Source organism: Psittacula echo (genome assembly GCF_963264785.1).
Source record: "Psittacula echo genome assembly, chromosome: Z".
NCBI classification, from domain to species: domain Eukaryota; kingdom Metazoa; phylum Chordata; class Aves; order Psittaciformes; family Psittacidae; genus Psittacula; species Psittacula echo.
In genome coordinates this window covers 70,036,165-70,180,343 of record NC_137742.1, presented here as the reverse complement: position 1 = coordinate 70,180,343, position 144,179 = coordinate 70,036,165, and the positions used below count along the sequence as shown (strand labels likewise).

Below are 144,179 nucleotides of genomic sequence, written 5' to 3'. Positions count from 1 at the left end.
AATAGGTAAAAACTAAGCACAAAACCTAAATAAAACAAAGGCTAAATCAGAGCACAGGGCCTCTGGATGAAGAGGCATCCAACCTTTAGGGAAGGGGAAGAAACAGCCATTCTGCCTTTCAAAGAACCTTCTCTCCTGCAGACCCTTTTCTTCCCAATTGAAGCCTCATACTTGAGAGAGTCGGATCATGATCCAAAAAAAATTGTAATAAATTCTAGAATATAATGATTTTTTTTTTATTAAAGTCAGGCTTTAATAAAGGTTTAAGTGCATTTTGTTGTCTCCTCCATATTTCGTAGTATTGTAACATTTATGACAACTATAGTGTCCTGGGTTCAACAGTAGCAGTCAGTTTTTCTCCTTCTTAGTAGCTGTTGCAGCACTGTGTTTTTGACTTTTGGCCTGGGAACAGAGCTGATAACACTGATGTTTAGACTGACCAAGGACTTTGTGAGTCTCATGCTCTGCCAGGGAGGAGGAAGGGCCGGGAGGAAGCGGGGACAGGACACCTGACCCAAACTAGCCAAAGAGGTATTCCATACCACAGCACGTCATGCTGGGGGATGTAACTGGGAGCTACCCGGAAGGGCACGTCCTCTTTTCGGTCGGGCTCTCTTTTCTGGCGAGCGGTATCATATTCTCTTCCCTTGTTATTTCTCTTATCATTATTATTATTATTATTGGTGGCAGCAGTAGTGATTTGTGTTATACCTTAGTTACTGAACTGTTTTTATCTCAACCCGTGGGAGTTACATTCTTTCGATTCTCCTCCTCATCCCTCTGGGGAGTGGGGGGGGGAAGTAGACTGCGTGGTTCTGATTTACGGCCTGGGCTTAAACCACGACAGTTCATTTTTGGCACCCAACATGGGGCACGAAGGGTTGAGATAACGACAGATCTGACCGGAGTGTGTCTAATCGTATTTGTGATAAGCATTCAGTGTTTTGGATTGATAGTCACTCGTCACAATGCTGATTTATTAGCTCTCAAAGTTGTTGTTTTTGATCTCACAGTCTCAATATGCCGTAGGTTACTTAGAGCCGGTATTTGCTGTGTTAGTGTTTTTCAAGTGTGGGGCTTGGGCTAAGGTTATTGTCTCATTGTATTTTATGGTAATGACTTGTATTACAATAGAAAAATTGATCATGAAACTGATCTGGCTTATGTTCCCAGTGTGGTTACCACCTTTATACTTTGGGAGGTATATAATACAAATGCTTAGCAACTATACATCTTTTTTCTCCTTCCTGGGTGGTCAACCTTTGAAGGAGACATTCTTTTACCCTCCCAGTGCCCCTCCCAGACCGTTTACAGCATCGTTTGAGAGTTTTGAAATTTTTAGTGAGTCCTGGTGGTCTGGAGCAGGGAGCAGAGGTGGTCACTATAGGCAGGAGTGACCTACGTGCAGCAGGTCCCTGCCCAGGCAGTGTGGTGCTCATGGCTGAGCCCCTGCCCTCAGCTCAGAGGCCCCACCATATAATAAACTGTCAGAAAGTGAAAAGCAGTATGCCTTGTTTACTGATGGGTCCTGCCGTATTGTGGGAAAGCATCGGAGATGGAAGGCAGCCGTATGGAGTCCTCAACGACAAGTTGCAGAAACTGCTGGAGGAGAGGGTGAATCGAGTCAGTTTGCCGAGGTGAAAGCCATCCAGCTGGCCCTGGACATTGCTGAACGAGAAAAGTGGCCAGTACTTTATCTCTATACTGACTCATGGATGGTGGCAAATGCCCTGTGGGGGTGGTTGCAGCAATGGAAGCAGAGCAACTGGCAACGCAGAGGTAAACCCATCTGGGCTGCTGCACTGTGGCAAGATATCGCTGCCCGGGTGCAGAACCTGGTGGTGAAGGTACGCCACGTAGACGCCCATGTACCCAAGAGTCGGGCCACTGAGGAACACCAGAACAACCAACAAGTGGATAAAGCTGCTAAGATTGAAGTGGCTCAGATGGACTTAGATTGGCAACATAAGGGTGGATTATCTTTAGCCCGGTGGGCCCATGACACTTCAGGCCATCAGGGCAGAGATGCAACATACAGATGGGCCCGTGATCGAGGGGTGGACTTAACAATGGACACTATTGCCCAGGTTATTCATGAGTGTGAAACATGTGCTGCAATTAAACAAGCCAAATGGTTAAAGCCTGTTTGGTATGGAGGACGATGGCTGAAGTACAAATATGGGGAGGCCTGGCAGATTGATTATATCACACTCCCACCAACCCGCCAAGGCAAGCGCCATGTGCTTACCATGGTGGAAGCAACCACCGGATGGCTGGAAACATACGCTGTGCCCCACGCCACTGCCTGGAACACTATCCTGGGCCTTGAGAAACAGATTTTGTGGCGACACGGCACCCCAGAAAGAATTGAATCAGACAATGGGACTCATTTCCGGAATAACCTTATAGACACTTGGGCCAAAGAGCATGGCATTGAGTGGGTATATCACATCCCCTACCATGCACCAGCCTCTGGGAAAATCGAACGGTACAATGGGCTGTTAAAAACTACACTGAGAGCAATGGGTGGGGGAACTCAGGAGATTATGATCTGGTGGCAATTACAGAGACGTGGTGGGACAGCTCACATGACTGGAATATACTCATGGAGGGCTATGTCCTTTTCAGGAAAGACAGGCCAGCCAGGCGGGGTGGTGGGGTTGCTCTTTATGTGCGAGAGCAGCTGCAATGTACTGAGTTCTGTCCAGGGACAGGGGATGAGCGAGTTGAGAGTCTGTGGGTGAGAATTAAGGGGCAGGCTGGCAGGGGCGATACTGTTGTGGGTGTCTGTTACAGGCCACCAGATCAGGGTGAGCAAGTTGACGAGGCCTTCTACAGGCAGCTGAGAGCAGCCTCACAGTCACAGGCCGTGGTTGTCGTGGGGGATTTTAACTTCCTTGATGTTTGCTGGAAGGACTACTCAGCAACCCAGCCACAGTCCAGGAGGTTCCTCCAGTGTATGGATGATAACTTCCTCATCCAAATGGTGGATCAGCCAACCAGGAGAGGAGCGCTGCTGGATCTCATCCTCACTAACAAGGAGGGTCTGGTCGAAGCAGTAAAGGTTGAGGGCTGCCTTGGTTGCAGCGACCACGAGATGGTGGAATTCAGGATCTTGTGTGGTAGGACCAGTGGAATAGCAAGTAGAATTGCAACCCTGGACTTTTAGCAGGGCAAACTTTGGCCTTTTCAAGCAATTGCTAGAGGAAATCCCATGGGCAAGGCTGCTTGAAGGTAAAGGGGCCCAAGATAGTTGGTTGGCATTCAAGAATAGCTTATTCCAAGCTCAAGAGCTGAGCATCCCGACACGTAAGAAGTCAAGGAAGAGGGCCAGGAGACCTGCGTGGCTAAATAAGGAACTGCTGGGTATGCTCAAGTGGAAGAGGAGAGTTTATAGGTCATGGAAGGAGGGGCTGGCCACTCAGGAGGAATATAAGGCTGCTGCTAGAGGATGTAGGAAGGCAGCTAGGATGGCTAAGGCCTCCTTAGAATTAAATCTGGCCAGAGGGGTCAAGGACAACAGAAAGAGCTTTTTCAAATACATAGCTGATAAAACTAACACCAGAGGCAAGGTTGGCCCACTGGTGAATGGGATGGGTGCCCTGGTGACAGAAGATACAGAGATGGCAGAGTTATTGAATGCAGCCTTTGTCTCAGTCTATTCTGCCGGAGGCAGTCCTGAAGAGCCCTGTACTCCTGAGACCTCAGATGAAGTCAGGTCACTGGAGCGGTTTGCCTTAGTCGATGAGGAATGGGTTAGGGACCAGTTGAGCAATCTGGACATCCATAAATCCATGGGTCCAGATGGGATGCACCCGCGGGTGCTGAGGGAACTGGCGGAAGTCATTGCTAGACCACTCTCCATCATCTTTACCAAGTCTTGGGAAACGGGAGAGGTGCCTGAGGACTGGAGGAAAGCAAATGTCACTCCAGTCTTCAAAAAAGGCAAGAAGGAGGATCCGGGTAACTATAGACCAGTCAGCCTCACCTCCATCCCTGGGAAAGTGATGGAACACCTTATCCTTGATGCCATCTTAAGGCATGTCAAGGATAAGAGGGTTATGAGGGGCAGTCAATATGGCTTTACCAAGGGGAAGTCATGCTTGACCAACCTCCTAGCCTTTTATGAGGAAATAACATTGTGGATGGATGATGGCAGAGCGGTGGATGTGGTCTACCTTGACTTCAGCAAAGCATTTGACACAGTCTCCCACAGCATCCTCATAGCTAAATTGAGGAAGTGTGGCCTGGATGATCAGGTAGTGAGGTGGACTGCGAACTGGCTGAAGGACAGAAGCCAGAGAGTTGTAGTCTATGGGGCAGAGTCTAGTTGGAGGCCTGTATCTAGTGGAGTGCCTCAAGGGTCAGTACTGGGACCAGTATTATTTAATATATTCATCAATGATTTAGATGAGGGAATTGAGTGTACTGTCAGCAAGTTTGCTGATGACACTAAGCTGGGAGGAGTGGCTGACATGCCAGAAGGCTGTGCTGCCATCCAGCGAGACCTGGACAGGCTGGAGAGTTGGGCAGGGAGAAACTGGATGAAATATAACAAGGGAAAGTGTAGAGTCCTGCATCTGGGCAGGAACAACCCCAGGTTCCAGTATAGGTTGGGGAATGACCTGTTAGAGAGTAGTGTAGGGGAGAGGGACCTGGGGGTCCTAGTGGATGGCAGGATGACCATGAGCCAACACTGTGCCCTTGTGGCCAAGAAGGCCAATGGCATCCTGGGGTGTATTAGGAGGGGGGTGGTCAGTAGGTCGAGAGAGGTCCTCCTTCCCCTCTACTCTGCCCTGGTGAGACCGCATCTGGAATATTGTGTCCAGTTCTGGGCCGCTCAGTTCAAGAAGGATAGGGACCTGCTGGAGAGAGTCCAGCGCAGGGCAACTAAGATGATTAAGGGAGTGGAGCATCTCCCTTATGAGGAAAGGCTGAGGGAGCTGGGTCTCTATAGTTTGGAGAAGAGGAGACTGAGGGGTGACCTTATTAGTGTATATAAATATATAAAGGGGGAGTGTCATGAGGATGGAGCCAGGCTCTTCTCAATGGCAAACAATGATAAGACAAGGGGTAATGGGTATAAACTGGAACACAAGAGGTTCCACTTAAACTTGAGAAGAAACTTCTTCTCAGTGAGGGTGACGGAACACTGGAACAGGCTGCCCAGGGAGGTTGTGGAGTCTCCTTCTCTGGAGACATTCAAAACCCGCCTGGACACATTCCTGTGTAACCTTATCTAGGTGTTCCTGCTCCAGCAGGGGGATTGGACTAGATGATCTTTTGAGGTCCCTTCCAATCTCTAACATACTGTGATACTGTGAACTTTCAAGCATTGGGATACACACTTACCAAAGGCCACCTGGTTGGTCAACACCAGAGGATCTGCCAACAGGCCTGGCCCAGCCCAGTCAGAAGTTTTACATATTGTAGAGGGGGACAAAGTTCCTTTGGTGCACATGAAGAATTTGCTGGGGAAGACAATCTGGGTTATTCCTGCTTCAGGTAAAGGCAAACCCACTCGTGGGATTGCTTTTGCTCAGGGACCTGGATATACTTGGTGGGTAATGCGGGAAGATGGGGAAGTCCGATGTGTACCTCAAGGGGATTTGATTTTAGGGGAAAACAGACAATGAACTCAATTGTACGCTGTTGCCTGCTATAGCCCATCAACTAGAAGTCTGCAGGGCACCAGCGACTGGCCCTGACTTCCCTCCGACCATCATCCCAACAGAGAATGAACTTTGATAGAACCGGACGAGTTCTACAGTAAAGGAATGATCAGCATCAGCAGGCAACGATCCAACACTGCACACAGCTTCTTCTGCCCTGAAAGACTGTTACAAGAGATGGAGCTCAACATCATGAACCGAATGGACTCAGTAGCTTTATAGGAATTGGTCTGTGCACTAAGATAACAGTGCACCGAGATGAGAGTGAGGGTATATGGAAAATGTGGGATCTGAGCATGACGTGAATGGTATGGAATAAGGGGTGGATACTGTCCTGGGTTCAGCAGTAGCAGTCAGTTTTTCTCCTTCTTAGTAGCTGTTGCAGCACTGTGTTTTTGACTTTTGGCCTGGGAACAAAGCTGATAACACTGATGTTTAGACTGACCAAGGACTTTGTGAGTCTCATGCTCTGCCAGGGAGGAGGAGGGGCCGGGAGGAAGCGGAGACAGGACACCTGACCCAAACTAGCCAAAGAGGTATTCCATACCACAGCACGTCATGCCAGGGGATGTAACTGGGAGCTACCCGGAAGGGCACGTCCTCTTTTCGGTCGGGCTCTCTTTTCCGGCGAGCGGTATCGTATTCTCTTCCCTTATTATTTCTCTTATCATTATTATTAGTGGTGGTAGCAGTAGTGATTTGTGTTATACCTTAGTTACTGGACTGTTTTTATCTCAACCCGTGGGAGTTACATTCTTTCGATTCTCCTCCCCATCCCTCTGGGGAGTGGGGGGGGGAAGTAGACTGCATGGTTCTGATTTACAGCCGGGGCTTAAACCACGACATATAGATATAACAACAACTCTTGCTTTTGCTATACCTCACAAAAAATAAGCCACTGGCAGGGAAAAGAAAGTGTTAAGCATCACTGTTCATGCACTCCTAATTGGATCTATCCTAATTTTATATGTCTTTTATTGCTCAATAAGTGTTGTTCCATGATTGTTCTATTAGGTTTAAAGAGCATTTCTCTTTCCTGTACAGAAAAGAACGGGCCTAACCAGAACCGAAACTTTTATATATATACACGCTAGATGTCTGACTTGGCCTTCATAACTCATAGCTTGTTTAGTGATAAAGTGCGGCACAGCCAAAGAGAGAGCTAGCCAACAAACTGAAAAACGGTGTGAAAAAAATTCCTCTGAAAAATTCCCATGCTCTTGTTTTCATGTTGAATCAGACCCTGGAAAATATCCTGGAGATATGGAAAATGGTGCTGGAGATATATCTGACAGAATTGACTTCTAAAAGGGGAAAAAAATTCGGAATACTTTATTTTGTCCTTTACTAGGCTAATTTCTGCATGAGCAAGTTGCTGATCACATTCTCATAGGACTGATGTGCAAAAAGACCCTAGGAATGGTCTCAGTGACTCAAGCTGGACAAATTATTACAGCCAGCATTGACAGTAATGATACATACAAGAGGCTTACTCTAGTAAAATTATAGTAACTCATACTTTTAGTATCCAGTTTAATGTTCTTGATTATTTCCATATCATGAACACTTAGATTAAATATGTCATGTCACACATTTAAAAAATGACATAATTTATTCTTTGACTGCACCAAGTATTAGGCAAAATGATAATACCATTCATAAAAACAAGAGCAAAAAACGTAGTCTTCTGCTTAAATTCACATAATAAGCATTCATTTTTTAAATTACCCATAATAAGTCCAGTGTGAAGAAAATATATTCAACATTAGCACACTGTAAGGACTGTTAGCAGGAATGTATTGTAAAGAAAACCATAGCTAAATACTTTCCTGTTTTAATTTCATTATTCAGTTGACAAGATCAAAACAGGAAGCAAGTAGTAGTTTTCTATGTTCAGTGGATCAGGTACTCAAACATCTGTATTATTTAGCTCAAATCTATAAGATCTGATGGGAGTTTACACCTTTCTTTTATGTCTCAGCCTGTGGAAGTCCAGCTTATTAAGAAGTACTGAATGGACCTTTCTTTATTGTCTACTTTCTTAGTAAATGGTACCTGATAACTGAACAAACAGGAGAACAGATGGGAAAGATAAAGGCAGTTCATTAAGCATGAGCTACAAAACGTAAAAGAGTAACACAAGTTAAAGCAGTATGTAAAATATTATTTATCGTGTTATAAAGTTATTGCATCTGGATAACACACTAAAGTCTAAACTGCAAGACAGTGCCATTTCTGTTAAACTTTTGAAGCACAGCTTAGTTTTCAGAATTCAGAGGTACAAAAGCTTAACACCAATAGTGAATTATTGTGCTGCAGTGGAGGTACAGGAATACTAGATTGTGCCTAGTCTCTGAATTCAAAGGTGATATAGTTCATTTCTACAGCCTCTCCAAACCTTTCTTACTATATCAATTTCCCCAAATGACACTTTTCCTGATTCAAAACACCAACCTTTTAGAAACATAGTTATGCTAATGCATACCTCCTTGGAAATTTTCTTAGGCATTAAGTAAATGGTTAAATAAGCTTGCTTTTAACAGAAGGATTTTTATCAAGGTAAACTCACTACCTGCTTAGGTTTATCAGATAATACAGTTTAACTGTCATGCTTCCAGAATGAATGTTGCAAAATGTGAAAAAATTAAGGAAAGTTGTCAATATCCTAACAGTCTCATCTTTTCCCTTCTGTCAGTATTTTTCACCAGCATTTTTAATACCAGTATTTTTAATACTGGTGAAAAATTCAAAGAATATTGAAGAATCATGTTCTTTTCCCCAGAGATGTTCATTTTCCAGTGCTGTTTGGATCACACAGTTCAGTCTAAGAAATGCTTGTCTAATGTCCTGGAGGTTTTACCAGCAGACACAGTGAAGCTAGTATGGTTCTTCTGCTAGGATGTAACCAGAGCTGGCTGCCTTTCCAGATTCATCAAGCCCTGGTAGAAAAAGACTATAGAAAAAGACACATGGCTTCGGGCAAGGGTGTCCTTGTGTCTTACAGGACAGTATATGATGCAGTATCCTGTGGGTTGCCTTTTCTCTGTATTTTAGTCTTGGTATAATATATAGCACAGCTCCACAACATCTGCCATACTACTTCAGCAAAATCCTAAAAAATCCATCTGTTTCTATTCTTTTTAGTGCCATTTATCTTCCTTAACATGTCTTGCTGCTAGTAACATGAATGCTGTATTGATCAGTGGAACTATCTCATACTGAAAGGGTGAGAGGCACTTTTCTATTTGCAGAATGACAGCATCAGAAAAGACAATCAGCATTTTCAGAGTAAGATTTAACACTCACTTCAGCACAGGTTGTGACATGTCTTTTTGGAAGACAGAACGAAGGCTAAAAATGCCTTACACTTAGGACAGTTATTATTACAGAAAATATCCCTCATGCTATTGTGGCATGATCGCATTTCATAACATTTGTGAGGCCCAGAGGACATTGTAGCTCCAAGGCTGATAGTAAGATATTTAGTCTGCCTGCTGACTTCAAGCAATTGAAGATATGCCAATATTTTGCTATGTGGCCAAGGTAAGATTTAAAAGGATGTTTTGACAGGACATGAAATTGTATAAAGTAAAAATGTGAAAAGGTAACATTGTTTTGGAAAATGTTGGCATCTGTGTGTATCTCAGGACAAAGAAAATACATTCGTTTTTCCTTGAACTAGAATTTTCAAGAAAATGCTACTTAAAAAGTGAAAGTATTAATATACAAGATTCTCAGTGTATGCAGTATATATTAAAAGATCATAAGCAAAACATGGGCTGTCACAGCAGTTGCTCTGACTAGGCCAATAGAAGGACTGGAAGTAAGGACTGTAATCACAAAAAAACAATGTCAAGAAGTAAAAGCCAGACCAAAGGCAAGACAGGAGCATGCCCAGCATACAGTTTAGCTGCCAGTAATCCTACCAGTTTAATATCGCAAAACAGGTCCTGAGACATCTTGTGGGGCAGACATGAAAAAAGCTGAAGGCAGATCTGTGCAGCAGTCATGACTTGTCAGTTAGGAGCCCCAACAGGGCCCCAGAAAAGGGGCTGCTACATTTATGGTCCTGCTGCAAAGCAGCATACTGAGTAACACGGCAGCAGTGGAACTAGCATGGATACGTACCACTCCTTTAGGCTTAATGGCCAGCCTTAATTTCTTACAAAATTTGGTCAGGTTACCAGGATGTGAGAGAATGGCTTCTGTCAGAATGCCATTTAACAGTGCACACAGAGTATAATTGCCAGTGACAGTAAGTTTATTCATAGCAGTTCTTACTATTTTCTGCCAGAGTGAGATTATAGGTATACTTCTACGAAGACTGAAAACCTGGTGAAGAGTTTTATATTACCTGGACAGAAGTGACTTTTTTTCTGTATTGTCAAGCCTGCTGATATTTTGGTCAACAGTGCACTCTTCACACTTAAGTCTTTCGTGCTGAAAGATGCAAGATCTCTTTGAGTTCTAAAGATCAGTCTTTCTGACTCAGTTTTACAGTATAACATAACTACTTAGCAAACATCTCTGCAAAATATCTCTGATTTTTGACTGCTATCAAGAATCACAACGATAGTAAATGTCCAAGTTCAAACAAGGAATTACATACAGCTATCATTTTGAGAAAAAGGTGGAGAAAAGATTTTGGAGAAAATAATCTGTCCATATTCATGAAGCAGCCACTTCTGCATCGCATGTACTCAAATTCCATTTTTACTGTAGCCACAGACATTTCCAAACATTTAACTCTTGCTCTCAACATCATCTGCATTTACAGCTTTAACATTCTCTTCCACAAGCACCATTTTAAGGATGCCTTTCAGTTCAGATCGGATCACTGGCCATTATCACTAATAGAAGGTACCATGGTTCCAATTTAATGTGTCAGTGGTGAATATTTAAAAAAGCATCTTAATAGGAATATTCAAGTTTATATTATAGCTCCTTAATCTTGGTAAATCTGACACACTTCATTCCTCTTTAGTTGGCTGTATTTCTGGGCTTCGCCTCCTCCCATTTCAACAAAAAATCCACGCTCTTTCTGATATAATATGTCTATAACAATGTTTTAAGATAATAGAAGATTTTTTTCTAAAGCACATAACAGCATGAAAGTGAAGTGGAACAAGCACCACTACCAGAAAGCTGTCCTGGGATTTCACAGTCAGGCTTTCAATCACATTTTGTCCTGTGAAGCATAACTAAAACATTGGACTAGTGAAGTTTCATCTGCAGTAATAGCTGTGATGTTGCCTTGCTGGGGGAGAACTGTTTAAACTGCAATATCATTTTGTCTGCTTAGGCATGGCACAAATGCTAACCAATACTAACAGAGCTTTTACTTTTTTTGAGAAACAGGTTTATATTCACTGGTAAGTGCATAAGAATTATTTAGAGAAATGTATGCAAAGAGACAGATTGTGCTGAATGAAGTCAAGTATCATTGATAGATCTTTGTAGTAATGACCAGGCCAATGATAACACTAGGAAATATAATTTGGATTCCATAATCCTTGTGCTAAGACTTCAAGCAAGTATGCCAACTATGATGAGTAAATTGTTTTGTTTTGTTTTAATCATAGGCAAGCTGTAAGATTACACATTTAAAATAATTCACTTCAGAAATGTAATATAACTGTGATATTTTGTCTTACTGAAAAAAGATGGGTCCAGACTAACTGTGAGGCAGAAAAAGATACTATACAGTGATAATAAAATAATGATTTAAAATAACTACTGATAACCTTTTTATCTATTCAGATTTTCTTTTTAACTTGTTGATATTCCTTAAAATATCTCCCTTATACTAGACTTGCCATTATCAATATTAAAAAAAATGGAATTGTAAAGCTGTTCTAAACTATTTGAATGCATAGCTTTCTGATTGCCACATAGTTACTGTGGTATATATTATTTTGCTGTCTTATCTTTGCTAACATTTACAGATATATATTTAAATATTTCTAGATGCTTATGAAGCTCTTTTTGTAACTGACAAGTTTATTTTACAAGACTAAAAATATGTCTATTCTCAAACTGTTGTTAGATGAAAAATAATGTTTCAGTTAGAAAATAGCACAAGAGTAACATGCCCTCTGCTTTATTTGTCTAATCACATACAAACCTTCCGTTCAAAAAAAAAAAAAAAAAGAAAAAGAAATCAAGAGAAGAAGATGATGGAACTTACTAACTTCTACTTATTTTAAGTTCTACTTATTTACAAGGAATGCACAGTCTTTTTTTCAGAACTTGGGAATAATCAATTGAAAACTGCTTTGGTCACAGCTCTGTTCCATCTGTGGTCAAATATGGCTCAAAGGTTTTCTCTTTCAAACTTTTTTTTCTTCCTTTGAAGAAAGACTAGTATTTGGTAGCTGTTGATTCATTTGGATACTGAAAGAAACCTAGGTAAGCCTAAGTGCATGAGACTCTATAGACTTGTAGATGATACTTAAGTTTGTGTTTTGAACAGTTATTGCTGTCCAGCTATTTTTTCTTTTAATAGAAAGAGTTTAACATTTTATTTAATTCAACAAATTAAAGGTGACTTCTCCATGCACCCAACTGTATTAAGGCTTTATCTCATCCCTGACCAGAGGTAGCAGTAATACAACTTCAGAATTTTACACTTTTATTGACAGGCAACTCTGAAAACAGTGACAAAATATAAGTTTCCCTAAGATTTGTCAGATTTGTCTCTTTTTATTGCAAGTTGGATAGTTTCAGAACAAATATTGTACATATCTTTTCAGACACCTGGCCTAGGGCCATGGTTAGGAACTGGCCTTTCAACTGCTAGGTAAAAAGACAAACAATCTGTTTCTATCTCTTCTACCAGACTTTTGTGGTTTTCAAATGTGCTTTAATTATTCATTCATTCCAGAACTTAAGCTGTTTTAAGATAGCAAGATTCACTGGACTAGTTTCACTTAGTTTCACTAAGTTCTATACATTTTGGAGAGCTAGGCAGGTGATTTCTAAACTGCATAAATGCAAAAATCCTGTGTGATGAGAACAATTCTGTTGTCCAGTATAATACTCAGCTTCCTTCAACTTATTCTGGATGCCTTCTAATATATTGTATTTCTTTCAAAGAAATAATGGAACTCCAGAAATGTAATCCTATGTTCATCCATGATGACAGATCGAATTCAAAATTCACATTGTTTTATTTCTTGGCCTTGGAAATCTTGGCTTAAGCTGCCTAGAGAGTATCTCAGCTCAGCAGAGGCAGGATACATCAGAAGAACAGAATTATCGATAGCTTTTCATTAGTCATAGTAACCAAACAAATCCAGGACCCAGTAACGAATTTTAGTCTTATGTATCTGACCGTTACAATATTTCTTTCAAAATTCAGACACACCCAAAACTCAGACCATTGCACCCCTGGGTTAAACTTGTAAGTAAATTTATCTTTATTGCCAGCTAAACCACTTTACAATTAAAGGTGTGGTTTAACATTCAGCTTAAACTAATATAAACCTATGTTGTCTTGCTTATGCCATCAAAAGTATTTCTGCAATCAAAGGAAAAGTTGAATTCAGGAACCCAGCTGTCTCAAAACAAATTATTTTTTGTTTCCTTAGGTTTCAGCTTCATTGCTTTGCCTGATGGCACTGACCATGCACCATCATGATCTCTAATGCTGCAGCACAAGCTAGGTGATGTGAATTCAGGAATGCACCAAACATTAAGACTGACTGTTAACATTAGTGACTACTTAAGTAAACTTAAACTGTACCATTAAAGGCCTGACTTCCCACTCTGTGTGAGCTGTGATTCAGTAAACTTAATTATAACTGTTTTGAAATTAGGTAAAGGTTGAAAGGCTAGCTCTTAAATATCAGCTAAAATATAGGTTAGCATTAGCAGAGTAGAAATAAAATACATGGAAAGAAAGCAGGATGTCTTAAAAAAACAGGGAAAGAGAATTGTTCTGTCAAGAAACATACTATCTAGCCAAAGATTTGCTGCCTCAGTGTAACAGTGAAATCAATTCTGGAATAAAGCTCTGCTTTTCCTTGTAAGAAACTTTTCTGAAGCAGTATCCCTAACAACTCTTTTGTAATGACAATGAAAGAGAGGTTCTCTTGTTAGCTGATAAGAACTTAAAAACCACTAATTCATTAATATTCCAGATTCACCACTTTTCTTCCTCCTGAATTTAAAAAAGGTTCAGTAAATGTCACAACTCCTCCCCCCCCCCGGAAGACTGCTTCTATGTTATTAAGTAAATGATAGTGGTAGATCGTTTATGGTTTCTAAAAACAGAAACTAGTATCACTTGATTTTCTAACTACAGAAAAGTTTTCAAATGTTTACCTTCTCATTTAGTGTTTACGTAACTGAAGCAACAGCTTAAATCGACTTTGAATCCTAATAAAGATCTTGATTTAAATCAAAGTTGAATCCGAAGATTACCTCTATGTACTACAAAATACAAAGATTAATTAGTGAATAGTCTGCTGTGTCATTTATATCTAATAAAGCATGCCAAGAAGGAAAAAAAAAAAATGTTAATGATTTATAATGTTGTTATGATTTAGAAAATTACATTATCATATATTTTCATCAAGTTACACGTCCACTTTCATGGCCTCAAATTGGCAAACTGGCAAAAAGATGGAAGTTTTTAGTTTGTAAGGCATCTGTAAGTTGCACATCAGATACACAGCAATAGCCACGGTTCATATTATACACAATTTTGATGTTACTGGAAGCACAAAAATACTCCATGGAACTCCATAATTCAGCCTCAGTGTTTTTGCTGTATGGTTTAAATGCATAGGTGTGAATAGTCCCTTAACGGTTACCTGCAACTCAATCACAAACCACCAATCCCGTGGAAAGGACTCTCATTCAAGCTTGTAAGTGTTGTAAAACTTGTTGAAGGCACATTCTCTCACTATTGGCACTATTCTTATCCAGTTGACACTCATCAAAATAAAGTTTCATCTGAAGGGCAGCAATGTTTTCTTTTAGTTTTTCTGAAAGCACAGCAGGCATGAACCACTAGAACCACTACACCAACTAGAATTTTCTAGCAGCTGTTTGAAGTCTCATTTGCCAGTATGCACTAAGCAGGGGCTTCAAGACCATTACTATGCATGTATGAGCACACTGTCATTTAAGCACTGATCATCTTAAATTTCTGCCATTAAGTAATCCCACCTGTTGCTGAGGTTCCAGTTTTTATAGGGATCTTATACCTGGCATATATATGTGCATGCTCATATACTCCTTTTCAGTTGTTACACCACTCTAAAAGACAAGTTTTTGCATCTCCATTTTCTCTGTCCCTTAAGCTAGCTTTGCAATTTCTGCTATTGCCTTCCAGCAATAAAATGAACAAAATCAACACAAACTTCTCAAAACTGATTTCCCTTCCGAAAAACAGATCTTGGTCCTAGTAATTACAATGGCAAAGATTCATAACTGCAGCATGTGTCTTCAATGAAGTGATTGTTGACTAAAACAGTTTCCTTCCATGATGATAAGCATAAGCAGGCAAATTAATCTAGCCGTTACAAATGCAAGAACAAAATGACACAGTTTGAATTTCTATATGCAGATCACACACCTGTATTACTTGTCATCACCACAGAGAGTGCCAATTGAGTCTTGTATCTTGCTGACATTGGCAATGTGGTTATGGAGCAGACATGGTCATGTTGACAAGCATGTGACTGCTTGTGATGCAGTCAGCATGCTGTGAAGAAAAAGCTATAGAAGTCGATCCTCTCCTTGTTGCCTCCTGCAGAGAGAAGACTGGGAAATATCTTCCCCATCATTCACACATTTTTCCTCACAGCAGAAAGAAAGAGATGAAAGAGCTAAGGAGCTAATTGACTGTAGGAATGCAACATCCTTAACAGAAAAGCCAAGATACAATGTCAGGATGTTATCACAACTACTTAGTGATTCCTGTTTAATGCCATTTGACAGATGTCTGAGGACCAGCAGCATTGAGTCTAAGGACCAGTTGCAATATTTGATAGCACACATTTCTATCAGCAATAGTTTCCAATCTTCTGTGCTGTGGTTGTGGAGGGCACTGCATTTATTATTTAATCTTTATATGTCAAAGGACAATATTTTATCAAAAATCTCAGCACTGCTCCTTATTTAATGAGGAAAAAAATAAATTCTTTAATAAGAAGGCTCATGTGTCCTCTTCTGTAAGTTTTAAAGGCATATCAATCAAATATTACAGAAAAACAATGGTAACAAAGATGTTAGAGTCTTACAGAATTAGTAAGAATGGGCAATCGTCTAGAAGACAGACATTTGATTAATTCCTAAATGGAGAAGTTTCACAATTAGCTTAACTCCTATTTAAACCTAAATAAGGTTTCCTGAGGGGAAGATAAGCCAATAAATGCCACCATTGAGGAAAATGGTGCTTGTCCTTTATTAAATTACAACAAAGTAAAGAAAAGGGAGCAAAATGATAGGAAACTAAGTCTTATTTGTTCTGCTGCCAATAGAAGAGCTTCTCCTTTTCTTCCTGCCTTTCTAATATGCTGTAAGACACATGTCACAAACTTTTCTTTCATGCGTCTCCCAAAGGAATTGCGGGGCCATCCTCACCAGAGCTGTATAAATAGTGCTAACATATTTATTTGTTTTGCTTTCTAAATTGTGCCATGAAGTAGCGTAACCAAGTAGGCAACCAAGTATTGTGCCTCTCTACATTGTAGGTCATGTTCTCCAAGGTTCGTACAAGCTTACTGCAACATGTTACAGCATGTAAAAATCTTCTGTTTTTTCCTGGGTTTTTTGGTTGTTTGGTTAGTTTTTTGTTTGTTTGGTTTTTTGTTTGGTTTTTTTTTTTTTTTTTTTTGTTAACACTTCAAAATCCTTTAGAGTTCTTGCACAGGGGTATTGCTGCCCAGGAGACCTTAGTAAGGCATCTGTTTCCTTGCTGACAGAGTTGGATATGGGGCACATCAGTAAAAGCACAAAAATGAACGGGTGGAAGTTCAAAGGTACTTGACAAGGTAGTGGGCATTCTTTCTGTTTTCCAATATGTAACAAAATTCTCATCTTGTTAATTTTTTCCCCTACATTATTGTTGATTAGGTGTCCACTCCTTCATACTGCACACACATTTACTGCAAAAGTTTTCATTGAAGTCTCAACCAGCTGAGCAGCTGCCACTACCTCCTTCAACACTAAACAGCCCAGGCTGTCTGGCTGCTCTCAGCCAGGGAACACACTCCTTTTCCATGAGGCATGGCTGGGACAGCTGGGATTTACTGTCCATCACTTTGGGAAGTGTAATATTGTTAGCTTTGTGCAGTCAGAATTAATCTTTAGCACATGTGTCAGATGCATGTGTGTGCAGCACAAAAGGTAGCTATTTTAGGGTTTCTTCGGGAAATCTGGAAAAGCCAAAAGGGTTAGTTTTGATTAAAGAAATGTAACTAGTGAATCTGTACTCCTGTGATGATTGTTACTCTTTATCCATTTTTATCTTCTGCTTTTAATAACTTACAGGCTTTTCAGAGTTGGGCTGCCTACACAGTTGTTTTGGTTGCTTTGTACAGAGCCTCACACATTAAGGACAATTTTTCACAAACTTCTTGCCAATAGTCAATTGCATCAAACAACAGAAAAAGGTATTTTTCAAAAGATGAAGTTATTTGTAATATTCTTTTCATGCTGTACTTTTCATCTGAATTGAAAAGGGATCAAAGGAAAAAATAAGAACCAGAATACCATCTGAAAATACAGCACACTTTGTGCCTGCAATTTCGAAGCTTTATATTTAAAAGGCAGTAAGCAACAATAAACATACGCAAATTTTGTTCCATATTGTCAACATTATTCCAAGAAAAGGAAAATTGCAAATATACACTGTGATTTAATTAGTTTTTATAGCAAACATTAGAAATATCCAACATTTTTAGAGATGTCTGCATTTGAAGTTACAGTGAGTTACCTCTTCAAATAAAGATTTAGAACTTATACAGAAATGAATAGTTATTTTCTGTCGAGACATGAAATAACACATTCCCATATACTCGCATACACTCTGAGGCATTGCTCCAAAGCATAGCAAAATATTCAGTACCAAATGTCCTTCTGACCATCATGGCTGCCTAGGCCATTACTGCATAATGTGAGCGCATTGTAGATGTGCTCAGCTTCTTCCTTATAGTACATGGTTTAAAACGTGTGGATTCAAAACGTGAATGCGTAAGAGCATCAGTGATATTCCATAAGAATAATTTTTTTGCCCCTGATAAAAGTTCAGAAAGAATGAAACATGTCTCTAATATATTTAATCTTTGTATGAATATAGATGACTGATATTTGACCCATTTTTCGTACTTTAGAGGCTAAGTCATATGGTCAAGGTAATATTTTATAGAAATGTATCACAGCAAAGCATAAGCTAAGCTTGGTTTATATTTATTTCTGTTACTAAACTTATAATGATAAAACAGACTTTCTGAAGTAGCACTAATTTTACATTTGTAACAGGCCTTTTTAACAAGTATAACATTTGCTGCTCTGATGAACATTTTCGTTACTGTTTACTTTTTAATATTCATTAGATACTAGTTAATTAAAAATCTAAACTGATATTACTCTGTGACTTCTTACAACATATCTGGACATTGCTTTTTATTTTGATGTTACTAATGCAGAACCTTATCTCCATCCATTAGTTTATTCCGCTTAAACTATGTTTGCATTTAAAGATTTGCATTTCCCAGAATGGTTTCCCAGTTGTGAATAACTCTAAGAATAACTAGGATAATACCATATTTTTTAATTAAATACTGCCTTCCTGTTATGCTTCCTAGAGATGGCTTTATTACATTTAGGATGCTTGGAGGTGCAGAAAACTGGCTATACCTTGTTTGGAGATGTAACTCTAGTATTACATAATAACTCTGATCACTATTTTTATTGAGGACAGAATGACACCAAATGTTTTGTTCTACAATGTTCATATTTCCTTTCCTTAGTTCAGCCTATGCTTTACTCTTTTAGCCAGTGCTGCATTGCTTACAATGAAGGCTTCTCTCTCTGTGCTGCATCTTTGCTTTGTGCTGAATACTGAAAGAGTCAACTTTTATTTTGAGAATAAAACATATTCACTGTTAATTTTTTCTTGTGTTTTTGTTCCTTTTTTAGAAAATGTCCATATAATTAAAGACATGACTGAGTACACAAGTAAAAACCCCATATCTGATAGCATTCAGCAAAGAAGACATTCTTTTGCTTTGTAAAAATACATTGATACATTGTGTAATGGCTAGATTGATCATGAATGAACAGGCTTGTCCACCACCTTTTTTTTTTTTGTTGTTATTCAAAACTTTGGTTTGAGTGCTTGTTATAGAAATGCATATGATTATTCTGTAATAATTTCAGTAAAATTTCATGTGTTTTTACACACATTCAGCCAGTTAACAACACATGGCGTGTCACAGATGACTTTCAGACTTCTGAAGATATCTTTTTATTTTTGTCGTGCCATTCTCATTAAGTTAACATTTGTTGTGCCTCTCAGAATCCAGCTGTTTCGACCCAGCCAATCTAGGATTAAGGCAGGACTGTTCAGTTCAAGGTTCTCCAATATAAAAGGACTTTGTTACAGATGGTGGGAAAACAGGCCATCCATTAGGAAAAATTACTTCAGTGTTCAAGGCAAACATCCTTTACACAGCTTAAGACATATGGCTCATGGAAAAGACTGTAAAGGGGTGTCAGTCAGCACTTGGTGAAAGGGATCCTGTAGTTCTAACTTGACCTGTAAGAATGTACATTAAAATGTACTACCCATAATCATTACACCTTGCAAGTTCTCCCCATTCTAGTATCATGCATATATGCGTTATTACCTCAGTAATTTTTGTATTATTATAAAAACACTCACAAAAAGCTTAGTATACAAAGGAACCTCAGAAGAAATAAAAATTTCTGAACCACCACAACTGTTTTTCAATACTCAGTGGAACACACAGAGTTCCATTTCCATTAAGAAATATCTCAGACAAATGAAAAATATTCTACCCCTCTCTAACATACTCAGAAATACAACTACCCATCAAATACAGTATGTTACGGACTTAAGGAACTGTCTCCTTTTCTCATATTGCAACTGTTGCTACAAAGGATGGACATTAATGTGTAAGCATTTAATTCAAGAATCAAATGAGAAAAACCTGCTTCTTGAAGATGAATTGCAAAGTTTGCTGAATTCTTATATCGCTACAAAATTTCTGAGGCTAGTTACAGTTTTCAGATAAGCAACTATTGATGACTTGTTCAATCCAACAGTAATGGTTTTATATCGTGATAATAAACTTACAATACCCTGATCAAAATAATTTGTCCCTAAGAACTACATGTATATTTATATTAGTTATAGAAGTTATATAAATTTTAAAACAGACACACTATTTCTTAATCTCATTATTTAACATTCATTGACCTGGTGAGGAAATAAACCCTTGCCAGTAAATATTTTTACAGATTTTTTTTTACAATATTATTAATAACAATAATCATATATTTATGCATTCTTACAAGTAGCATGCAGTTAGGAAAATGGCAAACATTAGACCCATACAATATTTCTACATTTTCTTCCTTGTTTGGATGGTAGATTCCTTCACTTATGGAGTTTACTTGACTGTACAGTTTCTTAACAGCCAGACATAAGGTTTCTGTAGTCTGTAGTAGAAAATGTAATTTAGATACCAGCATCCTGGTCACTAAGGAAATAACTATCGACAAACTAGTTTCCTCTGTTCGCTATTAGAGGCTGGATCCAGAAAAATAATTTGTCATCTAAGGAAGGGATTAGACAAACTTTAGGTGTCCAAATCCAAAACAGATCTTTTGAAAATCCAACCAGCTGTCTATGGCTTAAGACATGTCTGTATTTAAGATGGAACTTCTTCGTATGACTACAGATCTGGTACTGCACTTCTGCATAAATTTGTCCCAGCCACAGTACTCAGGTTCCCATCTTACTCTAAATGGGGAGCAAAAACATAGTCATAACACTGAAGGAAAGCAAGAAGATTGCATTCATCACAAAATGCAATTCTTGACACATAACCATAAAAAAGTTGGAAACTTTGCTATGCCCACCTTCTATATTGTATCCTAGAATATGGAGTACTACATGTATCTAATGCAATAGAACTAAGCCTGTATCTAAACAGGTATTATGTAATCTTAAGTGCCACATAAAAAAAAATTTGTGACCACAATAATAGGAAGAGTCACACAATCAGACACTGAAAAAACAACATGCCACAATGTTGCCTACAAAACCCTAATTGGTTCATGTATATACATCATGACACAGTTTTATAGAAACCTGCATTTGCCCCCTCAAACAAATACACATCATGGTGCAGCTTTAAAGTGCAAGACCAAATACTACTCTGAGTTTGGGCCCTGGTTTCTTCACTGCTTTACTATGATTCTGAAACTACTATGATTCAAAATACAGTTTTACTGTAATCCTAAATTGTGAGCTTTCATGTTACTCCATATACATCACTGAAACAGTGAACCAACAGAAGAACAGTTAATTTCACAGTATCACAGTATGTTAGAGATTGGAAGGGACCTCAAAAGATCATCTAGTCCAATCCCCCTGCCAGAGCAGGAACACCTAGATAAGGTTACACAGGAACGTGTCCAGGCGGGTTTTGAATGTCTCCAGAGAAGGAGACTCCACAACCTCCCTTTCCTTACAGTTCAATGATGTTCTAAGAAATCAGTTTATTAATTACAAATGTTACAGTTTTTTTATAAAGGATTCTTGTAAGGGAAGGTCTAAGCTCATTGCTTTCATTGGCCTCAGCTGCAAATACCAGTTCTGCATATTTTTGCAAGTTAGATCACATGTGTCTTGAGAAGGAGCCCAGAAAGCAAAAAAATCCATGCCAGCTTTCTGCAGGTATTTCAATGAATGACTTAGTATCACCCAGAAATCCTTTAACAGCAAGGAGAACAGGGTCTGATGGGCTGTAGCAACATTTATTCTCCTAGGCACCTGACCACTACTGTCTCTATGGTACTTGTCTCATTCATCAGTTTCTGACTTTTTTAACAAGCAAAACAGAAGGTCTGCAGAGGACTGGTTTGTTCACAGTCCTGTTTTTTCCCTCCAGGCACCCTATTACCCTGTTCAATGAATCAATCAAACATTCTTAAAAAAAAAAAAAAAAAAAAAAGGACAAAGAACAAAGGCTTTAAGAATCAACCTTAATAATACGTATCCCAAATCCTGAAGCCATTTTTTGTAATCTAAGTTTTAGTTTACTGTAGATTTAAGTATAATTTCCCCCTTAAGAAGAAGAAATTTGGAAATTACATCTTATGTAGATCATGGCAAATCTGGATTTTTTTATTCACATTAACAGAACAAATTAACTACATTAACAGAACAAATGGTGTAAGAAGCATTGTATTTTCTATGGGAATCAGCCACTAGAGGGGGAATAGAGTAAATATGAAATGGTGAGATCCTTGAGTGCACAGCTTTTTGCTGAACAGCACAGTAATGCCAAGTTTTAAAACTCCTGGGTTTTATTCCAGATTCTGTACAGACCCATCTGCATCTTTCCTGCATTTTGCCTTGCACCAAGTGTTGGCATTCTTTACCCTAACCTGCTTCATGTTTTATTCCTAGCTTTCCCTGATTGATAGTTCCTTTCTGCTCCTACATCAGCCCCCATTTTTTTGTTCTTCCCCAGGTTATTCCCTGTATAGTCCCTACTGCTCAGATGATTTTCAACTGCTCTTTCTCATTCCCCTGTGTTAAAAAACTGAATTAGAGGCAGTCAGTATGCACAACAGCCCACCATGTACAAGAGGCAGTTTCTCAGCTGTCAGCAATTCCCTCCATAGTAGCTCCTAACGTCCATACCCAGTAACTGCAGGAGTCCTGTACCACCTTTCCAAGACAGAATCAGACATGTGGAAGCTTTTGCCCAGTGGGAGAAATGGAAGGAGAAGTTACAAATAATCAAGCCCTCAAGTAGGCTCTGTAAGACACTGGAACGAGCAGGTTCTGCAAGATACTGGGAAAAGCTCCAAAGATGGAAAATCTTTGCAATGATTTTGGCTCTAGCAACAGTCTACTGCACTTCATTGGCCGAATTTTTTTGTGTTATTACAGTTTTAACAACTTTTTTTGGGATTTCATGTGAAGAGAAAAGAAAGTAGTGATGCTAACACATACATCCTGACTTCAAGTCGTAGGGGTGTGTCTCAATGACATCCTTTAAGAAAGAAGCACACCAACAGTGGTAAAAGACGTGTTCAGCATGTGTCTAGTTCTCAGCAGCAGTCAATGCATCTTGTGATAAACCCATAAATGTATTGCCTTTTGCAAATCATAGGTGTGGTTATGTGGCTATAACTGTACGAGTTTACAATAACAGAAACAAAGCTCGCTAAAGACACAAGATTAGACAAGTTAAAAAGGGACAGAACTCTTGAGCAAAATGGAGTCACATAGCAAAAGAATTTGTAAAGGTAAAAGAAAGAGGGGGGGAACTTGATATAAGAAAAGCTAGTGCCTGGAAAACATAGAGTTAAAGTACTTTTTAGCTTAACTTAGGTTGTAGTAAGAGAACAACGTTTATGTTGTAAGTCTGTGGAATTTAGTGGCCCCACTAAACATGAGTTAATTGTTTCACACTAGTTTTCTAAAGTATCTTTAGCTTCAAAGAACAATGTTTGTGTTGTAGGTCTGTGTTGAGATAAAAGGATTTAGTGGCCCCACTAAACCTAAATGAGTTATTTTCACATCATACTTCTACTTCTGAGTTAGTTTAGAGACAGAGCCTCCCAAGCATCTGCTAGCTTGGGATACTCCTTGTCTGCCCATCCGGCAATAAATTTTGCAGGAAGGTCACACTGCTCTAAATCTTTGCTAGTTATCAGAAGAATTACAGATATGGCTGGTTTCAGCTAGTTGTGTGATTACTGAGGAGTCTAACTGTGCCAAAGGTGAAAAGTACACTGTGAGGAAGACTGCTCACTTCATCTTGAAGACCCCTACTCACAAGAGGAAGACCGCTTACTTCATCCTCAAGACCCCTGCCCACAATCACCTGAGAGCAGTGCACAGACGCCAAGAGGAAGAGACTTATGATAGTAAGTGCCTGGAGCTAGTTATAATATTCCTTGTCTATACATGGAAATTATGAATATGTACGTGACTAACGCAATAGTGAAAGTATATAAACCTGTAACAAATACTAATCACTTGCGCCTCTGGCTACAGTCATGCGCCCAGTGCTGTTGCTTTTGCTTTATTGACTTCATCCCTCAATAAAGCCTTGTTATCTCATTTAGAGGAGTGAGTTTGTATTTCACAATCTGAAGTAAGATATCAGGTATGACCATTTTCAATCCTGGGCAGATTCAACCTCTGAAAACTAGAAGGGGCTAGACTGCCATGGAGTGTGAGGCAGACCAAAAGGCAGGACATCTGCCAACCTGCTACAGCCATGACTTACTCCTGTGGGCACACACGGTGCTTCTTGCAAAGCCTATGATTTGTTTGGACACAAAACAGCCAGACCCAAGCTGGAGGTTGACAGCAGCCAGCCACTGCATCTGATGCGGTTAGTGGAGACGCAGGGCTGGCACGGAGAGGTGCGACGGCTGTTTCACACACGCCACAGGGACGCTGGGCCTCACTCGGGGCTGGGGGTCTCTTCACACCTCCGGTCTCTTCTCCCCACTACACAGCAGGGGACGACAACGGCCGGAAAGGCCGGCGGAGGCTCACCGCAGCTCTCTCACCTCCCTCCCTGAGCCGCCTCACGTTTCCCGGCGGAGGCTGCCACACACCACCGCCAGGCAGAGCGGCGGCAATCGCGGGGAGACCACTACGTGGCACCTCCGGACAGCAGGCCGCTCCTCGCCGCCGGAAGGTGCTGCTAGTCCCGCCGGCAATCACAACGGCGACAGCGCGCGCGCCCCTTACAACGCGGCTGCGGGGCGGGCCGTCTGGGGAGGAACGGGGTGAGGCGGGGCCAGGCGCCAGTGACACGCACTCGGCACCGCCCCTCAGCCCCGGCGCGCGGGGGGCGGGGCGCGGCGGTCCGGTCGGCGGCGGGGCACGGCGGTGGCGCGCGGTGGCTTGTTGGGCGCGCAGCGGCCCGCGGTGCATCAGAGGCGGCTGTAGCGTGTGCGCGGGTGGGGCGGCCGCAGGAGGAGGACGGGGAGCCAGAAGGGAGCCAGAAGGGAGCCGAGAGCCGAGGTGCTTGGTCGGCCCCGCAGCGCTGCTGCCTCTCGCCGCCGCCACTTCCCCGCTGGGCGTCAGCCTACCCGCGAACCTGATCCGCTGCCGGAAACTCTGCGCTCGTCTCGGCGCGGCGGTGGGGGCAACTTCTCGCACTTCTCCGGAGAAGGCTCGGGGCCGCTCCGTGCCGCGGGCCGCCGCAGCGGGAGAAGTTCCACCCCCTTCCCCCAACCCCCGCTTCTAGCCTTCGAGCGCGCAGCGGCGACTGTGGCCCGGGAGCGGCTGGGTCGGACGGGCGGCAGTGGCGATGAAGCTGAGCCGGCAGTTCACGGTGTTCGGCAGCGCAGTTTTCTGCGTGGTGATCTTCTCCCTCTACCTGATGCTGGATCGCGGCCACTTCGACCAGCCGAAGAGCCCTCGGCGGGAGGGCAGCTTCCCCAAGGTGAGCAGAGCGTGCTGGTGGCGGAGGGGAGGGCGGCAGTGCCGCCGCGGGCTCCCACCGCTCTCTTCGGCGCGGTGACGGGGCGCTGGGCGGCGGGGGGGTGCCACGGCTGCTGGGCCGGTGAGGCGGCGGGCGAGCGGTGCCGCCTCTGGGCGGCGCTGCCGCCGGCATGGCCCGGCTTAACCGGGGCGCGGGGCCCCGAACGGGGAGCTGGCGGGGATTTCGGCGCAGGAGCTGAGTTCGAGGGCAGACCTCAGCTGTGGCATCAACAGGTAGACCTGGAGGAACGCTGACTTTATGTTGCGGCGTTCCCTTTTGTTAAGCCTTGCTTTGGGACCGTAACTGGCTGATACCTGACGGCACCTTATGGTTAAACGAAGGAGTTCTTTAGTTTTTCCCTTTCCCTCGTTGCCTGTGTGGGAGAGAAATTTAAATGCTGTGTATAATGGTAGTGTGCTAATAAGGAATGTTCAACCACGATGAGAATAAAGTAGTTCGGAGACCACACGGTATGCTTCGCTGAAGAGCAAAATTCTGCTGTGTATAAATAGCTTTGTTTTCTTATAGTAATAGGCCACACACACAAAACTGTAAGAAGTAAAGTTATGGTTTATCTGTGCTTGCACTGTGGTTATTTCTGAGGAAACAAAACAAATGAAAGTGTGTTTTTAGTACAGCAGTGAGACTTCAAGTAAATGGAAGAACTCAGAAGGCTGACAGTAAAAGTCACAGTTATTTCTCTGATAGAATCACTATTTTTTTGTTTAAATCAAAAGTAATAGTTGATATCCTTTTGTTAACAGTTAAGATTAAAACCTTACTTGAATGTAAAAGAAAGAATGCAGATCTGTTTTGCCTTTATTCCTTCAAGTTACAGTTCAGAGGTTAGCCGCTAGTTTTTGCAGGAATTGAAACAATTGGAAACATGCGCAGAAGAAGAAAGCAAGACAAGGCTGCCTGCGGCAGCTGTGCCTGTTCAGTATGTAGCTTCAGCAGGAGGGTAGTGCCATGTGCTATGCGCGTAACAGATATGGGCAGTATCTTATCTGAGGAAATTACTTCCTGGGTCTTTATGCCACCAGTTGGGTTTAATCCAGGTGAAGTACAGAACAGGAAAGCTCGTCCATACGTGAGTAAGCGTTTTTTGGGTTTTGGTTGTTTTTTTGTTTGTTTGTTTGTTGTGGTTTTTTTTTTTTTCTTTGTGTGTGTGAGTTTGGTTTTGGTTTTGCTTCTTGGTTTATTTTTTTTTTTTTTTAATGTTCGATTTGGATTTCAAATACTTGAGTGAACAGGGAAGATTTATTAGACGTGTTTTGTCTTCCACTGTCAGTGTCTGCAGCTGAAATTCGTGTTTGTGTCCTCAGTGTAACGCTGCTTTGTGGTGTAACACACTTTAATCTCTTGTGACCAGGCTACTAAACAGTAGCTTAATCTGTTGTTGAACCATTTCCTCCTATGTGATCTGATCAGCTAGAGATGGTAATTTCTCCTTCCATCCTCTTCCCTCTCCTCAGTCTTCTAGAACAGTCTGTCAGTGTTTACTCTGTTTGCTTTTTCTGTATCTAAATTTCTTTGAGATTGCTGACTCTCACTGGAGAATCCTCTGCCTGTTGTTGTTTTGGTCCTTCCTTATTGGGTGAGCAGTTACGTTTTCCTTCTTTACTACATTATTCTTTGAGTAAGTTACAGGTGAAATTGATGTGATTTTTGTCATTTCCTTTTGCTGCCCGTAGGATTGAAATTTTTTCCACTTTGTTACAACTAGAAACCTCTGACACATAGCAAACGCTTTCAGAGCCCTATCATATAACATCAGTTTCAAGCAAAAGCAGAAGATGAACTGTGGAATAGAAGCCACCAAAATTTTTTGAAAAGAAACAGGTTTAGTCCTACCTCAGTAACGTATCAGTGTAGTGTTGCCAGGACTTGGTGAAACTAGTAAGTGAAACTAGTCACAGATGTAGAAACTTCAAGGTGTTTTTGTTTGTGAAAAAGTACGGCAGCAGTCGATGGTCTATCTGTAAACTTAAGGCATTCTTTTTCCTGATGACAAAAGTCAGAACATCTTTTGCTTAGAAAAAGAAATTGAGACTTTTCCACATTTTTTTTTAATTGATTCACTTTATAGCTCTTTCTGTTTTGACAGTGTGCTAATTTTTCAGCTTTTTGGTTCCTCTGTGGTGTTCTGGTAACAGCATATGTCACCTTTCATGTCTTGAAAGTTGCATATTGATTAGTTTCTTCCTCCTGACCTATGTGGCTTTAGCTAAGCTCAGAGGAGAGAAGTGGGTGCCACTGGAAGCAGTCTTCTGTTTAATTTGCAAGCATTTGTTAATCTAGGATTCTTGTTTAATTTCTGCTAGGATTAGTGTTGGAATTTTTCAGCTGACAGTGCCTGCTGGTCTGCATTCACCTAAAGTGTCATTGTACCTAAAGTGTCATTGTACCTAATACCTAAAGTAAGATAAATGATCAGGATTGCTGCTCCACTTTCACTTCCACTTTTTCTTCTAGACAAGCAACTTCTCTTTGCATGGTCTTCGGGTAGATTGCATCAGATTCAGTCTTGTAAACCTGTCTTCTTTCTGGCTTATCTGCCAGTATAGTCAAGAGTTGTCTTTCTGGAGCTTGCTTTCTGGTTTGAGAGTTTGGATGGCGTTGTTCAAGGATGCCAGCAGGAATTTCTTGCAGAAATGATTTTTGGACAAGATCTCCTTCCCAAGACGGGTGAATATCCGTGGGCAGACACCTTTATGTACTTTCACCAAATTCTTGTAAATAAATGCCTTTCATAGCTCTGCTAAACAACACTCGTTAGCAGATGTCACCACAGATGGGGCAGTGGGGACATTGTGTCTTTTTAGGTGTTGAGTTTGCCAAAGCTGGCAGCAGTGATCAGTTTTATGGTGAATGTTATCCACACCTATCCATGGTAAGGTAGCATTGTGGCAACTGTAGCAGAGCTTGAGCTGAGGTGATTTATAGCTTTGCCGTCGCTGGTGGTGCATTTAAATCATCATATTAGAAGATCTGTATGTTGCCATAATCTCTGTTAATTTGGGGAAGATCAGGTACCCATAAATTCATGGAGATCAAGACTTACTGGCCTCTTCTCTGTAATTCCTGCCTGTATCTTTATAAATCCTGCTTGATTGTCAGGTGTATATTATTCTTACCATGGCCGTTATCACAAGCTCTTCTTTCTCTCTGAGCCTGTTCCTAGCCCTAAGATGCTTCTGTCTCAGGACAAGTCTCGGATACAGTGTGTTTCAGTGTCCTGTTTCAGCCTAGGAACAACGTTATGACATTGCACAGGGACAAGCTCTAGGTGAAGGAATGGCATTGAGTCCAATGATCAGGTACAGTTCTTCTAAAAGCAGCTGGCTTGTTCTTTTGTTTCCAGTGTCTTTCCAGCAAAGCATTAATTGGCCTAGCTGTATGTGGTATTGCTAAGGCTTCTTTACTGGATTCATGCTTTCAAGGCAGCTACATAATGCATCAAATACTTCTGCATAAATGCCACAAGAAGAGATTGTTGCAGTATGGAGTGTTGTTTCATCTGAGCTTGCCAGTAATTTGATAGTACTACCACCTGGCCAAAATATGAATCATGGAGCAGTAATAACAGGCAACTGAGAACAAATGCACGACAGAAACACCAGCAGTTCTCTGAATCTGTGTGTTGAACAAAGGCACCTTGTAAACTTGACTCTGGAGTACTTCTGAGGTACTACTTTCCCTACTGTATGGAAGCACTACTCGCAGTCAGCCCTGAGTCTCCATTAGGTGCCTGTAACTTTAGCGAATCAGCTCATGGTTGGTAGTTACCATGCCCCAGTTCTGTGCAGTGCAGACCTCTGCTCCCTCCAGTGTCAGTGAGTCTGTTGACTTCCTGTTTCGAAATAGCTCCTGATACAGTGTAAACACATTTTCCAGCTAGAATTTTGCTAGGTGCATTGCTGTAGTGAAGTAGCTGCAATCAGTGGCTTACATATACACATTTTGTTGCTGCATGTTCTTGGTAATGGGTGTAGTTTTATGAGCTTGTTTGGGAGCTTTCAGACCTATGTTGTGTAAGAAGGAACATGACTTCTGTTCTGCAGAAGTACTGGAAGCAGCATGATCCAGTGTTTAGGAAATGTGTGTTTTACTCTAAAATGTGAGTAGTGACAGTTAAGGTTGTACATAATTTTTAAGTTGCAATTTTCTGACTTCTGATAACTGAAAAATTGTGGACTTAGTAAGTTTTCATAGCATTCTTGAGAATTTTACAGCAGAGAAAATTGAATGTTAAGAGAAGAAATCCACAGAAAGAATCATAATTTTCCTGGTTTTGAAACACGTTGACTTATTTAAAAAAACCCAGCCAAACAAAACCCTATTAACAGTAACAGTCTGTTCACAATCGAAAAGCCTTTGACTGTCACAAGAATGATTTTGAGTGCAAGCTAATGAAAGTTTAGTATTTCTTTTGCTGAGCTTCTAGTACAGTGTAAGGGAGGAGGAACTGTCTCTGTGAACATAATTACAGGTCAGTAACAATTCTTTGTACTTTCTAATATTCTCAGAGTGTATCTGCCTTTGTTGCTTGCACATTTTGTGCAAAGTTTTGGCTAAGCAGCAGTCAGGCAGAAGCTAATAAGCCCTCCTGCTTTTGTACTTTAAATCTGGGGCAAAATGTTGAGCAACATGTATTTTTCAGAAAAGTAGTAACTCTACCTATAAATGAGCACTTCCTTATGCTACCTATAGTCCATGCCTCAAACTGTATAAACTAAATGTAGAGAGGTTTCCTAGTTTGCTCTTACTTGACCTTTTCTGTATCTGACACATGATTTTGTTGTTTCAAATTTTGACTTGTTCAGGTAAAACTAAATATTAGCATAATGCTCATACTCCTAATGTCATATAAACCATGCTTCAGCTTCGTACTGCTAGCCACTTAAATAAAGATTTCAGTACAAGGCAGGGAAGAGAATAAAAAGGAAATGAGCCTGAAACATATCAGCCAGAGCAGTAGTGGAAATTTTTCAGATTAATTGACTTCAAACAGGGAGTATTTCTAGTTTTGTCTCCATCTCCCTTTCCTTTCTCCTTGCCTTCAGATCACTGATTGTGGTGTTAAATCAGTCTCTGAAAGCATGCCTTATACCTACCTCTGTAAATTACATGTAGCTTAAAGCTAGGATAACAGTACATTAAACATTCCCATTTTTCCTGCCTCTGGTAAAACAGAATATGGAAGTTCCATTGGCTTCTTAGAATTGGCTTCTTAGGCTACCTCATCTTTGTAATAGGACTTCCTTATGTTTTAAGAGAACAGACTTTTGTAGTTCAGCTAATTCAGAAGAATTCCAGTGTCTTCATAAAGTGAGCTAGTTTTGAATGGTACTTTAAAGGTAGGAAATTTTTGACAAGGTGACTTATGTAATCTTTGTCATCAGAAATGCACAAAAACCTTCCGCCCAGATTAATAAAGGCTTTAAACCTTGACTTGTCCTTTTGACTGGTGCATTGTGTGCTTGACTTTCTGTTCTATGTCCTACCTTGCAAATGTAAATACATGCTGATACAATGTGTTTAGATATTAAGCTTTGATGCAACATCATACTGCATTTTTAACTTTTACCTGCTTACTTTTTCTATACAGCAGGTGACCATTTAATTCTACATTTAATAGGTTCTGTTCACTATACAGTGCTTTAACAGTGAACAGTGAGAATGCTTTCTGGTCTTACCGTCTTAATATGTTGGCATCTTTTTAGAGATTTGTCTCAGGATTTTAGTGAAGTTAGTATGTGATTTGTGAAGATGTATCTGGAAATAGTCATTGACAAGACAGGTGCAGAAAAATTACTAAGATGACTGCCATTCAGTACAGCCAGAAAATAAGACTTTTTGAGTCCACTTTCCTCACTGCTTACTGCAGCAACTGTATAAGCAATGATCTTGACTTAGATTTCACATTCCCTGAAGAACTCTGTTCATTGTGGTACTCTGCTTTCTTCATCACATCTCACCGGTGCATGAAAGCCTCGTATGCAGAACACCTGCTTATCATGTAGGTGACAAGGAGGATAGGCTCTGGCTGGTTTTGAACTAAGCACTTGGTGGTTGCTAGCTAAGTCTGGATAAAAATAATTGAGTTCCAGGTGACTGAACCTCATAAGTCTCTAATGTGAGTTTCTCTTCTGCCTGCCTGTTTCTGTGAGATTTCTTCATCTGTGGGCCTATCATACTCCCACTTTGATTATTTGAGCTAGCTGTCTTTTTCCTGGTGGTCGTAGTGGTCTGTAGAAAGCGACTACATTTAGGGAATAAGTGAATGTTCAAAGAGAGCCCTTGCTACAGATCAGACTGGTGTTGGAAGCAGAGAGGGACAGGGCAGAGGGCAGTGGGAAAGCAGGCTGCTTTGGAGTATTTGAGACATGAAAACTGCTGAAGGGTTCGGACTGACTGAAACGTAAGGAACTATTTATGTAGCTGGTTCATGTGGTGGTAGTGGCAGGATGCTCAGTGCAGCTAGCAGATATGGACAGTTTTTGTTCAAGATCCAAATGGGAAGAGGATCTGCTGGTCTTCACATGGGAAGATTTTATTCGCTAAGTCCAACCCTGTGTAACCATGGGGATGGTGAACAGATGCGCTGCTCATGTGATGCCATTCTTCTACCAATGCAGCTGTAGCTACTTTTGATACGTTGGATTTGTTGGTACTTTGCAGTTCTTGTAGAAATAGTTCCTTTGCTGTGGAGTACAGCACTGTTGCTTTTCTTTTTAATAAAATTTTTATATGCACACTCTTATCAAAATACAAAGGCACTGCAAAATGAAAGAAAAAGGTTTATACCAAAACTGTTCTAAATTTGTTAATTGGTGATTCATATAACTTCACATTGCATTTCCTTGCCTTAAAACAAGTATGCAGATTAACAGAGCATCTTTTAATGATGATTGTTTAGGCTAAGATGTACTTAATTGGACAGTGTACCTCTCATGTTCTGGTAAGTATGAACAATGTTTAAGCCGCGTAGGTGCTTGGTAACTTTGGTGAACTGTAGTCATGTGCTGTGAAGCAGGTAATAATTTTTATAGATGGCAGCTGTACTTTAGCTTCATAGGAATCTAAAGGTCAGAGCCTATATTGAGCAGCCTGAAAAGCCCCAATCGGTATTAGTTTATATATGTTATTTTTAGAGTGAGTAGCATAGTAGGCTGTTAGTTTTCAGGGTAGAGAAACTTTTTTTTTTTTTTAAATGTCACAGACATTGGAAGAAAAAATACTAATTTTACACAAATGTGTACATGCTATGTTTAATGTAGCACTTGAAAGATTTCAGTCTGATTGGGGTTTTTTTGTGCCACCAGGGGGCATGGAACGACAGGTTTTTTCCTTTCTAGTATCCCATCATCTGTGTATTTGTTTCCTTTTGTTTTCTGTTAATCTATTTTATAAGTTTCTAGTATTTGTCTTCAAGATATTGAGATTCTAGGATGTTGGCTCTATATCTCAATTAGCTTAATCTGGTTTTGTTGTCAAAATATATTCATGTCTTTTGGAAAGCAATAGCTGTTTGTGTGTGTTGGATTTTAAAACCTGTTACTGTGTTAAGGATGTATCAATCTAATAAAAAAACCCAAAGCAGTGGATTAGCATTTTACACAGAGCAGAAAATGAAGGGTCAAACTTTCCAACAGCTTAAAAAAATACTAAAATGTATCTTTTGAAGAATTATGAAGAGCTCCCATAAAGATACAATTATGGGAATGACGATTTAGTAGAACTCAAAAAGGTTCTCCTAAAGGCTATTTTATGTCTCTTGGTAAAGGGTATTTTGTTTTTCATTCCTGCAGACTTCTGGAATTGAACAGAATTTAGAGAAAAGTGCACATCGCAACTTAGAAAGGAGGCTTAATCCTTTGCAAACTACAGCCTAGCTACAGAAGTTGGAATTAACTTGGTATTTGAGAAAAGCAGTTTGCCCCTTAATAGGGAAATGCAAAGCCGTCAAGTGAATTATTGTTAAAGGGGAAAAAATTGTTGTGTACAGATACTGTTTCTAATATTATTCTGTATTAATTAAAAAATAAGGCATTGGTGCTAGGAAGAAGTTTTTTACTTGTAATTAAAATCATAGTTCACAGAGTAGATGTCTACTGAATCATTTGTGTTGAATGTAATGGGTAAAATGTAAATGCCTGAATCCACAGTGGGTTTTGTTGTAGTGACAACTTCCTAATAAAAACTTAATCATATATTATATATTTTGGGGTCTGACCGCAACTTTAATAATAGGAAGTGGCTGGTTTTTTGTTATCTTCTCTTATTGTTAGGTTGAAGTCATTCTGAGGAAGGAAGTAAATTACTGTTAAGATGAAATATCCCTAAAGCCGTGTTAAATAATCTGGCCTTAGTGATTCTGTAGGAGCTAACACATTCATGTGTAGAAAAAAGCATACCTCAAATCATTTGGAAGGAGTGGCTAGTACATGAGAGGGCAGTAGCATTTCCAGGCATCTTATTCTACTATGCTCCCTCCAGTATTCTAACAATACTGTCATTAGATGCTATTAAATTGCTTTGTGGTATCTGTCTCTCCTTGGAAGTTGCTTTGGGAGATATGATGTCTTCTTTCAGTTCACGCTGATGTTATTCTGTATCCATCCTTTTGCAGTGCACACTAGAATCATCTACAAAATCCTGTTGTTTGGTAGCTGAATATGACCTTCTGACTGAAAGTGCAATTAGTTTGAGATTATCTTGATGTTTGTAGTAGTGTAGTTATACAGATTATTAGTACGGCAAGGCTGTTAAGGCATATTTTACCTCCAGTAAGTGTTTTTGTTATTTTCTCTCTGAATTTCACTGAGAATAAGAAACTCAGTATTTACTGAGATACTATTCTACATGTACAGGAAAAAAATATAAAATTTATCCATCCTCTTAATCCCATCATGATGTGAATTCCTCCTAAAAAATGGCGTTCTCTTTGATCTTTTGATGTGATGATAAATGATCAGTTTTTTGCAAATCTGTGAAACATATGAAAAAAGTTGAAGTTTGCATAATTGATACTTGAAACAGTGTGACCTTTTAAGATTATCTGTGTATCAGTGATTAAATATTATGCTGCATTTTCAAGTTCATAGTGGAAAATACAACTTTTACTGTTTTCCTGTACTCTGAAGGGAAGAGGTTTCATATGTTGGCTCAATTTTTGATTAGTTTGTCTTTACATAAAATAAAGAATAAAGATTTGTCTTTCTGTGTGATCATCTTACTATGTTCTTTTAGTTCTGTCATGAATTGGTCTGGGAAATAATTAAACTTTTTTTTTTTCTTTTTAACAGGGACAGCTTTCAATATTGCAAGAAAAAATAGATCACTTAGAACGCCTGTTGGCAGAAAATAATGAGATTATTTCAAACATACGAGATTCTGTGATCAATCTGAGTGAATCTGTAAAGGATGGGCAAAGAAATCCAGACGCTATAAACTTCAGTCAAGGATCTGTCTCTGAGCTCTTTCCTTCTGCTTCAGTTTTGCTTGCAGTTGATTCTGAGGATTGTTTGTTTGCTTCAAAAAGTGGAAGGCATGGTTCAGGTGTACAGGTAAGCGGTATGTCTTTCTCTCCGCTTCTGCTGAAGTCCTCCCTGTCATTACTTTTTAATTCTGAAAACGTCTGATTACCAGTAACAGCTTGGTGCTGAGCTCCTAATCTAAGACGTAATATAATTGTTCAGGTGACTGTTGTGTTTAACAGGTGTTTTGAAACTGTTCCTTTTTAACTTTTTTAACTGTCTAGAAATTGAGCAGTGATTATGAAGACCCAATGTTCCAGAAAGTGTAAGAGTTCTTAAAAAAAAAAAAAACAAACAAAAAACCAAACCCAAAAACCACCCAAAAAACAAACACACACCCCCCAAAATCCACAGCAAAAAAACTCCTAACAAAGCAGTGATAAATTATGCTCAGATTATTGTCCAGTACTGTCAGAAGTTCTTTGGAAACAATTTGAAAGTCTCCTTCGGTTTCCCCAAATTGTTCTGTAATTGATGACAGATAAACTGGAAATAGTGGATGGCCTTGATTTAAATAGGTTTTACTAGAGATACGTGTGTAGATGCGTCTTGATGGGGAGCTATAGAATGTTCAAGAACTAATAATTTTTAAAAACCTCTCAGGTGCTGTGTTCCCTTTTGAGCACCATTTCTGTATTTGAGCATTCTTGTGTGTCTGCTGTTTGCGTAGGCACTTTGGTCAGAAAGGAGGAACATATGCCATGTTGACTGCTTGGCATGAACTGGAGAGGTTGAAGATTTTAAAGTCAAACACTTCAAGTTGAATTTATTTTGCGTTCTGGTGATGCTTGCAAGTTTATGGACTCTTATACAGTTTTAAATGGAGTGTTTCAGGAGCACTGAGAATACGGTCTGAAGTTTGTGATCTGTACTGTTTTGGGGAGTCTTGTGGGAGTACTATAAATATTCATAATACTCTAAAGCAAAGATTAGATATTGAAGTCCAGCTTTCTCATTCTAGAAATGCAGGTATTTCTGTTGCAGGAGAAAGACAGTGGACTCAGGTTGAGTAAGTACACACATTAGAACAATTGTAACCTCTGATGTATCATTCATAATGCCTTTAGCTCTTCAGGGATAGGGACCCCCCCCAGCAGATCTTCTACTTAAGAGAAAGTAGGCCTTTTTTTGTCCATGTTGCTAATATACATTAAGACTTCTGTGCTGGAAAGTTAAAGCATGTGAAACTATGATTACGTGTTTTCAAATTACTGAATTGTTAACAGGTATTGTTTGTACAGTCTACCATATTATGTGCTTTTCTAGGTGCATTAGAAATAAGTTAAGAGTAAATGTGAATTGTGAATTTTGGGGAAATGTGTTGGCTTAAATTCTTGGGCATGTTAACCTATTATGAATGGAAAGTAAAACATGATTGCTTAAATTGTTCTCATGTTTAGTTTCATATTTGCAGAATGTCAGAACATACACTTAGCTACCTAATGGTAGGCGGTAGTAGCTAAACTGCTTTTGGACAATTTTCTTAAGAGTATATGTATGTGCCTAAAGGTAACAAATGTAGCAGGGAATATTCTTAATGCTGTTCCCCTAATCACACTTTCTTTCATTGCCTTGCTATAGGGAGGGAAGGTGGGCTTGTCTAATGCTTTTCATGTCATTGCATCAGTACCTTGTACTCAGAAGGTTATCCACCATCATCATTAAATCACGTTAATACTGCTTCTGTATACAGTTTCTCATCCCTCAAGTCTGGCCTGCATTTCAGTTATGGAATCTAAGATGTTGACTTCAGCGGAATTCCTGTAATACCACATTACCAAGCTGATCTAAATTATTATATTTGAAGACAGTTTTACTATTTAATACTTTGCCAAGCCTGATAAATTACCTGGGCTTGCAGAATACATTTTCATCTAGTTGTTTTTTTTTTTTTTTTTTTTTTTTTGGAGACAAAGAAATTGAATAGGTTATTCAGAGCATTGTTTTTTAAAGTTACATTTTAAATTCTAAACCAGCGCATAAATGTTAATTATGTGGTGTTCATAAATGTTAACTTAAACCCACAGATATGGACTTTACTTTTCCTATGTTTGTCTTTTAAGTGGGTGTATGAGTATGAAATGAGACTAGAAAGAAGTAAGAATTGAGACATAGTGTATAGCTGAGACATAGTGTACGGATAAAAATCACTTTAGAGATTTTTAAGAGGCTTTACGGAATAAATTACAGGAGTTCATGTAGTCTTTATAGTCAGAAATATTACCAGGACTTGTTACTCAGAGATTTTTTTTTATTTTTTTCCATAAACTGGACAAAACAAGTTATTAATAATATGAGACCCAAAAGATACTTAATAAGATAGCTAAAGGATGTCTCTCATCAAGAAAACACCACCTTTACTGGTAGTGTTTGTAAGTAGTTAGGAAATTGTGATAGAGCTGGCTGCTAAAAATAACGCTGAATTGAGAATTGATATAATTAAAATTAAATAGAAGACTAATGTGTACGTTTTTCAAAAGATGAATGTCGAGCTAGGTAATAAAACCAACAAAATGAAGAACTCGGAATTAGATATGGTTATGACCTGACACTTTTCTAGGTCAGTGGTTCAAGAAGTAATTGGAATTTGTGCTCAAAGAAGATAGAATTCTCAACAGCCATCGTGCTGACATGAAAGGTCTTTTAACCAATGTGGTGAGATATCTCTTCTCTTGTCCCTTTCAAATACTGAAGCATCTAACATTGTTCTTAGTAATGTTGCTCCTGTTAAAATAAGGCATGAATCACTCTTTAAAAAGGTGGCCTGATGAGGCACAAGCTATGCTTTTATTTTTCCTCTGCAGGGGCTTAGGTTTCACTGGGGTAAATATTGTGATGTTTGCCCAAGAGCTGCATTACTTCAGCAGTTTGAGTCCCTTGGTATAGAGAAAGAATGATCCCATATAGAGAAAAAGACCACTGATAAGTTTTCAAATGTTTTAATTGTACGGCTTTGTAACAACATGACTGTCTTCTGAAGCAGCCACAATTAAGACAGGCAGCACCCTTTTTGAATTTCTGTTTGTCTACTGTTTGTATGAAGTCCTTGCTTATAAGTGTTTTATCCTTAGAAATTAAAGGAAAAATACTGGAAAATACTTGTACTTAACTCAGGATGCCACTGGCTTTTTTTGCTGCAAGGGCACATTGTGTGTGTTATCATGTTCAATTTGGTGTCCATCAGGATTCTGAGGTCCTGTTCTGTCAAACTGCTTCCCAGCTGGGCAGCCCCCAGCATGTCCTGGTGCGTGGGGCTGTTCTTCCCTACCTGCAGTACTTTTTGCCTTGGTGAACTGCATGATGTTCCTCTGGACCCTTTTCTCCAGCCTGTCCAGGTCCCTCTGGATGACAGTACAACCCTCTGGTGTATCAGCCTCTCCTCCCAGTTTGGTGTCATCTGCAGACTTGCTGACAGTGCACTCTGCCAATCTTCCAGATCATTAATGAAGATGTTAGACAGTAGCGAACCCTAAGCACACCACTGGTTACTAGCCTCCACCTAAACTTCATGCCACTGATCACCATCCTCTGGGTCTGGCTCTTCAGCTGTTTTTGGTCCATCTCATTGTCTGCTCAGTGCTGAAGGCTTTACAGAAGTTATGGTAGATGATATCCATTGCTCTCCATTCATCTGCCAGGCCAATCATTTAATTGTAGAAGTTTCTCAAGTTAGTCAAGCATGACATGTCCTTGCTGAATCCGTGGTGACTACTCCTGATGACTTTCTTGTCCTTCATGTGCATGGGATTGGTTTCCAGGGTAAGCTGCTCCTTCACTTTCCTAGGGATGAAGGTGAAGCTGACCAGGTGTAGTTCCCTGAGTCTTCCTCCTTCTTGCCATTCTTGAAGATAGAAATGTCATTGCTTTCCTCCAGTCCTTGGGCAATTTACCTAAATACTGTGATTGTTCTGAGATTCTTCAGAGTGGCCTTGAAGTGACATCTGCCAGCTCCCTCAGTACTTGTGGGTGCATCCCATCAGGGCTCATGGCCCTGCACATACATAATGTGCAGTTTAAGTATTCCCTAACCTGGCCCTTTTCCACCAAGGGTACATCTTCCTTGCTCCAGACTTTTCTCCAGGGGGCCTGGGATTCCTGAAGGCCAGTAAAGACTGAGGTAAAGGAAGCATTAAGTACCTCAGCCTCTTCCTCGTCCTTTGTCACTGTTTTCCTCTGCATCCAAAAAACTTTGGAGATTGTCATTACCTCCCCTTGCTAATATAGTTATAGAAATAGTTTTTGTCTTTCACAGTCTGCCAGTAGCCAGATTAAGTTCCAGTCAGGCTTTGGCCCTTCTGATTTTTCTCCCTGCATAACCTCATGACATCCTTGTAGTCCTCCTGAGTTGCCCGTCCTTCTTCTAAAGGTCAGAAACCCTCCTGTTTCTCTTGAGTTGCAGCCAAAGCTCTCTGTTCAGCCATGTCAGTGGCCTTTGCCGCTGGCTCATCTTTGAGCATACGGGCATGACCTGCTCTTGCACCTCCAAGATTTCCTTCTTGAAGAATGTCCATCCTTCCTGGACTCCTTTGGCCTTCAGGGCTGCCTCCCAAGGGACTCTGTCAACCAGTCTCCTAACCAGGCCAAGGTCTGCCCTTTGGAAGTCCAGGGTAGCAGTTCTGCTGAGCCCCCTCCTTTGCCAAGAGTTGAAAACCGGCATTGCTATGCCCAAGACAGCTGCCAACCATCACATCACCAACAAGTCCTTCTGTGTTTAAAAACAACAGGTCCACTGGGACATCTCCCTTGATTGGTTTACTCACCAGGTATGTAAGGATGTTATCATCCACACGTTCCAGGAACCTCTTAGACTGTTTCCTCTCTCCGGTATTGTATGCCCAGCAGATATCTGGTAAGGTGAAGTCTTCTGTGAGAACAAGAGCTAATGATTGTGAGACTTCTCCCAGCTGCTTACAGAATATTTTGTCTGCCTCTTCATCATGGTTGGGTCGTCTTTAAGACTCCCACCATGATATCTGCCTTGTTGACCTTTCCCATGACTCTTACCCATGAACACTCAACCTTTTTATCACCATTGTCAAGCTTTAGACAGTAAGAGCAGTCTCCAACATAGAAGGCTACCCCATTGCCTCTCCTTCCTTGCTGATCCCTTCTGAAGAGTTCATAGCCATCTGTTGCAGCATTCCAGTTGTGTGAGTCTTCTCACCATGTTTCTATGGGTGCAGTTTGTCGTGGTTTAAACCCAACCACGCAGCACTCACACTCACTCCCCCCCTTCCTCCTCCCACTCCCAGAGGGATAGGAAGGAGGATCAAAAGAATGTAACTCCCACAGGTTCAGATAAGAACAGTTACTAAACTGTATAACTGTATAAAGGTATAACTGAAATCACTACTGCTACCACCAATAATAATAATGCCAAAGGAAATAACAAGGGAAGAGAATACAATACCACCCGCCAACCAATACTGATACCTAGCCCGACCCAGCAGTGAACTAGCCCTTCTGGGTAACTCCCAGTTACATCCCGGGCGTGATGTGCTGTGGTATGGAATACCTCTTTGGCTAGTTTGGGTCAGGTGTCCTGTCCCTGCTTCCTCCCGCCTTCCCCTCCTCCCTGACAGAGCATGAGACTCACAAAGTCCTTGGTCAGACCAAACATCGGTGTTATCAGCTCTGTTCCCAGGCCGAAAGTCAAAACCCACAGCGCTGCACCAGCTACTACGAAGGAGAAAAAATGACTGCTACTGCTAAACCCAGGACACAGTTGCATCATAGTTTTCCAGCTGCACAATTGCTTCCAACTCCTCCTCTGGTTTGTTGCTTATGCTGCCATGTTACTGGTGTAGATGCACTTCAGTTGGGCTGTTGATCCTATCCCCTTTTTGAGGAAAACTGTCACCAAAAGTTGGGAGAAAAAAACTCCTTAACACCAACATAGTATTAAGAAGCAGGCACTTCCTTATTGCAGCGCTGGATGCCAGGTGGAATTTCCACAAATCAGGCACACCCAATGCCAATTTCATCATTACATTTATATGCAAAGGTTACAAGATAGTACACTCCCAGTTACAATGATTGGTTAATGATTTACATAAAATTATAATACCTGCAGTGTCATTCTCTTCTGCTACTATGCTTGTGTGGGGGAAGGGTCTTCTCGGTCTATGAGTGTGTCTTTTATAATGAAGGCAGTTTACTGCAGGTCACATTAAAAGTAGGTTTTGTTGCCAAGTTGGCCGGCTAGATTTCTACCTTGCCAGGTTGTCAAATAACTCATCCTATATACAATAGATCCTAGGTGCTTTGGTTGTGCTCTAGAGAGTAAGGACTAAGGCTGGCATGTCACAGGGAACAGGGAGTTCAGGCAACACAGCGTCTAATTTCAAGTAACACAGCAACCTGTGCTAACATAGAGGCTAACTTTTTAAATCAAAATGTTCCTATAGATAACTGTTTCACAATCTGTCATGGTTTAAGCCCAGCCTGTAACTCAGAACCACGCAGCCACTCACTCACTCCCCCCACTTCTTCCTCCCCCTGTTCCTGGATGGGTGGGGAGGAGAATTGAAAGAATCTAACTCCCATAGGTTGAGATAAGAACAGTCCATAACTAAGGTATAACACAAAAGCACCATTAATAATAATGATAAGGGAAATAACAAGGGAAGAGAATTCAATCGCTCACCACCTGCTGACCGATACCCAGCCCGACCTGAGCAGCGATCTAGCCCTTCCGGGTAACTACCCTCAGTTTATATACTGGACATGACGTGCTGTGGTATGGAATACGTCTTTGGCTAGTTTGGGTCAGGTGTCCTGTGTCTGCTTCCTCCCGACTTCCCCTCCTCCCTGGTAGAGCATGAGACTCAGGAAGAACTTGGTCAGAGTAAACATTAGTGAGCAACAACTAAAAACATCGGTGTTACCAGCGTTGTTCCCATGCTGAAAGTCAAAACCACAGCACTGCACCAGCTACTAAGAAGGAGAAAAATGACTGCTACTGCTGAACCCAGGACACAATCAAACACAAAATATAGAAATACTCAGTAAAACTAAAGATAATCTGCGACAGAGCCCCTTATTCCCGTATGACCATTCTTAGATGCTTCCATGGTTTCTAACACATGAATAACTCTTTGCTGCTGCATGAATCTACATCCCCTAATTCCATTGAGATGGCAGACTGAAGGACCTTGTCAGTACACCCTTAATCAAATATTGGCATGCTGCTCTCTGCTTACCTCTAGGAAGATTGGTTTTATCCCTTTCTCCCTTCAAATCCACAGGCAGAGCTCCATGCACACTAGCTGCTGTTCTGCATAAAGGCCAGTGCTCCCTCCTTGTCTTCTGGCCTGTATTTCCTTGAGACCTTGTATCCCTCTATTGCAACTGTACAGTCATGAGAGTTATCCCATCATGTCTTCATGGTACTGACAAGATCATAGGCTTTCAGCTGCACACAGATCTCTAGCTCATCATGTTTATTCCTCAGAATATGTGCATTAGTGTTCTTTAGAGAGACACAGATTCCCAGAAGGGGTTTGGGTGACTTCTCTGTAATTGTGCCTTGTTGGCACTTCCTTGCTTAAATGCGAATGATGTATGTGACCCTGAATAAGCCCTGTTTTGTTGATTTTTATTTTTTTTTTATTACTATTGTTTTGATCCTTTGATGTCACATGATGCCTGTCCATCACTTTGTCAAAGGGCTGCTGATAATTCTCTTCTCCTCCCTTTATTTCTAGCTAAAAGCTCTTCTTAACAGGTGAGCCATCTTGGCCTGATACCTTTGCCCCACTTAGTGAGTTGGATCCCATCTCTCCTAAGAAGACACTGGTGCATGGTCATAGAACTTGTTGGCAACATCAGTTCCAAGGCCAATTATTGACTTTAGCTATCAATATCCTCCTCTCATACCCCCTGCCCCTCACTGATGGGATTGAAGAGGACAGCACGTAGGCTTCCATGACCTTGATCACTATCCCCAGAGCTCTGTAGTCACTTTCAACTTTGGGTTGCCCCTGGAAGCATCATTGGAAGAACAACAAGGGATAGTAGTCAGTGAGTTGAACAAGCTTTGATAGTTGCTTTACAATATCCTGGATCCAGGCACCTGGCAGATAGAAAACCTCTCTAGATGATGGCTTAGGTCATTGAGCCAGTTATTTCAGACAACTCTTGATTAAGATTCGAAGATTTTTCCTGAATTGCAGTTTCCAGCTCTTGAGCTCACAAACATGGGAGCATGGTTTGAGATAACTGTAAGGTAATAGATGTTTGAGAAAAAATAGTATGTTATGGACTGTAAAAATTAATACCTTGCAGACTGCAGAAACTTGCTTGTGAAATTCAGGCTCCATCCATAAGAAAAACTCATAGGTAATTCCATGAATTGTTGATTCTTAAACAGATGTGTTAATAGTTGAAATGTCAAAAGAGTTTATCAGTCTTAAGGTCAGTCATTGGTAGCTGCCAAATTTACAGAGTATGCACTTAATTTTCTTCAGAAGGTTGCATTTCACAGAAAAAATACAGTTCCTCAAAATAAAATTTTAAGAAAGCAGGAAAACATGGTATTAGGCTGATTTCAGTGTAACTCTTGCTTGGTACCTTCAAGCTGGGTATACTGAATGCATATATCTTCAAGTATTTGTATTTTCTATTCAGCATTATTGTCCAAAGATGGAAGCAATTGTGGTGAAGAAGTGCTGCAGTAAGAAGATCTTTTACAGGCCATAGGTATCTACTGTATGGACATTGTAGGCCCGACTGAGGCTGTACTATTTCTTGGATTACAGCGGCTTGCATTCTCATGTAACATGACTGAATCCTATTTCTGTCTTTAAGATGAAGGCCTCTCATGGATTGATCTTGCTTGGTTGCGAGATGCCAACCCAGCCAGGGTCAACCCACTGTGGTCCTTTATGGCATCTCATCTCAGGCTTAGGGAATGAGATCAGGACAGTAATTGAGAGTGGTAGTGGGCAAAACATGGAGTGGACATTGTCAGAGTTAAATAATGTGGGGATTCTTTTGTTGTTGAAATGAGGTGAAAGGAGAAGAGGTGCAGTTATATTGTTTGTGTAAAATTTCCCCTTTTTCAGTGTTAATGTAATTTTGATTTTGGTGTGGGATTTTTTTTTTTTTTTTTTTTTTTGTGGGTGTAAATGGAGTGATGGACAAGGAAACATTATGGACAGACCACAACCCCTGTACCCCTGCACCATTTGGGGTAGGGGTACATAGAGAAGTTGGGAACAAAGGAGTGAAGTTGAACTGGCCTAGCAAAGGGATGGGGAAAAGTTGTTTTAGTTTTGTCTTTGTTTCTCACTATCCAACTGTGGTTTAATTGACAATAAATTAATGTTCTCAGATGTGGGTCTTTTATGTCTGCGATGGTACTTGGTAAGCGATCTTCCTTTCTTTGTCTTGATCCATGAGCTTTTAGTTTTATTTCTCCCCCTGTCCTGCTGAGGAAGAGAAAGCAACTGACTGGGGGTTTTGTAGCCAGTCAAGGACAACCCATCACAAGGCTTTTACTTCTTGAGTCATGTATTTGTTTCAGATGTCTGTATTTTTTCTGAAGTTTGCTATCAAGACAGAACCCAGCTAGAAGATTTTAGCTCTTGTGGTGTTCATGTAGTAAATGACTCCTATAGGCTATTTCTGTGAAGATGAAATGCAAGTTGAAGGTTTGTCAGGTGTGCAGTTGTATTGTGACATGGATTTAGAACTACACTGAAGTTTAGTTTAAGTAAGTTCTTCAAACTGTAGTGCCAGTAAAAGGCTTGTCCAGATAATAGTTCATGTTCATAAAGTTTGCCTTCTTTCCTAAAAGCAGACCAGAGTATTACAAAAAAAGAACTAAAAAAAAAAGGAAAAAAAAGAGAAAAAAAAGTGGGTATGTAAACTTTGATCTGAACTCACATGAGAAGATTGCCTTTGCAGCTATCTGGTGGTATATGAATTTCATAGGAACTTGTTAAAGTAACTGTAAAGTTACGTCTGAACTTCTTACTTGCATTGACAAATGAAATATGTCCTCATTGTATAATTAGTGTACTGGTTCAACAGTAAATATATAAGGAGCTTTGTTATATTAATTGGCTGTAGTTCTGAACATTTCTTTCAGTTTCCTTTTGTGAATTTGACTTTTGCCTTGATCTCTGTCATGCTGTTATCTCTTCTTACTGCTTGCTTAGCATGCCCACTTCATTCTCGCTCCCTTATTTAGTGTACTGTGCTATTCTGTATAATTCTCTCCTTACTCTCCTGCCCCAGTGCCATTGTGACCTGTCATAATTTTTGTTGCTTAAAGCTTTTATTCCTAGCATTTATCTAATCAGTTTAGTATTCTAAGAACAGGGCTTACCAAATGCTTCTCTTCCTGCCAGCTGTGTCTTAGGTGTCATAGTTGTGACTTGAAATGTGCTCTCATTCGACAGTTTTCTATTCATTTGACACTTTTTCCCTGTGCAATGAACAACCTGATCCATTTTAGTGAAAGCAACTTCAGTTTGTAATAGCGGAACTGGTTTTGTGAATTTGTGTTTTACATTCTTTTCACTCTTTTTTAATTTTTGTTAGATGTTGGATGTCTACGACATTCTTCCTTTCGATAATCCAGATGGTGGTGTGTGGAAACAAGGATTCGATATCACATACAATGAAAATGAATGGGACAGTGAACCACTTCAAGTTTTTGTTGTGCCTCACTCACATAATGACCCAGGTAATATTTTAACTGTACTGATTTGGGTATCTGAAGGCTTTTGAATAAAAATATGTTGCCATTTCTGTTAAGATTTTGGAGGTTTTTTTAAAGTATGCTATGTAATATGTTAGATTTAAGTCTAGCAAGGCAGTTAAGTAGATTAGAATTAAAGTGCCATTGACTTCAAGTGACAGCTGCTATGATAGAAGTTGTACATGTACTTATTTATTAACTGGAGTAGAACTTCAGTATTGATATTGGAAGGTAGTACGGATTTTCATTGTTCATCCTGCTGGTAACCCAGCATGGTACATTAAATATGGTCTGTTCATATTTTAACTTTTTGGACTGTCATTGATATTTAACCCTCAGCCTGTGCTAAAGAGATGTGCTTTTTGGAAGACGGGAGGGTTTTGTCTGAAATGCTTTCTTTCCTGTTTTGTACATGCCTCTGCCCCCAACATACAGTAAGATAATATGAGGTCTGAATTTAAACTGAAATCTAGGTTTGCTTACATAATTTGCTTTTTTCCTCCTAGTTCACTGTGTAATAAATAAAATGGAGAAGTGTCACTTTATTTTGAAATGACTGTAAAATATACCAAAAAGCAGTGAATCATGCTACTATAGTATACTCGTTTATAGTACACTGACCAGGAGAAGCTAGTGAAGCTGCTTGTTACTGTGGAAAACCACAATTTGAGTGACTTTAAACTTTACTGCTGTGTATCTCACTAACAATTTAATTTGTTCTTTGAAGTACTGTGGCTCTGAGTGAAGTAAGATACGGTAGTTTGAACATAAGTGATTTACTCCATTTATCTAAAGTCCTTGAAGAAAACTATCTCTGGAATGCGAATTGACTGTATTGTCCAGTTGTGACAGTTAAAGCCACAAAATATAAACATAGTAATAATACTTGGAGGAAAAAAATCAGACTACAAACTTTGATCTGCCTTTTTTAGAACTGTCTTTAAACCTGTTCATTTATTTACTGTCTGGTTTTTCTCCTGAAAACTTTCCTAGAAATAAGTACTCTGTACTCTGTACAGTAATTTTACTAATCTGAAACCATCCTAAAGAATGTACAGGTCTTATAATTCTCTTGGTTCTGATTAGAAAGAGGTATGAAGTTTACCTCTCTCCCGTCTTTCTGCTGACATCCTCTCTATAGCATTTTTCTACCACTTTGAGTTCTTGGTCAGTGCTTAAAAAAACGCAGCCAAACAATAAAAATCCCACCCCAAACTCCGTAAACAAATACGACCCCCAAACAAACAAATAAAATCCCCAAACACCCCCAACCACAAAAGAAGCGAAAAATAGTAGCCCCAAATGAAAAACCCCTGAAAAAACCTTTCTCCCCTGAAAAAAAACCAAATGGCCAAACCCCACCACCCTACCACCCTCTGCAATAAAAGTTCTGAGTAATCAGAATTATTAAACTCCTAAGACAAATGAAGCATAGATACTGCTTTACAACAACAGGTAACCTCACCAACCTTTTCCCATTTAACTTTGTGTTATAAATCATAGAATTTCCTGTACTTTCCCAGTAAGAATATTCTACTTGCCCAGGAAGTGTGTTTGCAATGTGTCTGTCTGTTGCTTAATTTTACATCTGAATGCTGTCTGTTGGTTCACTTGATTCTATTTTGCCCTTTCCAGCACTGTTCTGGGCCTTTTCCAAACATAGGGTTGTGGGCCATAATGAACTTAGCTTCAGAGATGGATTTTTACTAGTACTCAGATACCTATCTTGAAGGAGTCAGTTGTTAAATCTATAGCAAGGTGCTTGTTCTTCCGGTTCGCTGAAAGAGCTCTCTGTGGCTGCACCTTCAATAATAAGATTTGAAGAAATCTGAAGTTACAAGAGCTGTCTCTCATCTTTCTGTTGCAACTTTTTTCTTGCTTAGGTTATTTCCAAGAACTTGCCCAAAGTATTAATGGTGGTGTTATTTCACCTTTGACAGCTGAATTTGTTACTGGTGTCTAGTTTTGGTTCCTAAAGTCTTCCTCCTTGATATCTAAATGTTTCATGTCTTTACTACAAAATTAGGTCTGTCCTTCCACCAGCAGCGATAACATAAGAAATCTGCATATCTTCAAGCTTGTTCAGACTCTTCAGTTGGTATCAAATAGAGTGCAACTGAGATACAGTCCTGGTAAATGTAGACTGTTCCATCTCCAGAGGTGCTTGTGTGAGGCTGGTTATTGGTTGGTGTTACAAAAAGTGTTATCTCAGAAATCTCCTCACTTGATACTGCTTTGGTAAGGACATGTCTGTGGATTTTTCTGCAGTATGAAACTGCATATTAATAAACACTCGAAAGAAGGAAAATTTATCTCTAACAGAGATCTGAAGTCTGTTGTATAGCTAATTGTTACTTCTTTCCTCCAGAGGATTAAAGGACATGGTGAAAAGGAAATGTCTTCTGGCAAAAAAGCTTAAGGCATAGTGAACCTATAGTGTAACAATATATGTGAAAAATATTTACCAACATACAGGATCAGTTAAGATATAACTATATTAGCTGCAGAAGCTTTAAATTCTCCTTATGTTTTATTTTTATCTCATCTGAGGCTGCTCTCTCTTTTAACTTTTCATGTAACCAGTTATACTAGTAAGAATCCATAGCTCAAAAGCAAAGAAACTGCCTTGAAACAGTAGCTGTAGGAACGGATGAGGTTTAAAGTTCCGTGTTCTGTTTTGAGGGATGATGTATGTGCTGATGCTCCAAAACACTTTGTGTTGTTAAATTCTGCTAAATCTGGGTTAACTGCTTCCATATGAATTTAACCAGGACCTACAAACTTAAGGTCTCTATGCCTCACCCTTCAGGAGGAAATATATTTGCCTGTTATTGGGAAATTAGGTATGAGAATGGGTCTCCTTCACGCTGTTGATCAGTGGCAGGTATAATTATTGTTCAGTTGCTGGCTGTTAAGATTTGAGCACTTCAATAGCATGTCTGATGTGGGGGAACGCTTACCGATGCAGATTAATCTCAAGGTATGGAAAGATGTTCAATTTACAAATAGCTGTGTTGTGTGATGTTATAGCCACTGCAAATGGCATTTCTTTCTGGAGCAGATTAATGAGCAATGGTATAACCTGCTGTGCTGGCAAAGCTCTTATGTTACCTCTCATATGCAGTTTCATGTGACTGCCTGAAGTGGATTAGGCAGCTGAACTCCAGAGGGGAGAACTGAGCTCAGGGACAATGATGCTGTCAACCAGCACAACTGGACTTAAAAGATGATGTTTAGATATGACCCCAGGGGTCGAAAGACACCTCTATCATTTATTACTGTGTTGGCAGCAATGATTTTGGTAATGCTTTCTCATCAAATTATTTAAGATTTGAGACTTGTGAGCTTTATAATATATGTGTGTGTACCAGATCAGAGTATTTTATTACCAGATCAGAGTATTTTATTGCTGAATGTGGTCGTTAAAGACCTAGTACAACCTGCACTTGAGTGGAATTGAAATAGACTAAAATAGATCTTGCCTCCACACCACTGCCTGTCCCCCTCCAGTTTCTACCTAAGTAAAAATAACAGTGGAAGTGCATGTGCATGTATGTCAGGTCTATATACTACTTTTAACATTTCATTGATTATCTATAGCACTGGTAACTTTACTGTAGTAGCACTCAAATTAACCCCTTCTTATTATCTAAGACAGTCTCCATTTCTCAGGAGGAAATCTGTATAGCACTATAAAGTTAATTGCAGTGCTAAGGTAAAGAAAACTTAAGCATAAAAGTTTGATGCTGTTAAAACACCGTGGAGTTTCAGCTTTGTTTTCTGTTGGCCAGATCTGTATATGGTTTCAGGTGACTTACTAGTTTTCTTGACATGTGTGTAACACATGTTATGTAGATTGTTGTCTGACCCACCAAAAAATACAAGAACAGGTTTGTACAAAGCTGAAGCAGAAAAGTTGAATGACAAGTTGAATGACATCTGATAACTTTACCTTTAAAAGTTTCAGACAGTAGGGTGACGGGGTGCTTTATGACTTGAAAAAAGGTAGGACATTGAGGGAAGGTTTAGGAGGTGCTCTGTGTTTGTGTGTGTTGGGAATAGGGCTTGGGATGAGAAGACTGTCTGTTCTTCCTGATGTGAGAGACGGTGAAATCTAGTGGAAGTTATCAGGGAAGGTTAATTTGCAGATATGTATATTTTTTTCAACTAAAAAACAAACAACAAAACCCAAAAAGAAACAATGACCAAAACAAAAAAAAAACCAACCCCAGCAATTTTTAAAATCTCTGTATTCTGTTGATCCAAGTAGAATGCCTAAGAATCCATATATTCATACATTTAGGAAATAGAACATCTAAGCTTTGTAAAAAGAAGCTCCTTGAGAGTTTAGCACTTTGAACTGTCCCCAGGATGTAAAGTTCAGTTTGTTAAGAAATGAGTCACTTAACTTTATCTCAGGAATAGGAAGAAGACAGGCTAAGACTGTTGAAAGATACTTAAGTTTCTTACTTTCTTTTTCTTAGGTTGGCTGAAGACTTTTGATGATTACTTCAGAGATCAGACACAGCATATCTTAAATAATATGGTCATAAAATTGCAAGAAGACAACCGAAGGAAATTTATGTGGTCTGAGATTTCTTACTTTTCAAAATGGTGGGAAGGAATAGATAGCCAAAAAAGGGATGCCGTTAAAAGGTTTGAATACTGAACTATTTATTATCTTCCATGTGGCATGTTCTGAGACACTGTAGAGGTTTCACTTGTTGCAATGCAGAATTGCTAGGACAGTTCACTACTCAAATTCTGATTTTTTGGATTCACTTTTTTCCAGTTACAAAATGAAATTCCATTCAGAGAAGTGAAGCCAAATTCCTGAGTTGCTGGAAAAAAAAAAATTACTGAGAGTTTCCATGTACAACTGTGAAGATGTCATTCAAATTGTAATGGAGTTGTGATTATAAACTTTATTTGAACTCATGTTTAAGTGTTGGTAATGGAGTAAAACTTTCATATTAAATATTTCCATTTGGCATTTTTTTTCTTCCGTTATAACAGAATTATGAGATTTTTGTTTTTAAATATGTGGGTTTTTTTATAAGCTTGCCACTGCTTAAATTGTGAACCAGTACTTATTTTACACCCTTGCTCTTAATTCTTTCTAAAATCACAAGTGAAAATATAATACAGAAGTAGAAGGCTTGCTTAGACATTGAGACAAGAAAGCATGCTGGTTGGTTAAACTTGAAGTAAGGATCTAGTTTGAGGTTTTCAAAAAGCTGGGGATTTTTTTTTTGCTGGGCTGTGGTGGTACCTCTGTGATTGTGATGCCCTGCTTTTTGTGCTCTTTAAGATGCATGGGTTGTAGTACACATTCAGACTGTGAGAGCCTAATGACTACAGAGGTTAGGTAATGCTGGAAATCTTAGGTATGACGTAGAAAACTGTTTTTTAAAAATGTATGTACAATGCATGAGTGTTATAGCACAGCTGGTTTTTTTTATGGCTAAAAAGGTCTCTTGGAACACAACAAACAGTAAATGATAGTCACTAGGGAACTGTATGCTTTCTTCAGAGGAATCAGGTAGTGGTTAAACTGCTGTAAGACTTGAGTGAAGCTGCACTAGAGATTATTTTTGCTGTTATGTTGTTCATTACTCTCATGGGTATTATCTGTAATGTGACTAAACTTTGATAAGTTTACTGTATTTCTTGAATTCATTAAACATTTGTATGCTGATGTATAAGTGCTGGAATTACGTATTTAACTGTAGGGACCACTTGATGCTGGAAGCATTATGTTCACTGGCATCTTACTAGAGAACCTAGATTATCCTGTCGTCTTTTTCAAGAAAGCATTTTAATGAGTGAGATGATACAAAGGCTTTATAGATACAATAAACTTCAAAGCTCTGCCGGCTCACTAAAACGATAAAAATTGTAGATCAGAGATGGGAGATACTAGTAGTGCTTGAAACTTGCAGTGTCTAGTCACCTTGCTCAGCTGGCCTTCAGTACTGTGGCACATACGCTTGTTTTTGTAATCTGTGCAGGAAATAGCTTTCTTTCTGATTAAAAAAAAAAATCAAATATTATGGCACATGCAGTAGAGCTCGTAGTTTGCGTTGCATAGAGGCATTAAAAATGTCACTGTTCATCTCTTCAGTCTTTCCCTGTTTGATTAAAGAAATGTAGTCCAGTGATGAAAGTAGCACAAGTGATTGAGATTTTCGCACTGTGTCTCTGAAAATGCCTATTGGGTATTCAGAAATTGATTTTTAGGAGTATTTTTCATATGCAAGATGCTGAACACAGCTTATGTATTTTTTAGGTTACTAAAAGATGGACAGTTTGAAATAGTAACAGGAGGATGGGTCATGCCTGATGAAGCCTCTCCTCATTATTTTGCTTTAATTGACCAGCTAATAGAAGGACATCAATGGCTAGAAAAGAACCTCGGTATGTAACTTGATGTAGAATTTAACTGTGTTAGTACAGGAAGTCAATTAGAAAATGGTTTTTTTTTTTTTTTTTTTTTTGTATTTCTGATGTGCTTAGAAGGCTCTTTCTACTCTGCTTTCCTGAAACATTAAATCAAACTGCTTACTGGAAGCTATAGAAGTGAGTCTAGTATTTGCAGTTACTGTTTGCGGATAGTTCCTCAATGGAGCGTATTTAAACAATTTTATGTTGTAATATTTTGTCTTGGTCAATGAAAGATGTGCATAATATGTTAGCATAATAAAATGTAACAGTTACCAGTTGCCATTTCTGTCTTTTGAAAATCATGAAAAAGCCTTAAAATTACTTAAAGTTTATATTCACTTCATGTGTTTGCATCTGTTCTGCAGAGCTGTGTATTCATTAGGTTTTCTTACATAAGGCTTTCAAAAAATAAACATGAAGTTTAGTAGTAGTAGTTCTAAAACTCAAACCGATTATAATGTCATAATTATATTTCAAAATAAAGGCAGACTCATTCACTTTTGAAACTTTGAGGAATTAGGGACTGCAGTAATGTTGGCTGAACTGTTTTGATAGCTTTGGGAGGGTGTTTTTTTGTTTGGTTGTTTGTAGAGATAATGTGCCATAAGTATAGGCAATCCATTTACATAGAAAATATTTGTACAGTAATTTTAATAATAAGTTAACATCTCTTCATCTAGTTATCTCCAATTATTTTGAAAAGCTGTTCCATTAGGTTTTCCATAAGATGCAATTCCCATAAGCACAGATTGTCGTAATTAAGAAATGGGGAAAGGGAAGGCCTAATAAAAGGGTAATGCATTCACTACTGGGTTTTGGGATGGTTTTGGGGGTTTTTTTGTTTGTTTGTTTGGTTTTTTTGTTTTGTTGTTTTTTGTAGGACAGTAAAAGTGTGTCTTGGGAACTGTGTTGAAGAATCAGGTAAACATGAGTTGATCGTCTTTATTTGGTAGTATGAAGTTCAGTGAAAATACTGTATTAGTCAACATGATTCTAATGATTGTCAACCAACTAAATATGAAAAGTTAGGTCTAAATCTGACAAAGGTTAACATTATTTAATTACAGTGAAAATTCAACATCATCAATCCATCTCTATGCATTCATTTTCTTTCAACTTTCCAGGAAGCTAGGGACCAGGTGAGGAAGGCTAAGGCCCAGTTAGAATTGAAATTGGCTAGGGATGTTAAGGATAATAGGAAGGGATTCTATAGTTACATTGCAAATAAAAGACAGACTAGGGACAACGTGGGCCCTCTCTGGAAGATATCGGGAGAACTGGCTACCCAGGATTTGGAGAAGGCTGAGGTTCTTAATGACTTCTTTGCCTTGGTCTTCACTGGCAAAGTCTCTGACCGCACCACCCAAGTCTTGGAAGGCAAATGCAGGGACTGTGAGAATGAAGACCCTAGGCCCACTGTAGGAGAGGATCTGGTTCGAGACCATCTTAAAAACCTAAGTGTACACAAGTCCATGGGACCTGATGGAATCCATCCATGGGTCCTGAAGGAGCTGGCAAATGAAGTTGCTAAGCCACTGGCCATCATATTTGAAAAATCATGGCAGTCAGGTGAAGTTCCCAATGACTGGAAAAAGGGAAATATAACCCCCATTTTCCAGAAGGGGAAAATGGATGACTCTGGGAATTACAGACCAGTCAGTCTCACCTCTGTGCCTGGCAAACTCTTGGAGCAAATTCTCCTGGAAGGCATGCTAAGGCACATGAAAAACAAGGAGGTGGTTGGTGACAGCCAGCATGGCTTCACTAAGGGGGAATCCTGCCTGACCAATTTGGTGGCCTTCTATGATGGGGCTACGAAACTGATGGACAGGGGCAGAGCAGTTGACGTCATCTACCTGGACTTGTGCAAAGAGTTTGACACTCTCCCACATGACATCCTTGTCTCTAAATTGGAGAGACATCAATTTGATGGGTGGACCACTCGGTGGATAAAGAACTGGCTGGATGGCCGCACGCAAAGAGTTGTGGTCAATGGCTCAATGTCCGGCTGGAGACCGGTAACGAGTGATGTTCCTCAGGGATCGATGTTGGGACCGGTCTTGTTCAACATCTTTGTCGGTGACATGGACAGTGGGATTGATGTGCCCTCAGCAAGTTTGCCGATGACGCCAAGCTGCGTGGTTCGCTTGATACACCGGAGGGAAGGGATGCCATCCAGAGGGACCTCGACACAGTTGTGAGGTGGGCTGATGCCAACCTTATGAAGTTTAACCATGCCAAGTACAAGATCCTACACCTGGGTCAGAGCAATCCCAGGCACAGCTACAGGTTGGGCAAAGAAGAGATTCAGAGCAGCCCTGCGGAGAAGGACTTTGGGGTGTTGGTCGATGAGAAAATGATCATGAGCCGGCTTCAGTGTGCGCTCGCAGCTCAGAAAGCCAACCGTATCCTGGGCTGCATCAAAAGGAACGTGACCAGCAGGTCGAAGGAGGTGATCCTGCCCCTCTACTCTGCTCTCGTGAGACCACACTTGGAGTATTGTGTGCAGTTCTGGTGTCCTCAGCATAAAAAGGACATGGAACTGTTGGAACAAGTCCAGAGGAGGGCCACGAGGATGATCAGGGGACTGGAGCACCTTCCGTATGAAGACAGGCTGAGAAAGTTGAGGCTGTTCAGCCTGGAGAAGAGAAGGCTGCGTGGAGACCTCAGAGCAGCCTTCCAGTATCTGAAGGGGGCCTACAAGGATGCTGGGGAGGGGCTATTCATCAGGGACTGTAGTGACAGGACAAGGGGTAACGGGTTAAAACTTAAACAGGGGAAGTTTAGATTGGATATAAGGCAGAAATTCTTTACTGTTAGGGTGGTGAGGCGCTGGAATGGGTTGCCCAGGGAGGTTGTGAATGCTCCATCCTTGGCAGTGTTCAAGGCCAGGTTGGATGAGGCCTTGGGTGGCATGGTTTAGTGTGAGGTGTCCCTGCCCATGGCAGGGGGGTTGGAACTAGATGATCTTAAGGTCCTTTCCAACCCTAACTATTCTATGATTCTATGATTCTTTCCCAACTGTAATGTTTAAACTACTGAAAGAAAAAAAATTAGATGTTTCATTGCTAAGATGTTTGAGACACAGTTGAAATTTTGTAACAATGAAGAATGCTGTTTCAGTTTTTTTATGTAGTTAGACAGAATGCCTTTCCTTGAAGACGTTTGATTTTTTTCTTGTTATTAATTGTTCATCTGTTTACTTCTAGCTTGTTGATTACAAGCTTGTTGATTACAAGGGTGTGTTCTGCGGGAGGCAATACTTACCTCCATATTTTAATTTATCTTCTTGGAAATTTTATTTTTAGTGCTCTTGATACAGCCTACTTTGAGTGAAAGCCAAAACTTTATTCCCGTTTTACTTTTTTCTTTTGTCAACAGGAGTGAAACCGAAGTCTGGTTGGGCAATTGATCCTTTTGGGCATTCACCAACTATGGCCTACCTTCTGAAACGCGCAGGATTTTCCAATATGCTTATACAGAGAGTTCATTACTCAGTTAAAAAATATTTTGCAGCACAGAAGACACTAGAATTTTTTTGGAGACAGAACTGGGGTATGTGTTTGTCCTTTATGTCTATTTATTTTGCTATTTTACACAGGTAAAATACAGAGGGAACTTGAATAAATATATGGAAATCTTTGAAATCTTTACAGAACAGGTTATTTAGAGAAATTAGTCTAGACTTGAAAAATTTTGATTTGCAGTTCTGGTGAAAAATGTCCTGTAGGTTAACTTTTTTTTTTTTTTTTTTTTTAATAATAAGGAATGTGAGTACCTGTGTGTTAGGAATGAGGTTAAATATAAAAACTGTATTATTGCCATTATTCCTCTGATCTTCCTGTTTCTTTCATTTGTGCTTTTCTCTTTAACTTGCTTCTCCCACATTTTTTGCAAGTATATAGAAAAAAGTGAATGAGATGGGTTATTCTTGTGCCTTTTCTCACTTCTTTGTTTTAATCCTCCTATTATGTGGAAGTAAAGTGAAGGAGAAGGGACATTTCTGTTGGAGAGAGGAAAAAAAACCCTAAAAGTGAATATTTGAAGATCAAGAGATCTGTGTTATGTTCTTATTGAGAAAAAAAAAAAACATTCAAGCGACCAGTTTTCCTCAGCTGGTGTGATGAATAACTTCCATTATTGACAGTAGGTTTCTGTGGACTTGAAATTTATAGGTTATCTTTAGTCAGAAAAATAGATAAAAAAGCATTTCACCATTTTAATTTGCAATGAAATTTTAATCTAAAACCTTATTCTTAGAATAAATATAATTTCCTTTTTACTTTGTGCAATGTAAAGTTTTTTTTAGGTAATGTAGTGATTATACCTTAGCAAACTGTTGTGTCTGTAAATGAATATAGTTTTCAATATGAACAATTTGGTTTGCTTTGTACTGCACTAACATTCCAAAAATGTGTATGATGAATGCGTATAGTAGAGGTTTTAGTGTTTGTTTTTTAAAAGTAAGATAATATGTCACTGTTTTATTAATATAGGGTTGAACAAATGTATTTAGTACTTCCTCTTGAAAGGTGATGGTGATTTTGAAGCTTTTAGTTCCTCTGTGTTCTTAATTAGAAGTTGTTGGAAGAAGGATATTCAGAGAAAGCAATCTGCTGTACAAGTAAACTTGAGGAGAGCGTACCACTGTGAAGGAATTTCCCAGATCCTGACGCTTCAGAGATTTTTCTTTGAAAATTGATGTATGCCGCTCAGTGCACACAGTAGTTATTATGCACTGTTTAGGTGCATAAGCAAATCACATGTGATATGGTCCTGTGTTTATGCTTCACAAGAAGGCTTTTCAAAATGCATCAAAGATTACTGCATATGCATCTGGCATAATATGTAAACATAGTACTTGAGATAGAGAACTTCTGTAGTTGAAAAGTAAAGTGTGTATTTATGGAATATTACCTTTGTAGTAATAAATAGTAGTAAAATAGGAGTTTTAAAACAAGCCTTGTATTGGAACTGTAAAGACTTATGCTGTTAAGCTTTTGGGGAGTATCTTCATATTTTGCCATACTTAGAAGCCAGGTTCTGCGACACATCCTACAACATTCAGCAATTTTTTTTCAGCATAAAATTAAGTTATTAATGCTGAAAATAGGTAATCAGCATTTAGGGGTTTTACCAGATCAGTGAACTTCAGGTTCTCTTAAGTTCTATGAGAACTTAAGGTTCTCTTTAAAGTTAAATTTTGAAAGACCTTTTGAGACTTGACAAAATGTGTGTAAAGCTCTGCTTCTGGTGGGTTAAACTTTATGGAATGGTCTGACTGGATGGAAAAGTTAGGATTGCAAAGATGGTCTCAGAAGTGTATAGAACTCTATGTAATTCTGTGTGCAAGCACACAGAATTTTATCTACAAGAACATAGAATCGTACTTTGAAAGTTATGCGCTCAAGAAATTAAGATATTGCTAAACCAAACCAATTCAAATCTGCTAATGAGGTAATGACAGCAGGTTGATTTGTTTTCAATTTAGGCTTTGTTTTTTGTTTGTTTGTTATGTCTTTTTTTTTTTAATTGGTTTTGATTCACATGAAGTTTTGTTCAGCTCTAAAATTCTGGAAATAAAGAGATTTATCTAAGTAATAAAAAAAAAAACCCAAGCCAAACCAAGTAACATTTTGTTCCTATCTTCCACAACCAGCTAGTGCTTGATTAGAACATTACAATCTTGGTTGTATCTCTGTTCTTTAGCTTCTCTGGATATTCATTAGCTTCTATGGATATTCAAAGCAAGGAATTGTCTTTGCTTTTTCAATACAATTCTTGGATTAAGAACTGATTAAGATGGAACTGATTAAGTTCTGGCAAATCTGAGAGGGTTTATTTTAAAGGTGTGTTCTATGTATTTCATTCCAGATTTAGGATCAAGTACAGATATCCTTTGTCATATGATGCCTTTCTATAGCTATGATGTTCCTCATACTTGTGGTCCAGATCCGAAACTCTGCTGCCAGTTTGATTTCAAACGTCTTCCTGGAGGAAGAGTAAGCTGCCCATGGAGAGTTCCACCAGAAGCCATTCATGCTGGAAATGTTCAACACAGGTATAATTTTTGCGTATTCTGCAAAAGAATGCCTTAAAAAAAAATAAATCATACTGGTCAAAGATGGTATCTAGCATAGCTTGGTGAACATACACAGTTTTTAAAATAAACTTGTTGTTGGAAAGTAATACTTATTACTTCATCTAGTATTTACTCATAAATTCAGAACATGACTGACAGTGAAATTTGAAGGTAGGTTATAAGTTCAAGTTTACATTTTTACAAAACTACTCTTCCAGTTTGGGAGGAGGGAAAAAAATAATAATAAAGATAGAACTGTTAAAGGTTTTTTTCCAGAAGAGTTTTGTTACTATCTTCACACTTTCAAACCATCCCCAAGTTCAAGAATTAGAAATTTAGGTAGGTGTTAACAATTGTTGCAACTTGCTGTGTATAACAAATGTATTAAGGGTAGCAGGGTGACTTTTTGGTTCTAGTCTTGATGCTGAAGTTTTGAAGTGGTGATGTAACAATGATTTATGGGTTGCCTACATGTTAAGTGCGTGTCCTTTTTTCTGAATATGAATTTTGCCAAGCATCTGGAAAACTTCACTTTGTCAGTAAAATTCAATTACAAAATTTTATTAAAGTTAAAACCTAAATAGAATCCATCACAATTGTCAGATTTTAAAGTAGACATTTGGAATGATCATAGGAAAAGTAATTTTCTTTGAAAGTAGAAAAATGAAGGTGACAGGAGAGCAGTAGAGCTGACAGAAGATTTATTATGACACACCCAGTGCTTGTCAAATGTGAAGGAAAGCTCTTGTGTTCAAATCAAAGTTGTAAAAAGGAAGATCTTGTATATGTATCCCAATTAGCTGAGACAAATATTTGTAGAACAGTAACAGCTTGTTTTAACAAATATCTGGAACATAAAGGCTATAAAGATAACGTAGAGAGCCTGCTCAGAATGCTTTTTAATGTTTTGGTTTTTAATTAGATCATAATTTATCTCTTCCAAGGGAAGGAATAAATCCCCTTGCACTCTCAAGATGCTTGCACTTCCAAGATGCAACCTTTGTGTAACAATCTAAATTAGAACTTGAAAAAAGAAAAGAGTGCTTTCACTATGTCATATGGCATCAAAGAATAAGAAATGGGGCAATTATGTAGTGAACATATGATCAAGTTAAAGAGATCATCTTCTCAATATGGTCTCTGAAACTTAATTCTTTTGCATGAACTTTAGGTAGATAAAAATAATTTTGGTGTCTAACAGCTGAAACAGCAGTATGTTAGATGATATATAGGGGAGAAGTGCAACTTACGCATAGTCTTTGAGTTGGGAGCCTGGATTACTTACATTTGGAACGCTGGAAGGAGCACAGGAGCTGTACTTTGAGAGTGTAGTTTAAAATAAGTCCACTAAAACATAGGAGTTAGTGTTTTGCTGGAAAATGCTAAAAATGCTGCTCATCTTTTACAAAAATTTGGGATATTATAGTTAATGAAAAACTCCGATCTGACCTTTGCAACAACACGTTTTACACTTGTTATGATGAGATGTATGAGATTTAGAAGAAAACCTCTCTTTACATCATAAGCTTTCCAAAGTTAGAAGTTGGTAGCACACTTAATCTCTCTTGTCTTTGAGTGCTTTGGTTTTTAAGACTAGAAAAATACAGATCTACACTAAGTGGATCTGAAAAAAACATTTAATACACATGAGCAATTTAGAGGCAAGGTTTAGATCACTAACCTTTCTTCAATGCAAAAGCTGCAACAAAATAATTGGAAGACAGATCCTGAATGCTCAGCTGGGAGTGTTGCTTTTGATTTCATTACTGTTACGGCCATATATATAAATATCCTGAAACAAGATTGAATTGAAAACTTAAGACTAGCAGCTGTTGGATTTGTCATTGCCGTACCACTTTAGTTGTGAATGGCAGGAAGGAATGAAACAGCAGCCTAATTGAAAACCTGTACTTGTTTAATTATGTTTCATAACTGCTTAGGTTCTAAATATCGCTGTTGCACTTGCCTTGGTTTGTAGCTGCATCCTTATCCATATGTTTGAATGGTGAAGTTCTGGCTTTTTGCGCTAGCAACAAAAAAATGGGTTTTTTTCCTTGAGTGGGATTGAGTTGTTTTGTTAGAGGAAGCACAGCTTCTTTTGGTAGATGTTTCTCTTTCACATTCATGGAAATAGGAAAGAATCTGTACTACAAGAGATGTGCTTCAGAGAAGGAGCAGAAAAGGGACTTTCCTGTTCACCCTTTACTGGTCAGGAGCCCAGTTGCACCCTTCAGCTTTTTTTCTCTTTATGGTTGTCACATTGCACAACATGCAGCTGATTGCTGCATTCAGATTGCTGATATGGTATTGATGGTTAATTTTTGTGATTACAAATGTCAAGAATACATGATCACTCTCCTAGGAAGGTGCACATATCCACCTACTCCTTAAAATCATCTGAATAGGAAATTGCTAATCCACCAAATGGTTTTGTTTTCTAGTTTTGATAATCAAGCAAAGAGTGAGTCCCTAATGCTTCATGTGCTGTATGGGCTAAAGTGGTGGGGCTGCAACTGTCATGACCACTGTCATTTTGCTGCTGCAAAATTTCTTGTGATTCCCACAGATTGAGATGCTACTGCTCCTCTTCCTTTTATACAGGAAGGGGCAAAACCAGCCACATTAATTTTGATATGTTTTAGCCAAATACCTGGAATTTTTGTGTTAGAAAAACCACGCTTGTTTTATGAAGGGGTTTTCTTCATTTGCAAAAGTTCTTAAGAATTCAGTAATAATCTGTAAGCTTCCCAAAGAAAGGTGAAGAATTGTCTTGATGCTGTTACTTGACAGTGTTGATATACTTTAGTGCTGCTAACTAAGAGTGCAGTTAGGGTTGCTCTGAATATTCAGAACTACATAATGCATCTTCTTTACAATTTCAGGAACTTTTGATTGCATAAACCCCCAGATTTGGTGTTTGGGGTATTGTTTGTTTGTTTGTTTGTTTTCTGGCTGGGGCTTTCTTCTAGCTCTTTCTCACTCCTGTGAGAAATAGTGATTTAGGAAGCTATTTGAGAGAAACTTAAGGGGATATGCCTGACTTAAGACATCTAATTTTTCTTCAGCATTTTTGCAATTCAGAACTAGCTTGCAATGCAGGAAGATCCTGCTGCCCTCTACAAAACATGTAATAATCCTACAGTTACGTGTACTTTGAAGAAGGGGGGAACCACACTGATAAGTTTTGCAGTAGGTTTGCAAAGAAACTAGAAGACTTTGAAGAGAGATGTCAAAGTTAAATATCCTGTTAACTGTAACCTTTCCTGAAGTCCTGTATTTTTCAAGGGCTCTAAAATAAAGTATGTTTCCAACTGTAGGCTGTCTGTGGAAAACTGAAGTAAGGCTGGCTTCTTAGAATATAGAGCTACAAAGTCTTCTGTTGTGCCAGTTGTGCTGTTAGTTGTGTGGAGAGGAAGTCTTTATGTTCAAAACAGCAACCTTTTGAAAGTAATGGAAAACATTGATTCTAGCGTAAATACTTGGTAATCTGAATTTTGAATCAAACTGTAGACAAAGAAGGGAGAGAAGCTACTGATTGAGTCTATTCTAGTCTCTGCAAAACTATGTAGATCCTCAGCAAAAGATGTTGCATCCCCTTTCTCCCTCCAGAATTCGATCAGACCTGTGTTAACTCAATAATTTTATAATTCAATAAACAAATTCTAACTTGCTGGTCGAAGAAATATGGGTTTCAAATATATTGGGCTAGATTCAATTCTCACATAAAGGTTTACTTAGAAATCCTCAAGAGTATGAGTTGAAAGGAGATTTTGGGTAGACAGTCTGCTGAAAAGACTTGTAGAAACAAAAAACTCACTGGAATTTGTATTTTTCTGTAATTTTCTCGTTAAAACTTTATTTCTGTTCCCATTTTCTTAAATGTGTTACTGTGGTTTATACTACCTACCAGCTGAAGATTTTGATTGTCACTGTGGCTGGGAGAGGGAGAAATGGACCTTTTCTGTAACCGAGACATCAGACTTGTAACTATTTTGCCTGTCAGTGAGTTAATAGGTGCCAAAGGATATTTTTACTGACTTTTTTTTCCTTTTGTGTGTGTATGTGGGTATTTTTTTTTTTTTTTTTTTTTTTTTTTTAAGGCAAAAAGCAGAAAACAGTGGGTTTAGTTTTTCAAGACATGACTCTATGACAGGTAAGAAGCTGGCTAAAGGGAGAACAGAAATTTTTAGTAGTGAACTTCCTCCAGATAGGTTTTCTTTCTTCAAGACTAGAGTTCCTCTAAGATTAATTTATGGCCAGTTTTCCTGTCAAGGACATGAAGGTATGAAGCAAAGTATCCAAGGGAATTAACCAGAGGGGATGAGAAGAGCTTTGTTATTATCATAATTAAGGGATGGAGAGGATTAGGATTGTTATCGAAATACAAAGCAGGTAAATATAATTTGACTGAAGGTTAGTTTTGGCACAGGAACAAATTGATGCAGACTGCCCTCCTGTTTTGAAATGGAGCTTGATAAGCTTATGGAAGGATTTAATTAACACAGTGTTTGCAACAATATTAGATTGAATGCGGTGTCCCAGTGTGAGGAATTGCATCCATCTTTTTGTAACAAAATGAGATAGCAAAGTTTTGTATGTCTTGTTTAGGGTCACTGTAATGCATAACCTTGATATCTAAGAATTGTTTCTTCAATGTTGATCTTTATTCTAAATGGCTTTGCTTGTTTTTTGTGTGGTGTTTTTCCTCCCCCCCCCCCCCCCCTCAAGGGCTTGGATTATTTTAGATCAATACAGAAAGAAGTCAAAGCTTTTTCGTACTAAAGTTCTGTTGGCTCCACTTGGGGATGACTTCCGCTACTCTGAGAGCTCAGAATGGGATCAGCAGTACCAGAATTATCAGAAGCTATTTGATTATATGAATTCTCATCCTGAGTGGCATGTTAAGGTACATACAACACTTTTTCTAGTTCGTGGCGAAAACAGTATTTCTCCGTATTTTGAAATTCTTTATGAAAAAATGTTGTGGTGGTGTGTTTTTGTTAAGGTTTAGTTGTTTTAAATGGTCAAGCTTCATGTATTATTTATAGGAGATTGGTTTGTCTTGGCAGATTACATTTTTTTACCTTTACTGCTTCCTCTCCCTCCAAACCAGCAATTTTGCTATTAGTAATATCTGCTTGAAAACTATAAAGAGTACCCTAACTAGATTATTTTAAAAAACAGCTATTAGGTTTGATCATTTTCACGCACTTCAGGCATTGTTATTTAAGGCTCATAGGCTTTTTTATTTAAAACTATTGTATTTTCTCATTAGAAGTTCAAGCAAATTTTGTTGCTTTGCTTGGGTCTTCTTGGCTTTATGTCTCAAACAAAAAATCCTAAGAGGCAATATTGCTGGCACATGTTGTTGAATACAATAAAATCTAAGAGCTTGACCTAGCTATAAAAGGAGTGAATATACTAACACGATTATCAGATGAAGTATCACTTTACATCGTTAATGATGTTTGAGTGTTAATACGCACGTTCATAAATTCTGATGTGTAAGATGAGTGCTTTAGAGACTTCTCGCACTGTAGATGGTCACTGTACTCAAACACCTTTTCATCATCTTTCAGCATGGGAATAAGAAATATGTAACCACAACCTTGTGTTTTCTTGAGTATCACATGAGATAGCACTGTTGCTGCTTTCACATTTAGGCTTTCTAAATATAGTCTGATCTCTTTCAGATACTGTGTGCATCTTTTTGCCTCTCACCTTTTCTAAGACCTGTGCTCATTCCTCTTACTGCAGATTTGAGTAGTGCCTTCAGTGTGTTAGTTCTGCCTGCTGACTTCTGGGCTCCTGTTCTGCATAAGAGAGATCTTTTGGAGTTGCAGCTTGTCTGAGAGCTGGATTTTCCATCTGTTTCCTATGGAGTGTGGTTGACATGTTTATGAATGCCTGCTGTGTCTTAGTGGAGGGAGATAGACCTGGAGAGTATTCTAAAGGAATTTAGATTTAGATTTAACAAATCTAAAATCCATCTTTTAAATCTAAAATCCATCTTTTAAATCTAAAGCTTGTGCTAACACAAAAAGTGTATATAGTGTGCAGGTAATTACTCTTTATATACTAATGCAGTATACTTTCTGTAGTTTTCATTTCTGCTAACCTGGGCTAGATGATTTCTTCTCTGGGACAAAAACTGAAGGCTCTAGCTCTGAGGTCATTCTTCAAGGACCACTCCTGTCCTGAGGCATCTGAAGGATCCTTATGTGAAAGATTCTGCTCAGCCCATTGTCAAATATTCTAGGAATCTACTTCATTAGCCCTGGCTTGCCCACCTGGATTGATGCCTTGGGAATCACACCAGCCCTTGAGGCCATCTTAGAAGTATTCAACCTTTTTCTGGTTCTTTGATACTCAGACAAAAATATATGCAATCCTCTGATTCAGCCCTTTCATACCTAGGGTACTTTGCTCAGAGGGGTCACTGTTGACACTGGAGCATGCCTCCTTATCTGTGGGAATATGAGGTTAGGTGAAGAATCTTCACATTCTGCTGCACTTTCCTCAGTGGTTTGTAACTCCACAGGCAAGAAACCTGGATTATATAAAAGAAGAGTTCACTTTTCTTTCTAAGCGCTTAGATGCATAGGATATTACTACTTACGCAAGGGACTGCCTTCTTTGCCTTTCTGATCCTGTGAGAAATTACCCTTTCAGACAAATTTCTCTTGTTTATCTAGTAGATACCTGTTAGCATTGAGATTCACATGCCAGAAACTGTTCTATGTTCCTAAAAGTATGATAGATTACTGTAAAAGGTATCTGGTTTGCTTTCAGAGTGTTTAATCTCCCATTTGGAGATCTTCTTTACATCTATTATGCATAAATTGAGACTTCTTGTATGCCAGTAGAAGAGTCTCTCAGGTTTTTTCACAGTTTTCATTCATCTGACATTAGCATGAGTTTTCTTCAACTTTACTGGTTCCTCTGATGAGGTTGCTTCTCTGATGTAATCCAGGATACAGAAGGGAGGTTGCCTATGCCTGGTTTTTCTTGGTCCTTTGGTACTTTTTTTTCCTTCTGGATTCTGTCTTGTGGATGTCTATAATAGTGAGGGAAAAATCCAATTGTCCAAAGACCTAAAAGTGCCTGATAAGGCAAGTATTACCGATGTTGAGATTTCTGTAGCAGTATGTCTCTTTGCCTGCTTGACTGCCACAGTACTGTTTTCACCTAACAGATACTTGGATCTTCTGAATATTTTTGAAGAGCGAATACTGTTTGGTTTGCTTTTTCAAATATTGAAACAGTGTATCTTTGTTGCAGAGTAATAGTCCTTATGTTCCAAGTAATTTAAAAAAGATTTTAATAAAAGCTTATTTTCTGATGTTGTAAATTGTAGCATGCTACTTTAAATGCTACCTGTTAATATATATATATAAATTATTCAATTTTAACTTTGAAGAAGTATCTTTATAGTTTATTATGAGGATATTTGTGGTAAAGTGATCTTCTGTGCTGTTCCCACTTTCATTAATTATTTTTCCACTCTCTTTCAAAATCTAGTTTGCTGTGTCTGCCTTCTTAACAGCATCTCGGTGCTGGCAACATTGACATCAGTCCCTCTCCCTTTTTATTTTCCTTCTTTTTTTGTACTCTTCAAGCGTGAGGTTAAAGGGCTTTTACTGCCTTATTTAGCTGAGCATTTTTAAAGTTGACTGGAAGACAATGATTGTTTTGTACTCCCACATGTTACATCTCTAAACACAATTTCTTTGTACAAAATTTAACACACACACCCCCCCAACTTCTGAAAGCAAATGCTAATTTTTTGATCAATAGTAATCTTGGGTTAAGCATAGTTTGGAGATCTGGAGCACTACAGATTTAATTTTGGAAAAGCAGGATTAATTCAGCTGTGCACTTATTGCATTAAAGTAAGTTTTGTACTTAGTCCAGACATCTATTTACATAATATTGAGATACTACTTACCTTATGTGTTAGGGACTTACAGATAAGACATGAAAGAATGCCTTTCTTATTTGTTGAGGTTCATTTGTATTTTAAATGCCTGTCTATATATATATATATATAGAAAAAAAGTATTTCATGTTTCATGGGTCGTAGAATAGTTTGGATTGAAAGGGACCATGAAAGTGCCTCTAGTTCCAACCGTCCTTGCCATGAGCAGAGACATCTTCAACTTGATCAGGTTGCACAGAGCATGGTACAGCGTGACCTTGAATGTATCCAGGTATGGGGCGTCTGCCATATCTCTGATCAACCTATTCCAGTGTTTCGCCACCTTTGTTGTAAACCAAATATCTTCCTTATATCAATCTACCCTCTTTTCGTTTAAAACCATTTTCCCTTGTCCTATTGCTACAGGCCCTACTAAAAATCCTGTCCTTACTTTTCTTATAAACCCCTTTTAATATTGAAAGGCTGCAGTAAGGTCACTCCAGAGCATGTTCTTCTCCAGGCTGAACAATCCTAAGTGTCTCAGCCTTTCCTTCTCACAGGAGAGGTGTTTAATCCCTCTGATCATTTTTGTGGCCTTCCTGTGGAATCCTCTCTGTGTCTGTCTTGTCGAAGTTGAAATGCTTTTGGAAAAGCTGTTTAGCTTATGTGAAAAATGTTTAGGGAAGCTTTAAAGGTCTTTAGGATAGGATTTCTGCTATAATTCTGCTTGAAGACTGGCACATTTCTGAAATGGATATGAAACCAAGCTTATTCATTCTCTTCACATGTCTAAATCAAGAAAATGGAACTATGTTATAGTTATCTTAATTTTTATTCAGGCCCAGTTTGGAACTTTATCAGATTACTTTGAAGCTCTGCGCAAAGAAAGCAATTTGGGTGAAAAGAGCAGCAATTCATTTTTCCCTGTCTTAAGTGGAGACTTCTTCACCTATGCAGACAGAGATCATCATTATTGGAGTGGATACTTTACATCACGACCCTTCTATAAACGGCTGGATAGAGTCCTGGAATCCTACTTACGGTAAATACTGCCATAAGTAAATTCATAACGTATGTCTTGGCAAATGGGAGAGATGAATGTATAAGCACTCTTAATCTGCTGGACAGATGGAAAAGTGATTGATAAATGCACAGTTTAAGTTTAATTGTAATAAGAATAACCTCAGTGGCCCACAACTGTAGTTCTTGACACAAGAATTGTGTATCTGGTTTTGGTTGATTTTTTTTTTCTTTTTAGTAAATTCACAGAAATACAACAATTTTTCTGCCCAAACAGATAGATTGTTCTAAAATACTATTTAAGGGATCATCAAGTCCTGTTTCAATGAAAAATAGCAGGTAGTATGCTTTTATTTCTGCATCAGATTTGGATAGTTGTCAGATCAGTCTGTCATTGTGGCTACACTGTGAAATCTTAAAGGGAGAAATATGAAGGTGGAAATTTTACAAGAGTTGTTAGAGGCAATTGAGAAGTAGTCAGGAATATTGTTTGGCAAATGATTTCAGATTGTAAGGAACTGCTGTGCTGAAAAGTCTTTACATCTTTGAAGAAATAAATTACTGCTAAATTTTGGTAATGAAGTAGTGGTTCTTGTAGCAGCTGTAGATGAGACACATTGTAAAACCATTTTACTGTATTTTAAGGCTCTAGAAAGAAATCTGGGACAGATGCCATGGATCTGGATATTTCATCCATTGCCACAACTTTGAAACTCTGTTTCCAAAACATTGTTTTCCCTAGGATTCATAGTAGCAAAGACATGTTTTGTCTTCTGGAAGGACACTTTAAAGTACACCTGTTGTAGTTCTTTCAGACCTTTTTCTGTTCTATATTCTATTCATACCTTTTTGTGCTAGAGAAGAGCTTCTTCAGGGCGGAGAAATCCTTCCTTAAGGATTTCTTTGGTTTCCTCCCCCTCCCGCCATGTTTTAATGGCTGCTGTGGTAGTGGAAAGAGCAAGAGAGGTGTGGAAGGTAGTGTTCTAGAACATAGAAGGTAGTGTTTTGGAGGCAGACAACAAGTACCTTTCAGAAGAGAAACCTCCATATCTAGGAAAATTTGTGCCCCTTCTTCAAAGAATCAAGTCTTTCTTCGGTAATGTGGAAATTTCACAGACTGAGTACAGGGCTACTCCGTGATCTGTAGTATGTTTTTCTTGTATTAAAAGTGTCTTTTTCTAACCTTCTGTGCAACCAAAGAATACAGAGACCTGAGGAAATCAAGAAAATTAGTGAAGAAGAAATGAAGGCAATAGAAAGATAGAAATGTGTAAGGAGAAGTGAAATCAAGGGCCTGAGGATAAAAAAGGTGTTAGGGAAAAAACAGTGTATCATAGCTTTGAAGGCATTGCATTGACCGGGAAGGAGAAGTTTCACAAATGGGAAAGCAGGGAAAAAAGAAGCCAAAGACTATCAGGAAGGAGAAGAAAAATAAGACCAAAGCTGAGAGGAATGATAAAACGCAAGGCTAGGATCCCTTCGGCAGAAGAATGTAAAAATAATATAGTAAGGAGAAGTTGACCGTACTGCCTTCGGCAGTATTTTAAACAGAACTTTGGAATGTGTTTCCTTTATTGCCATTTCTCTGGAGTTTTTTTCTTATGTATGAAAAATGTGACTTTACTTACATTTGTAGTATTTACAACTTTACACTGTTAAAAGATTTCTTCATGTAAGAATTTCAGTTACCTTTAACTTCTGAAAATGGTGCTGGATTTACTGGTAAAGAATCTCTGGAAGAAAACTAAAACCCCTCAGTTATATGAATTAAAACAAAGCATGTTTCTAAAAATGTGTCTGGGAAGTTTTTAATCCTTCATTATCTGCTATGAATAACATGTAAGAAAAAAAAAGTTATGGATGTGTTCTTGCCAGTTTTAATATCATATTTAGGGACAATTTTGCTTTCATAGACTTGGAGAATCTTTGAGGATGGCATATTAGCTTTGAGAACAGTAGAGTTCAGAGTTTTGTCTTTCATTTTTTATTTTCTGTAAACTCAGAGGAAATACATTATGATCATCTTTAATAACACCCTTTCCCCAACCTTAGGATTAAATTTTCCGTGGTTCTTTTTTGAGCTAACTTGTATGTATCTGTCTATTTAGTGTGTATATGTAAGTGTATGTATGTATATGCAGGGGAATGAACCATGAAAATGAGGTAAATATGTATGTTTATGTATTCTTTACCAAGAATAAATGCTTTTAAGTTCCAGCAGTATCAAGAGTAAGAAGTTCTTCATGGCTACTTAATAGCCAGGAAACATTGTTCAACCTCAGGACCTGCTATGATGGCTGGTCATTTAAGTATAAAGAGTTGGTTGGGTTTCTCCTGCTTTTAAGAAAGTTTTGGGGTTGTGCATTAAAGAAAGTGTAAGAAAGTTTAAGGATTTTGTAATAGAGATTGACATCATTGCTGACATAATAGATTTTTAATCTTAAGTGAGAGATGGATGAATTGTAGTTTGAAGGGTGATGAACTCGGTGACCAGAAGTTTGCTTAATATAATAATGAAAGATGCAAAGAACAACGGCATATTTGGGTACAGGGTAGGAATGCATTTTGTGATTTCATTCTTTACCAATATATCAGGGAAAAATATCGTAAGTCAGCCAAAAAAAATAGTTGAAATAATTCAGAAGTAGGACAAAAGCTACAGTGGCTACAGTCATACTTCTGACTCTGCAGTTGGATAGACAAGACCATATCTTTAGAGTTAAGAAACTCTTGGGGAACAAAAAGAAAAAATTATTTACGTTGGATATAAAGTAGACCTAAAGGTAACCTAATGTAGGCTTGGAGCAATTATTGAAGGGAATTTCAGCCTATTTGCAGTGTCCTATTCCGTAGAAATACAGTGACAAATTAAAACAAAGTGGTAACTGCTTGAGGTATTCCACAGCAGTTTGAAATAGAGGTGAAAAAAAAACAAACCCAAGGCTATATACAAGTTTTATGGAAAGATACCAGAGAGAGAAAAATGCTTAGTTAGAGTTGAAGTGCTCTCTAACAAAATGTTTTTTTGCGGTTTCACATCTGAGGGTCTTTCATTAACCAGTGAATCGTTACAATGTTTAGAATAATACTGTAACTTGAAAAGAATATTCTGCATCTGAGAGACTGATGTACTTAAGTGGGTCTGCAAAACAGAATCAGTTATATTTCTGAGAGTCAAAGGAGTTCTAAGTGTTCCTTAGTGGGTTTAAAGTGAAGCAGTATGAACTCAAAGTGTATTTACTATACAGCTTCGTTTCTGTGTTATTTCTTTTGGGTTTAAGGCTTTTACAATGTTTGTAGATAATGAACTTATCTTTTTTTTTTTTTTTTTTTTGTTTGTTTGTTTGTTTTGGTTTTTTTGTTCTAAAAGAGGAATTGACATGGGTTGTAAGAGAAAAATCTAACCAGGAGGGGACTAAAATTTCTTGCTCTTCTTTATAGCTGCAGTTAGGCCAGTGTTTTGTTGCTAGGTCAATTTTTTTAAAAAAGGTGTAACACTCTCAGAAAGGCTTTATTCAGTAGATGAATCTGATGCCTTTAGCTACAATATACTTGTTTTCCTTTCAAGTTCAGCTGTAATAGAACAAAGTGGGAGGAATGCGCTAAGAATTACACTAAGCCATGTCAAAATCACAGCCACTGAGTACACTAGTAATAAAAAGAAGGAATTGCAACTCTTAACACCTTGATTTGTTTGTGTAGCTTCTGAGGGGTTATCTTACCTGTAAGAGCAAAATCTCACCCTATTCCTTAAATATTGACAGTTTGAAAATGAATTGAGCGATGAATATGTGCAGTGAAATGTGCATATGAAATGAATATGTACAGCATGCCATTTAGTTTGATATATGTCATTTACAGTTTTTATGTAATTATCACCTGTGTGATTGAAAAAGACAGAAACCAAACTGAATCCAAAGGAACTTCTCATATTAACAGCTAATATAAATGCACAATCTGAAAACCCAAGTTGAGTATGATTATAAAATTTGTTTCTGTACCTAGTTTTAAATTTGAACATGTGCAGTGTCTGACAACATGTGTTAAAGTTAATGTATTTTGCCCTTTTTTTTTTTTTTATATACATGCTTAGATGTTCATTTTATAATTGTTTCAAGAACGTAACAGTAATTTGCTTTCTTAGCTTTTTATAACATTAACCTATATCTTCTTGGTTTCTTTGTACGCTTGGGAAATCTTCATTAAACTCGAAGTTTAATGAATCTGACACTTTTCGGACTTACAAAAACTGAACTGTAATGTTTTAGAAAAATGAGAAGAAAAAAGTCAACAGATGGTTTCCTAGAATTTCTACAGGCATCTTTGTTATTTAGATATTCAAAATTCCTGGCAAATTTAACTGTTTTTTATTTATAAAATAAATCTGGATTGTCATAAAGCAAATGAGAACCTAATGGTAATATTTTGGTGGTAGGCTTTTGCATAAGTAGTGGGAGAGGCTCTGCAATCCGTTCAGTCTACGGGTTTTTGAATCCTGTGTTCTCATTGTTCAGGTGAAGGTATAGTGAGAAGGTGTATGAACTGCCTAAGTCTTTAGGAGAATTTAGTTTGCTTAAAGTACAAATGGCAGAATACGTATTATATAGAGTGTACAGATTAATATATTTTTTTAAGATAATTATTATTTTTTTTAAGTTGCTTTTGAAATGGAAATTGTCTCGCGTAAGACAGTCTATTGTTAATGTATCATTTTAAGGTCAGATCTGCACACCTCACACATTTGTGAAAATTATACATTACTTTGAAATGTCATTTTTATTTTAAACCTGTATTTTTCATCACTGAAGCCTTTCAGGAACCTTACAAGATATAAAGCCAGTTGATGGTGAAGCATAGCGGTGATTTTAAACTGTTCGAAGCTAGAAACAGGCTAAAAAGTACAAGATTAATGTTTAAAGAACATTTGGAACTAGGCATGAGAAAATACCTAAAAAACAAAAATCAGTTTATTATTCAGGTAAAATGTGTGTTGCTTTTTTTGCTTTTTAAACCTATATAAATATTTGATTCTTCTCTGCAATTCCAGGGCAGCTGAAATCCTCTACTCCTTGGCTTTGGTACAGGCCAGTAAATATGAGAAAATGAGTGTATTTCCTTCAGTGGATAACTATAAATTGCTGACAGAAGCTAGGAGGAACCTTGGACTCTTTCAGCATCATGATGCTATTACAGGAACATCTAAAGATTGGGTAGTTGTGGATTATGGCACTAGGTAATTTATTATATATACATAAAATTAAATCTTAACTTCCCTTTCTTTTATGAAGATAGAAGTATTTATTCCAGAGATGCAATTTTGCTATAGCTAGCAACATGCTCAGTACGGCAAGTGTAGTACTACTGTACAAAAGAAATTGATGTGATTACCTGTGTTCTTTCATTATGAAATATTTTTAATCCTCTGAATCAAAAATTTGATGTTCAAACAAAATTTATGAAGTTTCAAAAGAAGCTAGGTAGACACAGTACCAGGAGTTCTTTAATAACAGGACTGTTATTTTATGCAGTAGCTATTGTATATTAGAACATTTTATATCTGCCTTGGCTAAAGCAATGATGAGAAGACAAGCTAATGTAAGTATAGATTCCTTGGAAAATCCTACACTGATACCTAACTTTCTTCAATGTGGGAAATCTTTTTCATGTTGCTGATCTTCTACTTAATTTGTCTGTTGTTTATTGCTGTTATATCTGGTGGGTAGTTGTTTTCTGTATTTTGCTAGCTACTTTGTGGAATGTCTTTGAAGAACAACATAGATAAGTGTTTATATATATGTCTGTGTACATAGATACACGCTTTAATTATGCGTTTGTTCAGAAAATTGTTACATATTGGAAAGTTAAGTACTAGTAAATTTGATTAATTGAGGTAGATAATGGTAGATGGTTGATGATAGAGCATGTCCATTAAGTTATTTAGATGCCTCTAAAATACTCTTTCTTGATTTAAACTATTGTATTCATTACAAGTATTTTTAAATTCCATAGTTTTTTTTAATATTGCATACGTATAACCAAAGTATAAACATGTGCAATGCACATGGTTATGAGAGAGTAAAATAAAGGCTTTATCACTTTATAAATAAAATGACGCAGCTCTGTATTTAAGAATTTGTAAGCCTTGTGTTGGTTGAAGCAATGGAAATAATGATAAATTTAAATTTTTATGTTTCTGATTGTTATTCTAAGGCAGTCCTTGGGCAGGGTTCCAGGGTTTTTTTCCCCTGGAACTATAGATACTGGAAATCAAACATATAAACTACAAACTTTCGTAAGATTAGCATTCTGAAAAAGTACTTGGTATTTGAGAATATTCATTTTTTAGTGTAAAAGTGGGGTGGAGATGCACCTCATTTTTGGTATACAAGGTAGGAATATAATGAAATTCAGAATATTTCTGTATTCTGCAGTCTGGTTACCCACTGCAACTAGCTGTGCTTTATTTCATGCTATAATGACTTAAAAAAAATATTTTTCTGTAACTCATACTTTTGAGTTCACTAATCTTTTTAAATTTTGATGTTACCACATTGAATGAAAACAACCAAAAACTAACTAAGACTTTACAATATTAACAGGCTTTTCCATTCAATAATGAACTTGAAGAAAGTGATAATTGACTCTGCTCATATTCTTATCCTAAAGGATAAAAGTGCTTATAATTATGACACATCAACTCCATTCCTGAAGATGGTGAGCTATCTTTCTTGATTTCCTCCAAATATGAAATGTGAACTATGTCTTTTCCATACATTTTGAGTGGCCAAGTAAAACTTAGAATAAAATTTGATGCTAATACCTGCTCAGAAATCTGCTACTAATGAGTTTCATACTAATTGAAGATGTTGAAGGAAACTGCAGCAGTTAATACTGAAAAAAACCCAGACATCTAAATTAAATGGGCTTACGTTGTTCCACTTCGTGAACCACATACTAAACCCAGGTGTTCTAATTTTCTTGTTGGCATAGATTTGTTGGTGACCTCTGTGGCGTGCATATGATAAGTGATATCATATGCATATATAATATGATATAACAGCATCCTGTAATTTGACTTTACTTATTGCTTACAAATGTAGGATGAGGAAAATTTCCATCCTGAGCATAAGCCTGTGATGAATTTGCAAGATGAGGTCTAGACAAGACCTTGTGCTTTTTTATCTTAGCTGAAATCATTTGAAGGAGAAATGTACCAATGATAGTCGGCAACAGATGCTTGCATAAGACTTTGAGACCCATTTTATAGTGAGGAGCACCTTGAAGAAACACACTTGCTAATATTGTTTCCATTCAAAATTCTTAGTTTTTTCACAGTAGCTCCCTGTTGAGATAGCTAAGTAGTCTTGGGAATCCGACTGAACTCCATACACCTAAAATAGAGAGAAAATGAGATACTTTAATTTCTTTGTGCATAAACATAGAAGTATCAAGGCAGGTATTTTTATATGATTATCTCAGAGTTCTGACGTAATGTACATGGCGTTTATTCTGGTGGCTTAAATGTGCCAGATATGTTAAACCTTGAATTACTCTTCCAGTCATGTATATTAAAAAAACCAGTCATGTGTATTAAAAGTCATGTATATTAAAAAAACCAAGCAAAAACCCCACAAACAAAACCCTCACCCCTGTCCCCTCACCCCCCCCACCCAAAAAACTCAGAACAACACAACCCCTTTTCACCCCCCCATTTTTTAGAGGTTTTATGTCCTTGATCCTAATGTACATGTATGTGCTGTGTAAATGTGCGTGTGAGTGTGTGCTATGTGGGTGTGCCACAAGCGTGTAATTTTTATCCTGTCGGGATAAAAATGAATGTGCTAACAAAGTAAATATGCACCTTCCTAAAGTAAGAATATTTTAAAGTTGTTCTGAATTATATAGGAGAATGCTGTGATGTTACATTTTGCTGAACTTTCATTGTTCCTGTTCTTCATGAGATTAATACCACTGAATTGTATAAGTACCAGTTGCTTGTTAAACTGTATATTGTCTAGTCAAAGCCATTACTACCACTGTGAAAGCAGAAATAAAAAAGAAAATTATTTTTTCAATGAATTTTTTACCTATATGAAACAGGGAAAAAAAAGGGTAATTACAAAAGTAGATTATGATTTATCTCTGTGATATACAGTGACTGCAGCATGTCATGAATCTAATATTCCCACAGTGCTTTGGTTGTGACACAAAAGGGTTTTTATGTGTGATTTGTAGCATGCTAATAGGAGAACTTCAGGATGTTTACAAAAAACCTTTTGCAAACCATGGGCAAGTAGAAAGTTCAAAGACACTTGTTTTGAAATATTGTCATGGTATTTTTGGGGCTGATAGAAGCTGACATCAGGAGTTGCTTGGAGATGAGCATTTGGAATGAATGCCAAGAATTTTGAGAAAGACAAATGCAGAACACTTGTAAGATTAAAAATGGATGTTGTCTAGGGGGTGTAGAAGAAAAAACCACGTGATCAGAAGAGTAGAGCAAGAGTGTGGCAGCATTCCAGTAGACAGTAGGTAAAACCAGGAGAAAATTTCCCTTCTTGAAGCCAGAAAAAAAGGAAGGTGGAAATAAGACATGATGGAAGGATTCCAGAATGACACTGCTTGCGTTGCACACAAAAGCATCATGTTTTTCTGAGCTGATAAGTGAATACTTTGTACATCATTTATAAGTTTTAAAGACTCTACATTAGTAAACAAACAAAAACTAGATTGTTTGGAAGACAGTAGACTCAAAAATAGGAAAAACTTAAAGATCCGTGAATGATCCAACCAAAAAGATGAGATCCAACCTATAAAAGTAATGCTATTTAACCATTGCACTGTTCCTTATTTCTTTGTGTGCGGAAAAAAAAATAATTAAGTGGCAATATTTGGATTGAAAAACATGTTTTTGAGCATGTTTTTGAGTATTCTGAGGAACTGGGAGCTTTATACTTCAGTTGTAAAGTCTATGGTTGTCACCATTATATGAACCAATAAGAATATAGCAGTACATCAACAGCTTGGCTGTTCTCTTATATAAAGGCTAATGCAGTAGTGACAGCAATAGCGTGTCACTCCTTTTCTCACTTGAAGTGAGCACTGCGTCATCCTGTATTTAAGAAAAGAGAAAGGTAAGAAACTAATGAAACGTAAGAATTCGTCAGGATTATAAAACAGTTCTTCAAGTAGTTAATACCCCATAAAAATCATACACACATTATAAATCATGGTTTTGGAAAATTTTCTCCTACCATATAAGGTAACTACGAGATCTGACAGAAAACTGAACTCTAAATCCTTATAATGAATATGTAGGAGTCTAGAGTTTCAAAGAGTAACTTTACAGCAAGGGAAAACTAATAAGAACATGTTAAGTATTTGCAAAATTTGAAGGAAGATAGCAATTGTCATGTATGCAAAAATTAAAACATGAGGATGATGATTTGATACTGGTATCAAGACATTAATGAAAGCAGATCTTTCTCAATGAATTGGTTAAATTAAGCCTTTTATTTTGTCAGTCTGAAGTACTTTATAAACTTTTGTGGTCGTTGTCTTATATTAAGTGCTAAAATAGGTCTTAATTTATGGTATGGTTTATGGTCAGGCTAGCATGGTTTTGTACATCATAAAGGTGATATAATAGACAAAGCTCATATATGTTCAAATGTATTCAAAATCAAATTCAAGGATGTTCTCTTGTAGGATGACGTTCAGTCTGGCCAAGATTCTTTGCCACACAAGACAGTTATAAAGCTGACATCACAACCAAGGTAAAAAAATTACATTTTACTTAGTGCCTGAGATTCTTTTAGTAATGTGTGTGTTTTTACTGCCTAGTAGGTTTTTTATGTCACTTAATTTTTTTAAACTTTCATGAAGAATATGGGTAAAATTTAAAAAAAGAAAAATAAAAAAAAGGTAAAAAGGTAGTTTGGCATATTATGCTAATACTGTTATGTCTAGTTGAAATAGGACACAGCACTTTACAGAAGTTTCTCACCACTAATTCAGCTGCAGCAAGTAAAATGGGCTCTTTACTGTGTGCTTTTAAAGCATTGTAATACTTAATAAATTATGCTTGAGAGCAGAAGTAGAAAATTCTAACTAAAATAATCACACGTGGCTCAATACTGTGAGCAAAGCCTTAGTTTTTATAATGCCTAAAAATTGCAATAACATAAATGCTGGGTTTTCTTTAAAATTAAGGTAGGAGATAAACTAGGACTCTGTTTTCTGAACTCGAACTTTCTATTACATTAAGAGGTCTTACTTCTTTGTTTGTAGTTCTTGAGTATTCAGTTTAAACTGACATCCTACCATGACCATTCAGTGTCCAACCCGAAATAACTTAAAAATTCATTAAAAGTCAACTAATCCAAATAAAGTGAATAAGATATATGGATATGAGAGCTGCTGTATGTGTAAATTAAGTAATGTGAGTTGTTTTACTTACAGACCAGAAGAGTTAATTTAAAAAGTGAATGCTATTTTTGCTGATGTTAGTGTTTAATTTCTCTAGTTCTAGCTTGTGCGAAGCTAATAAAACTTATTTGCCTAATTCATGAAGGTGTCAGACTGTTTAGCACAGTTAACTTCTACTGTTAGAAAATTCTAAATAGATTCTTTGGATAACTATGCAAAGCTTATTCCTTGTCAGCTTTTGGGGGAAGCTGTCTTCAATCCTCTAAATTTAAATGAATATAATATGTTGTGTACATTTAGTATTAATAAAGCTTTTCTCTAGAGCAGTTATGCAGACCTGCATACTATTTTTTTTTAATAGGATTTTTTTTTATCTTATTGGAGTTCTAGATTAATAGATTATGTTAAAGTTGTTCAAAATTATAAAAAACTCAGGTGACTTGCTATGTATTTAAATAATGTCTTTTAACTTTTTCAAAATACCCCTTCAGATTTCTCCACTGAGAGAGGATTGTATATAAATATTTGGCTGAAGGCTAGTTTTAAAGTAGACCTTCCTTGCCATTTGAGAATGGCTTTAACTTTTTTGCTTTCCTTGCCTAGGTTAGCTGTTGAAATTTTCCCCATATGCTTTCCATCCCCTGATATGACTTTTGTTTGCATCCACTGTTCCTCTTCTCTCTCTGCCTGTAATGCTAAGTAAGTTTTTTCATTTTTGGTGTTCATGCACTTCAGGCATTTGCTTGGGTTTCTCTTTCCTCTAAGTCATATAGAAAGTACATATACATGTAAAGCATTTTTATTTTAAAATTATTCTCGTAGCCTTTTGCTGCTATTCTCTAAACATACTAAGATGGTAACATTGAGAGATAATTGCTAATTTTAACCTGCCTGGTACTGTAAAGATTTATGGGATATAGAATGAAGAGCAAAAAATGAGGGAGAAGGGGAAGAGAAAGATTACAAGGGAATATTGATATTGCTGCCTGAAAATGTGGTGGGTTTATTTTTTGTAATGACTTCCTGTTTGTAAACACTTCCAAAATGATGCTTAAATGCACAGTAATTGATGTTTCCTTTTTTAAAATTTTCATTTCATTATCTGTCCAATTATTTTCTCTGATAAAAATGAGTTTGGTGTTTCTAGGCTTCTAAATTTATCTCTTCTTGTAGTCTGAATATCTTCACTAACATTGCCATTGTGAAAGGTGGTATGTAAGCTGAGTCAGTAACTTTTGCTTAAATCTAGTATGTGAATATTACAACTGTGCATCTGAATTTTTTAGTAGCCAGTAAAGATGTGAAATGTTAATTTAAGTAGAATATTGAACTCGATACATTTTTTGTTTAGGATTACTGTGCTTAAAGTTCAAAGTTTTAAGCTCTAACACAGAAACTGATTTTTGACGCATCAGTACTGTGAAAATACTCATTCTTTCCTGAACTTTATTATTTGGTTATCCTCTATTCATAATTATCTTTATTGTTCATGTCTGTAGCGTGAAATCTTTAGGTTTCTTTCTGTTAATGTATTCTAATATATCATTATGTGGGGCAGAAATTGAGTTAACTGGCAAGGTGTTACTTTTCTTTATTTGGCTGAATATTTAGCCTTTTGTAGTGATTTTCAAAGAAAAAAAAAAAACCAAAACCACAACAAAACAACCAGCTATATTGTCAATTGATTATTCTTGTAAAAGTTTGGTTCATATCACCTGTAATTTTAGAGGAGAGCTACTGATGAGAAGCTCATGAGATAATGCCTTTTTTAGTGTTTTCAATCAATTTTCCTATTATTTCTTATTTTACTGAGTTGATACTATCAATTTCAAACCTGACCTGCTTTTTAACAGGGATGTAGTTGGTAGTATGCTTTTTGCTCTCTCATCCAACCTTCATTTCTGATGTTTTTTAGTTAAGTGTTCTCTTCACTGCTTGTGAATATAGTAGTCAGTGTAAAACTGTCTGAAACTAACAGCCTGTACAGGAAAGCTAGTACAACTTGATTACATGGGGGAAAAAAAGAAAAGGAAAAATCTTTCAGCAGTCATTGTTCTAGTATGAAGTAGCTCCAGATTATGTAGATAAGAAGTACCTTTTAAAGTGCTCCTACGTAGGTGTCACTCCTAATATATTCGATGATGTTTCCCCCGACACTTACGCATCTCTTCTCTGTAGGGCTCTGATAACATCTTTTTAGGAATCTGTAGTTTAAAAAAAAAAAGAAGAAGAAAAAAGTGTTAATTCCAGAGAAATAGGATTGTAGAGTATTTAGTGTCTTACTGTGACTTCGAATAACTAAGTGATCTTACAAGTCAGGCTTTGGAGTATTAAAGTTACGGTGTCTTAAATTACATACAACCCCTTTAACCGATAATGAATTTGCATGCTTTTTTAAAAAAAAATGCTACTTCCATCTGAAAACCAAAGCTTTCACAAGATAATATCCAAATAGATAGGGAACTCCTTTTGTTGTCTTCTGAAATTAACAGTTATTAAAGTGTGTATTGGAGACAAAGCCTGTGAGTTTGCTGTTAAATTGCAATCATATAAACTGCATCATACTTCTGTGACAGACGTGTCCTTTGATATGATCATTGCTTCTTGGGAATAATCAGCCAGAGGTCATACTTCCCAAATGGCAAAAGATTTGCACCCACTGGACTTTGAGGAGAGAGGGATGGTGAAGGGGGAAGGGTGTGGGTTTGAACCTCTTGCTGTCCAGGTTAAGCTGCTGGCTGTTGACAAAGGGTATATTGACAGTGTGAGGGGCAAGATTTACTAGCTATTTCTGTCTACAGTGTTCCTGGAAACAGCATTGCAGGGAAATGTGATGATACATGACCAAATAGCTGAATTGGCTGTCTGTACCAAATTGGATTTCGTAGTAGTATTTTTTAGCACAACATGGTGAACTTAGGACCAAAGGAGATCTAAGAGTATCAGTGAGGCTTCCCCTCCCCCCCCCCTTTTTTTTTTTCTTCTGAACCTGGCTGGGCAGTTTCAGTACTGCGCTCCATTGCTCAGGCTTTACCAGCCTGATGTAAGGCATAACATCTGAACTGAAGATACTGTGATATTGAAAGATTTTTAAGTATCATTGATTTAGGATTTTATTTAGTGCTTAACCAACAATACTTATAATTTACTCACAGATTATTTTTGTCAGCTAATCATACAGGAACAGCTTAATACCCTACTTACCAGGCTAGTTTACTAGCTTAGCAGACACATTGTTCAGTAGTTGAAATATTCAGGTTACCTGCGGTATTCATTCTGAGTAGGATACACTGTAATCAATGATTTCGTCAAAGATGTGTTGAAGCATTAAGGAGTTTAGGGACATCCACCTTATAAAGGAAAGTTTTATTTTTCCAGATAGAGGATACAAGATTATCTGTGCTATTATCCTTACTTCAACATCTCTGCGCAGGTTTTGGCATAAGGTTGTGATTAACAGAGTTGTGGCATAAGATAAGTTCACCTTGTTAGGTCCAAAATTTGTAATCTTTTTTTGAAAAATGAAATTATGATTTAAGATTTTGCATGTTGGTTACCTTTTCAAAAATTCCCTTGGCAGGTATACCCACTGCTTTCGCAACACAGCACTATAATGTAGATATTAAAGCTATGTTATTAAGTTTAATGTGCCATAAAGAATAGTGAGCAAAGGTGAAAATTCTTGGCAGAGCAGTGTACGTTATTGTATTTGATTGGAAATTGACAGCCACGATTACTTGCCTAAGAAGAAAATTTGTTGGTATGATATGCCAAAAGGGAAAGCTAATATGATGTGAAGCAATAGAATAAAGCTTCACATCAGAGGAACTGTGCCTTTCTGATCTTAGAAAGTGACTGGATTGGGGTATTGTTTTAAGATTCACATTTGGCAACTTTGAAATTGGTGGTGGGTATTTTGCTGGTTTTTTTTGACCTGTGTTGCCTGTGTTGGTACAATCAATGTAAACAGTTGTTCTCTCCTTTGGTTAGAAGGGGAGGATGCTCTGAAAGCATTTGACATTTTAGTAATATGCATTTTAATTACTTTTATGTTTCTTGATTTCTGAGGCATTTGCATTTCTAGTTATATACTGAAACAGTTTTTAAAACAGGCAATTGAAACAAGGGCATTTTCCAGTGTCAATGAGGGGAAAAATGCTTAAAGAAAACAAGAAGGAATAGAGTAACATTTAAAATGAGACCAGAAATACTTGTTGCAGTTCATGCGTACTTAATAAGCACACTTTTTCCCCTGTAGAAGAAAGAAAACCAAACCCAAAACAACAAAAGCAAAGCAAAACAAAGGGCAAAAAAACCCACAACCAAACAAAACCAAAGCAAGTTTTAGTTTTTTATTGGATGAAATAGTGATAGCAATATGCACAACCTTGTTATATTTTTGTCAGTGAAAATGCTGTATCAGTAACTTTACGGGATATGGACAGGATGGATAGTTGTTTAGAGCTGCACTTTTAGTTTTCAGTGCCCTGGATGCTTAGACTGAATACAGCCTAATTTTTTATTTTTTATTTTAATTACTTTGAAGTGTTAATTTCAGTGTTCTGCTGCTTGATCAATTTACTAGAATTCAGATGATCTGTGTCTGCCATGGGCATGTTCTGTTTGTAGTCAACTCAAGGTCATTTTGACTAAATTGAATGGGTATTTAGAAAGCTGTTGCAAAGGCAATGAAATGCTTGGCTGACGCACAGTAACTCAGTCCTCTGAATCCTGAAACATCAGTTAATGTAAACTTGAAATAAATATTTCAGTAACAATATTCTAGAAAAAGTGGTTACTTTAAAATGACGAAAACCAAAGGAAGTGTATGGTTGTTCTGCTTTATAGATGGAAGTTAGCTGTGCAACTGCCTTTATGACAAAACATGCAAATTCTCCATTGACAGAGTCTAACAGGAGAGGAAGTGAAGGGTGTGGCACATTGATCTTTTAATTCCTACTCTTTCTGTAAGGTCACTGCAGTTTTTCAGAGATTTCCATTTTTACCATGTGAGTTTCCTGCTTCTTGTGTTAATCACACTACATGCAGGCTTATCTCCGAACTGACTTCCGGGTTTACATTTCACTACAAGTTTTTCTGGGAACTTTGGAAACAAACCAGCAAGTAAGCTAAGAGAGGAATGCCTGTTTTGATGTAAGGAATAGCTGTTTAAAACTGAACTGTTGTACATTTTTTGAGGAGTTAGAAATTTTCATTATTAATAGGAAAAAAGCAGCTTTGATTTGCAGTTCATAGCACTCCCAAAGCTTTCTGTGGAATTAATCTTTATTTTTCAAAACTCAGTTTTGGCTGTCATGCTTTTGAATTCAAGTTGTCCTAAAAGTTAAATTTCAAACTTCTAATCATTAATTTTTCAGTGCATAAAAATTAATATAAACCAAACTTTTCAGTTATTGGTCTGTCTTTGTTGATAAACCAATGACAGCCTGTTCTAAATATTTTTGGTTACTGGCTGTTTTGAATTTGCAGTTACAAAATTAAACCACTAAATAAGTTAATACTGTTTGTAGCATTTGTAGAAACTTTGCAGCTTCTCAAAACTGCACAAATTTAGGATTTCCGTTTCAGTACACAGAATATCAAGGTTTTGTTGGGTTTTGCAGTACCAGCACAATCACAATCAGATTGTGACGTTACAAGAGATTTCTGGGTTCCTCTGAAAACACTGTTTGTAATGAAAAGGCAGAAAGAATAGATTAGCTAAGCATACTTTGGTGGAAGGTTTGTTTAAAAAAAATAAAAAAAAAAATCAAACAAGAAACAAAACAAAAGAAGAAAAACCTGCCAACCAAGCAAACAAACAAAAGATAACCCTAAAAGTTATCATTATGAGAGAGTATGCTAGTGAAAAAATTGAATACAGCTGAAAGATCTTCTTTGTATGCATGTACTTGTTGAAGTGGTTTTGGAAGTAGAAGATACACATTTTCAGTATATTAGTATATTTGTATATTATTTCTTTTTTTCCAGGCACTCGCCCCTTCAGCCTACTGGATTAGCTTTGAGGCAATCCTGTAGTTAGTCCAAGGCTCTCAAGGCAAAGACTGAAGTGGTACGGCATACATAAAGTCTTTCTGCTCTTCTGAATCAGATTTTTTTTCCCTTCTAAATGCAGATTTATAAAGCCTGCACTACAAGAGGAACAAGGAAAGGATTTTAGTGAAGGCACTTCCTGATCCTGAAAAGTCAGGGGGCTTCAAGCCCATCTTGGACTTCAGAACACCTCACAACTTTGTGGTAAAAGAAAAATTTAAAATAGTGCCTTTGGACTTAATCCTTTTACCCTTAATTGGAGAGTAGTATGTGCTCCAGGTTAGGGTATGTGTGCCACTACAATCCATCCAAATCATAGGAAGTATGTGTATTTGGCATATGTAGTAGGTACGTAACATATGAAAGTCCTGTCTTAGGTTAATGTTGGTTTTTTGTGGTTTTAGAATTTATAGTTCTTGCTGTGCTTTGTCTGTGTTTATCATGAATGCCATTTTCTTGAGGGTGTTCGATGGTTTGTTCTTGAGAAAGCTACGCAAAGGTCCTGTTCCCGGTGAGATCAGAGGAATGGAATATGTGCCTGTCATCTGCCTAATTCTCTGCCTTCTGCATGAGCAATGAATATTATAAAGTTGTAGAAAGAGAGTTAATAGGAATGCATGTGTCCAAGTTCTCTCACCTTCACTAATGAATCTAAAGTTTGCTTTGGGTTTGTCATCAGGAATGGCATTCCTGGAATGCTTCAGAATTCTGAAATGTCAAGCTAAGATAATGGAACCTTTTTTAAACACAGTATTTGTTTTTAATTATTTGTATGTTAATCAGAACTGTTAGCTGTAACTGCTTTTAGAAAGAATACGTAATTTTAAAAATATAGCTCTATTTCTAAAGTACAAATTTAATTTCCTCTTCAAATGCTGTTATAGTCATAGCATTATTCTGTTTTGTTAGTTGAAACTACTGAATTATTGTTAATTTATTTATTAATAGTATCTCTTCTTTCTTATTTCATGATGTCACAAGTTTGATTTTATAGGGAAAAGCTGATCTGTGAATAATAGATTTTGTTCATACCTTTGTTTTTGTATTTATGAAAGTAACACAAATACATATTGTGTGCTCGAGGTTTTAAGTTGAGATTAGACTCATACTAATTCTTCTGCAGGATTCTTCTTTCATAACCTGGAAAAGATGTTTTGTTTAGGAAGGGTGTCCTGGGTTCAGCAGTAGCAGTCAGTTTTTTCTCCTTCTTAGTAGCTGTTGCAGCACTGTGTTTTTGACTTTTGGCCTGGGAACAAAGCTGATAACACCGATGTTTAGACTGACCAAGGACTTTGTGAGTCTCATGCTCTGCCAGGGAGGAGGAAGGGCCGGGAGGAAGCAGGGACAGGACACCTGACCCAAACTAGCCAAAAAGGTATTCCATACCACAGCACGTCATGCCGGGGGATGTAACTGGGAGCTACCCGGAAGGGCACGTCCTCTTTTCGGTCGGGCTCTCTTTTCCGGCGAGCGGTATCGTATTCTCTTCCCTTGTTATTTCTCTTATCATTATTATTATTGGTGGTAGCAGTAGTGATTTGTGTTATACCTTAGTTACTGGACTGTTTTTATCTCAACCCGTGGGAGTTACATTCTTTCGATTCTCCTCCCCATCCCTCTGGGGAGTGGTGGAGGGGGAAGTAGACTGCGTGGTTCTAATTTACAGCCGGGGCTTAAACCACGACAAAGGGGCAAAAATCTTAAGATTTTTCATATATAATAATATTCACGATTAATATTCTACTCTATATTAAATAGTTTCATTATAAGAGTTTCTGATTAAAGTGGGGTTTTTTTTTGTGTTTGTTACATCTGTGACAATATTTTATAAGAAGCTCAATAAATAAATTCACGGGAAGCTCAGCAGGATGCAGTGCAGAGGACCATATTAGCATTGTTTATCTTATAAGCTGAAAAATCTCTGTAGACTTTATCCAGTCAATGGAAACTTTATCCAGTCAGCTCTGTAGACTTTATCCAGTCTGCGGAAAGCCTGCTGGGAAAGTATCAGGATCTCCTTTTGGTGAGAGCTTGCTTTTTTTTTTTTTTTTTGACTATATAGAGAACTGTTTTCTTAACTTTAACTGTCCCAGATTTACATCTGGCAGTGTGTCTGAGACTGAGCTTTTTAATCACAGGGTTTGCCTCACAAAGGACTTCTCTGTTTAATTGAATTTTTAGGATTGTATACTTATGAACACTAATGGTTTTAGCATCTACTGCATCTCAGAGGATGTGAATGTTGAAGCTGTAGCAATTATTGAAACTAAGCCTTGTAATAGAACTTGGTGTGTTGATGCAGTTTAAACCACACATAATGTGCAGCTTATATTTAAAAAACTCCCCACTAACCCAAATAGGAATATTGAAGTAGGTCCCCTTTCTTTCAAAGTGGAAAGCAAAAAAGCAGTCTTGGCATCATGTTTTAATTCCACAACTTCATTTAATTTCTAGTCAGTTTGTTGTAAATGCATTGCTACCTTCACTCAGTTAATAGACTCGCTGGTTGCCTAACTATGACGTAAATGCTCATTGATAAATATTGGATATCACATATTATTCAGTTTATCCTTAGATACCCATCTGAGCAATTTGGAGGTTTTTTGTGCAAAGTGAGGCCAAACCCAAAGAAATTCTGTAGTGCAGATCATGAAGTCACAAATAGTATTTTATTTGTATCAGTCATGCTAACAGGGTAGAATGTAAATAGATTATAAAATTTGAAGTCATACTGGGAACAAACATTCTATATAGGATTAGAATTGAAAACTGTCTTAGTAAATGGAGCAAATATTTCATAGTCAAAGAACTAAATGAAGCAGGCAAGTGGAAGTCTTACACACCACATGGAAAAATGTGGGGACTAACCATATAGAAGCAGCAGAAAAAGACTAGGCATTACCGAAGATCAGATTAAGAGAGTTACTCGTATGGTGTCAGAGGTAATTTTGCTTTTGGATGGTTCAAATAAAATACAGCTGAAACAGTGTGCTGTACTCAGAGTTATGAAGTCTTCATCAAAACAATGATAGCTAGCGTTTTTTTTGAGTTTTAGAAAAAAAATAATCTGCTGTCAGGGAGAGTGTCATGATCATGAACTTGCACATTTATTTGGCTTTTGATTAGTCTTGTTTCTAAAGGAGTATTAAGAACATAGCTTGAGATATTGGAAAATGTCTAATTTTTTTAGAATCAGAGAAGTAGCATGATTTCCTGAGAAGCAGATGATTTCAAATCCTTTTTTTTTTTTTTAAGAAAAAAAGGTTGATTAAAGGACACTTGAAGTAGTATATGCGCATTTTTATGGCATTTATTTTCAGAACAGTTATTTTGTAGACTCTTTCCGTCTTCAGTAATGCATAGCAGAAATGCATACAAACTTGACCAGGTATGAAAAATGTGGATGAGGGGATCTGTACTTAAAATGTCACTTGAATCTTACTTTGACTAAGGGGGCCTTCACTTCCAATGTGAGAGAGCATAAGAGCTTTGAGCAGAACTAAGTAACTTGATATAACTTTTTTTGCCTAGTGTTTTGAGTAATATTTAGTAGGTTTTCTTAAGAAAAAGCAATTCTTACGGTTAGTTTTTTGTTCAAAAATTCCCATGGCCCTCTATAGCAAGGAGAATCCTTCCTAAGTAATGTGAGAGTAATTTTTTGTCATGCAGTTATTTTTAGTTTAATTCTGTAAAAATTGAGGAAAATAAGTGTCTATTACATGTTTTCTTGGGCTTCAATGCAAGAACCACAGAACTCTTCAAGGGAGATCGTATATGTTTGCAATGTGCAAGTAAGTATTTGTTTTAAGTAGGTTGTCTTAATTCTCTGTTTGATTTATCAGTATCCCCATGAACCACCCTTGGCGTATGTAATGTCAATTCATGGAATGCTTTAGGATCTTGGCTTTCTTGGGCTTTTCTTTTGTTTGTTTGTTTGTTTGTTTGCGGGGTGGGGTCTTTTTGTTAAGCTCCCAACATACAGCAGAAGTCACATAGTTTTGTTGGTTTGTTTCAGTTTTTTTTTAAAGATACCTGTGGCAGCTACAAAAAAGCTTGTTTTACACTAATACTAATCCCCAGTTTGTTTCAATCTCATATGCATGAGTGTTTACTAATTAAGCAATGTTACTAGATACTGACTCTTCTCACATCTTTGGAAGTAATTTTTTTTCTCATATTTTTAGATATGCAAAAATTCAGTTCTTCTTCTCTCCTGCCCCCCCATGTGATTCTGGAGAGTTTTTGTTGTTTCATCATCCCAGTGAGATGACTTTGATAGAGAAATTAAGTTTTGTTAAGAATTCTAAAATTTTAGTCCATCAAAGTCGATCAACTGCCAAGATCTCAGAAAACCTTTCTAGCTGAGTTCTGGTTTCCAACTCACCAGTCCTGGTGAGTTTTTACATATGTAGAGTTATTTCCATTCTTTTTCTTTAAGGATTCAAGCGTTTTAATTCTAAGTCTATTCATGATTTTCCACTCTCTTTCACTTCCTCCCACCCCTTTCACATTTCAGGAGGACTTTCATGCTTCTGTTTTTTCTTTTTTATTCTTCAGTGGAAACCTGCTGACATATCATTTGGCTTCATGGTTTGCATGGTTTCTCAATGTTGGCTGTACTTGTAGCAGTTTTGCTTTTTTCACCACTTAACTGTTTTTTTAGCTTAGCCTCTGTTATATCAGAGGGGAAAAAACGAACCAGTGTCAAAGGTGCTGTTCATGTAACTTTGTGTTGAAATTGTGCGTGTGTCCAGAGGCCAGTGGAGAACGCTCTAGTCTATGAAGGTTTGTCCGTTTCTAATAAAATTGATCAGTCTGAGGGGGAGTGCCTTGAGAAATTGGTTCTCAAAGCAAACTTGAACAAAGATCTCTACTGGGCAATTAAAGCTGTTGTCCGAAGCTTTCCTGAGTGCATTTTGAAGAAGTGATTTTCTGAATAATCGATTGTCGGTGATGATCCTCTGACATTTACTGCTTCTGGTTTCTCACATTACTTGAATGAATTGCTTGTGAAGGCAGCAATGAATGTGTTTCAGAAGAAAATGGTAATTGTGCTGCAGGTGTTACCAGTGAATGTGTGTATGCACGAGGATGTATGTATGTCCATATATGTATGCATGTCAGCAAAACAAAAAGAACAGTGGTCTGAAATACTGTAACTTTTCAGTTTAAGGAACAAAATTTACAATAAGAAATAAAGTATTTACAGTGAGAATGGGAGAGGGGAGCTTTTTTTTCAGCTCTGGCTGAAAATGCTTCACAGAAAGCTAAATCTTAATTACAGGACAGACTAGTTAAAATACTCTTTGATGCTTGGAGGTGCATGTTTAATAGAAGGGTTTATTAGTAGCATATGGTAGGTTATATAGGGAAAATTATCATGCTTGTATTAATAAAAGATACTTATTCGAGGTTTGAAAGACCCAGAAAAGTATGGGTAAAAAAATTCAAGGTATATCCTTCTAAGAGTGTCTGAAAAACTGGTGTCAGGATTTGCTTTTCTGAAATTTCAAGTATTTGCACATCAGAGATGCAAGAGCTCAGATCTGCACGTGTTTCTCATTTTTTTGTGGGGCTGAGAGCAGTTTACTCCTGCTCCCAGTGCACAGGTGGAATATGTGGTCTCTGTGTGAGTAAATTGGATGTGGTTTATCTGTAGTTATATTATTTCCTTTTGTTTCAGTACAGTTTATATTAAAACCATTTCATAATTCTTTGATCTCATTAATGAATGACAGAAATGATCCTGAGACTTGGCCATAATAGGGTTTCTAAAGTAAAATACTTCAGGTAACTATTCATCTGAGTTTTACCAGTAAGCATTAAAACTTCTTCCCATTTATTTGGACAAAAGATGTGAGCTTTCGTAGTTTTCTTGGTGCTGTTGCCAAAGACCAGTGATCTGAATAATGAAAGAAAATTTGATTACTGCTTCTGAAAGACAATAATATTATTGGGTTTGCCTTAAAATCTGGTATAGAAAAGCTTTAAGTACTGTCAAGTTGCTTCTCTGTGTAATGTAACCGCAATACATTAAGCAGTTGTACTCTGCATTTGTGGATATCATTCACTGTAATGATACAGCTTAAGTGAAGTGTAGCTTTTGTGTTTCATACAGAATTTAAAATAGTTATAGTATTTAAGGGTGGGAGTGGAATAGTACTTCAGAAGTGATGTGATTTAATTACATTAGTCAGTGCTTTTGTATGGGCACCAGCATTATATCTTGAGTATAAATACTTCAGTCCTGCTACATTAAAATTTGAAAGCAAAATACTGCAACCTATGCAAAATTCCTGCAATTCAGGATTTCCTGCTAAAAATCTGCCCTGTCATTACTAGGTTCATCTGACTGCATTGTTACTTTACATACCTATAATGCACTTTAAATACCTTGACTGGAGAAGTATAAAACATATGTACCTGAATACCACAACAGCTTTGTTTTATTGACTATTAAAAAAAAAGAAAAAAAAGTCTGGTGAAATATAGTGATGATATGGCAATCGCTGAGGTCTTTTTGTCATGGGTAAATTTGTCATGTGACTAAAGTTATGAAACATTCTTATATCAATGGGAAGGTGAGCAGAGTTTCTGGAAATATTTTTACAGTCGCATTTATTTGGCAGATAATTTAAATTCAAGGAGGATGTATGACATTACTGGAAACAGATTGTATGCATTAGCCAGTATTTTAGTTGGAGGCCTAAGAATTGAGGAATTCCACTGTAGAGAAACAATAAATTAAAGATTTTTGTAATGTTCTGTTCGTGAATGAGAATGATGATTTATTTTTAGCTTTGGTTTTGGATCATCTTGTAGATCTCTATTGTTTCTGGCACGATTCTTACACAGTATATGAGGAGTTCTTAGAGTATTTCACTAATTTACTTTTATTTTGTCTTCCTACTTTTTAAGGGGTCTGGACTGGAACCAATGTTCGTTTAGTTTGGTTTTGATTTCATAACTGCTATAAGAAAATATATTAATAATTAAGTTAAAATTTTATCCTCAAGGAAGGTGTTTTCAATTAAGCAGAAGTGTAAAATGACCTACCCAAGTCCAGGGGAGGCTGTTACAGAGTCTTGCACAGGTTTTTAAAGATGCCGAAAGCTGACCGAGAATATGGTCTACTATTGTGTTGTCTTGTAATCTAGGAGTTTTCAACATGAAATGAAGCAAAAAAGAGAGCATCCCAAAGTGATTTTTGTTGTGCTAGGAGGAAACTGAGCACAGTTAGATATGCAAATACGCAAGGGAAATAGTTGTTATGCACATAAGTCATGATTTTGCAGTACTTCAGCACAGGAATCTCCCTCTAAGGTGTTAAAAGGAAAATAATTTTTATAGGTAGCACATCCTGTGCATGCAGTTAATCCATAGGTTCTTGATAGAAAAAGCTAATACAGCCTCTGGTTTTAGTTTATTTAACTAATGAGAAGTTGGAATTGACCTTTCTTCCTGATTGTGAGGTAAGAGGGTAGCAGTGAATTATAAAATTGAAGATGAACAGCCTCAGTTTGATGCAGAAAAAAAGGGAGCCAATGAAAATGTAAGGAGAAGACTGGTTAGTAAAGAGAAAGCTTGGTTAGTATTCGTAAGGATTCTGAGTGTCCATAGAATAAAACTGTATTTGTTAAAATTATTGTTGCAAAAAATCAAAGGATGGGATGGAAAGATATCAGGTGACATTTTTCAGCAGCATGGAGAAAAAGAAAAATTTTTCCTTAGGTTTCTGTATTGCCTTCATAGTTTAGTGGTGGATTAACTTAGTCTCTGGCTTTGCACTAAAATTGTGTAGAAGTCCTCTCTTTTACAGTAAGGAGGAGTTAAATTTGTGTTTTCTTATTAACTAAGCAGTCTGCTGCTGCCTGTCAGCCCTGAAATGTTGTGGTTTCATTATTTCCAAAGTATCATAGCAGCAGTTTTGTCCACTGCCTGCGAGACTTTATATACCACGGAGACCTCACTCTCCTCTGGCATGTGTGTAGAGAATGGCTACCCTCAGGCAGTTTAGAGCTGTGTTGGAAAAAAGAAAAGATTAAAGGGCTTAACTAGGCAAGTAACTTGTTAGCAGGACCTTAGTTGTACTGTAGTGCTAGGCTAGCAAATAATGGAGCATCGAGCATTTAAGTGCATGAGTAGGGCACCTGGAAGGCTAAAAGTCAGAATGTGAGATTATGGAAAGAGGTTCAATCTCAGGTGATGTGTTAAGTGAAAGGCCTGAGTGACAGGATGAGTTTTCTAGTTTGGGTGGAAGGAGATGATTGAAAGTGAAGTTGTTTGATCTGTGAAGGTGATAATTTAATTTAGAAGGTTAAGATGTGAGAGAAAAAGAAAGAAAACCACTGACAACCCCCTGAGGAATCTGTGTAGAAAACAGAGCAGAGAATGAAGAGAATCTACTTAGAAAAAATTCCAAAGGTGTGATTTCATAGGGAAGAAATGGGTATCATGGAAACTGATGAAAGAGATTCCTGAAGGAGTAAAGTGTTTTACAGTGGGAAGGGTCAAGGAAATTGAAGACAGAATACTAGTTCAGCTGTATATCTAAAAATTTATTAGAAATTTTGTCAGGAACATTTTTCATTGTTAAGGACAATTCTTTTTAAAAGGTGAAATGGACAGAGGCAACCGCGAGGGAACAGTTGTAAATAGTGCATTCTTTGAGCTTGTTGATGAGGAGACAAGAAGTACAATGATAGTGTTATATGGATGCATAAGGGACAAATCTTTTAGTATAATTTTATTTTTCTGTACCTTACAATATAGAAACCTGTAATTAAAAACAAAATAAAAAATCTAACAAAACCCAAAACAAATGCAACAACAAAACCGCCCAAAACCAAGTGAAACCTGTTGGCTAATAATGTTGCTCTATTTGGTTTCAGGCCTGATTCTTTTGGTTAGTAACATGATCTGTGTTCCAAGGGAAGAACACACACTATATAAAAATTAGTTATTCTATATGTACCTAATAAAAATATTTCAATGTACATGCAGAAACTTTCCATAGGGAATTTTGGTAAATTTATAATTTAAATAATTTTGAATTTTCCCTTATAGCAGAGAGAAACTAGTCACTTTAAAGAGTATGTATCATATATGTGCCCATGGCAGAGGGGTTGGAACTAGGTGATCTTCTAAAGTCCATTCTAACCCAAACCATTCTACGATTCTGTGTATATACAACAGGTATTGTCCATTACTTAAGTGTTTCTCTATTACGTTAAAGGGAAGACAACTGTGGCGAAAAGGTTTATAGTTCAGCCTAAAAAGTAAATTCAAAATGCCCTTAAATATCTTGATTGTGCTTGCATTTGTTAGTAGCGATTCTTTAGTAGTTAAAATGGGAAATACATGTGTTTTTAGCATAAGGTATTTTCAAAATTGCTTGGAAAAATGATAGCATTAAGAAAAGAAGATCTGTCAAGAATGGATGTTAAATATCCATTGTTTCCTGGTTATGTTTTGCATATTTATTTGTTGTGGTATGTACTTGTTGTTCTAACCTTGTTTTAATGCTCTGTATGTAAGATTTATGTGAATAAATATTAAACCAGAAGGAGGAACTTTGTTTGCCAAAAGATAATTTGTCAAATATGTTTTTGCAGATACCTTTTGATATATAATCCTATGGAACAAGAGCGATTTTCAGTGGTATCAGTCAGTGTGAATTCACCCAGAGTTAAATTATTATCTCCTTTGGGAAAACCTGTTACTGTCCAGATTAGTGCTGTTTGGAATGGAGCAACTACAGTTTCACATGAAGCATATCAGGTATGCTACTTTGAGTAAAAAGCATTAAAGTTGTTTTTTTTGACAGACATTATAGTTTCTCAACCGAAGAAAATGGAAAGCATATTTTAAATATTGGCAATTCTGTCTTCTGCAGATAATGCCATTCAACATAAACATGCATACTTAGCATTAATGTTCATCACATTAAACACATCACAGAAGTTTGATAACATTTAAAGGATCAGTTTTAGCTATGTAAAGAGAAAATATTGGATATGTGTGGTTTTCCCCTAATTTGATGAAGCTTTTTCCTTCAGGTGATAGTCTATACACACAGCTATACACAGTCTGTATGTGCTGAAGCACTCCAGCAGAACGGTTTTCTAAGTGCAATGGCTTAAGCAGTTAGATCTGGTTTTTTTGGTGTTTGGTTTAGTGGATTGGGGTTTTTTTTGTTTGTTTGTGGGTTGGGTTTTTTTGGGGTTTTTTTTGTCATTTTGTCTTCCAGATACAGAGGCTGGATAGCAATCTCCATTACTGCTCTACTCACACTAGACAGACAGCTTTTCTTGGTTTTGGTTTTAAACAAAGTTTTTGAGAACTCTTGAATCCTGCGTCATTATAGAAGATTGTTCTCATTGATCACACATCAGAAACTGTACTTTAAATTCTTAGTGGTATATAGTACTGTACTACTGTAATAGTACTGTTTTACTTTCGGGCTTACATTCTCAAGTCTGATTGATTTTGACCTGGGAGCCAAGTTGTACTTGTTTCAGGATAATATTCCTGCAAAAGATAATTCAGTAAGTGTCTCTCAGTTATCTTGCAAAGGCATAATTATTGTGGTTTAAACCTGGCCAGCAGCTCAGCCACACACAGCTGCTCATTCACTGCCCCCAGTGAGATGGAGGAGAGAACTGAAAGGTAACAATGATAAAATGTGTGCGTTGAGGTAGAGACAGTTCAACAGGTAAAGACACACACACAAGCAAAGCAAAAATTCATTCACCAGTTCCCGTGGTCAGGCAGGAGTTCAGCCATCTCCAGGAAAGCAGGGCTTCATCATGTCTAACAGTTACTTGGGAGGACAAACGCCATCACTTCAAACATCCCCCGGCTCCTTCCCTTCCCCCAGCTTTATATGCTGAGCATGATGCCATATGGTATGGGATATCCCTTGAGTCAGCTGTCCTGCCTGTGTATCTTTCCAGCTTCTTGTGTACACCCAGCCTGCTCACTGGTTTGGATGGGTTGAGGAGCAGAAAAGGCCTCGATGCTTCATAGGGGGTGCTCAGTGATAGCTAACATGTTGATATTAAAACATCACACCATATGAGTTACTATGAAAAAATGTAACACAGTTGCCTGAAGAAGAAATAAAATTACATATCTGCACCTCAAATTTTAAGCAGATTGCTTTGGAGATTTACCTTTTATATAACTGTTCCTTCTGTGCAATTATAGCTCCTAAATAACCAAAGGCTAAAATTGAGACAGTTGCCTTATATTTTGCTATTTAATATTGCGGATTTTTAAATGCAACTTATAATTTAAATAATTTTGAATTTCACTTTATAGCAGAGAGAAACTAGTTCCTTTAAAGAATATAAATCATGTATGTGCCAATGGCAGAGGGGTTGGAACTAGATGATCTTTTAAGGTCCATTCTAACCCAAAGTAGGGTCTGTGTGCACTTGATACACCATACGTGCATCTTCAGTGCACAGCAGATAAGCTCAGAACTGCACATAACAGCTGACATTCTTTTTAAAAAAGCTTCAAAACCGTTATTGCATTAATACAACAGTGATCTTGATGCTAAGGAAATTAGCAATGCAGACATTTTTGTTTGTTAATTTTTATTAACTTACTTCAGCTGTTCATTTTAGAATGTCGCTTATGATTTCATATTCATTTATGCAATATGGGAAAAATTCTGCCATCCTAAAATTACGAAAGCAAAAGAAGTTATGCTGAGCATAAATACAGTATAAAAAGTTGTCACTTTGATATTTTTAATAACGCCTTCTTATTTGCTCCCAACAGATCTCTTTTGTGGCACATCTACCACCTCTGGGGCTTGGAGTTTACCAGCTTTTGGAGGTTCAGAGTTCAGAAGCAGTTTTAGCAGAGTATAATATATATATGAGGAAGAGCAGGCAGGAGAAGCCAGACAGACTTTTCAAAATAAAAGAGATGGAGTATTCTGTGGATAATATAATCTTGGAAAACACTTACATGAAACTGTGGTTTTCTGGAATGTCTGGATTACTGGAGGTGTGTTCTATTATATTTCAAAACACATGTTTTACTTTTTAAAGAACTTCTGGTTTTATATGTGGAATCCTACATATGTCATCTATTTTAAACATGATTCTCTATCCTTAGAAAATAAGTACTAAAGAAGATGGTAAAAATCATCAAATAAAGGTGGAGTTTGCTTGGTATGGAACTACAAGTAACCGGGATAAAAGTGGAGCTTATCTCTTCTTACCAGATGGAGATGCCAAGGTAAATCTTCCATTTGAGACGAGGTTCTAATCTTGGAGTAAGTTCATGCATTCATAAAGATTGGAAGAGCTAATTTCCCCAGCAACAAAACAGAGCTGTATGGCTAGAAATAATGATATCAGTTGTTGACATGATTGGTAGGACTTCATAATCCTAGATTTGGGTAAAAAGCGAGCATTAATTTGAAAATCTACAGAATGTTTATGATTCACAAAAAAACCTAAAATAAGATGCTGCACCTGCAAGAAATCCAGTGACATGTGACTGTTCACTATCAAGAAAGTAAGTTCTTTCACTTCCTCTGGAGAAAATGTATAGGACATACTTGATTCATTTCTGCATTTCTTCACTTTTCTGATTCTTAAGATTTCTTTAACGTGTGAATGAGGGGGTTCCAGTTCACAGTGTAGCACTTACTTAGCAAATATCAGCAAATGTATTTTGCTACAGTAATTAAGATACCAAGTCTCAATTACAATAAAGGTAAAGACAGAGTTGTAGGCAACTGTTCCAATTTGGTTGTCTAGGGTTATCAGTAATTTTAGCTGCATAATTATTGGAGGGCAACAGCATAATTCAGTTAGTTTTCAAGTTGGAAATTCAGATGTGACTGTTCTTGCACTGACCTAATTACCATATGGACTGTACTGTGCCACTTCTGAAACTGGAAGGGTGGTATTTCAGAAAGCAAGTGATGAATAATGAACAATTTTAAGAAACTAGCTAGTTTGCAGTATATTTCTTTTGCCAGATTTCTCCTGGGGAAACTTAAGTTTGCAGGAGGCAAACTAGGAGTGTATGTCTGCCACTTCAGGAAATAAGAAAGGGTAATAACTCTATTTTGTTGTTGTTATATATGTCAATGAGCCTGGAAGTGAACAGAATACTATCCTTTTCTCTAGCAGTGTCTCCTAGAGGCACATGTTTTGAGGTTTGTGATTCTTTCTCAGACAGCTGTGTCTATGCACACATGTATGTACTAGCTGCTGTAAGTACTTATGTATTAACAGACTATTAAAAGATTATTTTATTTTTTCATTTTTATACTGCAGGATCTCTAGTGCAAGAGCTTTTCTCCCTTTTCATCTCTTCACACTTTGTCTCCGTGGTTGGACTTCCCTTACTGATGATGATCTCTGACTTGCATAGTTAAAGCTGCTGCTACTAGCTTCAAGAAACTTCTTTCACAACAGTCCCTTTTTTAATCTGTTAGGATTACCTGTTGCCTCTGGTCCTTGGCAAAGAACACATACCTGAGTTTATCTCGATTTTTGGCCTTCAAACCAAAGGAAAAGACAGTGGTACCTTTCCGTGTTTTTGTGAGAGAGATTTGGATGTTCCACTGCCCAGAAAAGAATCTCCATTCAGAGTATCCCTCTGTATCCACCTTCACATCTTCTCTGTTGAAGGGGCAGAGGATCATCATCCAAGCACAGTATTCTTACTTTTAATGCTTTCCTTGGTTTTGCATGCCTGATATAGGAAAAGACAAGTCTGCAGGCACTGTTACCTGGAGGGTGCTCACAATACTGAAGAATCATCTGCCTTGAAGTGTCTGTTCCCTTCTTGGTGCTACATATTTTCCTTAAGCATCACATTTGTCATTTGAAAATCTGCTCACATATTGGTGGGGTTGCTTTTGGAGACAAAAATATTAAAATTACAACTGTCTCTTTCCAGCCACATAATTCTTACAACACAATTCTTGAGTACTCAAAGCCTTTGACCCAGCCACTCCTCCTGCCCAGTCTAATCTCAAATGCTGCCAAATGAAGGCTTATCTGTTATTCAGAAGCAACTTGAAGGTTTTGTCTTTAGGTTTTTTGGGTTGTTGGGTTTGTTTGGGTTTTTCTGGGGGGGATGCGGGGACGGGTGTTGTTTTGTTTTCGGTTTTGTGGAGTTTTTGTCCCCAAAAACCTCAGGCATATCAAAAGCAATTCAGCCTGTGTTACAAAACTTTCCTCTGAGCATAGTTTATTTGACTTCTATGCCAACAGAGTGTGCTGCACTGCCAGCAATTTCCAGGCCATAGCAAGATGGTTAATAGTGCTTCACTTGACTACAAGAGGGGAGGCTTATTGCCTGTGCTTTATGCCTTTGGGCTGTAACATTCCATGACAGTTTCTCTGCCAGTAAACCTTCAAGTGAAGGCATTTCTCCAGTTATCCTGTGTCCCATGACACTTTGGCCCCCAATTTGAAGCCAAATGTTTTAAGATATCCTAGGGAGCTATGGGATATTATTTTGCTCCAAGTATTCCCTTAAAATATCTAGCTTTGCTCTCCCCCTGCACTTCTTTCAAGGTGTTGTCATATTTCTCCTGAATATGATACTGAAAAATAGCTTCTGGACCCTTTGACCCATTGTTCTGTTGTTCTTGTTCTGTTTCTGAAAATACTGCTTTCAAGGCTCTCCAGAACTGCCACAGCAAGCTGCTGAATCTCATGCGGTGGAACTCATTCCAGGGGAGGTGAAGGGAACAGACAGATCTTGCAGTAACTATTAATTTTAACCATTTAGGAAGTGGACTGTTGAGACTACCGCTGGACATGAGACCCAAATATTTTTATTTCTAATTTAAGGTCTGATTAATCATAGAATCCTTCCTGCTGGGAGATCATTTAGGCCAGGCTCCCACTCAAAGTCAGAGTAAATACTGTATTCAGACCATGGCATTTATCCACTGACTTTTTCAAATAGCTCTATCATTGTTCCTTCCACTGAAAAGAGAAAGTGGTTTGTGTCTGAGTAGTAAGAGGCCTATTTCTGCATCTTAGTCATTTTTACATCAAAAGTATTTCTGTATTTCAGGACCAGGACTAGGGTTGTTTCACAGGCCTTTGTACATCTGACCAAGGATCTTCACAATGATACTAGAATAGATGCTCATTCAGTGCATAAAGATGTTTTTTTGCTTAAAATCCTGATTCACTGAAATGTTTTCAGTGTGGCAAACCCAGTCAGCTGTCTGGTTACAGATTCTGAAGAAAGTGTGTCTCCAGATGACTATCAAGAAATCACTTTCTAGGATTAGTGCTTTTCTAGGCACTAATTATGAATTAAGAGGCTTCCCTGTTCTCTCAGTACCTTCTTTTTTTCCTTCAATTTTTCTGCTTGCCCAGCAATCAGGAAGCAACAGGCATCCTCGAGAACTCAAATACACATACTGTCTCCACTGTATCAGCAAGAATTGTCTAACCCCCAAAAGCATTGATAGGCTGTGCATTTGTAACTTCCTTCCTCATTTGTAACTTTTCCCCATACTGTGTCTGAATTGGAGGCTTGCAAACTGGTTTGATATATTTCTCTCAATGCATGTGCTACTGGAATCACAAATTATGGTTTTAAAAAAATAGTTTCAGATGGTATCTGCAAAATGACACTTAATTCCTTTTCTATCACCTCATCTTTCCATATCATTCCCGTATATCTTCAGCTGGGGAGCAGATCTGGCTACATGAGCAGCTTGGAGACTCTGGTGTGTGAACCTAGCGTTTGTGGCAATATACCAGAATCTGAGAGCTGTTAAATGTATCTCACTTCTGCTGTCTACTTTTATTTAAAAAATGTATTTTGGTAGTTGTTGTCAATGTCACCATCATGTTTTATACTAGTAAGTTTGATGGAATGGGGTTCCTTCATTATTATTTGTTGTTGTTGTAGAACTGTAATCCAGGTAACTTTTTTCTTTTTCTTTTTTTTTTTTTTAATAACCGCACAGCATTTTGCATTCCTTTGTCACTCATCCAGTATCTCTCCATTTTGCTGGTCTGGTCCTGGATAGTTCTGGTGAAATTCACTGGATAAAACATTGCTGTAAGATCATCATTAGAAAAATCCTTCTCTTCCTGAAACAACCCATCTTACTGAAGTGTAAACAACTGTGATTCCTCTTCCAAACTCCTGTGCAAAGTATTTCTGTAGTTGACAGCTGCAGAGTTCCCTCTTGGATCTTGGGCAAAACTTCTATTAAACAGGGTTCTGTCTGAAGCTGTAGGAGTAAATATGTGAGTAGAAAAGCAGACTTAGAGTCTTTGAAAGTCACTTTCAGTTTCTTCTTTTTTTCATAATATTTCTTGAAATCTTCTCCATGAATATGCATACAGTTACATGCTTGAAGAAGAAGATACGATGATTTGGGCATGTACTTGTTCTTCTCTGACTTTTGTCTCTGTGTGTGTAGCATTTATTTCCTCTCTTCTTCAAGATACATTTGATCTTTGATTTTCTTGCTGATGAAGAAAGAGCATGATCTGTCCTCCTTCAATATTAGTACATACAGGAGGAAGACAGCCACCCTCTAAAAGCTTTCTGCTTAGATTATTCCAAATGACTTGTTTTTTGAGTATTTTGTTGGGGGTTGGTTTCAGTGAAGTCGTTGTTCATTGTTGTTACCCTACAGTAGTAATAACGTGTTGTATTTTCTGTATTTTCAGTTTCGGCTTTGTACACACTTAATATTTAACCCATTTTTACCTTTGTAGATATCCTTGTATTTCTATATGGTGTATGTGGTTCCATTTGGGATCAACTGTTTTAAAAAAAAGTTATCGTTTGCTTATATGGCAGTCACGAAATACCGTTAACTACATGGGAAAATATTTTGTGTCTCTTTGGTTTGGCTATGGATAGGTGGAATTTCTGCTAGTCTTTGAGAAGTATTAGTAAGAAGCCAGTATTCCTTTTGAGGTCGCTTAATGGTTTCCACCACTACCTTGCCTTCCAGAGGGCTCCCATGGCAACTGTAGCTGCTTTTGATGAAGAAAAAGCTTTCTCTTTTATGTTGAAAAGGATACGCACACTGATCCACAAGACAGTGTAGAGGAATCTTTCCTCATGCAGTGTGCACTACTGATGCAGTAGACTGTGAGCAAATGAAACACACAGTTAAACCATCTGCCACAGGATACGAAACTACAGTATTTGATTACTGGTTAGCAAGTATGATTTTGCTAGCAAGAAAGAGTAATCCAGATGTTTGTAAATATTAATACTTTGTCTGTAGGCCTTGTATCTATTAATCCTCATAAAATATCAGTAAGATATGTAATGAGGGTTATCCTAATTTTAGCTAAAGGAAAAGTGAGGCTCTGAAGAGAAGTTGCTGAATTTCAGGTTGTATTTTTAAATAATCTAATTTATTGGCACTACTTTTATGCAAAGCTTTCAACACAATTATTCTAACTTTCTTTTTCTAGCCTTACATTTTTACAGACCCACCTACCATAAGAGTTGCTCATGGAAGGATTTTCTCAGAAGTTGTATGTTTTTTCAACCATGTGACACATACCATGCGACTGTATAAAGTCCAGGGTAAGAATGTAATATTTTGTCAGTCTCAGTAGTTATTTTTCATTCGCTGCAGTCTTGGCTTTTACCTGCTAGGGAGTCCTGAACTTTACTGGGTGATCTGCGTGCTGTAGATAGCTGTAAATTATGAAAATGGGTGAGGTAGAAACATAGAGATGAGATGAGGTAGAAACATGGTTTCTTTTATAGTTTCAAACCTACTGACGGAGGTAGAACAATATCTTCTCTGAAGTCACAAAGAATGTAAAGTTTATATCTTAAGGACATTAATAGTGAAGCCTGGTTTACTCCACAACTGTAGGCATGCTTTAATTATCTGTGAGCTTCCTCTTTATGTCCATTATCTGCTTGGAAGATCTTGTGACAGAGTCAGCACTAAACACTGGCATACTGACTTCTGAACTGAAATGAATATAACTTCATTTTTGTTCTTCTTGGTTTTCCTTCAGTAAGGCTTGCATTTTTTTCTTTCTATACTGTTCAACAACTTATTTCCAAGAAAATTACAGAACAGTAACTTTTGAAACTGCACCCTTCCAAAGTTGGTGATTAAATTGGCCAGTGAAGAATGAAAACCAGGGAGGAAATCACGGTGCAATTATGTGAAGTAATTTTCCTGAAAATTGACATAAATGCTGAAGGGTATTGTTTTGTAATTGAAGTAGGAAACATGTATTTTCAGTTGTTCATCTATTTGGATGAAATTTTTCTGAAATACAGAAAGATTGGCTTAGTATTTTCAACACTTGAAGGAACTTAAGCAAGCTTTATATTACCATTTACTTTACTGTACTGTCAAAATTGTATGTTTTTAAAAATCTTATTTATCATATCTAATTATTTTTCTAAATACCTTCAAAGACAAATAATTGAGCTATAAGTACTTTGAAAGTCTCCCTTGCTCTTTTGCTTGTTCCTTTTGGGTTTTAAACATAGCATTGCCAGCAATACCTACTTTGTAGCCACAAAACTCATGGGTGGCTTTTTGGTTTTTTTTAGAAGTAATATTTCTTTATTCAGATGCCTCATTTTTTATTACATAAGTACATGCTTTGAAGTTTGTAGTTTGTATGTTTACTTAATATGCCATATACCGATCAGAGTTAAATTGCTAGCTCGCCTGATGCAATAGTTCTAAATCAAACTGTAGATCACATTCCTTATGAATACAAACCAAGATGTTACATAGTAATTTCTTGTTGAAGAGCGTGAGGAAATACATTTATATGCAAAAAAAAAAATTATTTTTTTTTTTTATGTGACTAGTATGTAGAATGGGCTTAAATAAAAATAAAAAGTACGTTGAGGTCAATATGCGCCAGATTGCCAAAATGTGAAAAGAAAGTTACTTTGCTGTGTAGGCTTCAGTAAATTAAGCTTGTTACCAGGGAGGAAACTTACATAAGGAGGATGTTTACTGTAGTGATGGGAAGTAAGAAGGCTGAAAAGTCTGTTTCTTTGTTTGGGTGAGGTTGGTTGGTTTTGTTTTAAATGGATTTCTTTGTAGTCTCTTTTTGTTTGTTTGCTTGTTTTTGTTGTTTTGTTTGTTTGTTTTTGTATGTGTGTGTTTGCTTTAATTAGTTAGTAAAGTGCATGCCAGAAGTATTACACTTCCATTTCACAGTTCACAGAAAATGAGTTGTCAGTGGAAATCACCTGCTTGCAAATTCCTAAATGAAAGCTTAACTTTCATTTTGAGTGCACTATCTAGGGTTTTTATAATCCCTTTTTTGGACAACTTTCAGTACATCGTACTGTTTCAGTACTTAAACCATTACCTATTCAGTCATCATGGTGAAGTCCTGTACCATGCTCTCAGCTTTTATAAGGGAAAAATGATGCAATTATTTACGTATTTTCTTTGTTTACTTTTATGGTATGTTTTTATTTTAATTTCTTTCTATGAAATGGCCTTTTTCAAAGTTTAAAAATGGATGATTTTACATCATTGTTTTGCTGAGGTATGTTTCCTGGGATTTGTAATGGAAGTTATTTATATAGTATTGCTTCAATTAAAAGAAGTTTTACTAAATATGTACAGTAACAAAGCAAGTGGAGAGAAATACATACGTGTATGTGTACACATACATTTTGTTTTTAAATAAAGTTGTGATACTCCTGTTGTAACCTACCTGCTTGCCAAAGAGTGGAAAGCTTGATTGTGTGGCTAATCCGGCTGTTGGACAGTACTTGTAAATCTTACGGCTTCTTCAGCAATTTTGGTAAAACACTGCTTTTGCCCTTTTGGCTTTAGAATCCTATTGATTTTGAGCAGAAAATACTCTGGCTTGACAACTCCGTACAGTAATTTACCAATGAGTGATTCTTAACCTTTTCTGCTTCTGTTGGCATCTTGATTTTGATATCAGAATGATTGTTAATATTTTCATCAGAAGCTTCGTATGTTTTATTGTCTTCATAATTGAATTTTTATTTTAAATTATGTAGTAGAAAAGAGCTGAGAGTAAGTCATGGTTTGGTCATTTTAAAATTATGAACTAGAATATTATATCCTTGATCAATGTATTCGTGCTTTAATAGTGCTACTTTAAAATAGTTGGAAAATCCATGGCTAAGAGCATCAGAAGTGAAACATATAGATCCATGTTTTCCAGATAAGGTCTCAGAAAATAAAAATAATGACCTGAATTGAATGTTTTTCATTTAGCACTGTGTTATAATAGCCATAGGTAAATGTTGAAATTTTAACAATTGCTGGCACTGCTGCAGTTCGCATTCAGATTTTAAACACAATTAAGTGGCAAAATCACAACTCTGACTGCATTTTACATACTAAATAATAATATAAAAGCTGAAGCAAGCAGACACTTTCAGTGTCTGTCATTGTCCAACTGGAGAAAATCCCAGTGTCAGACCTATTTCACTCGTGATCCCAAGAGTGAAATTAAGACCCAAACAAGGCCAAGTACCATAATCCATCAGTTTGTTTATTACAAAAAGACAATTATTATAAAAAGGAAATCAGTATAAACAAGAGATAGCAATAGGACAGATCAGAAAAAAGAAGTGAAGCAAGAATTTGGGATACAGAGAGAGATGGTCATCACCATGGATCCAGTGGTGTCCCGTGGGTCCATAGTAGTCATCCTCGGTGGTGGGAGTCCCCAGGATTGGTAGTCTGCATCAGAGGAGAGTGGCCCCAAGGGTCCATAGTAGTCATTGGAGGTGGTGTCCCCATGGAGGGTGTCCTCGTGGAGGGTGTCTTTCATGGCGATTACCTTTTCCCCCATTTATTATGAGTTGGGGGGAGTACCTCTGTTCTTTATGTAATGTACTGCACATTCCTGGTGGACCAGTTCCATTGGCGTTGCAGCCAGCTCTGCAACTTCACATGTCTGTAGCAATTCTTGGGATAATGGACAAAAATTGCTCACACCACTCCTTGAGATAATGGACAGAAGAGTCTTACCTCAGCTCCCCCACCCATCTCTCAGGCAGTGGACCCTGGAATCCCATTTCAGTGCCTCACACCTTCTGTCAGGTAATGGACATTGGGGTCTTAACTCCTCCCAGCCATCTCTCAGACAGTGAATGATGGAATCCCATCTCAGCTTCTCATACCAATCTTTGAGACAATGGATAGTGGAGTCTCATTTTTTCAGTTCAGTCTCTCACAGCATTCCGTTGCGTGAAGTTCAGTGTTTGGTTCAGATTTCAGCAAAGTAAAGACCTTAAGGAAACTCTTCCAACATGTTCTCAAACAGAACTCAAATTATTTTGAGAACTGTATGTGTAGAAGGAAAAAGAAGTCCTAACCTCTGTCCACATGCTTCAGAATCTAGGAATATTATTCAGAAGTATTTTTCTTTCTGCTATAGATTCTACAGTTCAGGACCCAGAGTAATGTGCAGTGCTTCCGGGTTGACAGATAGGGAACTGTTGGGGGGAAAAAAAATAAATAATGATATCTAAGATTTTTAAATACTGTGAAGTTTTAAAGAGCTAAGATGGTTAATCAGTCCCTTACTTTCTACCATCTTCTGTTTACAATCTGTCAGATGAGCACAACACAATCTGTAATCTTACTACAAAGAGGTATTTCATATCTGTTCTGCTTGGCAGAATTCTTTCAACAATTTTTAGTCCAGAAAGGGTAGACGTGGTTATGCTGAATGATGGAATGATTCCAGTCCAAACTGTATCTCACACTATTTCAAATTGACAGGTTATTATTAAAGGTATTCAGTTTTCAGTGTGAAGCACTGTAGGAAAAAAATCTCACTGAACATCTGTCTGCTTTTCAGTTACTTAATCCTTATTTTAATAATTATGTGTCTGTTCCCCATCAACAAAGACTTTTGTCATGGTTGTGGTTCTGTGCAGCTACTTAATTCATTGTTCCCATTTTGATTAAAACAGCTGACTGGCTCAGTGGAACAGTTGCTGCCAAGAAGCTGGTAACTTCATTCTTATCTGTGAATAGTGACAGCCATTTAAGAGTCAGAAAGAGCAGTAAATGACTAGGTCTTGCTCCAGTGTATTAAGTGCTAAAGGTAGAACTTAATAGTTATGTGCTCTTTCTGACTGATTTTCTGGAACCCGCATTGGCTATTTTCATTAATTATTTTTCTTTTCTACTTAGATGAAGGTTTCAAAATCTGTTCCATGAGTACGGAATTAGAAGTACTGTTGTACATAACTGAACCAGCTTCAAGTATTTGGTTAAATACAACAGAAAAGAAAAACCTGGGAGTGCAGTCATCCGTATATATCTGGCAATCACATTTTGAAATTGAGAGGTTTTAAATGCGTCTTTTTTATGTAGGTTTGGAAGGCCAGTCTGTTGAAGTTTCCAGTATTGTGGATATTAGAGGAGAATATAATCGTGAGCTTGCAATGAGAATTTCATCTGACATAAACAGTGAAAATAAATTCTTTACTGATCTTAATGGATATCAGGTAATTATAGTCTATTAACTATAAAAGTCTAGGGTGTCAGGTTTTGGCTGTCTTAATACTTCTGATTATAAAGAGTTTGAGTCAAATTTAGTCAAACTCTAACATTAAACTCCATTAATCACTTTAAAGGAAAGCTTTTAAAATGTATGTATTATAAAATTTGATTTAGACAAGATAAAGTAGCAACTGTTTTCTTTCAGGAATTTTGTTAAATATTCCTTTATATCCTTTTTAACATAAGAGTTGTAAACAGCAAGTTATGACAAGCTGCCATGTAGTTGCTTGTATATCTGCATGCCTTCTTTCCCCTCTGCTTTGTCTGTTTAATTAGAGGCCTTCGGATAGCACAACACCAGATGTGCATAAGGTCCAGCAACTGAGACCTAGTGAACAACTGCTTGCTGCTGTGGTGGAAATAAGTGATGTATTTTGAAGTGTAATAACTTCTCCTATTAGTAATGTGTCATGTGAAATATAGTGTGACCATTTTCTTGTCTGGGACTCTGCAGCACATACAAAAGAAAGAAAATTTTCTTTTACGTATCTTCTTTCCTTGCTAAAAATGGTTTTGCAAATAGAATGAAAACCATACCTGCTGGGTAAGAGAATACTTTTTTCCACTTAGTGTGTAGTACTGCATTTTGCTGGAGACAGAAAAGTGAATATTTAAACTTGAAAATAATTTTAATACTACTACTCATTTATCATGTACTATTCAAGAATTCCACTACTCCTTTTACAAACCAACAATTCATTTTCTTCTACCTTGAATCTATTCACTGCTTGGTCTATAGAGGAGAAAAAAAGTTCTCTCATTCTTTAACTGTGATTATTCCTTTTTTGTAGGTTCTCTTGATGAATCTAAAAGTACCTTGAAGTTATCATTTCCAAAGTGGTAATTTTAGCCACAAATCTCTAAAAAGCTAAATAATATAGTCAAGTGAGTGCTTTGGTGCTGGTTTTGCTTCAAAGCACATGGGATAAATGTCTGAAAAGATCTTAGAAATTTAAATGCATAAAAAGAATGTGTTTTATTTAAGTTCATGTTCATACTGCAGATCCAGCCCAGACTGACGATGAGCAAGTTACCTCTTCAAGCAAATATCTATCCTATGACTACAATGGCTTATATCCAAGATGCTGGTGTTCGTTTGACACTTCATTCAGCTCAGTCTCTAGGTGTTGCAAGCTTGAAAAATGGTAAGTATAAGATGATAGATATTATAAAGGCCTGTCCTTCATGATTGTCTGAAATAGTTCATTCAGAGATTACCATACATACTAGCATTTGAGGAAATCTGTTTCTCCAACTCTGACAAGTTTTAGAATATGTCAGTAAGGGAGGATGTAGAGGTTGTTCCCACATGAGATCCTGTCGTCTTCAATGGAAGATAGGTCTCAAACTAGAGACAGAGGAAAGAAATTACGAAGAAGACAAAATGGACAATAAATTTTCAGAACCAGGTATTTTTCACTCAAGAACTCTGATGGAACTCAAGGATGAAACAGTGAAACTAAGTGCTTTGTTCTGTTTTGTACTGCTGTGGTAGCAGAGGTCTTAAGATGGATAATGTGATGCTGATCATGTGTTTTGATTTACTTGTTTGCTTTAAGGTATAAAGCATTAGTCTAAAGGTATATGCAGTATAGCTTAACATCCCTGTAGAGGAAAACAATAGCAGCTTTTCTAAGACTAAAATTAGTGAAATAAAGGATAAAATATTACCCTGGCTAATAATCAACGTGCTTCCTCTGAAGCAAAACCATACTTCGCAAATTTAATGGAGTGCTTTGAGAGAGTTGATGCATATGTTGACAAGTAAAATTAATTCATATTAAGAACTCCAAAAGGACACAGTCGTGTCCCTCAAGGCAGAGAAAGCTATGATGAATGACCTGGAGGGATGGAAAGAGTAGTCAGCTGTTCAGTCTGTACTGCTACCAGTATGAAGGGGCATTCAAATAAAGCTAGCAAATAGTGGGAAAATAAGGCATGCAATTAATAATTTAAGATGTATAATTCCTTGCTGTAATATATTGTGAGTTTAAATTTATATGGTTTTGAAAAACAATGAAATGAATACTTTGAAGGGGAAAAGCGTATCAGAAACTATACCAAAATGTACTTCCCAGTTTCTTTACAGAAAAATGTCATATTAGTGTTTATTCTGACAAAAGGTGACTACTGCACTAGATTGATGGAAGTATTAGCAAGCATAATTAATTTTAAGGCAAAGAGTTAATGCTGGCCTTTAGGCCAGTGCTTTCATGAAACCATGTTGGAAATATCAGGCTTTTGTTCCAACACCACCTGATGCAAGACTCAAACCACATTTTTTTTCATGCCTTCCACTGGGAGAAATCACATTTCCTTTTAGCCTGATCTTGTGAATGAGCTTGACACCACCAAGTATTTGTAGGCTCATGCTGGGTACTGGAAACTAAATTAGTGTGCAGACGCTCTGTTACCTCGTGATGGTGTCTGTTCATTAACAATCCTAGCCTCTGCATCACAGAATCATGCAACATCTGGTGTGCGTTCACAGCCCACTATCCTGGGCTGGATCAAAAGAAATGTGACCAGCAGGTTGAAGGAGGTGATCCTCTCCCTTTACTCTGCTTTCATGAGACCACACTTGGAGTACTGTGTGAACTTCTGGTGTCCTCAACATAAGAAGGACATGGAGCTGTTGAAGCAAGTCCAGAGGACGGCCACAAGGATGATAAGGGAGCTTGAGCACCTCCTGTATGAAGACAGGCTGAGAAAGTTAGGGCTGTTCAGCCTGGAGAAGAGAAGGCTGCATGGAGACCTCATAGCAGCCTTCCAGTATCTGAAGAGGGCCTACAAGGATGCTAGAGAGGGACTCTTCATCAGGGACTGTAGTGATAGGACAAGGGGTAAAGGGTTCAAATTTAAACAGGGGAAGTTTAGGTTACATCTAAGGAAGAAGTTCTTTACTGTGAGGGTGGTGAGGCACTGGTGCAGATTGCCCAAAGAAGTGATAAATGCTCCATCCCTGGCAGTGTTGGAGGCCAGGTTGGACAGAGCCTTGGGCAGCCTGGTCTAGGGTGAAGCTTCCCTGCCCATGGCAGGGGGATTGGACCTAGATGATCTTAAGGTCCTTTCCAACCCAAACCATTCTAAGATCTAAGTCCACATAGACTTCCAGTCTCTGTCTTCATGTTATGAAAGCTAAGGCTAGCACTGTTTGACACACTGCAGTTGAGTATTAGGATGATACTGGCTTTCTGTGAGCATTCATTTCAACTCAGTCAGAGGACATTAGAGACTTTTTCTTTACTCCAGTTAAATAAAAAAGCAAAAGATGTATCCATCCCATACTTGGTTGTGGCATCAATTTCTTAATTACGTCACTCTTTGGCAAACTTAGTCATGCAAGGTTAACAGTTAATTAGCAACATCAACTGTTTACTCGTCCTCCACTTAAAAAAAAAAAAAAGAATGTATTCATCTGACTTGTTATCATTAGTAATATTTTATGAAACGACTCTGTTTACTATGTTTGTTCTGTGGGCATGTTTAACTCCTTAAAAGAAAATAAAAATGAAGCTGAAGGCTCTGTGGCTACTGAAAGTCATATGCTTCATGACACTTCTTTTGAAGGCCCTTCATGATCTCAAAGGGATTCTGGAATAAAATTAAAAAACACTGCAGTTTAGCCAAGTGCCTTTAGTACTGTGTGTCTCTGTGTCCAAGACTGTCTGACTCAAGGCATAACCCATCATCTGAGATTTCTATGAACAGATGGTTGTTTCTTATCTCACTCTTGGATTAGAGACAGGTTCTTTAGTATGGAGCACTTACTTAACTCTCAAGCTATCAGATGATCTCAGCAGTATGGAGTAGGATTTCTCACTTTGTTGTCATCAGTCCTCAACATCAGCTTCTGAGAGACTTGATCAAAACTGTGAAGTACATATGCCACAAATTTATTTCTACTTCCTACTTTCTTCTCTTCCTGTTTATAGGATTGGATGTATAATCATTTCTTAATGTTAGATGCTGAACATTCTCCACCTTGTAAGTTCCATCCAGTTCTGCTCTAATTTCCTATTTAGTGTATTATCCTCCATGCCCCAGGGAAGACCTCTAGATAGATGGGATTCACCACTGTCATTTAGAGTTGGGCTTTCCTGCAGTCTGATCAATAATTACGAGTGGTATCCCTCAGGGATTGATGTTGGGACCGATCTTGTTCAACATCTTTGTCGGTGACATGGACAGTGAAATTGAGTGCGCCCTCAGCAAGTTTGCTGATGACACCAAGCTATGTGGTTCGGTTGATACCCCGGAGGGAAGGAATGCCATCCAGAGGGACCTCGACACGCTTGTGAGGTGGGCTGATGTTACAAAGTTTACCTTACGAAGTTTAACCATGACAAGTGCAAGGTCCTACAGCTGGGTCACAGCAATCCCAGGCACAGCTGTAGGTTGAGCAAAGAAGAGATTCAGAGCAGCCCTGTGGAGAAGGACTTGGGGGTGTTGGTCAATGAGAAAATGAACATGAGCCGGCTTCAGTGTGCACTCGCAGCCCAGAAAGCCAACCGTATCCTGGGCTGCATCAAGAGGAGCGTGACCAGCAGGTCAAAGGAGGTGATCCTGCCCCTCTGCTCTGCTCTCATGAGACCTCACTTGGAGTATTGTGTACAGTTCTGCTGTCCTCAACATAAAAAGGACATGGAACTGTTGGAACAAGTCCAGAGGAGGGCCGCCAGGATGATCAGGGGGCTGGAGCACCTCCCGTATGAAGGCAGGCTGAGAAAGTTGAGGCTGTTCAGCCTGGAGAAGAGAAGGCTGCGTGGAGACCTTCCAGTATCTAAAGGGGGCCCATAAGGATGCTGGGGAGGGGCTCTTTGCTACGAACTGTAGTGATAGGACAAGGGGTAACGGGTTAAAACTTAAACAGGGAAAGTTTAGACTGGATCTAAGGAAGAAATTCTTTACTGTTAGGGTGGTGAGGCACTGGAATGGGTTGCCCAGGGAGATTGTGAATGCTCCGTCCTTGGCGGTGTTCAAGGCTGGGTTGGATGAGGCCTTGGGTGGCATGGTTTAGTGTGAGGTGTCCCTGTCCATGGCGGGGGGGTTGGAACTAGGTGATCTTGAGGTCCTTTCCACCCTAACTATTCTATGATTCTATGATTAATGGGGTACAAGGGATTGCTTACATCCTGAACCCTAATGCAATAAATTACACCATTTTTAAACCAGAAATTTCTTTAAAACAATCTTTATGTTTGGCCTTCTACTGAATTTTTTTTTTGGGGGGGAGGGAATGTTTATCTTTGACTTTAGCAGCACTGATTAGTTTGTATTTGCTGTTTACAGTCCCCTTAAGAAATCATAAAGCTTTATTTTGTCAGTCTTCATTATCCTAGCTTATTAAAGAATGCTGGAAATGCAGTTAAGTAGCTTTTTATTTAAATCTCCCAAGTTCTGTTTGAAGACTTTGACAAAATTTTGTCGTAGGTGAGTCCTTCTTACTGTGGTTTTGGATTTATCATACCTGTGTCAACGCATGTTCATACAGCAGTCCACAAAGACCATCAATTTGAGGCAGAATCCTAGCCTTATACCTTAGTTCAGAATGCTGTTTTGTTTCTTAATCATTTCCAGCTGACTTCTATCCTGGATACACAAAATCTGGTTTTACTTGAGGGAAGGGAAGAACAAGTATTTAGGAAAATAGGATAAGTATTTGTAGAACAATGAAGAAGTATGAAAGAGACCAGCTTACTAAGCAGCCTTATCTGGTAGTTTAAATTGTGCATTTCTTATTTAGGAAACAAGTACTTCAGTCTGCCAGTTTTATTTAGGAAACCAGTACACTTGTTTGATGATTCAGTGTGCAAAAGCCATAACAGCATTAATTACATGCCCTGAGCTGATTTTCTTCTGGAGATACAAACTTGAAAAGATACAAATGTCATCTTCCATAAGGGTATTTATAGAATCATAGAATGGTTAGGGTTAGAAAGGACCTTAAAATCATCTAGTTCCAGCACCCCTGACATGGGCAGGGACACCTCACACTAAACCATGTCACCCAAGGCTTTGTACAACCCGGCCTTGGACACCACCAGGGATGAAACATTCACAACTTCCTTGGGCAACCCATTCCAGTGTCTCACCACCCCTACCGTAAAGAGCTGCCTCCTTATATCCAATCTAAACTTACCCTGTTTTAACCCGTTACCCCTTGTCCTATCACTACAGTTCGTAGCAAAGAGCCCCTCCCCAGCATCCTTATGGGCCCCCTTTAGATACTGGAAGGTCTCCACTCAGCCTTCTCTTCTCCAGGCTGAACAGCCTCAACTTTCTCAGCCTGCCTTCATACGGGAGGTGCTTCAGTCCCCTGATCATCCTGGCGGCCCTCCTCTGGACTTGTTCCAACAGTTCTATGTCCTTTTTATGTTGAGGACACCAGAACTGCACACAATACTCCAAGTGAGGTCTCATGAGAGCAGAGTAGAGGGGCAGGATCACCTCCTTTGACCTGCTGGTCACGCTCCTCTTGATGCAGCCCAGGATACGGTTGGTTTTCTGGGCTGCGAGCGCACACTGAAGCCGGCTCATGTTCATTTTCTCATTGACCAACACCCCCAAGTCCTTCTCCACAGGACTGTTGTAAATGATATAATTTAATGTCGTGCTTAAAGAGCTATTCTGAATGGCAGTTTTACAGTTTGTTATAAACTTGGAACTTCATACTTGGTGTTCACCTGGTGCAAAGTACTTTCATACTCCCATAAGTGAAAATACTCTTACAAGAAGGAGTGATTGTAAGCATTTATATACTGTATTGCCTACATGGTTTTCCTGTGTCCACAATATCCACCTAAGTGTGTTAAGAGAGCTGGCTGATGTCCTTGCGAGGCTGCTCTGTGTAATCTTTGGGAAGTCATGGAGATCGGGGGACATTACAGAAGACTGGAAGAAGGCAAATGTTGCCCCCATCTACAAGAAGGACTCTAAGGATGATCCAGGAAATTACAGGCCCATCAGTCTTACAACAGTCCTTGGGGGAATTATGGAGTGAAGCCACCTAGGGGCTACCACAAGTCAAATGAAGCACGGGATTGGGAAAACACAGCACAGGTTCACTGCAGGCAAATCACACTTGACAAAGCTGATCACCTTCTAGGACAAAGTAACCTGCTCGGTTGATGCGGGGCGAGTGGTGGACGTTGTCTACCTGGATTTCTCCAAGGCTTTTGGTACACTTTCCCACAGCCTCCTGCTAGAGAAGCTCTAGGCAAGTGGTCAGTGCTGGTGACTGACTGCACGCCGAGGGCGGTGGTGAACTTTCCCAGCTGATGACCTGTCACCAGTGTGGTCCACCAGTGATCAGTATTGGGCTCAATGCTGTTCAGTGTCTTCATAAGTGTTCTGGGATGGTGGGATCAAATGTACCGTGGCCAAGTTTGCCAGTGATACCAAAGTGCGTGGGGAAGTGGACACTTTGGAAGGGAGAGCCACCCTGCAGGATGACCTGGATAGGAAAAGTGGGCTAACAAGAACCTTACGAAGTTCAACAAGGACAAGGCTATGCCCCTGGGCAAACCCAATCTAAGAGTGCAGCAAAGCTACCTGGCTGGAGTGGAGCTCTGTAGAAAGGGACCTGGGCATGTTGGTAGACAACCAGCACAACAGGAGTGATCAGTGTGCAGCTGTGGCAAAGAAAGCCAACAGGGTGCTGGGTTACATCAACAAGAGTTTCACCAGCAGAGACAAAGATGTCATTATCCCACTCTACTCAGCACTTGACAGGCCACACCTGGACTACTGTGTGCAGTTTTGGTCCCCGCTATACAAAAAAGATGTGGACAATCTGGAAAGGGTCCAGAGAAGGGCTACAAACATAGTTAGAAGACTGGGAAGCTGTATGAGGAAAGGCTGAGAGAACTGGGTTTGTTCAGCCTGGAGAAAAGAAGTCTTAAGGGAGACCTTATCACCATGTGCCAGTATTTAAAGGGTGGCTACAAAGAAAATGGAGACTCCCTTTTTACAACGAATCACATGGAATAGGCATGGGGTAATGGGCACAAGTTACCCCTGGGGAGGTTCCAACTTTACACAAGGCAAATTTTTCACAGTAAGAACAATCAGCCATTGAAATAATCTCCCCAAGGAAATGGTGGATTCCCCAACAATGGACACTTTTAAGATTCAGCTAGACAGGATACTGGCACATCTAGGTCATGCTTTGCCAAGAAAGGTTGGACCATATGATCTTTGAGATCCCTTTCAACCTGGTGTTCCATTGTTCTAATGTTCTATGATTCCTTCTGCCTCCAACTGTGAAACAAAAACAAAAAAGGAAAAAAATGTATCTGGGAGGTGCATTTTTTAATGGAGTATAAGATGATAATAGTTCCTCTACAGAAGATCCATACAGCTGCAGCTACTTGGGCTGATTCTCCTCTTCGATGCTTTATGTGCTAGTATTCTTGTTACAGATACTAGTTAATAGTAGTAACTTTTCATATTAAACTACTATTTAGACTCTTAATAAAAATTTGCAGGACCTTCTGCTGAAGGGCTTGTGAAACTTTTTTCGAAGAATATTAACAGCCAAAGCCCAAAGGTATTAACTGTTTTCATAATCAGTCCTAACAGTATTGATCTGCTATTACTGTTCCATATGCAAGACAAAAAATGTGATTCTTTAAGTTATATTTTAGGGTATTTTTCTTTTATTTAATACAAACTTTACATATTCTGTTTACCACTATAATCCTTGTATTGCTCTTTCAGGTCAGTTAGAAGTGATCATGGATCGTCGACTTATGCAAGATGATAACCGTGGCCTTGGACAAGGTGTCCAAGATAACAAGATTACAGCTAACGCCTTCCGACTTCTGCTGGAAAGAAGACATGGAACAGATGTGGTAAAATTCATTGTCTGGATTTTTCTGGCTAATTAAGATTTAAATATTTCTGTTGCAGCAGCAGTAACTCAGTGAAGACATTATTCCATGACCAGTAGAACTAAGGAAACATAGCTTGCAAGGGAATCTTGTCAACTTGCTTGAATATTCTCATTGTAAAGACTTCATCTTTCACAAGAGGTTGCCCAGAGAGGTGGTGGCTGCTCTATCCCTGCAGACATTCAAGGCCAGGCTGGATGTGATTGTGGGCAGCCTGATCTAGTCAAAGATGTCCCTGCTCATTGCAGGGGGGTTTGACTGGATGGCCTTTGGGGATCTCTTCCAACCCAAACTATATGATTCTACTCTTCACACAAATACCCGTAGTGTCTGCTTTCCCACTCACACTTCAACATGTGACTGGGGTACTGTTGCACTGTTGTTAGGGTAGTGTGTACTGTTCTTTCATTCTATTTTTTTGTTGTTTTTTCTTATTGAGAAGCTTTTATAAAATTGCTAATTAGGAAGACTTCTGCTTCTTAGCAAAATCCACTGAATCTGGAGAAAGGTTGACATTATTTCGGATAAATGGGTAGAAAGAGAAAACATCTTTATGTAGGAAATCCGATTTAAGTGGAAATGTTCAGACATACAAACCTTTTAATTTCATTGTGATTCTGGGAAAGCTGAGACCATTTTGCTGGAAGGAGATTTTTTTATACTTGCACAGATCTTAGTTTGCCTTTTTTTGCATTAGTCTTGCGAATAACTCTTTAGTTCTCTATCAGTTCTCTGCATTTTCTCCCTGCTTTTTTTCCTATCATTTTTTAGGACAAAATAAGAAGTACATCTTCATACTAAGGCATTAGAATCATATTGACAGCGTTGAGTATACGTTAAAATCATCACAAAGCGAAAGATGAGAGAATGTATCCTGAGCCGCTAATGAATATTCAGATAAATTGGCATGAATTCTGTTTTATAATGGATTTTATTAACCACTGTGAGAGGATGATAATACTAAGTTTATAGCTAATTTCCACCACATAATGATTGATAGTGTTTTTCTCAGGTTGTATGTGTCACTATGATTTTCTAGTTCCTCACTGTGAACAACACAGGCAGGATGTTAACTGCATTTATCAGTGTGGTGTGCAAATATCTGAGCTAACTTGAAAGAAATGTACTTGAGTTCTGCAGCAGTCTAGCTTTGACAAGGAGCATTGCACGGGTTAATCTACCTTTGCAAGAAGAAACCTTCAGAGAGTTCTATACTATATTAGCCAGGGTAAATTGTATTGTATTAAATTAGAATATGAAGTTGGTAAGTAAGAATTATTGGACACAGAAATTTATGCTTAAATTAGCAAATAATTTGAAACAACAGGAGAAGATCAAATCAGTTAGTGCCATGGTGCTTGCATTGACACTGTGTGAAGTATTTTTGAGAAAGCCATACATTTACTCTCTAAAATGTATCTGTGGAAGTCTTCTAGTCCAGTTACTGGTCAGAGAAGGTCTATATTTCTGTCAGAAGAACAGACTTTAAAAACCATCCATCCTAAGGATTAGTCATCTGTTCAGACTATAATGGAGATGTGAAGGGTTAGAGCATGTGTGGTGCATACCTCCAGGAAAGCTTCTTGGTTACTTACTTCTAAAAGAAAACTAGCACATGCGCATGGAGACTCCTCTGCAAACTAGCACCGTGCCTGGTTAAGTGGGGTTAGTCTTAAGTTTAATTTCAGAATGGTACTGCTGCTTCAAACCAAAACATGCCTTTGGAAAATAGTTTGAGGTTTCCTCAGTTATAAAAAACTGCAGCGTGAACAACTCTGAGGTTATCTGATTAGTGAAACATTTATATGTGTCTTTGCATATATTTGATGTGTGGATGGACTCCACAACTCGTTAAAGTTGTAAAGTAGGTATGCTTTATTCAGCGCTGAGACGCATGAGGGATTGCTCCTCCAAAGGCATGCGTACCCCAGTGTGGTTTTTCTCCCTTTTTATCCTCTAAATTATTACATATTCATGAGGTTACGCAACACGCCTATACATATTCATGACCTATCCCCGCTTCATATTATAATGAGGTAAAAGGTCCTTTGCACTTGCGCAGTGCCTGCTGGTGATCGTGGGCGAGGGTCTCAAGATGAAGTAAACGAGTCTTCCTCGAGCCTGAACTTTTTACCCCTAGTTGTTGTGCATGCTTCTTGGCGACTTGGTCATTGTCCAAACCATAGAGCCAGTTTTAGCTGGTCTGGATGCCCAAAGAATGGAAACTGAGTCACGATCCCTACCTCTTAACAGTAGCCATGTCCTTACATCTTGTTCTAGCACACACACACACACATGACCAGGGATAAGCATAAACAAGCAGTAATATTGTTAAGCAAGCGGCTTAACCCCCTTGTACATCAGTTAACCCTTTGCATCACATTTACCAGTTTGTTTGGGATACCAGTCAAACAGCAGCTCCATAAAATAACAATGTGTTTGACTTTTCTTATTAAAATCTTTGTCCTTTTGCTACATTTTTGAAAGATTCTGTGCAAGTTGCTAAGAATTTTTCAAGGGAGAAGGAACAGTTAACCTGTGTTGAGGCATTTTGGCTACCTGTGTTCCAGCATCTACCTTCCTTCCCCTGACCCTTCCTGCTGAGCTTATAATGGTTTTAAATAACTGCAGAGTAAGCCTTTAAGGGCAGTTAGTTCTTACACAGTTCTGTAGGGACTTGAAGAGGATCAAAGCTATGGGGGAGTGGGCACAGCCAAACAGACTGCTGTTGGACCAAATGATACAGTGTGCACAACCTCCATGGGCCAAGTAAGATGTTTTGGGTCAATTACTGAGATGAGTAGCTCGAGAGAGGACGCCTTCAACACCTGAGCGGGGGGAACTTCAGCGTTCAGGAGCCTCAACTCGCAGCGGTTCAGGGAGCCTCAAGTCCTCCCCACAGGGCTTGCCCAGAAGCCGGCAGCTCAGCTGATGCGAGCAGGGACTCACAGAGGGCGGAGCCAGGAGGTGCGGCAGCAGCCCTGCCTGGGTAAAAACCTGCCCGAGGGAGCGAGAGCGACCAGGAGTGGAGTGTGGTGGGGCAGTTCACGTGGGCAGGCGAGCGGGATGGTGAGCACTTGCCTCATGACCAGGGTCCTCTCTGGGAGCTCTGCTCTGGCTGCCCTGGCGGTGGTAGTGTCCACACCAGATAGAGCTGATGAGAGGAAAGGCTGCAGCGCAGAGCTCGGAGTGTAGAGAGTGCCTGCACGGGTCTCCTGAGGCAAGGGAGCACAATGGGCAGGGCTGCACTCGGTGCTCCCTGGTGGAGGTCCTCCTGCAAGCAGGTGGCTGAGCTGCGGGATGCTGTCAATAGGATAAAAGATGTCAGGGAAGCCGAGAGGGAGCAGAACTACTTGCTCCAGGCCCAAACTGTGCAGGGGCCTCAAGCATCCTTTGTAGGTCATGCAGGAAAGGAGGCCGTTAACCCAGGGAGATGAGAAATAGTAACAAAAGAAACCAATAAAAAAAGGAGGAAGAGGACAATTAAAAGCAAGGGTCTTCCTTCTAAATCTGATGTCATCACCCAGAACTGCTTCACAGTTCTGCAGGGGGCTAACGAGGAAGCACCCCCGCAACATGAAAAACCAGCTGATGCACTGGTAAAGAAGATCACTATTGGTGCTGCCAGGAAAAAGAAGTGGGTCGTAGTGGTAGGAGACTCTACTTTGAAAGGCACAGGGGCACCCATTTGTCAGCCTGACCCACTCTCAAGGGAGGTGTGTTGCCTGCCAGGGGCTCGGATCAGAGGTGTTGCTGAGAGGCTGCCTGGTCTAGTAAATCCCACTGGCTATTACCCACTTCTAGTGATCCATGTGGGTGCTAGTGATACAGATAGCAGTAGGCTGGAGAACATAAAGAAGGACTACAGAGCCCTGGGAGAGGTGGTTAGGGGCTCTGGAGCTCAGCTTGTCTTTTCATCAATTTTCCAGGATAAATGGGAGGACCTTAAAAAGGCTAGGTAGATTTGCCGGGTTAATAAATGGTTAGAACAGTGGTGCCATAGTCAGGGGTTTGGGTATTCAGAAAATGGGACTCAGTCTGGGAGGCCGAGTCTACTGGAGGCTGGTGGAGTTGGTCTGACAAAGAAGGGGAAGAGCGGTTTTGGTAGGAGGCTTGCCAGACTGGTCAAGAAAGCTTTAAACTAGATGTGTTGGGAGAGGGCGGCATTATTCCATCCCAACACTCCCAGTCAGTTGCCAGCACCTATAATAAATGCTTAGAGTGATATAGAGATATTCCAGGCACTCCAGCCAATGAGCCGGCTTCATTTGGAGCTCTGCTCAAATGCCTCTATACAAATGCCCATGGCATGGGGAACAAACGAGGAATTAGAGATGTGTGCACGTCTATGGGGGTATGATATAGTAGGCATCACAGAAACATGGTGGGATGGCTCCTGTGACTGGAGTGTTGGAATGGAAGGTTACAGGCTCTTTAGAAAAGACAGGCCCGGCAGACGGGGCGGGGGGAGTTGCTATTTATGTTAGAGATAGGCTGGAGAGTATGGAACTGTCTGGGGATGGGTAAGCAGTTGACAGAGAGTTTGTGAGTCAGGGTCAGAGGGAGAACAGCAATGGGAGACATGACTGTGGGGATCTGTTACAGATCGCCTGATCAAGAGGACTCTGTGGATGAAGCACTCTATAGACAGATAGGAACAGCGTCACGCTCGCAGGCCCTTGTCCTCATGGGGAACTTCAACCACCCTGACATCTGTTGGGAGTGAAGGTACGGCCTGGCACAAGCAATCCAGGAGGTTCCTCGATTGTGTGGAAGACCACTTCCTTCTGCAAGTAATAGAGGAGCCGACAAGGAGAGGTACCATGCTTGACCTCGTGCTCACCAACAGGGAAGGGCTGGTTCGAAATGGGACTCCAGGGCAGCCTTAGTTGTAGCGATCATGAGATGGTCAAATTCGAGATCCTCAGGACAGTGAGAAGAGCGTGCAGCAAGCTCACTGCCCTGGACTTCAAGAGAGCAGACTTTGGCCTCTTCAGGAACCTGCTTAGTAAGGTTCCATGGGATACAGCCCTAGAGGACAGGCGGGCCCAAGACTGTTGGTTGATATTCAAGGATCACCTGCTCCAAGCTCAGGAGTGTTGCATTCCAACTAGAAGGAAGTGCAGCAGGAGGGTCAGGATGGATCAAGATCCTTGGATGGATAAGGAGCTGCTCAGGAAAATTCAAAGGAAAAAAGAGGCTTATAGAAGGTGGAAGCAGGGATAGGCGGCCTCGGAAGAATGTTGTCTGGGAAGCTAGGGACCAGGTCAGGAAAGCTAAGGCCCAGTTAGAATTAAACGTGGCTAGGGATGTTAAGGATAACAGGAGGGGATTCTGTAGTTACATTGAAAATAGAAGACAGACTAGGGACAACGTAGGCCTTCTCTGGAAGCTATCAGGAGAACTGGCTACCCGGGATTTGGAGAAGGCTGAGGTTCTTAACGACTTCTTTGCCTCGGTCTTCACTGGCAAAGGCTCTGACTGCACCACCCAAGTCTTGGAAGGCGGGCGCAGGGACTGTGAGAATGAAGACCTTGAGCCCATTGTAGGAGAGGATCTGGTTCAAGGCCATCTTAAGAACTTGAACATGCAGAATTGCATGGGGCCTGATGAAATCCATCCATCCCCGGGTCCTGAAGGAGCTGGCGAATGAAGTCTGTAAGCCACTGGCCATCATATTTGAAAAATCATGGCAGTCAGGTGAAGTTCCAACGACTGGAGAAAGGGAAATATAACCCCCATTTTCAAGAAGGGGAAAATGGATGACTCTGGGAATTACAGACCAGTCAGTCTCACCTCTGTGCCTGGCAAATCTTGGAGCAGATTCCCCTGAGAGGCATGCTAAGGCACATGAAAAACAAGGAGGTGGTTGGTGACAGCCAGCATGGCTTCACTAAGGGGAAATCCTGCCTAACCAATTTGGTAGCCTTCGATGAAGGGACCACAGAACTGATAGATAGGAGCAGAGCAGTTGATGTAATCTACCTGGACTTTGTGCAAAGCGTTCAACACTGTCCCACATGACATCCTTGTCTCTAAATTGGAAAGACATCAATTTGATGGGTGGACCACTCGGTGGATAAAGAACTGGCTGGATGGCCGCACGCAAAGAGTTGTGATCAATGGCTCAGTGTCCGGCTGGAGACCAGTAACGAGTGGTGTCCCTCAGGGATCGGTGTTGGGACCGGTCTTGTTCAACATCTTTGTCGGTGACATGGACAGTGGGATTGAGCGTACTCTCAGCAAGTTTGCCGATGACACCAAGCTTTGTGGTTCGATTGATATGCCGGAGGGAAGGGATGCCATCCAGAGGGACCTCCGCACACTTGTGAGGTGAGCAGATGCCAACCTTATGAAGTTTAACCATGCCAAGTACAAGATCCTACACCTGGGTCAGAACAATCCCAGGCACAGCTACAGGTTGGGCAGAGAAGAGATTCAGAGCAGCCCTGTGGAGAAGGACTTGGGGGTGTTGGTTGATGAGAAACCTAACATGAGTCAGCAGTGTGCGCTCGCAGCTCAGAAAGCCAACCGTATCCTGGGCTGCATTAAAAGAAGCATGACCAGCAGGTCGAAGGAGGTGATCCTGCCCCTCTACTCTGCTCTCGTGAGACCTCACTTGGAGTATTGTGTGCAGTTCTGGTGTCCTCAACATAAAAAGGACATGGAACTGTTGGAACAAGTCCAGAGGAGGGCCACGAGGATGATCAGGGGACTGGAGCACCTCCCGTATGAAGGCAGGCTGAGAAAGTTGAGGCTGTTCAGCCTGGAGAAGAGAAGGCTGAGTGGAGACCTTCCAGTATCTAAAGGGGGCCCATAAGGATGCTGGGGAGGGGCTCTTTGCTACGAACTGTAGTGATAGGACAAGGGGTAACGGGTTAAAACTTAAACAGGGAAAGTTTAGACTGGATCTAAGGAAGAAATTCTTTACTGTTAGGGTGGTGAGGCACTGGAATGGATTGCCCAGGGAGGTTGTGAACGCTCCATCCTTGGCGGTGTTCAAGGCCAGGTTGGATGAGGCCTTGGGTGGCATGGTTTAGTGTGAGGTGTCCTTGCCCATTTCTTTTGCATCTTTTTCTTCACCTACTAGATGTAACTAAGTCTGTTAATTTTGTCCTTGCAAGCATTTTTTGGCCTTGACTTGTTCAATTTATTTAAATGGATTTTAACCTACTCTCAAGCAGAGAGCCAGGATTCAATGGCTCAAATACCTACTATGGTTTGGGAGAGATTGTTTAGAATTATAGAGACAGTTAGTAGGATCACAGATATGTTGCAGTTGGATAACGAAACTCCTTTTATTCTACCACATACGTCTACTTTTTTTCCGATTAATTATCTGTCAGTGTCCACTTTTTCTGAAAACACGTGCTTGGTGATACAGGAGTTTCTGTCTGATTATTGAGTTGTGTTTACCACTTGCTATGCATCTTTGTATGCATGTATATGTTTCACATACTAGCTATATGCTATGCTGTGCATTGCTATGCTATGTGTAACCACACCTTAAGAAGCATAATTGATGTTTCAGAAAAGCAGAAACTTGACTTGGCTTCACTACTACCATTTAGAAGCATTTTCAAGACCATGTGTGACAACCTCAGTTGTCATAATTGAAAAACCACCAGTTTTAATTATGATTACCATAGTGAACTCATCAAATATATACAAAAGCTTGAATTTCAAAGTTTTGGGGTGTTAAGGAGGCGACAGAAGTAAAAAAAAAAAAAAAAGAAGGGGGGATATTTCCCTCTTTTCCTGTCAAACAGAACACAGTGCATCTTATTGATAGCCTTGCTACATATATTTAGTAAAGGAGGTACACTGGTTTCATTTGAAGAGAGAGTTGGGTATGTTTTAGTTCTTTACAGGTTTCCTTAAAATACTACATCTAAATTGGAATTACTGCTGCTCTTATATAGATGATACTCTGTTTCTTATTCTGAAAGTTTGTGTCTGCTGCTCAAGAGCAGTGTTTCCATCTTTTATTTATCTATAAACAGTATCTGCTTTCAGGCCATCACTGTCCTCATTTTTATGCCAAGGAACCTTACAGCTTAATTTCTTTCAAATATTGTTTTTTCTTGACGTTGGGACAAAGATGTGTTGCAGAAAGGTTCTAAATAAAGACAGAGTTGTCTCCAAGCATGTGATAACTGCACAAAGCTGTAGGGAGTGAATGTTCTCACCCTACAGCAGCCACTCATTGTAGCTGGCTTATGGTGAAGTAGGGAGTACAGAGGGTTGCCTTCCTCTGATTTGTGGACTTACAGCTGTGTCTGTTTGTGGGGGCTTCTTTTTGTTTTTATTTGTTGGTTTGTTGGTTTTTTGGTTTGGGATTTTTTTTTTTTTCAGCATGTATATATACATATCTCTAAAGTGAATCACATTGCTTAGGTTGTTTTAAATTGTCTCCATTTGTGAGTACCTGTCTGCCAGCTCTGTTTAGAAAGAAAATATTTTACTTCTGTAGTATGCATGATATTCAAGCTTAGTCTCTCCACTTTTAGCTGATATAATTCACCAAAGCAGGAGGGTAGACCTCTGTAAGGTGTTTTCTGAGCTTATCTGAGCTGGTGCAGTTTGAGGTCATTACCACTTTGAGGAAACTGCAAGCTGTGGCAGTAGGGCAGAATCTGTCTTAGAGGACAGAGAATGGCTGCAAGTCCAGGGTCTTATTGTGTTCTCCAATGAAATAACTCTGTAGGGATAATCATGAAACAAGGCGTTTCCATCAGCAGCAAGAACTTCACATGACTTCCAATGCAGATAGCCTCTCTGGAGGCCAAAAGTTAGGATATATCATTGTGTAGTTTCTGTCTTTATTATCAGTTTGGTGACCTACTTCCTCATCAAGGCAGAACTTCAAAAAATTCTGATCACTATGTTCTGTCATCTTTGGGAAAAGGATAAGCTCTTCTCAGTCAACAGGAAAAATCATGTCCCTTCTACAACTCTAGTATGGGTTACTTATTTAGGCATGATGGTGCTCTTTCTTTCTCCTGTACCAATATAAACAATATAAACACTGTAAGAAGAATCAGAAGAAATAAAATTAGTGGGAGATGCTATAACTAAAGTATAAATTAATTTTATTGTTGAAAAAAGGATTTAATACTGCATGTCTGCATTTATGATCTCTTTCATCCGACTATATTGCTGCATGTTTGTCAGCCTCAGTAATTATGGTGGTGTGCTTATGGTCATGGGGACTAGTTAGTTACCTTGCCATCTGCACTTTTCTGTAGACAGCGAGCAGCTGTTCTCCAAATGATCTACACAATTGCTATCATGGCCTGTGATTAAAGACTGACTAAATTAAACACAAGGACCTGAGAGCCATCAAAGGAAGAGTGATAGGTGGATAAAGTGAAGGAACCTAAGCAGGGAGGAATGGAGCACACTGAACTGGCAGGCTGCTCCTGAGACCATGGAAGAACGAAGATGACTCAGCAGAAATCACTTTATGAAGACTAAAGGCATTATTGCTTAAAGAGATCCAGGACTTACAGGATTTGGAGGAGAGAGAAAATCTTCACCTTGTTTTTTTAATATTTTTTTAAACAAGGGGCTTGTTATGGGATGTTGTGGGACATAGGAGGGGAAAAAGAAGGATCAACTAGTAAGTAAGAAAAAATTGGGGTAAATGAGGCATAAAAGGGTTTACATTAAGTCCAGTGCTTGACCTCCACAGCCTATCCTGTATTCTTACTATTCTGTGTGAGTATGCAACATTTTTCTAAATCTCTGTGAACCAAGTCATCTTCAGGTAAGACTAGGAAGCAAGTAGAATAAAAGGTCTGTGTGTCAGCTGTTGGATAGAGAGACAGACCTGAGGGACCAGTGCAACTGGCTACCAGTTGCTGGCAAGCCCTGTATTTTCTCTGTGTGCCTGTAAACTCCTAGCAAACTTCAGACTGTTGGGTAGCGGACCAGCACCTGGAAGGATGTGAAAGCTAAGCTGGCGAATGGCAAGAGGCCTAATATCCAGGTGTGGATATCAGACAGACTTGAAGTCCACTCTGATTTTTGAGTGATCAGTGGTACTTGAGTACCACTTAATGAGTGGACTTACGAGTCAAGAAAATGAGGGAGGGTCTTTGACTAATGAACTTCAGACTTGATCAGCGAAAGGATATGGTTAGGTTCAGATTGTCTGCTCTGCTTATGTTACCCAAGAGCTCTGTTTATGTGAGTGCTGGTAAAGGTGCTGCTCTTGGCTCACTTCCATGGCTGGCTGTTTCAGTATGTATACGTGCCTATTGGGAATACATGCTTTGCCTTTCTCCTGACTGATCTTGGAGGAGCAGAACCACAGCATGTTCCTGTTTATTGATGTGTGATGAGAGTAGACTCCTTTTTTGGAGAGTATCAAATTTGGCTCTGTCAGATTGGGAAGAATTCCTTTTGTGGGTCCAGATTTACCGGATTTGATTATTGGTAGCAATCCCAGGTTTCCTCACCTGCAGCCTTAGTGCCAGCTAAGAATCCACAGGCAGTACAGAAACTCTGTGATGATTTTAGAGTCACTCAGAACTAACTCACAGCTTGGTGGGTATTTTACAATGTCTCAGAATTTTCATTTCTTCTATAATCGGCCTTCCTGGGGCCTTTTTCACCTAGTGTAACAGAAATGCATTTTCTGTGTAACATTCTCCCAGTGAATTGATGGAAAATTTTCCATTCCCTGAAGTGAAGAGGTAACAACAGTTTTTGTCAGCTCAGTTGATTCCTCCTTTGCTGGTCACTTCAATAGCTATCAAAACCTCTAAGAATTCTAGATCATGGTTCTCAATGAAGAACTTGAAACACATGGCCAAAAAAATTTATGCTTTGATGTGCAAAAATGTAACTTAACTGATGAAGATTTCAGTGTTGACAAAAATGCATATATGAACAATTTAAGCAGATCCAATCCTTACATTTTTCAGGATTCTTTTTCCCCCAGGATTTCAGGAAAGTCTAGTGCTCTAGTGTAGCAGAAAATACTCTGGCATCAGTATTTTTGTTTACAGGCTTTGTAAGATTTCAGGATAGCTGCCTGTTAAGCACTCACATTTGTGGCTGTTATTTCTGGTTGCAATTTATCCAGTTTTCCCTAAGAGTCTAATTCTTTGTAGAGGGCCTGGTGTTTTCTATAGAGATTACTTGAAGAGTGTTCTGCTGAAGATGCTTTTGCATCTCTGAGGTATTAGGTGTTCTGACTCCCATTGCTCAGAGAAGATCTTTTCATCACCTTATTTGACTCGCATACAAAATTTACTCTCTGACCACTCCCCAGTTTGAAAGCTGCTTGAAGTGATGTTCAGTGTTTTCTTTGACACTTGGTTACATCAGCATTGCAGTATAGGACACTGAAAAAGAATTAATCACCTCAGAAAATTAATCCAATTTTCATCAGTGACTGATTGCTATTTGTTGCATTATGGGTGTAAACCCGTTGCCTAACATCCTTCTACTTTCCTCCTCAAAAGCACTAGGAGTGTTTACAGGCACACAAAAATCTCGTTTCAAACATTGACCTCACAAGAAACATACATCCATATCTTGAGGACTTTCAGAGCTTGTTAGACTTTGACTATACTTTTTGTCTTACAATGTGCAACTTTGGATGCATTTAAAGCAAGCACATCTGACTTCCACTTTGTGAGGTCACAGCCAGGCAGTCTTGCATGTATAGCCTGCAGGTAAGTTGAAACTATGTACTGCTTGATGTCAGTTTCATGAATTTGACTAGTATCAGTCCCAAGTAAAACCTTATCCCAGTTGGGAGCTTCAGGGCAATGTGTGTGGAAGAATGTAATGCAATTTTCTCACTTTCTTCTTGCTTACAGATACCTTCTTCCTCAAGTGGGGAGCATTCTACATAGTTAAGTGATGTTGTCTCCTGTTTTGTTTATCACCTATAAGCAGGCTAGCACAGTATTACCCAACCAGTTCTCTTGTAGAAGCAGGATCTCATCAAACATGCAGATGAATTAGCAATCTTTGTGTTGTACTTAAAGAAAATTTTTTTCTTTCCATGTTTGTCTTCAGGAAGTTTTAGATTCTTTGGCTGACCATCTTGCTTGCTGTCAGTTGCTAGATTATGATTGAGAGATGTAATAATATCACCTCCCTATGTTTTGGAGCTCCCAGTGCTCTGAAGAGTTTTTCTTTACTCCACAGGTTAGATTTTCCAGTTCAGAAGCCTTCTTTGAAGAGTGCTGCCAGTTGGTTTTCTGAACCTGTGACACAGGAATTGATAAAAATTTTTTCCTCACAACACATAAAAGGGAGTGAAAGACTTTTTCCTTCCAAGAGTTATCTAGGTGGTTTGGTGTCATACTGTTTTTATCTGCATCCGTTGATTTAGCAGGCCCAGAATTCTATCTGTTTCCAGATTTTATTTGGGTGCACTGAGACACCAAGTCAGCATCCACATTTCAGCATGTTTGATCAGACAGTTTGGATGTGGTGGTGTTTTGGAGTTATAATTAGATTTCTTTCCTAACTACGGCTGTACATAGCAGAGTCTAGAGGAGGAGTAAATAGCCAAGATTTGGGATTTTATATTCTTTTTGCCTCAGTTTCTTTTTCTTTCATATGGGAAAGTTTAGACTACTAGTCTGCTGAAGAGTTAATTGTTTCCCTGTTAGCTCAATTGAACTCCAGTTATCAGCTGTTCAGCTTTACTTTTCTTCCCTACAGTTATTTTCCATTTTTTTCTTCCATTCAATTACTAAATGATTTCTGAAGAGTCTAATTAGTGTTTTCTCCCTCTAATTAAGGACCTAATTTCCTCAATTTAAACTCATGCCAGAAAACCCTTCAAGTCTTTTTTTAAACTGTTCCATCTTCCATTTATCAATAAAATAGCTTATTTCCAATACAGTTTCCAATGCAATTTCCCTTTTTATAGACAAGGCTAGTCTTAAGACTTGTTGCAAGTTTTTAACCTAAGATATACTGGAGTGTGATTTGTTTGTTTTTTCTCAAAACTGAAAGAGTATTCACTTTACTTTCAATGACAAGGAAAGATCTTACATGAAGATTTATTTACATCTATTGCACAGTCATTCAAGAAGTTGTATTTCAACTCAGTTTTCAGTTGGATAATTGTGCATGAATGTACTGTAAGGTAGTTAAAAAAGGCAGTGTTTGCTTTGATTACAGCTCATTAAGCCAGCACTCAGCTATATTAGTGGCATTTGTCAGAATCTTGCCAGTACATAATGTTCGTAAGGCTGCCAGTGGAGCTTCATTCACACTTTGAGTGCTAAACACTGTCATTGAAGTTGAGGAAATAGTGCCAGGTTTGAGAAAGCAGTACTTTAATTAGATAGAGACTGTGGGACTGCATCTTCTGACTTAGCATGAGCAGGGTACTGCTGAAAGCCACCCACACAGTGAATATGCATATAGAGTGACTATTTTTCCAAATTCGTTGTCTGTATGTGCAAACCCTTCCCGTCTTTCCCATTCCCCAGAGTCCTGTTTAAATTTTGGATCACTAGATTGAGAGAGGACAGAATTAACCTTTTGTTAATTCTTTTGTGCCTAGGAGGTAGTGGGATTTAAAGTGTCCACTGTAGATCCTCTGTGAGAGCTTGTCTTCCCAGTGTTTCCAAAACCCTGTTTCCACTGCTCTTCTGGCAGCTTTTGACATCTGCTGTGCTCTCCATTCCCATTGCTATTACATATTACAGTTCTTCTGTTGGTGCAGTCATCCCAAACTGACTTGTCATCCAGATGTAGGAATACAAGGTTCGAGATAAAATCTCCACCTATATCTTAGTGCAGCTTTTCAAAGTTTTGAAGTAGATAGTACTTAAGTACAATGCTATGCCTGTGATAAAACATCTAAATACAGCAGGAGCAAGAATAAGACAAGTTGGATCAGCTCTGCTTCTAATATTGCCAGTGCCCTTCGAGACTGTGTTTCTCTGCAATCCTCGGTGATTTCTGGAATCTGACAATTGAGGAGCCACACTATAGTTCTGCTACAGTTCATCTGAGAATTTTGGCCTATTGCCCATGAATAGGAAATCGTTATTTCCTACCCACATTCTTCTTCATAGTTTTCTGTGTCTTTCCTTTGATAATTCCTGGTTTCTCAATTGCAAAATGCATTACTGCATCTTTAATAATACCTTTTTTTATTCAAATTACTTCTGTTAGCTTTGGAGAGGGTTTTGAAAGATTTAGTCCTAGGAGATTGACCTGCCCTGTGCTATCTTTTCCGAGACAATGCTGAGGATTGATCTGGTAGTTTTACCATGGCAATTTGTTTAATTTCACATCAGCCAGTATACAAACTTGCTCCCATTTTTCTTCTACTTTTCATCTCTGGGATTTGGGCAAGATTTTGACCCATGGGTGTCATGCTTATGTTTTTGTACATGGTATTGTTCTGTACATGTAACAGAAGTTTTCAGAAAGGTCTGAAGTCCTTCTGCTCAGGGGTACTCTCAATCCCTTCATCCCCTGACTGTATTAATACCAGGGGTTGCCCACACCCAAGTGCAGGACCTTGCACTTGGTCCCATTGAACCTCCTGAAGTTCACATGGGCGCACTTCTCGAACTTGTCCAAGTCTCTCTAGATGGCATCCAATCCCTCAGATGTGTCAACTGCACCACTCAGCTTTGTGTCATCTGCAAACTGATGCAATCATTCCTTATCCACCAACCAGTCCACCCATCAAATCAATATCTCTCCAGTTTAGAGAGAAGAATGTTGGAGGGGACTGTGTCAAAGGCTTTACAGAAGGCCAGACAGACCATATCCATAGCCCTTCCTTTGTCCACTGATGTAGTGACTCCATCATAGAAGGCCACTAGGTTTGACAGGCAGGATCCTGGGTGAAACTGTGCTGACTGTCTTGGATCACCACCTCCCTGTCCTCCATGTACCTTAGCATAGCTCCTAGGAGGATCTGTTCTATGATCTTCTCAGGCACAGAGGTGAGCTGACAGGTTGGTAGTTCCCAGGGTCCTCCTTTCTACCCTTTTTGAAAATGTGATATTGCCCCTTTTGCAGCCGCCAGGGACCTCTCCTGATTACCATGAATTCTCAAATACCATGGAGAGTGGCTTGGCAAATACATCAGCCGATTCCCTGAGGATTCTGGGATGGATTTCATCAGGTCCCATAGATATGTGTATGTTCAGGTTCCTCAAATGGTCATGACCCTGATCTTCACTTACAGTGAGAGAGACTTTCCTCCCCCAGTTTGTGCCTTGCAGTTCATCCACTTGAGAGGTGTGGGGAGAGAGCCTGCCAGTAAAGCCTCAGGCAAAAATGTTGTTGAGTACCTCAGACTTCTCGTTGTCCATTGTTACCAGTTCACCAGTTGCAAGGGCTTTTGAAACATATTTATATATATATAAATGCTATATATTTTAAATATTATAATAGGATAAGTTATTTAACTGTTTCATGTGCAATTTGAAAGAAATTCTAGAAGACCTTTTTTTTTTCCCAAGTTCTCAGGTACAAGCAGTCAACTTATTTTACAGGGGAAAAAATAATAGTAAGAAAACTGGTGATAAAATGTTTTGACTGACTCTAGCATTTCTATGGCAACAGACTAAACTGTGTTCCTTTTGGTGTGAAACAGTGAATTTTTCTTTGAAAGAACATGTATATGCACATTTTCCCTGTGGGCAGAGCATGCATGCAGTCACTTGAACAAAAGACTTTAGCTTTAGCATACTCAGAGCAAGCTTGCTCATACTTCAGTTGAGAAAAAAGGAAATAATGATAACGAAGTTTGCCACTGATCTTGAACTATTCAAGGTAATAAAAAAAATAATCAAGGCTAACTGAGGAATTGGAAGACTCAAGGCATTAAGCAAGCAGTAAGGTGGCAGATGGAATTAAATGTAAACAAAAGTAGTGAGGCGCATGGAGGAGCAATCCTCTGCAACTATCAAGTGTTACCATTTTTGGAAAGTAATTTGGAGGTGATAATAAATATGTAAAATTATTAGCCTCAATGCTTAGGAGCTACCAAAGAGGCAAACAGTGTAGTCATTACAAAGAGAAGCACCAAGAATAAAACAGGAATTACCATCTTGCTTCAATTCAGCTCTGGCATATTTTCAATTGCTACACTGTCGGATGTATTTAAAGCTGCTGCAGAGTTATAAATAAATATTCATACATGCATGTGCACCCCAAAACCAGGAATTACTGTTATGCATATCCATTACAAGCTGTTAAATAATCCTTCTTTTCCTTTAAGTATCTCCTATTTATTTTTTTATTTCCATGTTTTCAGCCTATCATGAAAAACAAATTTTAAGGTACCAGTGTTTAAGATACTCTTTTTTCAGTAAACTTTCTGCAAAGTTTTCTCTAAAAATTACCTCTTTAACCTCAAACAGTGATTTATTTGATTAAGTGTGCAAGGAAAAATGAGAGCAAAATAAGTTTTCATCCATTTCTGCTGTATCTTCGCTGACATCCTGTAACAGAAAACACCTTTTTAAAGTTTCTTTTATTTTCTGGCTTCTAGGGACTTTTAACTAGCTGTTGTGAATATGTAGGACTTGGTCACCTCAGGTTTGTAACACAGCTTCTGCAGCCATGTAAAAGCACTGCAAATACAAAACTTTGGAAAGTAGAAGACTTTTCAAGTCTCAGGGGAGAGTGCATTCAGTTCAATCTGGGATGACATTGAATAAAACTGCTGAAAGAAATCTTTTGCATTGTAGGCCAGGACAAAAATGCTAGTTACAATTTCCTTCATCAGACAATTTTAGAACTTAGATTTAAAAAGAAAGAGGGATGTAAGAGACAATTTGGGTGAATCTGAAGAAATAGATACGAAATACAGGAAAGAAAATCTATGCAGAAAAGGAAGCCTGCAAAAAATTAGCTGACTGTCAACATTCAGTTAGGTACTGAGTAGAGAGAAGCAACTTGCTGAAGTAGTAGCTAGCTTCTTTCTCTAAATGACATTGTTTACACATCAAGGGCTAACATATAAAAGTGAGGAATGTTGTAAAGTGAGGTATTGTCTAATGATCGTTTTGAAAGATGTACTAATGATCTGTAAAAACAGGACATATACCTAGTACTAGAAGAGAAATAGTAGATGATGAGAAGTTTCCAAAAGTAATTAAATAGACAGTCTTTAAGTTAAATTTTTCCAGTGAATTAATGGAATCATATAGACAATGTGTGGGGTTTGAAATTTAGACCTGATGGTATATTAACTTGATTTTACGAATATTTTCTGTTGTATTTTGCAGAATCAAGAGAAGGCATCAGTCAGTTTTCCATCACTTCTTAGCCATATGATTTCTTCTTTCTTAAATCATCCTGTAATTCCAATGACAACATATGCAGATTCCGGTGTCCCAGAGATGCTAAATACTTTTTCTCCACTCATGTCATCCATGCCTTGTGACATGCATATAGTCAATCTGAGGACAATCCAATCAAAGGTAAGGTCAAGCTACTATTTTTATGAACAAACATATGATATAGCTTACTAATACAGTGTCATCAAATGCCTTATTCTAGGAAAGTAATTTGGAGGGGTTATATGGTATGAAAAACTGCAGCATGATGACTGCTTTTTATTAAATTTGCAAGAACTAGAGGCTTGTGTCTGAGTAACATGAAATACAGGAATTTTTTAATTTTTTTTTTTTTTTCACAAAATAATAATAAGCATAGTGCATTATTTTGTCTGTGGAGGGGGCACATTTCAATATGTTCCCAAATTTTAAGAGCAGAAGAGATCATATACCATATGATATCATATATCATATTGGCCTCTTCTGTATTAAGAATTAAATATAATTTGTTTTTTAAATAAAGCATATGGTTTTAGATAATTCTGATTCCATTTTGGAAGGCTTAAAGAAAATCTGCCACATATTGAAATCCATAGGAGTAAATTATTTAAGCTTAAAAATATTTTAACACAATACCTATGTTAATTTTTCTGACATCAGCTTACAATCCTTGGTTCCTGTGAAAACCAACCACAAAAAAAAACCTGTTTTGTACTCAATACTTTTTTTCTTTGCTAAGGAACCTACACAATTGTAACCACCATATTTCAATTTTCTTTTTAATGAACTATAAAGTAGAACTGTTTGTACATCTTGTGTGAATTGTTTTCAGTTTTTCAACACCTTTTAAAATGTGGGTGCATTAGATATGTGATGTATTGCAGTATCACTCACTAGTGCTGTTATACTTGGATATTTCCGAACTAGTTGTCCCTTCTCCCTTAGAGTCTCCATGGTGGCTGGTAGAACTCCTCATCTCTAATAACCTCAGATTATATTCATGTATATATGAATATATATAATATATATATATGAAATATATATATATGAATATATATTATATATAATATATATATGAAATATATATTATATATATATTCATATATAACTTATCATAGTTAATTTTTAGTCTTAATCCTTATATTAGATTTAAAGAATAGTTGACTTTGTCACATTTTCTCTGTTAGTAGTTCAATCTCATGTATACTTCTTCAGCTGTGACTTGTTTCTTATTTTCAATTTCAGAGTGGAATAACTCTGGTGTATGCCTTTGGATAGTTAGGAGGAATCTTTGAATTGAATTAATCTTCATGTGAAATGTATGTTCCATATTTCACTGTAAAATCTTTTCATTTCATGAAGCAACTTGTTTGCTTCAGCATGTCAAGTTTAGATCTTCAGGAACATGTGCCCTCTCCTTTTTCAAGGCCTAAACTTCCTCCCCTTGTTTGTATCATGTGGCCATCAAACCGGTGAAGTGGAAGGCTGGTTCTATATGCTTTTTTGAGTTCAGTGTTAATACTCTCAAGTGAATTCTACAATTTTATCTGGGCTGTGGCAGTCCCACTATCCTAGCTGGTATAACATTGTTTGAGGTTATGATCTCTTTGCTGTCCACAACTGTATATTTCAATGATTTCTTGATAGACAGCTTTAATGTGTGCACTTCAAGGTGAAAGCTATCAGTAGTCTATAGGAGCACTATCTTTATAGAGACAGGACAGTTCTTCCCTACAGCAGAAATGTTGCTATGCCTTGCAAATAATTTCTTGCATGCCAAACAGTCTTTTTGAATCACTCTTCACCTTCTTCTTCCTTTCTTGGTCTTCGAAGAAACTGGATAACAAGTGTCATAATTCTGGCTAATTGATGCATTGCAATTTTTTCCAGAAATGTAGACTACTTCTCCGTTGTTTTAGCTGTTGATTTTCAAGAAATTGTATCATTGCAATTTCACATAAAAGAGTACTGAATTTAAAAAAGTATTAAGACTTAAGGTAGAAATCAGAATGCATGAAAACGCCTTAAAGCATAAATGATAAAAAAAAGTAAGGGTTTTCCTAGTTTCCCTTTAAACTCTGTTCCTCTCAGTGGAAAGAATATTGGCTGTTCTTGTAAGATTGCAAGATGTGTGCTCTTGTGATGGAAGAGTCAAATGCCTGAGGAATATAAAACTTAAAAACTGAAGCTGTATTTAAAAAGTTCTTTTGAGTTTTTGACACAGATCTTACCTACTACAAATAGACTGTGTCTCAAGATTTAAAAACTGAGTACATTTGTCCATTTATACTAAATGTAAATGCATATTTTTGTCACATTGCTTAAACGTTTCAGTGCATGCTTACAATAATCAGATAAAAAACATATAAATGGTTTTTCTTTCTCTTCAAAATTTCAACAGTATTGCCATGGGATACTGCTTACGAGAAAGCCTAGCAATTTGAGGGGTTTTTTTAACCTAGAAATCTGATGTGAGAACTGCATTTTTATTTCTCAGAGCTCAAAATCAAAATAAATTTTAGCAGCTCTTCCAGGAAGTGTAGTCAGAGATTTGATAGTAGTTAGGGAATATTTGTCATATGAAAAATGCTGTGAAGTTTTAGAAGGTTAAAGATGTTGTTCATTGAAAATAGAGAAATTTATTACAGGTTTTCATTTGGTTAGCATAGCTATGTTTAGAAGATGTATTTGTTGCAATCTAGGGTCATCCTTGCTCAGACATTTCTTACGTTTGTATAAACTTAATCTAATTTACCTAGAGATGATATGAGAAGAGGCAAGTTAAAATAGATGCAGAGGCTGTAGCAACTTGGTCTTACACATGCTATGATAGTAGCTTAGAACAGCTTAATTGATTACACATGGATGCTGTGTGCATGATAAAGTTCTGGGAATTCTAAAAGGTTACCTGCTATATCATTGATCTTTATACTTACCAAAACTCTTTTTCTGAAGGTTTCATTAGTTGTTTATTACCTTTCTGTTTACAATCTTTTGAGTCTTAATAATACTTAATTTAAAATTAAGAAATATTTGTGCCATCATTTGAAATTCACAAATGCATTTGTTATGCAGATTTCTACAAAGTAATTCTGCTGTAAGAAGAGAACCTGTAGATACCCATTATTGGCTTGTAATTTTTAACATTAATTTACCCTATAGGAAGTTGGGCTTTTGCAATATGAATTTTAATATTTGTCTAATCTGATATTTAACAGACAGTATTATTTTGTGTGCATAACTGTCTGCTTTTAAGTGCAACACTGTTGCATCATTTACAATGAAAACAAAGGTATTTGGTGGTTGGAGATGGAAAATAATTTTGTCACATCTTTATTGTTATTTTACTTAATATAAATAGTGGTACTAGTGTTCCAATAAACAGGATAAGAGCTTACTCAATTATCAGTGATATTAAGTATGTAAACTTGTTTGAATATGCTGTAGACACCATTCATTAATTAAAAATCTGATTTTAGGTGGCTGTAAGCTCATGTCTATCATGAAAATCTTCTCAACATAAGTTTTATTCAAGATTTATAAACTGTGCAAAGTTTTTACCAGTGTTTTACCGCAAAATGTCTCATTTCAATTCCAAATACTGTTGAGTAAGTTTTTACTATGTTAAGTTAGGAACTTGCTTAGAAAGCACCAAGTTTGTTTTTTGCCATGTACCAAGTTTACCATTTTTTGTTTTCTGAACAAGTACTTAATATTATGAATTTGGCGTATTATGAAGCTGTGTCATGCTGGGTTTCAAAGAAACAGCTGTTTCTAGCTGTTACAAGATCTCCTTTACTAAGAAAAAAATTGTTTGGATCCAAGACCAATTAGGTTAAGACCTCTCTAGTTTGCTACACCTTCAAGAGCTAAAGCATCAGAAAGTGCCTGATGCTTGCTGGCATAGGTTTCTACAAGGCAATAAGTACTTACTGAAGTAAACAAACTTAGCTTGTGGCATTTTTGAGAAAAAGCACCAGTATAAAAACAAGTAAGCCAGAACTACATTAGAAAAAAATAGCCTGAAAACCTGGTATGGCTGTAGAGAATACCATCTTTTTTATGCCTTTATTATATATGTGACAGGATGGAAGAGCTGAATAATATAAACCAACAAAGAAATAATGTAATGCATTATAGAAAACAAATGACTAAGGTAAGTGTAGTGATACAGCTACAAGGCAGACATGGAGGTGCTGGAGTATATCCAAAAAAGAGTAACAAAGAGCTGGTGAGCAGTCTGGAGAACAAGTCCTATGCGGAGTGACTGAGGGAACTGGGATTGTTTAGTCCAGAGCTGAGAAGGCTCAGGAGGTGCCTTACTGCTCTCTACAACTACCTGAAAGGAGGTTTTAGTGAGGTGAGTATTGGTCTCTTCTCCCCAGTAACAAGTGGTAGGACAAGAAGAAATGACCTCAAGTTTTAGATTGCACAGTAGAAAAATTTTTTTCACAAAAAGGGTTGTCAAGCACTGGAACAGGCTGCCCAGGAAAGTGGTTGAGTCACCATCCCCACAGGTGTTTAAAAGACGTTTAGGTGTGATGCCACAGTTTAGTGGTCAACTTGGCAGTGTTAGTTTAATGGTTGAACTCAGTGATCTTAAAGGTCTTTTCCAACCTAAACAATTCTATGAAGGGCATCTTGTCATGTACCATTGGTATGGTGTGAGGACGGCTTGCATGCACATTCATCATTAATGTGAAGAATTTATTTTCTGATACTCTTGCTGTACAAGAGTAGTTTTCTGCATCGTAATATAAAAGAAAAAAAAAGAAGTTTCTGTGTAAATTGAACTTGCGCAGCCAGTTCTAGGCTATGGCTTTCAATTCTGAAGTACATATCAGAAAATTATTCTGATTTGAGGCACTTCTGTGCTATTGTTGTGACCACTTATCGTAAGTAATTTTATTGGTTTGGTCCATACTAGGAAGTTATGGTTGTGGGTTACTCTTGGGTTATTCTTTCATGCCTAATAAGGTTCAAGAGCACTTTATGTCTTAGAGAAACAAAAAGATTATTTAATATTTGTTTTTTAGTGTAAAGCTTCATGTACACCTTAAGCTAAGTTAGATTTTGCAGGACAGCTTTGCAGAATGAAAGCTTGATAGAACATACAATGTTCTAGTTCATAGTCACATACCTAGTTTTTGCTAGCTATTGTAATTTGCGTGTGATCTCTTTAGTTTTGGCTTTGCCAGATAATTTTTCTGGGAAGCCAATTAATAAAACTGTGATTACACTTAAATTCTGAGTCTGTACATGTGCATCTACTGAGCCTTGAACTCCTTGGTTAGCAACTTACATTTGTATTTGGTAGGACTTTGTATATCTAAACTTCCTTGCTGTTTAGGTCTTTCTATGTTTAGTTTTCTAAATATTAAAAGAAATGTGACAGTTTAATCTATGCTGAACATTGTTTAAAGCATAGATGGCTCCATCCCTGTAAGGTAATGATAATTTTATGAAGTTCTAAAATGTTCTTCTAGCTCTGCTACTTTCTGACTAATTTTTTGTTTATTTGTAGGTAGATATTAAGCCATCTGATGAAGCTGCTCTGATTCTTCACAGAAAGGGATTTGACTGTAGATTTTCAAACAGAGACATGGGTCTGCTCTGTTCCACTACTCAGGGAAAGGTAAACTAACATTTTATCGGTATTGTAGAAACACTGATAATTAAGGCAATTAATAAGCGAAGTCTAGGCAGTTATGTCTCAAGAGTTACACTTCGGGGATAATAGCTTAGTTTACCTTGAAAGCTGTTTTCTATTTGATAAAGATATGGATCTGCTGATATGTGGAAATGACCATGTAAGCATTGACAAGTGAACCTGTAGGTTAGTTTTAATCTCATTAACTTCCTGTACTTGTTGTTTTCATAAAACATGGGTCAGTATTTTTCAAATAATTTTTAATAATGTTTTAGAACTTTACAATCTAAAAGGAGTCAAGTTACATATTCTGAAGTGTATCTTTTTACTATTAACATATCCACAAACCATGTGACTGTTACTTTAAAAACTTGCTTATTATAGCATGTCCTTTGTCTACCCCGGCTCACTTACATCACCTACACCACTACAAATATCTGAGTGTTTTGCAGTTGCTGTAGAATTGATGTGATACATAAAATTATGAAATATGAATCATGCAACTTTGTCCTGAGGGTTACAAATGGAGTAGGTAGTTATGAATCTGTATAAATTTTGTAATCAAATTTTGAAATTAGTTTGGGATTATCTTTTAAGCAGAAGAGCAAGTATTGTTTCATTTAGAAACAAGATAATTTTAATACAAATGTATCTAATCAGTTTTTTAATATGTTGATTTAATTTACTTGCTTTGAAATGTGGCAAGTAAACAGTGCCCAAGAAGATCTGATTTATTGTGTAGCATTTAGACATGACACTTAAAAAGTTCATATTTGATGTGAGAATTGCTGTGCTGATACCTGTAAGGAGGGGTATCATTTGGATCCATGTTGGAGATTTTGAAGGTATTTTATAAATGCAGTAATATAGTTCTCTCTTCTTCTTTTTTTTTTTTTTTTTTCCCCTTCCAGATAAAGGTGCATAAACTCTTTAACAAATTCAAAGTGGAAAGTCTTACACCCACATCTTTATCTTTGATGCATTCACCTCCAGATGCCAGAAATTTAAGTGAAGTAAGTATGAGTTCTATGGAGATAAATACCTTCCGAATTCGGCTAAGATGAAAGCTGGCTTTAATACTCAAATAAAGAGGAATCTGCAGTTGTATCTTCTCTAAGTTTTGCGTGCAATAAGAAGCACATTATTATTTTTCCAGCTTCTGGATACTGTGAGAGAATCATGCATTCTATAATTTTTTTGACCAACACAGTGAAAAGCCATGTTACAAACAACTTGCTTTGTTTGGCTGTTTTTTGTTTCTACTTACCCCACCCCCCCTTCCATACAATAGCAACATCAGTATAAGTTAATGCAGCAAGTGAAGAAATTTCTAAGGATGTTAACCTCTCAACAGATTAAATCTCAGGTTAAATGCTAACTAACTATGTTTTCTGTCTTTTTGTAAAGAGGGGATTGGATTTTAAACAGCCTTCTTTGCTGATCCTTGATGAATTTATGTACAAATAATTCAGTGTAGAAGTCCTGATGCAGCTTGTGAATAAAATAGAATAAAATGTTCTTACGTAGTAGCTAATGTCCAAATATTTACAATTGTTTATATATATGACAATAATCTCAATTTATTCCACAATTAATTTCAATTTATTCAACACAAAGGGGATTATTAATTGTGGTAAAATGAAAGCCTGCAGTACTTGTAATAAGTGATGGTAGATTTAATACTTCTACCATTCACCTGAGTTATGTAAATACGAAAACATGAACCTACAAAATAATTCTGCAATGGAAATGCTTAATAAAACTCCCATTTTGTTACTTGATACACTGGGATATGTGCAATTATTCCATTATCATGTACGATGAGAAATGTCAATAATTGTCATGAATACAAGGGTTTTTTATAAAACTCAGATACACTGTTCTTTGAAATGAGTTTTCTATTTCAAGGTTACCATATCAAGATAAATGTGCCTTATTTTTTGATACGTGTTGTTACAATTTTGGTGTCTATGTTAATGTTTTTGGGGAAAGGTAGTTTATATTAAGCTGTGTATCTCCTGTTTGACAATGCTGGCCACGCTCTGATCTGCACCACGTTTGTGCTATTATTCTGAACATTTTGACTATTTGAATGTATTAAAATGATGTCATAACATGAAATAGACAAAAAATAATCACTGTAAAATCTAAATTCAGCTGCTTTCATAGAGAAATTGCAGCTTGATGCAGAGAGTTGATAGTAAGCAAGGCATAGTTGGTGAACCCATCAGAACATGTGCTTGCATATCACAGACTGGTTAGCTGTTAATTCAGAATCATGTGCCTATATTTTAACATTTTTCAAATTTGCAACCTCACATAGCCAGTGTTCACCTTGACAGTGTTCACATTACTGAAGAATGGAGTCTTACTTTTTGCTTTGTTTTCACTTAATTCATATTTAGTGCAAAAGCCATTCAAGTGTGAAAAATTCCCTAAGTAGAGCTGCTGTTTACAGTTAATGCATGTAAATATCCGCTTGTGTATGATCCCATTTCCTAATCTTCCTTTATTTTCACAACTTTCTTCTATTTCTTGCTTATGCATTACTTTTCCATATATCATTGCTTATGTTTCATACTAATGCATGAAAAGTCATCATAACTGGTAAAAAGATGTGCTATTTTCCAACTCTAATGCCACTTAAAGTTATTTAATTTCATCATTGTTGTTTCACAGTGTATCAAATTATATCATGTAGCTACAGGCTGTCTTAAGAGAAAATGAAAGTGAAACTTTCATTTTGTGCATTGGCACAGGTTGAATCTCTGAGACTGTATAGATTTCCCTACTTAATTCAATCTACTGTGCGTTTTGTAATTAATGGAATACTTGGTAGGATCTGGTGCAAGTTAATAATACAAGAACCACTAACCACAAGTGGAAAATCAGATCCAGTAAGTGGATGTTTTCATGCAATAAACATGTACTGTAACTTTTATTAGCTGTAGTGTTTGAAAATACTGATTTTTGTTGGAACTCAAAGCGTGGTAAGCTTGCCAGCAGAAAATTCCCATAACATTTATTTTTTTGCATCCTCAGAATTAAAATGCTTCAGAGACTTACATGTTCTGTACAAGAGAGCGTTCAAAATCCTATTTTAGTTTTATTAGGCAGAAAAGTTAAATTTTGATGCAATAATATTTTAAAGTATTTTGCCTGTTAAAATTGCTTCTAAAACATGTTTCATATAGCATTCAATCTTTTCTTTTATCATCAGCTGTACAATCAAGATGCCTTCCTTAACCAGCAGATTTAATCTTTGTTCCTTTATCTTCCATTTTTTTAGTATAAAAATTTGGGATCCTTTCCTCAAATCCTTAACTAAGCCAAAACTGCAGCCAAAGTCTGATAATAAATTTTACTTCAATTGGTTCAGAATGTGACTATTTATGGGGTTTGGGATTATTTTTAACAATTTTAAATAAATTCTTAGGCTGTATTTTTTTATATTGGATATTTCAATTAAGTTCTTGACTTTTTCTGTGCATTGGCCACCTAATTTAATCTTTTCTTTTTTTTTTTTTTTTTTTTAAAGCTGCTGGGTTTATAACTACTGGTTAAGAGAACCAAGCATCCTTACTTTCCTTCCAGTAGGGTTTTAAAGACAATGTTGTGTCAGAAATGGGTTTAAATCTTGTAATTACTTTCCATACCAGAGTTGTACCTGTGCGAAATTTTCTTTTACATTCCTTTGTCTTAAATGTCTTTGGTTTATTTGCTCATATTGTCTGAAATAAACTGATTTCAACTGAAAGTTTTGATACTTTTCTCTTGGAAGGTTTTATATCTCATGGGGATATGTAAAATATGATCTCTAATAAAATACAGTGTTATTGTGATATGTGTTCAGTGTCATTACTAACTAAACATAGCTAATTTAAAGAAAAAATATAACGATAAAAACAACAAGGTTGATATATTGGTAGCTTTTGGGGGAATTACAGTTATCTGTAGTGAGATGAACTGATGAAAGATGCAGTCTGTTTCACAGTTGCTGAACATAAAGATGCTAACTTCAGACGTGTAAACGTGTGATTACACAGTATGGGAAGGGAATGGGCAGCTCTTCTTTCACAAAAGAAATCTTGCACTGACTTAGCAGCAAATAGAACGTGTAAAATTCTAGAATTATTTTTACTTGAATTAATCTAATTTCTCTTTTAAACATTTGAGAATAATGGAATGGAAGCAGTTCTTGGAAATTAAATTAACAAACACATCATTAGAGAATAGTAAAAATAACAGTTCAACTGAGATTAGGAGACTTTTAAGAAAATAACATAATGCTAATATAATATGCTGTAATTACGTATGACAAATTGAACAGGCATACATGCTTTAAAGGTTTGCTTCCCAAAGTACTGATGGAGCTTGAGCATATTAAGTTGCAAAGACAATTAGTATAAATTTCAGTAAGTGCCTGAAGCTTATTTGATATTGGACTGGATAGTCTTAGCTATAAATACATAAGTATACATATATGTTATGGGGCTTTACACATGCTATGTAAAGTCCCATAATTTTAAAGCTAATGTTTCAAGATAAAAGTGTATGACATCTTACTACAGCACACAACAATGTGTATGAGTCCAATTTAAAGCACCCCTTCACTTCTTTAAGGTCATCCTACTCTGGAATCCATTATCAGCATGACCATTTGGATAGAACATATTCTACTAATAGCAGCTACCAAAGAAGTAATCTTCTATTTTTTGAAACTAAATTAACTGTGTTTGCATACCTGTCCACTGTGTTTTGAAATAACAGGTGCTAAATTTCTCTGCACATCTACACTGATACTGACATGAAAATGCATTGCTTGGATTTAACAGGTGGTTAGTTATATATATGACAAAATATAAAACAGAAATTCAGTTTGTTGTCCTATTTTAGGATAAGTATTCTGTCATAACAAGAGTTTGCAACAGCAAGCCAAAGGTATTAATTTTGTCTTCTAAAACAAGGAGCATAGAAAAAAATTAACACATTATCTAGAATAAGCTGAACTCATTGGAGAGCTTTGTGATTGTTGGCGTTCTTACTGATACAAAGTTTCTCTATATCCAAGCATTTCTGTGTAAATATTAAAATGTGGACCTGTCAGTCTTTTATATACATGTTTTATGAGCTAATTAGATATTGAAAGTCCAGATTGCATCACTAGCTTTTGTCTGCCAGAATTTCTGTGTAGTATCAATAATGTGTTATTCATGTTAGTCTCCCAGCTTGGGTAAATTATTTAGTAATACTGAGGGTAATGAGAAAATTATTAAATAAAAAAGCCCTAAAACATCATATATGTAAACTTGTGCTGTTTGAACTGTAAATACAGAGCAATCTTTAACCATGTGGTTCAGAGCTTCAGGTTTTCGATATAACATATGCTTCCTGCTATAGAGCGCCTGTTGAAGGGATTCCTTTGACAGTCTTAAGTGATTCACATTATGGGTACCACTGAACTGGAGACTTTAATCCCAGCAATATCTGACCTGCTTTACCACCAGCGCTACTCCCTGTGCATTACACACATTCACCACACAGGAGGGCGTGTACTTCTTCTTCTCAAATCATGACCTGCAAAGTAACTTGTGGTCTTCTCAGCTATTCTGTTTCTGTCTCTTAGTTACTCCTTTTGTGCTGCATTCTCCTTCCTTAGCATGCCAACCAAGTGTGTAGTCAGTTGTAGGCTTCAGCATGTCCGCAGCCTTCCAGCTGTGGCCAATGTGTGTGTGCCACGGGGCAGACAGCGTGCAGTGTCAGTCAAAGCATGAGATGTGCTGGATGTGAGCGCTCAGGTGTTCAAGAATTCCATGTTTTTAATCTACAGTAAGTATGCAAATGGGGCACATGCCCTGCTTGGTTGCCACAACTGCTTCACAGCACTAACCTGCTTTTCAGGAACATGTATTTTTCTTTCCCTAAAAATCCACTTCAGCAGTCTTTAGTGCCATTTTCCTTTTTTCTCCTCTTCACTTTCTTTTCCCAATTTCTCAAAATAAATTTGTACATTAGTGAGCTGGAATTGTGTGTGATGAAGAACCCAGGAGTTCCTGATACTCAAGAGAGATGGAGGAGTACTGAAAACTCTGCTCTGTCAGTGCTCTGCATAGGTAGCGTGATAAACACAATCTCCATTTCAGGACCTATCAGTCATCCTTAAGTTTACCTGTAACCTACCTTCCATAAGTCTTGAATGTTTTCAGAATTAA

At 38.2% G+C, this 144,179-nt stretch overlaps 1 protein-coding gene across 13 annotated transcripts; it reads left to right on the top strand.

The window, feature by feature from the left end:
* The first annotated feature begins 24,825 nt into the window (after positions 1–24,825).
* MAN2A1 (mannosidase alpha class 2A member 1) lies at positions 24,826–141,809 on the top strand. 13 transcript variants are annotated; one of them, XM_080637155.1, is made up of 24 exons: positions 24,826–25,357; positions 34,708–34,968; positions 45,487–45,631; positions 50,131–50,302; positions 51,936–52,063; positions 55,472–55,645; positions 57,965–58,151; positions 62,901–63,078; positions 66,930–67,132; positions 72,158–72,343; positions 73,710–73,824; positions 76,819–76,886; positions 78,142–78,237; positions 93,207–93,372; positions 95,383–95,613; positions 95,725–95,847; positions 101,046–101,160; positions 105,944–106,077; positions 107,136–107,277; positions 114,854–114,987; positions 132,267–132,461; positions 137,842–137,952; positions 138,879–138,980; positions 141,506–141,809. In XM_080637155.1, exons 1-24 carry the CDS (start codon positions 25,223–25,225, stop codon positions 141,518–141,520), a joined length of 3,516 nt encoding a protein of 1,171 aa, XP_080493281.1. In that variant the 5' UTR covers positions 24,826–25,222; the 3' UTR covers positions 141,521–141,809. The 13 variants fall into 13 exon arrangements, 9 of the variants coding, with proteins under 9 accessions (XP_080493281.1, XP_080493278.1, XP_080493282.1 ...); XR_013958704.1 differs by lacking the exons at positions 138,879–138,980; positions 141,506–141,809 and adding an exon at positions 136,404–136,677 and having other exon boundaries at positions 137,842–137,949; XM_080637152.1 differs by having other exon boundaries at positions 138,879–141,809.
* Positions 141,810–144,179: the final 2,370 nt, after the last annotated feature.

Excerpts from the sequence above, each read along its gene's own strand:
- MAN2A1 (XM_080637152.1), top strand. The coding sequence starts at position 25,223 with ATGAAGCTGAGCCGGCAGTTCACGGTGTTCGGCAGCGCAGTTTTCTGC. Across the intron at positions 95,848-101,045 it reads TACCAGATGGAGATGCCAAG|CCTTACATTTTTACAGACCC; the intron begins GTAAATCTTCCA and ends TTCTTTTTCTAG. Across the intron at positions 137,953-138,878 it reads GTTCCACTACTCAGGGAAAG|ATAAAGGTGCATAAACTCTT; the intron begins GTAAACTAACAT and ends TTCCCCTTCCAG.